Genomic DNA, 144,179 nt, shown 5'->3' with positions numbered 1-144,179 from the left:
GAGTAACACTGAAACTTGCATTTTCGTTCTGCATAAATAAATGCTTGATGACCAATAAATGGTAAAACACTGATATGTAAAAATAGCTTAAGGACCTATATACTCTGCAGTCTTTCATTTGACAGGCATTTGTTTTCAAAGGATGCATCATGATTGGTGGTGAACTGATAGTTGCTCATTGTTAACACAGTGGTGCCGACATGTTCCAGTGGAGAGCAAAACAAGTGATTCTAGGCTTTGTAGAGGAAAGAAATCTACATTTAGCGCAGATGTAAAGCCTGTCTAAACACTCAGGGGAGGCCTGATAAGTGATATTTCAGAATTTGAAAAGTGTAGTTATATGCGTTGAGCCTCTACTACAGCCCTGATCTCAGCAGCTCATAAAGGATCACTGGGAGATTCTGAAATCCATGAAAACACCTTTACAGATTTTTTTTTATTGCAACAATGAGCAGATGTGCATTCATAGCTAACTCTAGACAGTATAGACATTTAAGTGCTCAGTTTCTGTGAATGATGGATATTCTGGAGTTTTAAAATACCCTGTGCAATATTGTTTTTACACTTATATTCCTCACCTATGCAGCAAATTACATTTGCTGCATAGGTGTTTTTCTACTTACATAAAATCTGTGCATTATAGATAATTATTTGTACAATATTAACACTTTTGTCAACATTTCCATTCATGAAAAACTCTGTGCACTACCACATGTGCAATAATGTCATTTCAATAATTTTTACTTATACATATCTTGGTTTATTTTGGTTATTTTGCACTACATTTCCTAAATGTTTGCACTATCTTTGCTGCTGGAACAATGCAAATTTCCCCACTGTAGGATTAATAAAGGTTTATTGTAACTTATCTGTCTTAGCTTATCTTGTCTTGTCTTAGCTTAGCTTAGCCGGCTAGCTCTTTAATCATCTGAGTACCAATCACTAATTTTGTCTTATTCAGTTAAATTTTTAACATCCTGTGTTTGGTCAGCCATTTGTAAATAACGTTAAAACACCAGATTTGTTTGAAAAGTGCTGCGTAAATAAAATTTGATTGGCAGCCCTGATGACTTAAAAAGATTCACATATTGTTTGTTGTGAAGCAGAGAACATTAGAGGGTATTATATAACACATCGCCGTCCATGTGCTTTGAAATTCTATACATGTCGCTCAGGTGTATACTGAAATGAACTAAACATTGAGGATTTACAGATTTAAGAACTGGTCCCTTTTCAGAGCCAATCATATGTCAGATGTGACAGGAAACAAAAAAAGGAGAAGCTTGAAACTTGTTGTGAGAAGGTGATATTTTAACCCAAATTACATGAAGTTGGTTTCAGTAATGTGATCTTTACAGCTCTTTGTAAGTGGAGATAGAACCTATATACTAATGTTTTTTTCAAAACTGAGATTTAGTTGCAGAGGAATGTAGGAATTGGGAGACACGGTTGCGTTTTTCAGCTTCAAGAATGAAAAGCAAACAAACAGAATGTGGTGGTGGTAAGCGTTTTAATTTATTCACTTTGATAATGTTTGTTGCATTGTGATGTAAGCAGAAGAAATAAAGAACTAAGTGAAATAGATAAAAGTGTCATCAGGGCTTGAGTTAGGTTGAGTCAGCTGGCAGTCCTGTCACCCAAAAATTACATTCCTGTTCAACTAAACTGCATGATAGAAACATATTTTACATTAGTGTGTGATGCATCACAAATATGTTTTAAATGGAAATATATTTAATTCATTTGTTTTCCTGTTGTTCCTAGGGACTCTGGTAACAAAAAAAGTCTAATTCTAATGATCACACATGGAATACAGTCCAGTCTCCACTTGTTCACCTTTCTGAATCTTTCAAAATAAAAGCCTCTCCTTTTACATCACAGTCTAAAATGTAATTAGGAATGCGATTTAGCTGTATAGGAACATTTTGTAGAGATCTGGTTGTACCTCTACTAGCCAAGTGGATATGTGTTGACATGATTATAAAGCTTCTAGTTTTGACACTGTAAATGAGCGTGGTGATACGTAAACTCCACAGAGTGAGCGCTTCTGTCAGACACGGTGTAAGAGGTTGTAGCTTTTCCCCCCTAAAGCAGCAGAAACCTCTGCAGACCTGGCAGTTGCTGAACGCCAGCTAACACAGGTCAGCCTACTGTAAAGCTGATGTGTGAACGGCCTCGGGATATGTCACTGTGCTATTTCTGTGCTGCCTTAGAAAAACAGCCATTTTCCCATTCAATGTGTACAGTGTGTATTTACAATAACTCTGCTCCTGAAAGGAAATGTTAATAAAAGCAGTGTTTGGGTTGAACTCTCCCTGTTGACCCTAAACCTATAAAAGTATTACAGTGTGTTTGCACAGTATAGGCAGCTTAAGTGTAAACTGTCCTCTGCACTATATGGAGCTACGGTGAGTTTTATTTGCAGAGGAAAACAAGTCTGGCTGCTTTTCTTCACAGCACTGTAGTGCAGCATGAATTAATCACTAAAATTAATCGTACATATCAACATTTTCCTCCTCAGTCCTACTCCAGCAATTTCTGGGCCTCTCAAACCTTCTAACGAGATGATAAGTGAGCAAAATAGCTACTTGTTCTCCAACTGGTCTGACGACACACTCTTAGAGGTAGAGGAGATTCCAGGAACCTTTTGAGTTTCCTCACCACTGCCCTAGTGGAGCACCCATTTGAGGTCAAAATGGATCCTCAAGGAATCAGTATAGCTGAGGTTATTCGACAAATGAAAAAAAACATCTTGTGGGGTTTAGGGTTCCATTTTGAACCCAATATTGTCATTACTCTTAGCAGATTTTAAGCCCCCAAGCATAGGAAAAAACTGAAACTATACTGTAGATGTCCCTAAGGTTCTTTGCATTTATATTATATTATTATATAGTAAGTATATAGTAGGCATTCTGCTTTCTAAAGAGAGCTGTTTTCAGATTTACTGTCTATACATGTTGAAAATATTCTTTCATAAAGTGCTCACAAAACTCTAATCTCTAAGTTTTTTGCTTGAGATCTGAGGACATGTTCACAAGGATTCAGACGTTGCAAGCTTTACCCCAATGCTTCGGTGTATCAATGAGTAGCAACAGCCATCTACAAATGTTTTTGGACAGCTGTCCCATTGTTGCTAGGCTGGGAAGAGGTGTAGATATAGAACAGAAGAGTTGCACATAACTGAACTAAGAGTAATGTGAGGAAAAAAGCTAATCTTGCAAAACCCAGTTAAGGGCTTTTACAGAGTAATAATTTCACATACCCAGAAATACATAATTGTCACAGACCCCTATTGACCAATAGACTTCCTTTGAAACAGTGTAAATATGTCAGTCAGGTAATGGTGTTCTTTTTGTGATGCGTGCATTTCTGTCTCTTTCGCTGGCATTGTCATATATGTTTGTCAATCATTCTGAATATTCTGTATTTATGCATAAATATGAGTCCTAAAAGTAGATAAAGAGAACACCATCAGACAAATGAAACAACAATGTTATACTTGATGAATTATTTATTGAGGAAAATTGTGGTTAGCACAGTGTCTGGTGATTTTCTATATGATTCTTATTATAAACAAACCAAACGAAAAGACTGAAGCCAAGTGTCAATCCAAAGCCGGACATTTCTCAGCTCTATAGAGGTCCATTGTAGTCCAAAAGTGCGTCAGTAAATTTTACCATGAGCACAGAGTGTACCTTAACAACTACGGTGTAATTAAAACTCAGTGCATGATGAAACCTACATAATGAAACACAGAGATGAAGATTTTGTTTTGAAAAATAGCCGAATAACAAGAGAATAAGCACACAGGTAACGTTTGCTCAGCAGCTGAGAATATGAGACAGTCATATCTGCAATAGTTGCTGGTAATCCAACAGTGCGTTGCTGCTCCGTCCCTCAGGTTGGTTTCCTGGCTTACTGGGCTTACCGAGTAGCTCCACTGGAAACATGTGACTAATGCGCAGCTTAATCAAGGCAGTTGTTGGAAAGGTCATCTAATGAATAGGAGTGAAGATCATATGTTAGCCTTTATCTCTCACCGCGGGATCCCATGGTGCACTGGGGCCACCCACTGCCTCCTGACAAAACATTAGCTGGAGTTAATTACCTACAGTGATCTCTTTGTTTTACCAGTTCTGCTGCTGACCACTGAAACTAGTTGCAAAGACCTTATGCAAAATGCAGGATGCACACTTAGTGTAGATTAATATTTAGAAATGAGAAGGTCCTGAGTGAAGTTATTTTAGTTAGTGGTGGAATTCTTCTTATAAAATTTTTTACAGAGGTGTTGCAAAAACCCAAAAGTGGGATGACTGTTCATTTTTGTTATTGAGTATAATGATAACCAGTATCATAATCTGAAAGAAATGATGAAACGTGTGTAAGTAGATAACCTATTGAAGATTATGCTTAATTTTCTGATAGAGATATTCACCTAATGCCTGTTACTGAGCTGCTTTGGCTAGATTCCACTGATGCATGTCACTGTGATAACACTTACACTGCTGAGACTCTCAGTAAAATCACTAAGATTATGATAGTATGAGCTCAGGAGAATAATGTATTACTCCAGTGACCACTTCTCTAAGAAGGACTGTAAAAAAAGAAAAAGTAAGAAAACTGTGAAAATAACTGCAAATATCAGTAAAATATGTTTAAAAATGTTTTTATCAGGTTTGAAATAGAGTAAAACTGTATAAGTTCAAGGTTCATACGTTGTGAAAGAACAAATTCATATTTTTTTAAATACTGATTATTGATGGACACAATAACGTGTTATCTATTTCACATGTAAATTTTGAAAAGAAAATGTGATTTTACTGGATATTATCTGTAATTGACAAAAACTGGAAATTCTGTAAAATGTCAGTTAAATAATTATTTACCATTTTCCAATCCATGCTGTTATTTTTTTAATTCAAATAACAGAAAATACCTAATAATCATAATAATTATTACCTTTAAAAGTAATTTTACTAGATGTTATCTGTCATTTAACAATACAAGCAAATCTGTAAAATAACAGCAAATTGTTTAAAATAAATACAGAGAAACTTTTAGTATTGACAGTGTATGATTCAACTAATCTTGTCTGGTGTTTAACCAGCTGTAGGTCAGATTTCTATCTTTAAAATTAGTCTCTGTCCTCTCTTAATATTCTGAAACATTTTGCCCGTCACATTTCATTCCCTCCTTCCAAACCTTTCCTGCATTGTTTTCCTTTTCTCTCATCTTCTTTTCCTCTTTCGTCCTCTGTGTTCTCCTCCTCTCATCTCTTTTCTACTTTTTTCATTTCATCTCTTCCTCTTTTATGACATATTTTATTCATATGTATATTTTCGTCCTCTTCTCCAGACTCACAGAGCTCCCATGGATACCGAAAGGTCGGCGACTGTGGGATCATTAAATGCACACACACGCAACCGTCTCACACACATCTAAACAAAAACACATCTTCAAGCACACACAGAGACTCTTCAGCGCTTGACTCTAACAAGAAAGCAGCGTCTAAAAGCTGACATGTTTTTTAAAGAAAGACGATCACAACAGGAGTCCTGTGACACTGATTAAACAGGTATGAAACATGAGTGTGCTCTCACATACGCTGCTGCATCACAGAACAACACCTTCTCACACAACAATGCCATCCACAGTCTGTGATGAGTGTATAATTTACAGAGAAGAGGAAGTATTTGGTGCATCTTCTGAGTGAATTGCGTGACATTTAGTTGAGATGAAAAGCTCACGGTATGTTGTCATAGCATCCACATACAGGTGATTGCAGGTATTCACTGGGGCTCCTGTATAAAGTACAGAAAGGCGTCGTAGTTTGGTAGTAGTTCATTCAGTGTCATGTATTTTTCGAAGCATTGTTTTATCACTAGCATTAAGCAAATACTGAGTTTTTTCACAACAAGTCTGCGGCTTTTTTAGAAGCTATAAACGAGACTGACCATTAACTGCAAGCTTCTGTGAGGATTGATGGTGTAAATTATATTTCAAAAAGATATTTAATAGACTCCAATTTGCCACATATTGTTAGCTTTAAAATAATGTTCCAAATCTATTAAAAAAATAGCTTGTCTCATCCTTTGTTACTTTATTATTTACTTTTTCTTTTTTTTTTTTTTTTACTGTACAGCAATTTGTAACTGTGTCTTTTGAAAAGTGCTATACAAATACATTTGTTTTGTTTTTTTTATTTTTTTATTTTGTTTTTAGTTTGTAGATTTCCATTCTGGATAATAAATATTAAAGACACCGATATTTTTGGTACATGTCTGCAATTTACAGTAATGTTTGTACATTATAAAAGTCTGAAATGGTATAATTTACAGGTCACTACAGTTACAGTTAATATGGATCAGAGTGACAACACTATAAAAACAGTATATTATTGTACAGTCTATTACTGGAAGTATTTTACTGTAAATTTGACCTTTTGCAGAAGAATGCAGCAATCAAAGTTTCAGCAATTAACTGTTATAAATGTGATATTAGCATTTTAAAAGTGCAGTAAAATCTTTGCTGTGTGCAGTGGTTATTTGAGTTACTGTTGCCTTTCTGTCATCTCCAACCAGTCTGCCCATTCTCCTCTTCTCACATCAACAAGACATTTTCATCCACACAACTGCCTCTCACTGGATATATTCTGTTTTTCAGACCATTCTCTGTAAACCCTAGAGATGGTTGTGTGTGAAAATCCCAGTAGATCAGCAGTTTCTGAAATACTCAGACCAGCCCACCTGGCACCAACAACCATGCCACGTTCAAAGTCACTTGAATCCCTTTTCTTCCCCATTCTGATGCTCGGTTTTAACTTTAACAAGTTGTCTTGACCACATCTACATGAATAAATGCATTGAGTTGCAGCCATGTGATTGGCTGATTAGCTCTTTGTGTAAACAAGCAACTGACCAGGTCTACCTACTAAAGTGGCCAGTGAGTGTATGTTTTAGTGTTAGGCTGCTATTTTCAGCATAAGAACTGATACTGTACAACCAGAAACTGGTTCATTATTTAATGTAATGTAAATGCAAATTTAATCAACTGACAGCTTAAAAAAAAAGTGTGACAGAAACTTTTTGCTGTACATCAACCAATCTGTGTGTATCCATGAGGATCTACAGATTCATGCAGCCTTCTTTCTGGGTTTCTGAAACATGGGAGACTTGGCTAAAAATTCTATTTTTGAAGGCAGCTGCACTGTCACAGCAGCCCAGCAGCCTTGAGGCATCGTACCCCAGCGGACGCTGTGGTTTCAAACAAACTGCAGTCACATAGCGAGTTCTTCTTCTTCGCAAGTGGTCCAGTCAGAGAAACTGCCTTTGAAGGAAGCCTTGTTGTCAAGGCACAACAGCCTGCAGGCCTCCATGCCTCAGTGGACGCCACATTTTGCTGTAGTCTGCTTCTCCCTGTGTGTGGCTGACACTCCGCTGCTGTCAGTAGCAAATAGTGATGATAGGAAGACCCGAACTTTTGGCAGCTGCCGACAGGGATCGACGCTCACGGCAAACACCCAGTCATGTTTAATTCAAAGCCCTTCTGAAGAAAGTTGGTTCAAAGTCTGAGGACTCTAACAAGCTACAAAAGTTATCCAAGGAGCTTTCATGCCAGCACTCATCATCTCAGACACGTATGCTGGTCGCTCGCTAATGAGACTTTAACCTCCACGCCGCCTTCCTGGCTTTTCCTGGGTGATGTGTTGGACAGTGAGACCTAGAAGATGCAATATGGACAAATGAGGCTTTTAAAAGCCTCATTTGTTGTTGTGACTGATACAATCCCTCCTCAGTCATAAAAAAGAAGCCGAGAACAAGCGAGAAAGACAACATCTGTACCCATTTTTATTTCTGTCAATGAGAGGAGCCTTTTGAGAGCTTAAAAGAAAGAACAATTTATTGGATCCTTATTTTTTATAAATTTGCAATTTCAGTGAAGGTAACTGTGTGTTCAGACAAGCCACAAAGTGAACTTTACCAACAACTCAGCAGCAAACAATGTCAAAAAACCCAACTGATCTGTCAAACCCTTAAGATAGAAATGTTTCACCTTAAGCAAAACTAATCTCTCTTATGAATCTGCATCATAACAAGTGGATAATGGACCACGCTATAAGGACCGAGGAAGGCATTTTTCATTAAAGTACGCATCCATGTATGAATGTGTTCATTCCTGTACTGCTCTGTGTGTATTTGTATGAACATATATCACTATAAATTACACTGCTACATAACTAATTTGCAGTACTTTGTGATCTAAGTGTAATTTTGCTGTTTTTCTTTTATTTGTTATGGGAATATGTGCTGCTGTCGACTAAACTACAGTGGTTGTTGTTCATATGTATACTCAAACAGAAATCATGAGAAAATAAACAGGGAATTGAAGAATGAGACAAGACAAACTCTTAAGTGTAAATCTAGATGGAAATAATGTGTTTTGCCTTTTTTTTCTGATTTTCAGTACAACAACAACATGACACTTTTATGCAGCGGAATGTATTGTCGCCAGTGAATGCATTCCATTTCCTCCCAGAATGTATTAGCCTATGTAAATGAGTTTTATATGAAAGCAATTTACTACAGAGCGAGTTTTGCATATTTATGCGTATGCATGCATACATGTGTGTCTGCAGCAGGCCAGTGTATTTGCATGAGGGGCAAGAAAAAAGTTCATAAAAATGCAAAAACGGCACCTGATTGACATTTTGGGCGCCGTCACCTACGAAGTCATCTTCTTGGACTGCCAGGTTCTGAACTCCCACAATCTCCTCCACAGTTTCAAAACATTAACCCTTCTACTTGAGCGTCATCTTGGGAAAGAGGAAGAAATCGTAGAGAGTCAAATCTAGTAAATATGACGGGTGGGGATTGACAATTTTATGGCTGCAGCCGAAAAACTTACATTTTAAAAATATGCTATAAGCAGCGGTGTTGTCATGATGCAGCATCAACCCTCATCAGTAAACGTGGCAAAACCTATTAATCCGTACACTTGGGCTCCAGCTGGACCCCAGTAGGATTTCATCTGTTTCACATTTCTGTACCTGTCTATATCCTCTCACTATACATTTTCCTAAAACGAGTGTCGTCTATAGATACAAATATGAAAGAAACTGTGAAATTACTATTGATGACTCCTGATGTGTAATGCTTACAATATTAGTGTAAGAACTCCTGAATTGAAATGAAGCACAATGCAACTAAAGCAGTCATCACAAGAGCAACATAACACAAGCATTCATAAATAAAAGAAGCACAGTCCAGCTGGGGTCTGGCTGGGTCTGCATGTACCCCAAATGATTCTTTTATGTATACACCACAAACCTGGTTGGAATCAAATAAGCTTTGGTGTACGTGATGGCAACTATGTGAGTGACAACTACCTAAAAGAACTGAAAAATCCAACTTGCAAATAAAAAAATATGACAAGTTAAATTATTAAAATATTATTAAAATATTTTTCTGTCATTTTACTAGATATTATCTGTAATTTAACAACTGGAAAATTTGCATCGATCATGTAAGTATTTACCATTTTTTCAATCCATAATATACATATTTTTTCATCAAAATGCCAGCAAATACTTGTGAAATAATTATGAAAGACAAAAATAAATTTTTTTTTAAATACTCACTTTAGATTGCCATAATTTACAGTTTTAGCTTGTTATTTATTTTACATGTAAATTACAACATTTTCTGTTTAACAAAAACTGGAAAATTATTAAAATAACAGTTAAGTAATTATTTGCCATTTTTCAGTCTATAATATATTTTTTTCTTTCCAAATAAGAGCAAATACCTGTAAAATAAGGATTTTTTTCTTTCCTTAATTAAATGCATTAAAACTATTGTACTTTCATAGTCAAGCATTATAAAAGAAATTGATATTTGCAAAAATGTGGATTTTGTGGATTTTTGTGGATTTTTGATGGTAGTGTGATGTCTTTTTTATTTTTTTTTACAGTCAAATACCCAGTGTCTATTCCTATCAATGACGAACACAACGACAAGCATCCTCTTGGTGTAAATGTGACCTGATTTGTATTCTTTCTGATTGGAGATTGCTGGCTCTCACACTGCTGTTTGGTCTCTGTAATGTCTGACATGAAGGTAAAAAAATAGGCTTTGGGGCTGAAAGATAAAACCAAGACAGAAGTGCCAAATACTGCAGTTCTGTAACTGGGCTCTTGAGACTGTTTCCAAAAGTGAGTCAGTCCCTATAGACCCCCATGTTAAAATGTTCAACTTTACTGCAGCAAGAACATATTTACAGCCTGTTACAAAAAAAGATTTGGTCTCTTTTATATAACTCACCTATTTAAATTGCATTAAGGCTAAGAGTTGTGAATAATTAGGGTCTGTTTGAGTGACACTCAACTGTAACCATTTATGAAGCAGCCTGGAGTTTGGAGTAGTCAGGCACTGTAGGCACACTGATCTGTTCTTTAGAAAACCCATCAGTGAAGCCAAAGATTGTACATCCATCTTCACATACTATCCCATAAGGGTCGGCTCATCCCAGGCCTGTTGACCTTTTCTGATTCTGCAAGTCTACGGTGATACTGCAAATGCCAACCTGTAAGTGTCTATGAAATCCTGACTCACAGAGTTCCTCCTCGCACCTGTTGCATGTGCGTGTCTGAGCCTTGATCAGTTTGTGAGCAACAGGAACAGAATCTGAACTTTTTAATCACATCTCATGTCGATTACAGTGGGGTGACAGCAATTGTTCACAATGTGCTTACAAAACTCTAGACCCACATCCTTCATTTTATGGCTCGGAGCTTCTGGTTAATTGAAAACTAAGCATCAGGTTAGGTTATTGTAAGGGTCTTCTGATAAAGTTGATGTGTATATGTGTCAATTTCCCAGCTTAGTGTGAACCAATTTTTGTTCTTTCATTGTGAAAGCCGCATAAATCAGCTTCCATTAGCCCGTACTGTTGGATAAATGGTGGTAATACATCTGCGATGAGCTGACTGGGCTGTTGATCGATACCTCCGACACAACAATTACTGGCTGGCTGCTGATATTTCCAGCCTTTAAGACTAATTCACTGCCATATGCATTAATGGAGGACAGACAAGCACTTTAATTATTCCACTAGTCGCCATGGTGACATTTGAGCTTTTTGCCAAACATTTCTGATTGTCCTCTGCTCTCATTAAAAAAGCTTACTGCCTACAATTTGTTGGTAGCAGGAACTTATCTGCCACAGAAGAAATTGAATGTCCTAAAGCTTTACCTTTCTGCTGCCAGAAGCAGGACAGCACAGGAAATCTGCACTAATAGCGCCGACTTGGAGCTGCTCTGTGTTAACAGGTTTACGGGGTCTAAAAGGCAAATCTAAATTAATTACTGACCGAGCCAAGGAGGATATTGGCTTCCACCTCTGAGGTTTTTTTTCTTCATATCGACCAGTGTTACTTTATTGCTCTGGCAGAGTATTGTGCTGAGAGGGCGGATGAGTTTGTTTTTTTCTCTCAGTCTGATGAAACATGATGTCACCGAGGAGAAATCGCATCAGCTGCATCACAAAAAAAGCATTTATTGACAGGATCTACTTTACCATCCTCATGCAGGGCGTTTCTTTTTTAATTTTTTTGATTTTTGTTGTTGTTGAATACTGAATTTGTTTCTATAGGATGTCCCTAAAGTCTAGACACATGAAATCTCATTAAGTGTATTTTTTTGCCTCCACAAATTAAACATGGCTTTGTCAAAAGAGGAAAGAGTTGAACTGGTACTTCTCATATTTTCATTTTTGTGTATTTTGGGTCACTTTAGGAAAAGTCATCAGGCAGATATCAGGCTAAAAGAATGATGTCTAGGGTGTTTTTACTGCTGTCAAATGTCAAAGTGGGTCAAATTTGACCCAAACAGTATGCAAGGGTTAAATTAATTCTGATCAGTGGAGCTGAATGTGCATCAAAGGGGGAAAAAATCCTGAAACAAACTCACTTAGCTGCAAAAAACAACCAAGAACATGAATCCTGATGAAATATTTGACTCGGGACCAAACACCAGGGGCGGCCTCGTGGCCAGAATGCCATCTTGGATCAGCTGAAGGCTTTGATGAACCACGGTCGCAGCAGTAACAGCGGGCCGCATCACTCTCATCTCTCCAAGACATCTAATTAGAGATGAGATGTGCGACCCCTCGCTGAGATGAATGGCATGTTTCTGCTTAAGCCTGGAAGCCAGTGTAGGTTCAGAGCTGCCTATAGCATGAGCAGAGAACATAAAGGAGGTCTGTTGTGGGCCGTACTGTGCACATTCTGTCTGGGAATATGTGTGAACAGGGACGAGGCATGGCTGGGAGCATACTGTGTCTATAGTAGTACTAGTAAATTATTCAAGGACTTTACCTCAGTGTTGACATTTCCACTAATGGTGGCAGAGAGTCATCCCGCCCGGCTGCACCGAGTCAGGCTACCGACTGACTGACTCTCATTACAAACACATACAAACACAGACACGCACTCGCTATAAATAGGCCAATCGCAGGTCCTGCCTGTTCTCTCGACCCCAGCTCGCTACGCGGGAGAAATTACAGGCTGTTAGAGAAATCACAGGCTGTTGAGCCAATAATAAGAATGAGCCATTTATGACATGCTGTGTCATTTATTTCATGTCATTCCTCATCATTAGCAGCATCTTTATATGACAGACAGTTGGTGAGTCATTATGGGAACAGGACAATATCCATGAGAGCAAAGGGAAGCACCGATGATGTCTGAGTTAAATAGTGAAAAAAGGCTGGTAATGAGAAGGGGATTAGGTGATGTGTTGAATCTGGAATGCACTGCAGAACATTTTTACACTATTAGAGGATTTTTAGGTGACATTCCATTTTCATACGGTTTCTTTGTGTCCCAGCCTGCTTGCAGTGAGCTTCGTGAAACGATGCAGGAGATGTTTGACAGACATGAGGAAACGTGGAGCAGCGTGACACTTTGGTTTGTCTGTAGCATGTGGAGGCTGGTGGAGGGAGGTGATGGAAGGCTTGAGAGTAGGTTCATACAGACAACTTTAAATGCCTAAATTCCTCTATTATCACGTTTCTTTTCTTTAAAACCCGAGCTGGGCATGAAATTAAAACCACTATTTGTTTGACTGGACTTGATTAAAGCGTCTGTCAAATTATTCTCATTCTACAAAAGTGAGAAAATGTTTGCACAAAACTGCAACAATGTAGTTAACAAGCGGTTGCTTTTAGTCTTTTGTGACTAACCAGATGTAGGCAGCAGGTATAAGCTTGCTATTGGTTGCTGATTTCTGCCTCGCTTTTGCTTTCTGTGTGTTACTATTTTCACAATTCCTACTGCTACAGGAAATAACAACCTAACACACTGAAAATGTTGAGTTTAAATCATGCAATGAGGCAGGGCTTCTTAATTCTTTCGTTGAATAGTTGTGTCTTTACAATGTTTGCTGGAAGGCCGCAGCATATGTGGAGAAAATAGTAATATTTATTTATTTATGACTTTATGATTTATTTATAGCCTGGAGGTCCCTGTATTGGGACCACACTATATTTGCTGAAAAAAAAAAAATTGAGTTTTTTAAAATGATGTCATATGTGGCACATTTACTGAAGAGGCCAACGAGCAATCTGATGGTTGAAATGGGTTGCTGTGTTTTATAATAAATATGTTTAAATATGGTTGAGAATTGGTAGAACAGTGTCTATTGAAATCAGTTTCAGTGATTCTATAAGGCTTACCATACATTCTCTAATTTAATTTTAAAAAATGAAAATCTGCCAGCAGGGCTGCCAGAACAATACCGCACATTGAAAAACTGCAAAAACAGTGAAAATAACAGCAAATATTTGTTTTTTTAAAAAAAAGTTGTTATTTAAACACAGCAAAAACATTAATAATAATAAAAAAAATTGGGTAAAATTTTTTTAAATAACAAATTACCATGTGTAAAAATTCAGATTTGGAATGTGGAAATGATTTGGCCTGTAGTTTTACAATTAAAATGCAAATTAGTATATCTGTAATTCAACAAAATTGGGAAAATCTGCACAACACATGCCTTTAAATTGCAAAAATTACAATGTTGTGCGGCTTTGTCTCCCAGCCTGACCTTTAACCTTTTATTTGTTGAGGGAAAATTTAGTTTAATGATACGGTGAGGTTCAAGATAAAAGCAAAATACGGCCGATACTAGAAATGTTAGAAAACCTGAACAGTGAGGAAAAGTCTGAGTGTATAAAGTTAATCAGAAACACTCTCCAGCTACTTGTGGATTGCTCCTCAACACCTCCAGAGGTTGTGTTTAAACTTGGCTGCTCCCCGGTGTGAATTTAAAGCAACAGCAGCTGAGTCACCTTCTCCGGACTAAATAAAGGCTATAATAACCTGACATTTTACGCCCACTTGACGCCTCAGCAGTTGGCATGTGGTGACACCGAGAAATGCCACGGCGAGCAGCGACAGCTTGTGAACTCTTTGACATGAGATGCAAGCTCACACTGCAGTTGTGCGTGACGGTATTTTTCAAAGCAGCTCAAGTAGTGACAGTGCAGGAACATGGCAGCCCATACGGTGGCTGCTCGCGGCTCTCTACGGGCAAAAAAAGTTGCCAGAAAATCTGAAAAAAAAATGGTTGTTTGTTGTGTTTTTTTCCCAGTGAAAGGACATAAATTCTCAAACAGCAGGAGAGATGATGTCAGCGTCTGGTTGACATGCAGTCTCTGAACGCTGAGCAGATTCAGGCCGGCAGAGAGAAATGGGTTTGTGCTTTGGCCGTCCATCACAACAGGCAGACGAGACAGAGCTGTGGTGACAAACTGTCAGGGTGAGTGTGTTTGTGTGTGTCTGGGGTCAACCGAGACTTATCCGACAGCCACACTGAATTTGATCCAGATCTGCCTGCAGGATTTTTCTTATTATTTGATTAGGAGCTGTCTGAAAACATTTCGTGCAATTTAGACTTCATTTGAGCATTAAAGGAATAAATGGACAAAAGTAAATAGAAAAAGTAGGTATTTTTCAAAATATTTATCTTGTAATTATTATATTGTATTATATTTATTATTGTATTTATTTTTATGTATTTATCATTTAATAGAATTTAAAATTGATGCATTAATACTAGGATGACTAACATTAAATGAAGTTTTTGTGTGTTTTTAAGAGGAAAATTTCACAAAACAGGTCAAAAGTGCCTTAGAAAAAATGTAAAACTGTCTCCACCTCATGGATTTTTTCTGTTTTATAGAAATTAGACTCAATGCCAGCTAAATAAAATTAAATTTGACAGAGAAACTGAAAAAAATATCACACTAGAACACAATGCATCAAAAAAATTGTGAGTATTTTGAACTGCAAGGCAATGAACAAACCCCAGTTCTTTCTAGGGATCTTGGGGCTACATAACAGTTCAGCAGTCCCACAGTCAGGACTGGAAATTACACACTAATGGCAGCTGACTGCCTCTGCAGATCATTGATGGAGGGAGATTGGACTGACAACAATGATAACGTTGATCGCTCCATCTTCCTCGTGCTCCCATTCAACATTCTGCTCCACCTCGATATAAAGCTTACACTATCCGTCCATCTATCTGTCTCGGTGGAGCTGCAGCTGTCGGTCTGGACGATGAACTGAGGTCTTTGTCACCGGGGTGAAAAACTAACCTTTACTTTGAGTAACTACATTCATTTACTGTTTGTACTTTCTGTGCAGCTGGAGCGGGTTTCAGTTTCATAGTGAGGAATCTGCATGATGGCTGTTTTTAGTGAAATCTATATTTATCCAATGCAACGTCAGAGTTTGTATTTGACACCACAGTGAAGCACACAGTTTCACAGTCTGTGTTGATAACTGAGTCAAGCCAGGATTATTTCCTTCTTTAACATTAGCTTATAATTAATGCGGAGCTGCTGCAGAGCAACATCCTTAAGCCAAAATATGCAAAAACAGGCTTATTGAAAGTTTGCAAGGCCAAGAACAGGAACTCATCTTTGGATGCATCTTAGAGGCAGAGTGTAAAATAGTGATAAAATTATTTTATACATTGTGTTTAGATATTTAAAAAATTACTGTGTGGTTGTAATTATAACACACACACGCACACACACACACACACACACACACACACACACACACACACACACACACACACACACACACACACACACATATATATATAAAAAAAAACTAAGCAGCGGAAATTGATGGGACTCGGAAACACCTCTACAATTTAATCAAGTGTTCCTTGTATCATTTCCGAAGGAAATGATACAAGGAAGTCCAGCAACGTTGGATTTGTAGTAGGATTGCAGTCATGTTATCATTAGCAGGCTGCTGATGTAGTGTTCACTTGTTGTCATAGTTACATCTCGCAATGATACAGAAATATTTAACTCATCCGTGGATCCAGACTATAAGCCACATCACTGTCAAAATCTAATCACTTGGTCCTTGTGTCATTTCTGACCTTCCCTGAAAATTTCATCAAAATCCGTTATTCCGTTTTTTGAGTAATGTTGCTAACAGACAGACAGACGGACAGAAAGCCGATCGTCACATAACTGCACCATTCTTTGGTGGAGAAATAATTTCATTTACCAACTTACAAACCAAGGTTTTGATGACTTATCATGACTACATACTCATTCATATACACATTTTTTTAGCTTTATTGTACACATTCTGTACAGAATTATGCCTTTTTATTTTTATATCTCTATATCTCTTGTGTGCTCTTATATCTTATTTCTGTCTATTCTGTATATTTAATATGCTGCTGGTTTCTTGAATTTCCCTTGGAGTCAATAAAGTACCTACCTACATATTTACAAGGGAAACAAAAAACTACTTGTAGCCTACAAACATCCTGTAGCTGAACTGATACAATAAATTACTAACTGTAATAAGCTGGTAAACTGTAATTATAAAAGTTAAATTAGCTCGATAAGTAAATACAGTTTACATGTAAATACATATGGTATTAGATGTTCTTTTTAATGCACACAACATTTCTAATGGTCTTTCATTTGCAAAGTTTGGAACAGTGAGGAAACAGAAACATTGTGAAATATGAAACACAGGTAGCAAAGTGGAAATAATAAAATAAGAGGGTTTGTATAGCAACATAATCCTAAAACAGACACTGATGAACCCACGAAGCCTTGTTTGTTGTCCTTCTAAGATTCGCAATAAGCTTTCTTACTGGTTTGAATTCATTTTTGATAGTTTCTCTTTAGAACAGGAGTGTCAAACTCATTTTATTTTAGTCCAATGTTTCCGTTTGTATCTTCTATGAGGCAGGGATTTTCATGTACGCTCCTGATTGCTACCCGATTTTCAAGCGAATACACATTACTTCCAGGCTTTAGTCACTGTATTTTCAATATGAGCTGCTGTTTGTCACTTCCAGCTAAGTCACCAGGAAGGCAGACCTACAGGGAAATGGCTCAAATCGTGAGAGCAAGAGAGCCCTCGGGGCACTCGCTGCATTTTATAGAGTAGGACAGCCGTGAATCTTTGCACACTTCTCGGGAACACATGTCAAAGTGTGAGAGGGTGGACAGTAGGATAATGCTCTGACGTCTGGCGGCTCCAGGAAAATCCTGCAGCTCACAGGAAGTCATGCGTGTAATGTTACCAGCTTATCGGGCCTAAACAGAAGAACTGCACAGTTAATGATGCTCTTGCTTGCTTTTCAGGTGACACATTATCCAGCTTCCACCCACATGATTGACATGAAAGCCACGTCGTTATTTTTCTCTGTATATACTATGTATGTATTTCTATTTTTTTTAACTGTATATTGCACGTACAGTAACAAACAGAAACACACACAAATTAACAAAAACTAATTACTCTTCTGACATTATCAAAGCATCACAATCACAGCAGCCTCTTTACAGTAGCAGTAATTTGACTGTGATAACTGTGTCTCACTGACAGAAGTAAGTGTTCCTCTCTGTGGACGGCTAACCAAAGAGAGATATTCATGCTTAATTCATCTGTAGCTTAGTTAATTTGGGACAAGTGACTTAATTCTAACACTGCACATGGTCGGCTCTCCTCAGCGGGGGACCTGACAGTTGCTTGGAGACCTTCCCAGCAACACTTCAGCAGCTCTGTAGTTTGAACATAAAAGTACACTCATAAGCCACGGAAAAGTGGACCGTGGCTCCACATCTCTCGCCGGACATGCGAGAAGTCACCGACATTCACTGAGAGCCCTGACAGTGAGTCGGTCCGGTGTTTTTATCAGAGCAGCAACTCCCACAATCTGACCTCCTGCTGTTTCTAAAAGGAGCACATGAATATTTCAATAGATGTAAGCGACACATGCAAAACTTGAACCAGGAAATATCTTTAAAAATGCATGTGATAAACAATTCTAAAAGTCCAAAGTACCTTGACAACAAGTTACCGGTTATGGATCAAAATCTGTTGCGTCCCCAATAGTAATATCACGGTGCGTTTCTAATTATTACATTACTACAGCAAAGAGACTTTTGCTTTGAAGCCGCACTGAACAGAAATCTGGAAAAGCCAAAAAATTACTGTAATTAAATACCAAAATTTAAGGATATACAGTAGAGGACTGCATTGTTAATGGAATTCTTTGCTACACACAGGAGCAGGAGGTTAAAAAAATACTACTAATAATGTGGAATTTACTGCAACAAGTTCAAGAAATGAAGCTGAAAAGAAGATAGTAATTCATATTAGTCCACGTTCTGGTATTGGCCTTTGCCTCTGCATCCTAGTTTTTGTAGTTAGTGGAGGAATCTTCATGTTTGACCTAAATAAACACAGGGGATTCATGTTATATAATTTTATGTTAATCTCACATTACTGGCAGAAGCTTCCTATAGCACTGTTTGCCCTCCTGCAGTTGTTTCAGAGCAAAGTAATCAAACACAAAAGTGGCACAAACTGCAATTTCCAGAATGTCCATTTGAGGTTGATTCCAAAAGCGAGTCAGTGCCTATAGAACGCCATGTTGAAATCATCAATTTAATAGCAGATATAAACAGTTTTACAGCCAGGTAGAAATAACAGTTTTGTTCTCTATATTTAATTTTGTTGTTCATGAGAACTGTACATAGGTAATATTTTATATAAATTATTAAATTATAAAAAAGGATTAAAGGTACATAAATAGGTGCCGCTTGAAATCAAAGGTGGAGGAATGAAATATGAAGGAATAATCACAGTTGGGTATATATGAAGACCTACAGGCAACAGACTTACATATAATGTTTTAGTCACCATAACATGTCACTGCATCATCCATATCCAAATAGCACTAGTAGAGCTGAAAAAAATTACACAGAAGCGATCATGATATTGGCCAAGACTCCACAGAGTTAAAAATGTGCATTATTTACTGTAGTCCATTTGTGCAACTGTAAGCAGATAGCAAAACCTTTTGTAGTGGTCTTGCACGGGACAATATTTCTGTGATTTTGAGGCTGAAGGGAAGCAATTCTGCTTAATAATGACTGACGGTGTAACTGTCAGTGTTACAGTGTTGTTTAAAAGTGTTGTCATTGACCTCTAGGATGTAAAAAATGTGTTTTATTTCTTGAACAGCACAACATGCACCACTTGTTAGGTACAGGTTTGCAGTTTTTCTCTCCAGATGCAACTTCATGCAGTTTATTTTCATTATTTTATAGGTTCCACTAAAGTTTCCTCCAACTACAGTATGTTATTTTCTACTAATTATATGGAAAATGGAGGCAGTTGCTTGGGTTTAATGATTCCCAGGGAAGAAAAGCTCCATTTAAACCCAAACAACTTATTTGCTGCACCTCAACAGTAACATGTTAAAAGGTTTCCTTTGGTATTCCTTGTCAAAGTAAGTGTACAGTTACTTTGTTGGTAAGAGTGAACATTTAAAAATTATATTCATAAGAAGCCACAAACAAAAGAAATGAAACAAGAGAAAACCTGAAGAAGGAGCACCAACTGGACGACTAAAGTGGATCAAACAATCAGCATTCGTTTAGGCCTTGAGGCTGATGCACAGATCTCACATTTCGCTGTGAAATTCTTTACGCCTTGTATCTCTTAAAGTAGGTATTGAGATGACACTTTTAATCCTCCGCAGGCGAAACAATAAATAAAAGCTTCCCTGCAGAACAGCTGTGAACTCATGACCCCGTTCAAAGTCATCCCAAGTCATTTTTCACGGCGAAATGGCACAATCACAGTAAAACATCAGCATTTTCAATTTCCGTGAAAACAAAATTCTTCAAATCTCGGTAAAAAAGACAAGTGAATTTCACGGCGCGGCTCTTCGCACCGCTTCAAGACAAAGTGGCACTTCAGCAGCGAGCACAATCAGCATCCTGGCAACTATTTCGAGAGGAACACATTCACTTATCTGCCACTCTAAGGTAGCCACCAGAGACCAGCCGTGCGCCTATTGTCCCGAGGCAGCATGTGATTACGCTATCAACTAGCTATTCAACTGCCATTATTTTATTGTCATTTGGAATGAGAGGACAGGAGATGTGGGGAAACCTCATGAAGCCGAGGCTGTCTGCTGATCTTCGGGGAAGGATTTGCTGCAGGGAGGAACCTGATGGCTGAGGAGGCATCACAACACTGGAACAAGGGCTTTTTACCTGCACAAGGAGGAGACAGAAGATTTTATGCACACACATAACCCACACACTGATACAGCAGCCTCTCATGGCCTATTGGATCCGCCAGAGCACTGGAAAAACACTCCCATTAGGAGGGTCTGAAGATGGATTGATGCTCTCTGAAATCTCTTCCCCTGCCACTGTGGCACACACAAGTCTCCTCAAGAGCACATAACATGTTTAAGACTATAAAATTTAAGCAGATCTATGTTTTCATCTGCCTGAACAACCAGTAAAGACATTTAATGCAAGCAAGACAGACTGTTGAATGTTGGTGTCAGATTAAAACATATTAATTATTCACCGTTACAGAGCAAACATCGGGAAAAAATGAATGTAACATGGCGGTAGCCCACTTTATCGAAAAGCAGGGTGACAACATAATTGTATTAGCAACAGCAAGCTTACCATCAGTGTTTACTAAACCAGAAAAATCTGTGACATCTCATTCATAATTCATGATGTTAGATGCATTTTACCGACTTAATGTTGAAAACAATATACGACAGTAAATCAGGATGCGACAGAATGCTAACGCCACTAATATATGAAAACGCATAAAATTAGGCTTTCATCTGTGCAACCCAGTCTCCTAAAAACATTCGTACGTTGCAGTGTGTGCCTCCAATCCATCAATACATCCCACTTAATTTGTATACCATTTTCTGTACAAATGGAATGGAATGCAAAGTACTTGTCGGAACAAAATAAAATAAAAACGCTACCCTTTCACCTCTTTCTTCCCCGATCCCCCCCCAAAAAAAACACTATGATATAAAAAAAGGACTGAAACACTGTCACATACAGAAATACAGTGAGGACACAGCAGAATAATAATGGATTAATATTTTGAGTTTGCTTTTAACAATGTCAGTGTTGGGTGCCCCTGTAGCTCAGCAGGTTGAGTGGGTGACCAGTAAACAAGGGCTGTAGTCCTGATGCAGCGGTCATGGGTTGAAGTCTAAGCCATGGCCATTTACTGCATGTTTTTCCCCCACTCTTCTCAACATGTTTCCTGTCTCTCTCTCCATTGTGTGCTAAAATAAAGGCAAAAAGGCCAAACAAACAAACATCAGTGTTCTTCAGGAAGGCCGTTCTAGAAATGACAATAATAAAAACGATGCCCTGCCGTTGGGTTTTGTTATGACTTTGGTTGTATTTAATATCAGAAGATCTGAGAGTTGTGGAAGGTTCATGGGATAAAAGTAAGTCTGATGAACAGACAGGATCCTTTTGCATTTTATAAACCACTAAAAGGATCTTAAAATCCATCCTAAAGCAGACAAGTACCCAGAAACTTTACAAATCCTGTAATGTACATGTGCTGCTGTGTTTGAAAGCAGTTGTAGTTCTGACTGCAGAGCATTAGTCAGTCCTGCTGGTAATTAAAGTGGGTTAATGTCTGGCGAGTGGCTTCACAGAGAAATGGATGCACTTTAGTTATCGTCTTTGAATGATGAAATACACTCTCAGTTATGTTTCTAATGTGAGGTCTAATGAAGATGCCTCCGAGGTGCTTCACTTTTTCACAAAGGTTTAATACCAGTGCTGCATTGAATTTCTGTCTCTGGGTTTCAGTACCAATGACCCAGACTTATTTAACTTACAGGTTTACATTTAATTAAAGCTTAAAGATAAATAATTAAGGGCCACTTGGAAGGAATGGAATATAAAGGAATAATCACAGTTGGGTGTTTGATGAAGCTCTACAGGCAGCAGACTTACATATAATCTTTGAGTCACCATAACAGCATGTCACTGCAGCATCCATATTCAAGTAGCACTGAATGTGTGAAAAATATTTACATAGAAAAGATCATAATATTGGCCAAGACTGCACAGAGTTAAATTGTGTATTATTTAGTTCATTTCTGTAACTCTGAGAAGATAGTTTTCAGTCTAGTCCGAGTTGAACTGTAAAAATGTGTCTGCCATCCATGACTTGATACCTTAAATTCAGTTAAAAGTGACATCGAACGCCTTCAAGAATACATGTATCCAATGTTTCCTAAATATACAATACCACCCTGTTTTCACTGAAGAGATTAACTATGTGGGGAATTTGATTTAACTAAATTTTAGATTCATAAACACATTGGAATTCTTTGGTTTTCTCAGGATATGTTCCTATATTCATCGATATGTCACTACATTTTTTGTCGGATAGGGGTCGGATGCATTTCATTGAATAATTAGCACAGAATAATTGACAGTTGCAAGAGAAGAAATCAGTCCCATCAAAATTTAAAATGGTAGGACACAATTTTAATGCAGTGAAGGACTGAAGAGGCTTTTGTGTAAATGTAAAACTTGGCCAGACTCAGACTTTAAGCTATAAAAAGGTTAAGCAGGTTGTATATATATATATATATATATATATATATCTTATGCAGCTAAACAGATGAACACCATCAAATGTTCAATAATTTACCACAAACTAAAGCACAGGCTTCATAATGCTATCGATTTTAGTCTGCCTCCTCGGCATAAACTGCACAGTCAAATGCATGCGTTTATCAAGAGGTACCTTTCAACAAGATGGATATTAGGAGTCCATCATTAGGCGTAATGGAGTGGAGGTAGTAAACTTACAGCCACGACTGATTGCACTGGAGCTTTGAGAGGGATTTCCTCTACACAAATGCTCTGTTTGGACTTAAACCAATTTAGTTTCACTATGGGGAATGAGAGGGGAGATTTTCTATTAACATTTTCCAGAGGGGGGAGCTGTAATTCGGACACATCCTACCATTACACTCACAAAACGCAAGATTGATTAAGACTGTAGGTGTGCGTGTGAGTGAGTTTGCAGGAAAACAGGACGAAAAGATTTATTGCCTCGCCAGAGTATAAAAGACAAGGGAGTGAGTTAATCAGAGCAAAATGAGATGACCTTTAATATTGTGCCCAATCTGCTCTGAAATTCCCCAGAGTTGCTCTGATAGTGTTTGTCATGTTTTTGCAGCCGAGAGGCCGCCTTCAGGAGAATGAGTTTGATAGTCGATAAAAGAAGCGAGAAGATGAGATCTCGTCCTTTCAGATAAGATCTGCTAAAGCTAAAGGAGGCAATTTGTCACCCATGCAGCGCTGCAGCGTCTGCGAGCGCCCTTTCTTGTCTCAAAGTGTCATCTAATAGACAGGTTTATTTTTCTCGTGAATATTGTGTTTCACTCTCAGCAGGCACCGAGTGGCATGACACAGGCTGGTAAAGCTGTGTTTACCAGGAACAAATGTGAAACCTTTTAGCTTACCATACAGGGATGTTGTTTAATTAGTAACAAAGAAGACTCAAGATTTCAGATTTGCTTTGACTAAATGGAATTCAGTTCTTCTAAATGTTGGGCAATTACAGAACATATGTGCTAATGAGGCTGACATTAACAGTCCACTTCAGCTGCATGACAGATTTACTGATGAGAATATCTCTGTTTGGAGAGGAGCAACGTGCACAGAATTTAGAGTTGCAGCAATGCGACTGTGAACTGTTTTAAAGAGACAGTTCAACATTTTGGAAATTGCACTATTTGTTTTCGTTGTAAAAGATTAATAAGATCAACGCAGTTCTTGTTTCTGTGGGTTTGAAGTTAGTACTAGAGGGGGATCTGCAGGATGGAGCTTTTGTTGAGCAATTACACAAACATTATTGACACATCCTAAAGTCGCATGTGTTGCTCTCTTTTTCAGACTGCAGTCTTTCCGCTAAATGTTGAGTTTATTTTCCATATGGCCAACTTTTGTTGGGTGTTTCCTCATCTTCCCTGCTCCATCATACTGTGCTGTATGTAAGTTACTGTAACTTTCTTCATCTTTGCAGTTACTCAACTCTTCAGCTCTGGAAAACCAATCATTGCCAGTTGACATGAAATGCATCACAACTATAGGAATGTTGCTGCAGATTTAAACTCCACTATGCTGTGATATAAAAGGAGATTCACCTGGTGCTGATGGGATTATTCAGCAGTTCGTGAATTTGTTTTCAAGGGCTCAGATTAACGGGTGGCCGGAGGTAAAGGTAAAAACATGACTCAATTAAATTCATTAAATGTTCCAAAGTCTGCCTTTTCCAACATTTTTAACTTCTACCCATATATTCACTATCCTTCCTCTGTACACGTCCAAACCAAATCAGTCTGGTCTCCCTGGCTTTATCTCCAAAACATCTAACCTGCACTGTCCCTCTAATGTACTCATTTCTGGTCCTATCCAAAAATCATTTCACTAGCAAGGACCACACCACTGATTGTTATGTTGATGATGACGAAGTTGAGCTGATGCGGTGTGGAGAAAAAGCTTAGTCGAATATCAGCCAGCGGACCCCCTAGGAAAAGGAAAAGACAGGAAAAGGAGGCACAAATATAGGCAGGGTGGGTTGATGGGGCACGAGAAGCGAGAACAAACAAGTGGGAAGGGTAAAGAGGTGTGTATAGACATACAGCAGGAAGGGGGGTGATCGAGGTGTGCTTCTGAAACTCAGCTACAAATGTTATCTCTATCTCCATCTCCACTAAAAATCATTAGAAATACACTGTTTAAAATTATTTGAAACAGTGGTTTATGTCATTGCTGTGGTTGTTTGTTTTGACATAAGATTACACAATTAGTGATCTGTAAATGTGACTCCATCTCCTAGTCTGGGATGCTTTACACCTACTGACAGCGAATAACTTGGTTTTTCCTCATTCCAGTTGAGGGAACTTCAGCAAATCACTGATCAATGACTGATTATCTCACATTTTTTCTGTGATATTGTCAGTTTTAACACCAACTATGTGTGGAGTGATAGGAAGGTGTTTTGTTAGACTTGGAGTATATAAGAGGCAGGTTTTGTCTATAAGCAGAGCACAGTCACACCGATCCAACACTGTGTCAGCTTGTACACATTTGCTAGTCATTCCTGTGTTGTTGCAAAGAGGTTTTATTTGTATGTTTATGCAACATGTCTGTAGATGGGTTTATTTATAAACTACTGCAAGTTTTCCTGCCTGTAACTTCAAGGAAATAGTCCTTGTTGAAGAAACTTCTTCAAATCACTTTTTCTTTGTCATCTTAGCACTGGACACAGGGTTTCCATACATATGTGCTTAGAATTTCAACTGCCAATCTTTTCAGCTAAAACAAGATCCAATAAAATATACGACACAAAACACATACAGTTAAATATAACCTGTAACTCCTTTTTCCACTGCTTTAAATTCAGTTATTCGCTAAACAATTCAAGCAGAAACTTAACATACCAGCAGCAACAAAGTTAGCTGCTGATTTGACCTGACTTGGGAATAAACAGCCTCCACAATCTACCTTTGTGCTTCATGCAGTATTCAGTAGTAACACCGAACGCCTCCCAGCTACAGCTTCACACTTAATGAAAGAACAGGAAACTGGTGAAAATATTTTCATATGACTTTAAGAAAGAAATCAAATAAGCACATTTCCCAATATGCTGTACGGTTTGTTTGTACTGTTCCATAGGTGAAATAGAATTCCAAAAATGCATCAAATTTTGATTGTTGGACGAATCAAAAGATGAGGGAAAACATTTCACAAAACCTAAAGTAAATTCTATATGAATCACAATATGCTGGTTTGATTCAAGACCTTTATTTATCACAAACACTATTATACTTAGTATAATGCGCAGTGAAATGCATTGTGCACCTGTTCCAAACCGAAACAATAAGAATACAGAATAGGTTCCATTTTTTGAGTTGCTAAATGAGTTCATGCGCCTGAGTCTGGCCTTAGATGCTTATCTGATCTCCACCGATTAATTACAAATACAGTCGGTGCTGTGAAAGAGCAGCTAACTCCAAAAAGTCTAAATATCAGCGGGTTAATGAGAAATACACTGGAGAAATGTCACACTGCAGAGGTCAGACTGAAGCCAAATGGAGAGCGTTGGGGCTCGATCTCATTTGTACTGAAGTTTAGGTTTTGAAAGTGTGTGCGTGCGTGTGTGTGTGTCTGTGTGTGCGCCATAGGGTTTTTGTGGTTTGATTTCAATTTTGGTGTTTGGATGAGTCAAAACAAAAGTAATCTGTGTACATTAATACAATACAGTCTGTGTACATCTATACAATATCACAATAAAATTAAATCAAACCGTCTGAAATCTGTAGAGGATCCTATAAAAATGGGATGAAACATGTCAATAAATACATTTTAAAACATTTAAAGGCAAATAATCAGATGACTAGATATCAAGATTATAAGATGAGTGGTTTGTTGTGTCTAGAATGGGTCTTTTATAATCACTTAGAATGCTATGTGTCTACAATCTCTATACGTCTGAAAGTGCAGGAACACTTCACCACCAGGCGCAGCAGGCTGTCATTTCTCTCACAGAGTATCTATCAGATTTTTAAGACTCAGACAGCGATTAACACAGCAAGACTGAATTGTGCTGGAAGGACCCCGACCAAGTTTAAAATCCACATCTGTAACAAATTATTACCACTGAGCAGGCTGCAAGAGTTGTGCTCTGAAACACTGTTTTGGGAGGGAAAGGAAAATGTCACTAAGTAAGGCACATCATTAAGTTTGTTAACAAATATAAAGAAAAATTCACCCAAAATAGTTTGAAGAGGAGACTCCTTTTTTTCCGGCTTTTGGTGGTTTGCTTCCTCATCTTGCTGCAGCCATGTGCAAATATATTTCAGGGTGTGATCAGTGCACCGTGACACCACTGATGGGTGCAGTTAAAGACACTTGCAACCAAAACAGAAATGCTCCTTTTCACCCAGGTTTTGTGCTTCAATATTCAGGTAAAAATAGCTCATTATTTTTGCATTTCGTTCACTGGGCCAGATTGTTCTCCTTCGCATGAATGTGTCTCTAAAAAACTAAATGTTATGGTTTTAAAATGCTGCTGTGTAGGTATCTTACTACACTTGTACACTGTTACAACGTGCATTTATTACAGGTAGAGCCCTTTTTACTATAGAATAAAGCTCTAAAACAGAACGAGTGGTTGGAGGATCACCTTTGTGTTACCTCGTATTACGTTTTGCATTACCTTGCAATGACTTTTCCATTTCCTCTGACACCACAGAGAAAAGCTGAGCCATATTATCGTACAGTACCATGTATTATGTAGCAGACTGCTGCTCGTGACTACAGTATGAGTCAGAGCAACACAAAGCTGTGAATGCACCAGCTCCAATCTGTGCCACTGCATTTAGTACAAAAACTGAAGGAGCTGCTCCACCTGCTCTGTAGCAGAGATTCTGACTGTAGTCTTGTGCACTGTAGCTGTGACACATTTGTATTGTATTGTGCATGTAACAGTAACTGTATGTAGAGGTTGTATGTGTGCAGTGATGGTTTTGCTGCCTTAGTGTTGTATTACACAGCTAGGATTGACAGTATGATGAGACATTTGACCCTGCAAAACCTTAAAAGTCACACAACAAATGGTAAAATCAGCTCTAAAACTCATTCTCAATGCAGTAATACAAGATAGGAAGTAATAGGATCTGACTGTTGATGATTGGGCTAAGGTTCTTTTCAGTTATGAATGCAATTTTCAGTTGATGCCCACTTCAGCCAACTTACTGGATTTTGGACGAAGCCTGGAGAAGCCTACAAACCAGACTGTCTTGCCCCTACAGTAAAACACTGGGGTGGATCAGTGACGATCTGGGGTTGTTTCAGTCTGGGTGGAACAAGGTCATAGACCAGGTCATGTACAGGGCTGAAAACAGTCTTCTTCCATCTGCTGGAAAACTCTTTCTTGCCTCCAGTGACTTGATTTTCCAACAAGACAATGCCCCTTGACACACGGCAAGGTCAGTTAAAGCCTGGATGGAGAACCAGAACATTGGAACCATGCCTTGGCTGCTCAATCACCAGATCTAAATCCAATTGAAAACCTGTGGAAAATCATCAAACACAAAATGGAGAACCACAAGCCCAAAAACAAAGCAAATTTGTTTGAATTTGTGCAACAGGAATGGGCTGCTGTGACAGCAGAACAATGTCAGAAGCTGGTGGAGAGCAGCCAAGATGCATGGCTGCAGTCATCAGAAACAATGGTTATGCAATCAAGTCTAACTCCTGTGTGGATCATGTGACTAAAACAGACAGAAAAGAAAACATGGAATGCCTAAAAGCTGTTTTTGGCAGTTCAATGCCATAGCTATTGATGTAAGAACTTAAGTGATGTTGATTATTATCAAGAAAAGCATGGAAAATGTCTGATATCAGCACTTAAATTAAACTCTTATGAGCTATTTTTGTTGCTATCATTATATTTGTCCAAACAAATGTACCTTTAGTTGTACCAGGCATTAAAATGAACAAGAAATTGAAGAAAACAACGGTGGTCTCACAATTTTTTTTCTGAGGTCTGAGGTTGGTGTTGAGACAATTTCCGACACTAGAAAGTAAAGGCATGAATGACTCTCCCTGGACCTGACTCAGCAGATGTAGGCTGCAGGTATGTGCTTTTCATTTACGCCGTGTATTTCACACACCTCACTCCGCTCCTTCCTCTATCTGCGTGTTACCTTTTTCAAAATCTCCACTTTCTTGAAACAACAATAACCTTCGAGCAGCAACCTACACGCTGAATGTTCAATTTTGATACAGCGAGTTGTATTGTGCAATAGATCAGGTGGATTCTTTCAGGGAATTATCTACTTTAATGACAGCTCAGGCCTTCCTGTATGCAAATATTCATCCATAAAAATTCTACTGTCACTTGTGACTATCCACTTCACCATGTCAGCAGTGAAAAATAGTCTGGCTCTTTAAGACTACAGGATCCTTAACTGCATTTAACCAGCTCATGTGCACCTAATCTAAAGCACTGTAAAGAGGAGAAGAGGGCAAGAACTGCTTGTATTTTCAGTTTCTGCACCATATAGCACAGATGTAAAGTAAATACAATGAATGCAGTTTAGTCCACATCTTATAGAAGCAACTCCAATGTTATAAGTCTGCAAACTTGAGTGAAAATGTAAAAATAACCAAATTAAAACTCGGATGAGAAACACCTCCCGCCACATCAACAGCTATCGTGTCAGAATGCCCTTGAGCAAAGTAGAAAAACCTCAAACTGCTCCAGTGGAGCTGTTCAGTCAGTGTTCAACAGACCGCGGGTTTATTACGTGGCATCCTGGCGTGAATTTGTTTAACGGTGACTGAGCCTGATCACATGAGTGTTAAAAAGAAATCCATGCTCAGTCAACTTTCCCTGGAGAAACAAGATAAGACAAATAAACTTTATTGATCCCTGAGGGGGATGAGACTCGCTGCAACGGTGCAGAATAGAGATGTCAGTTCGTGGGGAAAAGATCAAAAGATAGTAAGAAATAAGAACGAAAAGTCAAGGGAGGGTATAAATAAAGAATGCGATAAAACAGAAAAATATTAAAGATCTTCCCACTATTTAATAACTGCTGGGAAATAGCTGGGTGTAATTGGATGATGTCACGTTTCACTGACTGCGACTACAAAGAGTGGGTTCACATGAGGAGACAGACTGTAACTCTGCAGTAGCAGGATTTCACTTTTCCCTGCAGGATACTGAATCGGGCTTGGCTGACACTGGTCAACAGAACATATCATTTAGCCCTGAGGCACTGACTTCTGCCAGCAGAGCCACGGGAAAAGCACTTTATATTGGGCAAAAGAAATGTCCGTGTTTCCCAAGTGGATTTTTTTTCTTATTTTCTTTCAAGCTGGATCACTAGAAGGAGGCACAACACTTAAAGTTCCTCACTGGTCACTGAATAAACCTCTAAAATCTCATCTTTTTGTGTTAAAGTTACATATTTAGAAGTTGTTTATGCTCTTTCTGTTGTGTCTTTGCTAAAGTGCTGTAAAACGACTCATGTTCAAACAAAAACAAAATATAGTAAAGAAGAATAGTGATACACAGCATGTCCCACCCTGCAAGCTGACATTACTTGTGCATTTTTTGTTGAGATGTGTTTCTGACACTGTCATTAGTACACTGCAGTCCTAATGTGGAAATGCTCAGCTGTGGCATCGGCTGCTTATTTCCCATATGATTTTCAGGAGGACGATATACTTAAAAGGCGGAACTGCTAAAGTCTTTTAAAATGATTGCAATCCAATTCACAGAGAGAAAAAAAAAGAAACACTAATAATGACAATATCCTCCATAAGTCAGAAGTGTTTTGTAGTTTTAAATAAAATATGTTCATTAGGAGCAAGGATCAGTGCAATATTCGAAGGATCAAACATGGAGAGCAGTGTAAAGTAATAACGCATTATGAAACTAAGATGGCGCTTTCATTCAAATGGAAAACTAAATAACAAAGAGGGAAAGTCATTTTTCAAAATATATGGATCCTTGACTGATGACAGATTCCTCAATGTGAATAGCAGAATTTTCTCATCCTTTCATAATGAATAAAACTTACCTGCTTTCATCTGTAACTGGTATCTAAACTAACTCAGCTAGAGTGGAGAAATTCAGTTCAGTCAGAATCAGAAATACTTTATTGATCCCCGAGTGAAAATTACTAATGTTAAAGTTTCTCCCATGTGTCCTAAAAATATAAACAGTATAAGCATACATGTAAAAATTGCATTTTCTAAGAAGAAAATGTACACTACTGTTCAAAAGTTGGAGGTCACTTAAAAATGTCCTTATTTTTGAAAGAAAAACATTTTTTTCAATGAAATTAACATTAAATTAATCAGAAATACAGTCTAGACATAGTTAATGTGGTAAATGACTATTGTAGCTGGAAACAGCTGATTTTTAATGGAATATCTCCATAGAGGTACAGAGGAACATTTCCAGCAACCATCACTCCTGTGTTCTAATGCTACATTGTGTTAGCTAATGGTGTTGAAAGGCTCATTGATGATTAGAAAACCCTTGTGCAGTTATGTTAGCACATGAATAAAAGTGTGAATTTTCATGGAAAATATCAGTTTGATAAAAGAGGTTGCACATACTGGTTGATTAACCATTACAGAAACATGGTGTATATGTGATGTAGATGAAAATTTAGAAGCAAAACAGAATCCAGCTTCAAGTTTTAATGCTAAAACATGTTCACTGAGATGTAGAGATTTAAACCCACAGTCTTGCTGTCAAACTCCAGTCTTATTAAATGTGGAAAAACACACTTTTTCCTCCCTGCAGGAAGAAAACAACACTGGCACCATATTGCGCCGGATAAGACTAGAGTCTTATCAGCTATTCAGTGTTGTGCTGCGTGGGTTTTCATGTTGTATAAGCTTTTTACTCCACTAAATGGAGGTTTAGAAACACCTCTGCTCTCTGACACTGTTCATTCTTTCCAGTCTCCTTAGCCACAAAAGATATTTAGTGTTACGTAATCTCTTGCATTTTTGCAGAAGAAGCGTGAGGATGGTTGGAAAAATGAGATGAATATTAATTTTCTGAATACATATTGAACAAAAAGCAGAGCGAGAGATGAGAAGAGAGTCACTTCAGCTTCATACTGTGCAGAGCTCTTTATTTCTGTGTAGCTCAGTGAGAACGCCAATACACATGGGGTTATTGGTTTGATTCCCTGCGTGTCGAACATTTTCATATCAGCGTCTGTTACATGTATTAGTGATTAGCTGTCAACATTTTATAGTTTCAGTGTCTCTTACTGTGTCATACAAAGAAAAGAAATGATTGAATTACCATATAGGAAACGCTTCATGATTTTTAAAAAATCTCTGCACGGCCAAGAAAAAAAGAAAATAATGCATGAGAGTGAAAAAAAGTATGCATTCCATAACTCTACGGATGTGTTAACGTGATGCAAGTGCAAGAAAAACCAGATGTGGTTTGCTTCAGACACAGTGATAGAATGTATGGAACAAGTAACAACTTCTGTTTCTGAAAAAAAGTGATGCCAAACAACACTGACGTGCCAAAAACTGCAGTTCCACCTACTGTCCACTTGAGACTGGCTCCAGTCCCTGTTGGCTTCAATGTTAAAACATGCAATTTTACAAAAGGAGTAAAATGTTTGCAGCCTGGTGCAAAAATGGTTTTGGTCTGCGTGGCTAATTTCCACGTTCATGACAACTGGGCAGGAGGTGATCCTTTAAAAATTCACCCATTTAAGTTGTGTGTTGTAGTTGGATACCAGAGACCAGATACACCTCTTTGCTAATTTTTTTTAGTTAGCCTGCAGTTAGCAGGAGACTTTCCAATGTGTTCTGGAGCTTCAGGCCATAATTACTTTGTTCAGTACTTTGTTTAACATTCATGCTGCAAAAGCTCAAAACACAGCTGATGCCCCCACGCTCAGATGGCCTGCAGCCGAAGAGTTCAGCGTCTGAAACTTTTTGTAATGGCACTTATGTTTGTCATGACTGACTCAGCCTCTGATTTATCCCTCACAGATCACACACACAGTACAAAGTGGGTTCATAATGTGCCTGAGTTTTGTTATTTTGACAACATATGTTCTGTCATTCACTGTTTTCTGCAAGAGAATTTAAAAAGCTACACTGTAAAAGTTGATTTTTTAAATTGTAATTTATTGTTATTTTACAGATTTCCCCTGTTTTGTTAAATAAAAGTAGTAAAATCATACAAAAAGTATAGTTTACAAAACAATTTTGCGTAATGTCTCCATGAAAGCTGTATTTTTACAAATTTGAATTGATTTTTTCACAGTGTTTGATTGTAAAACTTTGTCCTTTTTTCTGTATTTAAATCAGGGAAAAAACATAAATAATTAAAACAATATTATATTAACGATTTTCCCCATGTTGTTAAATTATAAATAATATCTGGTAAAATAGCACAAAAAGTATTAATTTACATGATAAATGTAAATGTCTAATATCTATATATATTTTAGAAATATTAATTTGTGCCTTTACAATGTGTGACACATAAAATTACAGTATTTTCTGTATGTAAATAGTTTGAAGATTATTATTTTTACAGCTGTTTACCATTATTTCACAGTTTTTACAGTTTTTAAATGTATTCATACAATAGTTTTGCAGATTTTTTACAGTGCATTTTCACAAATATATATATATATATACACACACACACACATATATACACACACACACATATATGTATATGTATATATATATATATATATATATATATATATATATATATATATATATATATATATATATATATATTCAGACTTTCATTCCATATATTCAGAATTCTAGATTTTATATATATATAAAGCATGACACAGAAGCTATCATTTTTATTGCATATACAAAGCAGCCCAGTATCTACTACAAAATCTTCCATAATGCAGAATTTCAAATGATTGTTTCCAGGCAAATATCAAGAAAGCTATTAGATTTACTGGAATGTGATGGTGGAGTGTGAGAACAAATCAAATCACTCTATGTCTGCGAACTCCCCAACTGCCTCAGACAGCTGTGGAAGATAATATCACATGATGCTGCAGCCAGAGTGTTGTCTTTCCCCTCACGTCCTGCTGGTCGGGCTTCCCTCTGCAGCTCAGAGAAGGGGAGGGGAGAGATTGACGGATGTTCACTCGCCGTTTCTTCTGCCTCACACTCCCGTCCACCTGAGTAGGATTGAGTGCAGCTGAGTGTTGTGTGCTGAAGGAAACTGTGTGCGTCTGAGTCCATGTTTTTGTTTGCAGGTGTTTTCCCTGCATCACGGAGCGTTCATCCCCGTAAACACAGTGAAGAAAAATGTCTCCTTCAGTCAGCGGCACATCTTTGCATTTTGGTTTTAGCTCAAAATATTCATGTCCGAATAGTGAAGCAAAATAGTACCATTATTTAAAAGGAATTTTAACCCTCTGAGCTCCAAACCAAATCAGTAGGTTCAAAAAGGTGTGGTATCTTTCAAAAATATCAGAGCCAGAAACAATAAAAACAAAAGAATCTTCACATGATAGTATACTACAAGTAATTATATCTCCAACTTTAAAAATGAATTTGTGGAGATGCACTTGCATACTGAATACATCCATCATTATATCTTAAATGCTACAAATAGTTGACATAAGCGTTTTTAATCGAGACAGGATTTTTCTGCACCTTTTCTTTGCAGACTGTAATGTGAATGAGACAATGTAGAGTACAAGAACTTCACAACAGAAATGGAATTTGTTAGTCTCTGTGTCCATGTTTTTGTTGTTGGTCCGCATGCACCTGTGTTTGGTTGTCCACTGATACTGTTCTGTGAATTCCTTGAAAAGTCCCCTGCGCAAAGCAAATAGAAAATGCTTCAGTGGAGTTCTTCAGTGAGTAAATAAGACTTATGGGTATTTCACAAAATGATATCTTTGTTCTGCTATATGTCATAAATGATACATTAAAAATGCAGATTGAATGAAAATGCCACCAGGCTGTCATGATCCGGCTGTGACCTTTGCAAATGGGTTTCTCTTACATCCAGGCCATTTCCTGCAGAGACAAAATGCCATTGAAAAAGTAATATAGAATGCTGCTGGACAGATGAGGAGAGGCAGTGACATTTCAGATTTCTTGTTCCATTTCTCCAGTTGCCACCCCCGAAGAGCTCGTGATTTTCAGCCCGATCCAATATTTGAAAAGGAACCATGCATGCCATTCCTGTCTCTACAGATGACAGGTGACGTGGGGCACGGTGACAGTCCACGGCCCATTATTTCAGCTTGAAACCAGCTCCGTGCTGGGACATGCTACTGTGGAACAGCGAAAATAGCCACAATCAGTAAAGAATGAAATGTGAGGGACTCTCTCAAAATCCATTGGGTGTCAAAAGTCAAATGGACTGGTGACATGTATGCTAACATGCTACAATAAAAACACAGTTTGTACTTTAAGAAGGAGCTTAGGATTTGATTAATGAGGAAAGATTTCAACTGGAATGCATTAGTTTAATACTTCAATGTGTCTGTGCTTCGCTCTTTTTTATGGTTTATGTGTGTCTAAGATGGCAAGAATGCAAAATGATCATCTTTTTTTTTTACATTAGCTCGGGTGTATCTATCTCAAGTGAAGTGCACTTCTATCTTTGAGTGTTTATATCCCATCAACTAGCTTTGTTCCACTCCAGCACTACAAGATAATTAAACCACCATGGATGAATATATTCTATTATTGGGTTCCATCAGCCAGTGAGTATCCCAAATGCATCTTAGTCCCCCTGCACTTCATGCATTGGTGCTGTGGTGGGACTGGAAAGAGATGATGTGACGGTAATCCTGAACAAAAGACAGGAAAATTAGACCTGAATGTGTTACCTCTTCCCCTTAGGTCTGCAACACCCTCAGCAGGGACTGAGAGAAGATGGATTTACTTATTATCATGCCTGTGCATGCCAATACGCAAGACGTGTGGAATCAATAGCTCTACGGGAAAAGTGTGAGAATCATACAAATGAACGGTCAAGCCCAGTTACTAACGAGGCAATTGCTCCAGTAAAACTCAGCAGAAAAGCCTAAGTATCCACATCCTTTCTGCTGTATAAATTATTAGACAGTTACTAAGAAAATTACCACGTTAATTAACTGCAAATAGCCTCCCTTTGTCTTCTATGTTTTGCATAATAACCTCATTTCAACCTGCCGGATTTGCCTCCTGTGAGCTCTGTTGAATTGGTTTCTGAACACAATTAGGTTTTAATTGTGAGCTTCAGTAGAATGATTGTAGAATTTGTGGCTCTGCACCTTGGAGGATTTTACTGTATCACTGTGGACTGTGCTTCTGTAAGGGCTAGAGAGGGTTGTCAGTTTGAATCTTGAGACTGGTGTGGAAGGTAAAGACAAGAAAGGTAAATTCCTCGATTTCCACCATCAACGGTCGAACACTTCTCTGTGGGTGTATTAAGAAGGTCCAAACTCTTCAACTTTCACTGCTATAACTTAATCATAATTGTCGAGGACATAATAGACATTACATACTGTATGTTTCCATGATTTGTAGAGAATCTTTACCTGTCTTGACACCAAATGTGCCATAGTGTGCTGTGCATGAGGTGAAGTATGACAAATGATTCATTATGTATAAATGCTATAGAGCAGTCAGACGGTGGACTAGTGAAATACAGTATTTATCTTGCAACCTGGAAATCATCAAAGAGGATGAGGCCTTTTCTAAAGACTTCTACCATCCATCCATCCATCCATCCATCCATCCATCCATTCATCCATCAACTGTCAAGTTGAGGTGGCAGCAGGCTAAGCAGGACTATACAGTCATCCTTGTCCCCGGCACCTTTTTCCAGCTCCTTCTGGGGATTTCCAAAGCATTCCCTGACCACATAAGAAATGTAATCCTGGGGTGCCCAGATAGCCCAACAGATTAAGCGGGCGACCAATAAACAGACACAGTGACCTGAGTTTGATTTCAGCTCATGGCCCTTTGTTGCAGGTACTCCCTGCATTCTTGTCTGCCTCTTAACTCACCTATCTGATAAAGCCAAAAAAATTACTTTAAAAAATGTAGCCCTTCTGTAAATCTCTACACCAGTATGTCCTCCCAGTTGCCAGGACAGTCTCCAAAGGAGTGCACCCAGAATACATCCTAGTCAGATGCCCAAGCCACCTCAGCTTGCTCTTTTCGACATGATGGAGCACTGATTTGACTCCAAGCTCCTCCGAATGTCCAAGATCCTCACCCTGTCTCTAAGGTTGAGCTCATTCACCCTATAGAGGAAACTCATTTTGGCCGCTTGTACCTGCAATTTCATTCTTTTGTTCTCTACCCAGAGATAATGGCCATTAGGGGAGACTGGAACGTCTAGTAAACTGAGAGCTCCTTTTTCATCGTTAAGGCCCGGAACATGCTGATGCTGCACCAGTCCCCCATGAGAGCTGATGGCTTCAATCTCAGGTTGGTTTTGGGGGATTTTTCTACCATGACTGAGGTGTTTCCAGGTATAAACAGAGAACCTGCACTTTTGATGTGAAACTGAAAACTTTGAAACATGATGAAACGAAGACGTTCTGCATCTAAAGGCCACAAGCTCTTGAAGCCACTTTCTAGCATTAGAATGACGAGCAGACAACGTTTCCTTCTTGTGCAAGGCTGTTGGCATGGTTTATTTTCTATTTTTCAAAAAAAATTACTTCACTTATGTGTACAATTTAGCACACCACAATAAAGGAGTGAAAGGAGAGACCATCATGAATTGTGTGAGGTTATTCCCATTTGTAATATTTGTTTTGTTGAGACTACGAGGACACAGGGTTCCTGTCATTTGTCCCAGAGGAGGCTATAATAGCAGGTTTGTCACCCCAGCTTTCAGTGTGGCTATTCAGAAGAGATATAATGACTTTTGCCTTCACACATACTTAGTCAAATATGGCCCAGTTCATTTGAAGCAAAGTGAGGCCTTCAGAATTTCATTAAAGCAGTGAAGGGATTTTTTTGTAGCTTACCATAAGAACTCCTCAGAAGAAGTCACAAACCTTTGAAGATATCGCTGTTTTTCTCTCTTAAAGTCCCAATACTGTTTTACTGCTTGCAAGTACATGATTTTGTTCAGCCTCCACGACAGAACGTCGGCTGCTATTTCACACCTCAAAGCTCATCACTGGCATTGTGACCTTCTATCAAGGCTCCAAAAGTCTACAACAAAAAAGCATGCTTTTGAAAAACGTCCGGCATGTTTGTTAAATGTCTTTAAACCTCACCAGGGAATTCTCAAGCACCCAGACAAACACAGACGCCTCAAGTTGTCGACTACATGAGCGCAGACGCCTCAGCGAGCAGAGATAGAGTAAAAAGAGCGAGCTTACCCCTCTCAAAACCATCCACTTGTGTCAGCACTTTATGGGTGTTTTCGTCTTTTTTTTTTCTCAAATACAGTGCAACCCTGGAGCTTTTCAGCTGAGGAGAGGCAGCGGCATTCACCCGGTAAGTGGATAGCCTCTATTTACATTGTCACGGGCAGAGACATGCCCTGCTGCGTATCTCTCTTATCCAGACTGCAGGGACTAACATATATCAGTTCACATGTGTTCTGCTTGGTGCACCGCCTCACAGGCATAATCCCGTTTCTAGCTCAGTGCTTCATCACCTTGATGACCTGTAATTTATCACTCTCCAATGCAAGCAGCTACAGCATGAACAAACCCGATTCTGAGTCTTTGTATGGATTTGTGCGCCTCTTTTCCATCAAACTGAATACAGTTCTACAGATGCACTGCTACTCTTTATTGCCGTTTTTGTATCGTGAAGACTGAAAATATCAATAAAGGTTTCTCAATGAGCCCCTCTTGGCTTTCCATTGCATCCATTGAGAATAATGAACATGCCGATAAGGCTGACGCTCAGACCTGAGCAGCAAACAGCCCACAGGGAGAAGAGCCATCAAGATTTACCGCCTGGACGATAACCCTCCACCACTACCCCTATCACCAATACGTTTTATATGCATACGCTCACAAACACACTGCCTCTACCCACTGCCACTCGTGACTCAAGGGCTGACTGACTGGCGCAGAAATCAGCCATTAGCAAGGAGCTGCGAGTAACTTCTCAGCATCAAATTAATGGACCCTTGTTCATTGTGTTTGGCCGCTGGGTACACTCAAGGGCAAACCTCTCAAAGAGACAAACAAAACCAAACAAAGCAATGAGGCTTCATCCACTGATCTGAGTTTTGTTCGTGATGTTCTGCACATCAGCTGGCTAGTCAACTGGAAATGTTGTGAAATGAACAGTGTGTGAAAGCACAAATAACACTTACTTCATGCTCAATGCAAATTCACATTAAAGAAACATGAAAGAAGCAGAACTATGTAAATACTGTGATGTGTTTGCCTTTAAGTCCAGTGTTAATTTCATGCCAAGATTGAACTGGTTTGCAACTTGTACAGAACCTTGTTGTGTTTTAGAGACTGTTTTTAACCTTCTGTTTATTCATGACCAGCGTCTGCTTTCACAGGTAAACATTCCATATTCTTTACCTGGTGTATGACCTCTTACCACCAGCTAGATGATACAGAGTTTGGTGGCGTAAATTTAGCAACTCATTTGCGCCTTTATCAGTTGGAATTCAGAACTGTAGCCTAAAAGCTGCAGTACAAAGTCACAACCAAATTGATTCCCTCACTTCAAAATAGCTGGACCAAGTAATGTCGTCTATGTAGCAGTTTTGTGTGTCCATATGTGTTGGCAAGTCCAGCTTCATAGAGTCGAAGTGGAACCTATCTGTTACAAAAGCGACAACACTGGTCACATGTTGTAGTACAATCTGTGAAAGTACTGTCACTCCTCAGTAAGGCAGAGTCATCAATCATTAGTCATGCAAACTGTAACTCCATGGGCCACAGTTGGTGTCACTTATCGAAAGCCAATGAAAGAAATCTTAACTTGACTGAAGCTTATCCTTAAGGGTATAAAAGAAAAACCCATGGATATAGAGTTTCATTCCATGGGAGCAGTTTAAAAATGTGTACTAAAAGTTTTCTATTGCAGATTTTAGGTTTATGCCACTAAATCGTGTCTCAAAATGTTCTAAAAATGTTACATAGTCATCATATGTTGAACACAGAAACTGATTATGGTCCTTTAAGGGAATCATGAGAGCAAAAATTCTTACATGCACTTGCTTAATAAACTTCCTCCCTTCATTGATGTGTATAAACAGTAAAAACACTGATTAATTCATGTTTTTCATTTCTGATTCAGATCATGAATCTGCAGTGCATCATCTGATTCCGTGACAAAGCCCTGACTTTCAATTTTTGTTTTTCTGTAGCTGCTTCTTGCGAATAAGTAGAGCTCAACCGAAAAGCAGAATGCATGCAAAGATTCTTTTCTGTTCCAGTCTCAGTAAAGCACACCTGTAATCCCCTCCTTAGCTGACAAGACATTGCAAAGATGTGCTATTTTCTGTAACTTTTTCTTATCTGGTTTTATCCCCATTAAAAAGCAATGCCACCGAATCTCAGCTGGTACATGCAGCGAGGATTTTTTATTTCCCATGTGCATTTGTTTGCAGCTTTTTTTTTTTTTTTTTTTTTTAATAATTGGCAAATTCAAGGAGAGAATTATGTCTAATAGATTTTTATAACCTGCAGTGTCTTTACTTTCATATAAGCTCCCTAAACGCAACACAAGCATGCATCAGCTGTGTACATCAATGCCATTAGTTACATATGGTTGCCCAAAATACAAATGTAGGACGGAGTAAAAGTTTAGAAAATAGGGCACCTGTCTAAGTGATGTGACTTGCTGTCATATCTACAACGCAGACAGTCGGTTTCCCTCGCTGGGAAAATGACAGGTCCAACCCTGCGTGGATCCCTGGATGCTTGTTCTCTCCTGCTGCTCCATTCTGCTGTCTGCTGATTGATTCATCTGCTCATCTCTTAAACAAGTCGCCACGCTTTTATTTGTTATTATTGTGAGGGCTGTGAGTATTCAGCGTGACCAAGTGGCCCTTTCAGTTTAGCATTTTAAGTGGTTTCCATGAGAACACTAGACGTTGCATCTGTGAAGATTGTTCCAGAAATGCAACACTGTGTGCAGCGTTTTGCAAAAATGCGATCTGGAGGCAGTAAACTGGAGACAAATGCTACTGTTTTGCTGAACAGCTGACCTGTTTGGCTCGTGAATGCCACAATTTAATCCCTGTGTCTTAGTGTATCGTGAAAACTGTCAAAATACTTTTGCTTTTTGCATGTTTGGCATGAAAACAAGACATTTGGAGAGTTGCTGGTGAGAGTCGTTACACCAGATTCCTTCACAGCGCTGTCCTCCATCACTGATCAGGTGCAACACTATTTTTCTCTTTTTTTTCCCACAAGATGTTTTTTGTCTTCCTGTCAGAACAAAGAAAAACTAAGTTTCTTTGTGGTGGTAATGTGTTCTAATTATGTTGGAAAGGAGTAACTTTATTGCACGCTAAAAGTGGCACCTCACATAAATTTAGATTTTTCTTTTGTTTTTCCCAGAAAGGATGGAGTGATTACATTACAGCCTTTTGTGTTGCTGTCACTCTTCCGGCGTGGTGGCGTCTCCCTCATTGGTAAGCGTTTTCTGAACAGCCTCTGCTTTGTCATGCCAGAAGACGGCAAAATTATATTGACGTCTTTCTTCTGCTTTCATGTTAATATATTCTGAATGGCTGCGGTGTTACGGTATTGTGTGGAAACCCTGCTCCTCCCCTCCCCGTCCCTCTGTGCTTTCCCCTCATTGCTTCCCAATATATTTCTCCATCTGCAAAGGCAAATGAGACCAACCAGGATCTGCTGTGTTGTTGGTGCCAAATTCATTTCCAATGTGGAAGGGGCTCACAGGGGGATTATGTCATATTTGCCCACAACAATCAAACCCAGGCCTGCAGACTGAAGTGGTGCTGCACTGTGCATCATCATCATCATAACCTTGAAAGACCTTCACTGGCAGAAAGAAGGGAGTCAAGAGGGCCTCGGTGTCATAACCATGCAGAGAGTGCCCCCTGTTGAAAATGAGGACAAACATCACAGCAAACGGGGATGGCTGCATGAACACTCATTATAGATCTTTCATTGATTGAGTCCCTGGGAACACAAATCTGCTTCTGCTTCGGCTTAACATAAGGAGGCAGGAGGGAACCCTGTTTAATGAAACCTCTATCAGTGAGATAATCATCCTGATATATGCTCTAATTAAACTAATTTCTAGCAGCAAAATAACTCTGGTGCCCTTTCAAAGGAGTTCTTGCACAATCTGGACTGTGGATTTAAGAAATAACAGATTTCAGGATCTACAACGTGATGACCGTATGAGAGCCTTTTACTGTTGATGGGTTAATGCACGGGCGTCACACTCATTCTAGTTCAGGGGCCACATGCAGTCCAGTTTGATCTCAACTGGGCCGCATCAGTAAAATCAGAGCATAATCACCTATAAATAATGACACCTCCAAATGTTTCCCTTTGTTTTAGTGCAAAAAAGTACATTCTGAAAATGTTCACTTCTAATGACTGTCTTTTTTAAAAAAAAAAAAACATTATGAACAACCTGAATGTTTTAATGAAAAATACTTCAATTTCAACAATATTATGCCTCAGTTTATTATTTAAACATTACAACTTACAGATCACAGTGTGTCTACAAAGGCACAAAACATTTAGTCTCATGTATCTGGAAGTGAACAATGTAGTATCTAACTTTATTTTAAAATGTTGATCTTCTTCTGACTTTAACTGCAACATAAATTATTGCTGACTTTAAAAACTGTTTGATTATTTCATACTTACTCATGGGCCTAGGAGAAAAATGATAGCTTTACCCTAACTTTATAATCATGGACATTTAAATTATTGCCAAATCGCCAAGCAGCAGAGATCTTTAATCTGCACTAGCTAGTTTTTGAAAAAAAATTACAGCTATTATCTAGCAAAACTGCAGAAAAAAACCAAAAACAAAATGACCATAAAATTACACTTTTACTGTAAAAAGTGCTGTAAAAAAAAAAACTTTATTTTAGAGACATTTGCCAATGTTATCAATGTTTTCAATTTTTGAATGTTACAGTATTCCACTGCGTTTTAACATGTTTTTGTGACGCTCTTGCGGTCAGATTGATACGCTTTTTTTTCTTTTTTTTCCCCCCAGTTTTTAAAAATTAATTAATTTATTTATTTATTTATTAAATAATTATTTACCATGTGCAATGTAAAAAAAACTTGACAGGTACTAGCTGTAGTTTTTACTATTATTTTACAGATTTTACCGATTTCATTAAATTCCAGATAATACCGAGTAAAATCAAAGAAACGGGCATTAATTTACAAAATAAACCAAAAAACTACCGAAAATTGAAGATACATTCACATGAAAATTTATTTATTTTTTGTACAAATAGTAGGATTTTTTTTACAATCTATCTTGCGGTCAGGCATTGTTGAATATCAGATGAAATTACATGTTTCTTCACAAATGTCTGGTGTATTGTCAGGTAGAATAATAGCTTCTTCTTCCGCCTCTTGTGAGTGACGTCGTTGGCTCCTCCCCCTTCTCCTGTGTCTGTCCATCCTGCGTGTTTCTCGCTGCTGTTGCTGCTGCGGACTCTGGAGTGACTCGTAGCTGCTGTTTTAAGATAAATAATCATGTCTCTGGAGGTGGAATCCGCAGAGTAAGTAGTTCAATTAATTATTCTTGCAGTATGGCTGTTCCTGCGGCTATTCGCCCGTGAATAACCCCACATTTGGCCATATTTTCGGGCGGTGAGGCCTGCTGCATCCTAGGCTGCACTCCACTAGCATTAGCGCGCTAAGCTAACAGGCTAACTCTCAGTCAGAACCGTATAAACGCCGTTCGCGCTTTTTCAAACGTGGCGAAGGGATGATAATTTCAGTTTCAAGCCTCTCTGTGTTATTTGAAGCTTTAAACCGTCTGCGCGCTCTATATTTTTGTTTTCATGAGCACGAAACAGACCTGACAGACACTGGAGTTAGAGTTAGTTAGCTCTTGCTAGCCTTGTGCTCCTAGCTGCCATAGACTCTGTTTTGACCGTAGATGTAAACCATTCAAAGCTGAGCAGCGTAATATTAAAATTTGTTGTCGTATTAAATTTGGTCATGTTTGTTCGGTATCACTATCTACACTAACAGAAATGTATTCAGTATTCTCAGTGGCAAAGGTACTTTGTTCCTACACGATCCCAACAGATGCTGGAGGGTTGAAGATGATGCCAGTATTAGAATTTAAAATAATACAATGGTACTTACAGATATTGTTTTTTATGTACGTGATTGTACAATAAAAACATTTTGATAAGTGTCTATTACATTAGAAGATGTGTACTGAGTCTTGCATTTTAGGGTGGGAAATAAACTTAGTAAACAAAATGTGTGGTTTACTGTTGGTTTAAAATGAAAATGCGTTTGTCTTTGCAACTAAATAAATAGATGCTCATCAAATAGTACACACTGAGTGCTTTGTTATAAACAGGTGATGCCTTTAGTTCACAGCACAAGCAGTGGATACAAAGGCTGGGAAATGACGTGAAAGTAGTGACTGAAATAAGATGTTTCAATTAGTTTTATCCAGCTGTTTTTATACAGGTGGATAGAAACATGATTATAAAACAGGATCACTGTCAGCTCAAATAATCTAATAATTGTAACAAGCCAAGTAACACATAAATTATGCGATAATATTTGCTGTTATTGACATGCCAGCACCAGAGCAGAGTTGTGCCACCGGGGGTGTTTCTAATCACTTACATTTCAGCAACAACAAATTCCTAAGTGTTTATTAGATTTGTTTTTGTTAAATGATCTACCTCCATCAAGCTGTGACTCCTTCTAAATCATTTCTTATTAGAATTATTTCAGCTGATCTGTCATGCTTCCTAATTACCTACCTAATCATCTGTGTTTTTCACAGCGTGATCCGTCTGATTATGCAGTACTTAAAAGAGAACAATCTGCACCGGACTCTCGTCACGCTGCAGGAGGAGACCACTGTGTCTCTGAACACCGTGGACAGTATCGAGAGCTTCGTGGCAGACATCAACAGTGGCCACTGGGATACTGTCCTGCAAGCCATCCAGTCCCTCAAGCTGCCAGATAAGACTTTAATAGACCTTTATGAGCAGGTAAGGGTAGGATAAACTGTGGTCTGCAGCATATCATCTTGTCCAACCTGCGTTGTCCTCACACAGGAATTTGAAATCATCCTGCATTCTTAGCGCAACAAGAAGAAGTTGGAGAAGACATTATTATTGTTATTATTAATACTACTACTACTAATAATAATGAAAATAATAATAATGATTTTATTAATATTGTGATTAGTCAGACTTCTTAACAGTAATTCAGCAGGGGTTTGATTATGTTGAAACTAAGTATTTGTCGTCCTTATCACCAGCTCGTTTTCTGATGTCTCTGCATTCGTTTGTTTATTCTAAACACTAATTTAATGTCTGTCAGAACTACTTTGCAAGATTTGCTCACTCACCAAATATGAAGTTAAAAATCTTTGTCTTAGAATTGCCATAAATTATTGTTTTACAAATTAAAAGTGAGCTAGAGAGAGAAGTACAGCCCTTTGCTTATCTCTCACCTAGTATTTTGGACAAAATCTGCTTCGTGCTTTCAACTTTATTTGTATCATATTCACAGAAGCAGTTTTGCAAAATCTTTGTTTTTTTTCCAGATAAATTGATCATTTTTGACCCAGGATCTGTTCTGCTGTTGTCAAAACTCATGCTGGTAGATCTTCCGGTGATAGGGAATCTAGTATTTCATGCCTCTGTGTTGTTTTCTGACTAGGTTGTGTTGGAGCTGATTGAGTTGAGAGAGCTTGGAGCAGCTCGTTCCCTCCTCAGACAGACCGACCCCATGATTATGCTGAAACAGACGCAGCCAGAGAGATACATCCACTTGGAGAACCTGCTGGCTCGCTCTTACTTCGATCCCAGAGAGGTGAGTGCCCATTTGCCCGTTTTATTTTGCCTTTCAAGTCCCAAGACCTTTCAGTTTATTCATCATTAGATGTATCGAAGTTCTGTATTAAGTTTTAGGGAGAATTTGTTAACAGAAACTTTGTTACATTATCAGAACTATATTTTTCTCCATTTTTGATTTCCTAAAACACAAGATTGTGTATCAGTGGTAACAAAAAACATTCCAAAGGAAGCATTAACCGTTGAGTAAATAAATGCAATCCGATAGGAATCTTCATCTTTTTTAAAGAACAATAGACGGAAATGTGATATAGTATTTATTAAGCAAATATACAATTATATTTAAAACTCATATCGGTTAAACTCTTTCCAGGCATACCCAGACGGCAGTAGTAAGGAGAAGCGTCGGGCAGCTATTGCTCAGGCTCTGGCTGGAGAGGTCAGCGTGGTGCCGCCCTCTCGTCTCATGGCTCTGCTGGGACAGGTTAGTGCTCTGAAAGCCTGTATGTTGTCAATAAAGCATCTTAATCCTGACTTATTTGCAATACAGCTGTGGTTCTTGATAAACATTCAACACACATATAACTAAGACTGATGATTTTGCTCACTGTCTGCGTTTTTCCCTTCTTCAGTCTCTGAAGTGGCAGCAGCATCAGGGTCTCCTTCCTCCTGGTATGACCATCGATTTGTTCAGAGGTAAAGCTGCCGTCAAAGATGTGGAGGAGGAGCGCTTCCCCACGCAGCTCAGTAGACACATCAAGGTACACAAACTGTCCAAAAATGGACAATGTAGGAGGCATATGCATTAATTCCCTTCTTTACAATGCCAGACTCTTCAAACAAGCCCACATGTACACAACAGGTCGAAAGTTTGGAAACAACTTCAAGTTTATGTTCACAATGTCTTTCTTAAATACCTGTATGAATTCTGTGGATTTTGGGACGTATTTACTGCATGATCACACTTTGCTTTCATTGATATGCACCATTTTCTTCAATTTACCTTTAGGTATGCATTGATGTTACCAGGCAATTGCTAAATAAATGTTAACAAAAGAAAAGATGGGCTTAGTTTTAGAGTTGAGAAAATTTAAAAGCGTCACAACTTCAGTGTAAAAGTAAAAATAAACAAATCACATTTTGCATTGTTTTCAATAAATTCCCAATAAATCTCAGCTGTATAGCTCTGTATCTCTATAACTACCACAGAAGTGGATGCAAAGAAACAGCCGAGTAAAGAAACAAGAGTACAGATACAAATGCCTGATAATTGTAGTAAAAATGTATTCTGTCTTGTTTATTATGCTGCAAAGTACACCAATGAAACTATGATCTTTTTTGTATGAATTTGATCTTGCTTTCAAACTTTTGGCTTGTAGTGTATGTCATTTTCACACTTTCCCAGACTTTTGGTAAATTTTATGACCTTAATGTTTTGGGTGTTTTCCTTCCTCGCACAGTTTGGACAGAAATCTCATGTGGAGTGTTCCCGATTCTCCCCTGATGGTCAGTATCTGGTCACCGGCTCCGTAGACGGCTTCATTGAAGTCTGGAACTTCACCACTGGCAAAATCAGAAAGGTAGCTGTTTACTGAAATGAAGCTACATTTGCACTTACTTTTTCAAATGGGTTGTTCTGATTTGAAATGATTCTGTGTGTGTCGTGTCCTACAGGATCTGAAGTACCAGGCTCAGGATAACTTCATGATGATGGATGATGCCGTGTTGTGTATGTGCTTCAGTCGGGACACAGAGATGTTGGCCACCGGAGCCCAGGATGGAAAGATCAAGGTAGAGGACAAATGTTACTTCTTATTTTCTCATTGCTCTTGAATGCTTTTTTACAATTTCACAACTCTGTGTTCAAGAAACTCTTAGTATTAGCTCATTAGAGCTGGATTATTGTTTGTTGAAACTTTGAAAGTTTGTAAAATGGAATGACAGAAATCAGATGCAAAATAAGCTGTTTGCCACTAAATGTCCAGTGGAAAACTAATGTGAGTCACACCTACCTCAGTTGCTTATGCGATTCCTTTTTGTACTAAAACATATCTTTTTTTAAAATATTGAACTATATACAAAAGAGTAAAACATTTGGAGTGATGAGAGAAATCTTACTTAAGTTCTGCCACTGTCAACTAGTAAAAACCATCATTAAAGATGCTATGAATGTGTCTTTGTAGGTCTGGAAGATCCAGAGCGGTCAGTGTCTGAGGAGGTTTGAACGAGCCCACAGCAAAGGAGTTACATGTCTCAGTTTCTGTAAAGACAGCAGCCAGCTCCTCAGTGCCTCCTTCGATCAGACCATCAGGTAAACTTTTATTGGACCAAACACTTTCAAAATTTTTTGTGCTTTTCTAAAGGCAGCTGTAAATGTAAGTGTAAAAAAAACCTATAATGTGCTTTTTGTGGTTATGGAGCAACTGGAAGCTTTTGTCTCTTACAGAAAACACTTCTCCTTACTTACCTGAAAAGACTCATTTGAAATCCAGACCTCTTTTTAGTTACTTATCCACGTCTTTGTATAACTCATTTGCATAACAAAACACAGAACCACTTCTGCTAAAGCTACAACTCTCTACAACTCTGCCGATACTCTTAGATCTACGCACCTAACTATGGGTCGTTTTATCTAATCTGCTGCCATTGTCTGGAGCATTTCAGATTCTGTTTTTTGAACATTAAAGTATGTAAACTATTCCAGTAGACCCCCAAAATATAATTCTAAACATGTACATGTGCATAATATGGGCTTTTTAAGACCCCTCCTTAACAGGAACATTTTACTCTTTACTGACCAACCTTCTTGGAAAATGTATGTTAACATCATCCTTGTGTGTTTGCATAAGAATCCACGGACTGAAGTCAGGTAAAACTCTAAAGGAGTTCCGCGGTCACTCTTCGTTTGTCAACGAGGCCACTTTCACCCCAGACGGGCATCACATTGTCAGCGCCTCCTCCGACGGTACAGTAAAGGTAAAAGAAGCAGCTGCAGACTGACAAACTGGGCTTTAATAAATTTTCTCTTAGCTCTAACAGCGTCACATGTCTCCTTCATATATCTTCTGTCTTGTCACCTTCTATTCCACCTGCTTCAGGTGTGGAACGTGAAGACCACAGAGTGCAGCAGCACCTTTAAACCTCTGGGAACATCAGCCGGCACCGACATCACAGTCAACAACGTCATCCTGCTGCCCAAGAACCCCGAGCACTTTGTAGTGTGTAATCGCTCCAACACTGTGGTCATCATGAACATGCAGGGACAGGTCAGTTCAAGTCTTTGCTCCCGGAAACAGTCTGGCAAGATTTCAGAGCTCAGTGTTACTACACAAGTGTTAGGAACAGGTTTCTGAAATAGTTTTCTGTGCCATTACATAAAATTGTGGGTTTATCTTGTTTGAAGAAATTCATCGCTTGACTAATAGTTGTTACGTTTTTTTTCTCCTAAGCAGTAAACATGAAATATTGTAGGTATTTTCAGTTGTTTGCTCATAAAACTGAACCTACCTACTTGCCCTTTTACACATATGCTTCGTGTGTGTGTTTGAATGTTCTCGCTGTGAAGATCGTGAGGAGTTTCAGCTCTGGTAAGAGGGAAGGCGGTGACTTTGTGTGCTGCACTCTGTCGCCCCGCGGTGAGTGGATCTATTGCGTGGGAGAAGACTTTGTGCTCTACTGCTTCAGCACAGTCACCGGCAAGCTGGAGAGAACGCTGACGGTACGTTGCTGCACTCGAGCACAGATCAAAGTGTCCAAAAATATCACCGCTTATCCCTCCTCTGTTTCTCCTGCAAGTTCTATCAGTAAAGTTTTGATCAGGGTCTTGAAGGTGGGATGTGTAGCTTTCTTGTCTTGCTATCGACTCTGTGAGATTTACTTTGGCACAACAAAGCCTAAAGCCCCAATCAGAAATAATGACGGTGATTATCAAGTTCCTTTGTTTAGTCAGGTTTTCTTCATCACGCTCCCATAAAAGGGGACGTTTGATTCATCTGTCGACTCTTCTTTCTCACAAAGTTAAGTCAAGAGGAACAGGTAGTTATAATGGAAAATTTAGAAGTTTATTACAAGTAAAAGCGCTGTTAGTGCAAATGATGCAAAAGAGAGAAATTGTTAATGGCGCAAGTTATTAGATTTATTTCAGCAATCAGTGCACTTTTAAATGCAGCCGGTTATTTCTAACAAGACAGCTGCACAGTGGAGCTCCTAAACTTTTAAACTTCATACATTTAAACATGATGGATGCATACAAAACTACAGTGAAAACAGCTCCCTTTGCACTTGACAGAATGCAAAAAATAAATCCTGTTACCTCCCACGCTAGCTGTAGACACTGAGGTCCTATTATCACACTTGAATTGGTTTTATGGCACTTATTTAGGTTGTCTTCTCCTGACTAGATCCTTGCTAGTGTTGTATCTACTGTCAGATGTATGTCGCTGCTGAATGAAATTATAGAATTGTAAATTGTGATACTGAACAAGCGCATTTATGTCAGACATAAGGATGTGTGGAAGTCACTGCAGTTTTTGGCCAAATGTAAGGGAAGTTATTATTATTTGAATATTCTTTGTAATAGATAGTAACAGATTAATCAGTTTTCTATTTAACTGCAGCACCAAATATTAAAACATGGAATTTTGTGCATCAGCAACTGAATAAATGTTGGTTTTATTGACTTGTAGAAGCTCCGCCTTGTTTGAGTCTCATTGTTACCTCTGCCTCCTGCTCACGTCTCACGCCTCCTCCTCCTGTCCAGGTACACGAGAAGGACGTGATCGGCATCGCCCACCACCCCCACCAGAACCTCATCTCCACCTACAGCGAGGATGGCCTGCTGAAGCTCTGGAAGCCTTAAAAGCGTCGTCCTGAGAGGACACTTGATGTACTCACCGAGCAGCTGCTCTCCTCACTCCCGACTCTGCTCAGCCCTTTCTGTTCTGTTTTACATCCGTCAAAGCTCCACGTGGACTTTAAGGTTTAGATTTACAGGAGCGCCATCAGTTTGACACATTCAGGTGCGTGTTTAGGATGGTACACAGCAGAGCCGTCATTTACTAAGCCTTCACTTCTTGCAAACAGGCTGCAAAAATCTTTCATATTAAATTGTCACTCAGTGTCTACAATACTTCATTTTCAGGTTGTCCAACGTACAATTAGTGTGTCTTACAAAGCCGCATTTGCTTTACTGTGATTCTGTTTATTCCTGTTAATCAAGCAGCAGGTATGAAACTATGAAGTGTGAAGCACTAGACGGCTACAAATGCTTCTTCTGTATTTTGCCAGATGGTGAGAGAAAGCCCCTTCACAGTCATTCTGTGCTCATTTTCAGTGGCTGTTCAAATAAATAAGGTTCTTCTGCTCAACACCTGAGCTTCACAGACACTTGATAAGCGTTTTCTCACAGAGGAGGGGAGCTGTCAAGTGTTCGGGGTGAGGAGTGTAGATACTAGAATCAATTCTTGTTTTGAAAATTCCTCTTCTTTGTAAATATATTTTTTAATAGCATTTTTTTGGGATTGTTTTTCCAGAAAGGCCTGGTTAAATAGTGTGTGTTGTTGTGTTGTTTTTTTCTTAACAAAAACATGTTACGTGTTAACGTCATCACTCAGATCTTCCAATGTGGCTGATGTGTAGTCAAAAAAAGCAGTTTTGTCAAGAGGAGACTTGCAGTGAGGGATTATACTGTCACGTAAAATATTGAAATTTTAGAATAAAGCATCTTATTATTAGGTTTTTTTCTCCACATTCCACAAGCACGTCTTGAGGAATCAGACTTAAATGTTGAGGACTGTTTTTTTTTCTTCATCTGCTTTAGTTTTCTTTTTCATTCATGTCAGCTTGATGGTCAGATTTATACAACTTCTCCCAGATCTTGCGTGCATGAATTTAAAAGGAAGCTTCTGGATGTACAAATGTCCCTCGTAACATTTCTTTGTGCCATTAAAGCTATTTAACCAGAACAGTCAAATGTGACCTGTGATGCCAGAATACTCACAGAATTGGGAGTTAATGTGAATTATTGCAGCCTTTTTAAAGAATTCTTCACATTATTTTTAAGGTTTAAAGTAACAGGAACAGCAGATGTCACTGTGCAGCCATGACTGAACGTATTTCCGTGAGTTTTCAAACAGATTCTGAATCTTTCTGTATTGTCTGTTTCCTGCTTCATCAGGGTGCGAGGAAGAGGTTTAGCAAATGCAGTTCCTCTGATGAAGAGGAGGTTTGACTGAGTGTAATCTCTGAATAAACTGATGGGATGGTTGTTGGTTCAGCAGCTATTCAGACAGGAGTGTCAAGTCAGGGAGAAGTCGGGATTTTTTGCAAGACTTTCAAAATAATAGCACAAATGTGTTTAAAGTATTTTTAGTTTAAATGTACATTTGTTGCTTAAAACAGCAAAATACTGTGTCTAATTGATAAAGTTCACTGTGAGTTTTAAAAGTTGCCTAGTTTTAGAGTTTTTTTCTGGTATTATAGTGATTTTTTTTTTCCTGATTATTATAATGACACAGTGAGGAGAACCAACGTCATTTCTTATACCAAATTGATAAAATGAGATTTTTTTTGTGAAAAAAAGTACAATTTGACTTTTTGTATTTTACTTTACTAATGAAATCAATAATTGTTCTTGGACTGCACATAACAATAGTCTTCACTATTTACATAAATTAGAGCAATTTTTCTGACTAATTGCTTTGTCTAGAAAATAACAAAATCAGGGAAATTAACGTTTCTAACGAAGTATCTTTTTTAAATACATGTTTTATGCAACCATTTTCAACAAGCACACACTGTACTGTTCAAAAGTTTGGGGTCACCCAGACAATTTCATGTTTTCCATGCAAACTCACACTTTTATCCATGTGCTAACATAACTGCACAAGGGTTTTCTAATCATCAATTAACATTTCAACACCATTAGCTAACACAATGTAGCATTAGAACACAGGAGTGATGGTTGCTGGAAATGTTCCTTTGTACCTCTATGGAGATATTCCATTACAAATCAGCTGTTTCCAGCTAGAATAGTCATTTACCACATTAGTAATGTCTAGACTGTATTTCTGATTAATGTTATCTTCATTGAAAAAAATGCTTTTCTTTCAAAAATAAGGACATGTCTGAGTGACCTCAAACTTTTGAATGGTGGTGTATGTTCAAGATGTTTTTCAAAATGGGGTCATCTGTGAATCAGAATCAGGTGACAGCAGTGTTTGAGGACAAAAGGCATTGGAACAATCAGTTGTGCAAACAGACTAATGATTCAATACGGCTGTGTTCTAGTCTACTTCATCAAAGTGGATAACAACTTGAGGAAAGCAGATGTAAACGAGGTGTACAACTAGAAAATTGGTTAATTTAAATCGGATTTAGGATATAGTCACGATTAGAGTTCAAGGCTGTATCTGAAGCTAACAGAGTAGTCGTATGTATTATAGCGTCATACCACCTGTTTCTGCTTCCTAAACTGTATTACCCAAAAATGTATCCTCCTAAGCTTTATTTTTTAAAATCTGTAACAGGAATTTGCGTTTGCATTGTCGCTGCCTTGACCATGTAGCAGCGCTGCAGGTCAGGGAGGTTGAATGAGAGTTGGAGGAGTTTCTGCAGGGAAGAGTTACCATGGCCGGATTTCTGCATTTTACTCTGCTTTTATTCCTGAATTGTGTCTCATTTGTTCTTGTTTCAAGCGTTCTTGCTATTAACACAACTACAGTGAGAACCACTGTGGTTTCAGATGCAGCTGAGAGCCTTTTTTCTGCAGGGAGAAGCGATGCCACTGAGGTTCCCACCACAGGATTCACGACCAGTTACAGTAAACCAACAGCTAAAACCACCACAACTACTGAAGACACAACTAAAGCAGCAGAGAGAGCTGGATCCAGACGGGAAGCTGAAGAAGAGGAAGGTCCTCCTGAGTTAGGTGAGTGGAAATCTGTCTTTTAATGCTCTTTAATTCATGTTTAGTAGGACTCAAAGTGATCAAGTTCATCACTAATGCATTTATTCTGTAGTTTAAAGTGAAATTTGCTGTGTTTTTGTGAATTAGTCTGTCATGGAAAAAGTTGTCACTAATCTGAGGTGTACTTTTCACAGCTTCATTAGTGTCTCATTACTTTCCCTATAAAAAAAAACACCCATAGTGGTAAAAGTTAACATTTTGAGTCTAATGTGTCACTCCGACACATTAACAGAATTAACAGAATCCCTGAGAGCATAATGACCAAAACTTTAAATGCAGTGCTCTGTTTAGTTTGCAAATAGAGGCGATACTCTATCTGCAGGACTGATGAGATTCTGGGAATACATCCATCACATTCACTAATGAGTCACTGATGAAGCTCCAGGGTTTCATCCACAGCTTGAAAAGTATCTCTTAGTGTTCCTCAAAGTCCTGTAGGTTCCCAGAGGCTAAATATCTCCGTGTCGGTCTTTGCATATCTGCGGTCAGAGAGTCAGTGTCCGAGGGTTGGGGGAGGATGTTCCACAGTCTGCCATGTGTTTTCTGCTGATGGAAACCAGATGGACTGTGTGACGGCTCAGACCAGGAAAAAGAACGGGGGGGGGGGGGGGGGGGGCGGGGGGGGGGGCGGGGCGGGGGGGGGGGGGGCGGCCTGCCTACACTTTTTAAAACCAGTCATGTGTGTTGTTGGTTCTCATCACTGTACATTCCACTGCACACTGAGCTGAATGTAAATATGAGCATCTACGGCCAAAAACATCCACAGAGCTGCTTTATGCTGCTAGCTATGGCTTTTCTCTGTCGGAGATGATTGGAAATATTTCTATGATTATCTCACTTAAATGTCTTTTTTTTTTTTTTTTTTTTTTTTTTTTTAAATTTAAAAATGTATTTACTGGTTTATTTCTACTCGGGAAAATAATGGTTCAGCAGTTGAATTGGGTTTTTCTGTAAAGTCATTTGGTGTCCAGTAGTAGAATACAATTGAGCTGCAGCTAAAGATTACTTTCATTATTGATTAATTCTCTGAACTCCAAGCAATTCTGGGCATTTTTTACTTTAAAAAAAAAAGTTTTACTACATTTTTTGTCACTGTGGGCTCATTTTTCACTACAATATAAAGTCCTATAAATATTTTACGACTTTTTAATTGTTATTATTTTACATACTTGTCTACTATTTATTCTGTGTAAACAAGGCCTGCAGTTCAGTCGAAAAGCCTCTGAATTTTTGTTCCATGCATGTTGATTGCAGATGAGTCATTCGTTGTTTTAATATTGCACAAAGACATGCAGAATTTTTTTTTATACAGAATCTGGTTTGAGCAAAAGGTTTTTTTGGCAACTTTTTATTGAGATGTGTTAAAAGCTATGATTTTGATGAAATACCACATTTTTAACCTTAGATCTAGTTATGTCTACTGACAGAGCAACACGTCATAGAGTCAGAAATTTGAATATCCAACAATTCAAGTATTGTATTCTTACAGTTTCTGGCTCTGATAGATGGCGTAATTTTGGCGATTTATTTTTAAAAAGACAACACCTCTCAAACCCACTGCCTGGTTTTTGGAGTTCAAGAGGGGTTAATCTTAAGGAGGGTTAATTTGCAGATCATCAGAAACAGCAAAAAACTGTGAGAAATGCCCACCATAAGTTCTCAAATTCAAAGTTTCATCTTATAATATGTTGTTCTGTCAGACCAACCAAAGAAACCATCGAACAGGAAAAGGCAGAGTCATCATGAAGACCAGTCCTCCCCTGCAGTGTACATTCCACAAGCTTCTGCCCTGTTTTTCCCAGACAGACACAGAAATGCTGCAAATTCTTATATTTGACTGTTTGCGTCAACAAAATTGCATAAACAGTTGTTGATTCTTTTTTTTTTTTTGCTTTATGTGAAATATGAAACCATTTCTCTCGGTTGTTTGAGGTGATTGGCTGATTGATTGTGGAAACACCTTGTTTTTTTTTTTTCTAAAAATGTCAACAGTAAATTTTTAGCATGACTATCTGACTACATAATGTGCTCTTTATCCAAGGTCTACTTGTTTTATTGTCCAGTTACACTGATGATTATTGCAGCAAATATATGGTCTTTTCCCCCTCACTAATTCACAAACCAAAAGAAAGAAATCATAGGTTTTGTATCACAACATGTTGCGGTAATATAAAAATCTGATCTTGGAGGTCAAGAACATCATATCATGCTACTTTATTTGTTTTATAATACAGAGTTAGATGTACCTGCTTTTTTAATATGAAGCTACAGATTGTTAGCATATTATGATTGGATACGGGGTGAAAAGGTAACCTAGCCCTTTGCAAAGTTATAAAATCCACCAATGAACACATCATATCTTCCCAGTTTCATCTATTTTACCTCTCCAAAATGTGTAAAAGCATCACGATATGGACTGCAAGGGTCTTAGTGCTAAGTAAAGCTAACCAGCATCATATTTAATAAAAATGTAGCACATGAAAGTAGTATCAGGCATCTCATCGAACTCGAAAACTTAACAAAATGGTTCATCGTGGGTTTTGTATTTATCACGTTTAAAGTCTGAAGTGATGATCTGTGAAGCTTACATGTTTTGCTTTGAACAAAATGGTTTGCCTTTTTGTAGCAAGGAGGTCCACCAGGAGCATTAAGGTGGCAAAGAAGCCCAAAACAGTCCTGAAGAAACCCAAAGTCATCGCCAAGAAGCCGAAGGTTGCTAAGAAACAAAAACCACAGGTCAAAAAAAAGTTGGCCACAGAAACAGTCCCACGTATGTATTAGGATCAGCCCTGAAGTATACAATATGTCAATCAGACATGGCGCAGATATTAGTTGCAAATAGTTTTGGTTGCTTCTGCCTGCCTGGAACAGTTTTTGTCCCATAAATGTGTTGATAATCCAACTAACTGGGACACTGAATTGTCAGGTGAAGCACGCAGGACCAAAATAAACCAAACTATTTGCTAAATTAACACTAATAACACCCAGTTCTGCATTTTACTTCTGGGACGTTCATACTCACTACAGTGCTGATGTGCGACATGCTGTATATCTTTATACTAGTCAGCATTTAACCTAACCTGCTGCTTAAATTAGCCTTAATGTTGTGCATTTAACAGCTTTAGTGCCGTCTTACACAGAGCACAGGATAACTACAAACTAATAATGAAAAGACCAGCAGCAGCTTTGCCTCATTCTGCTCTCAACTTTGTGAATCTTTTTATCAAACAGGGTCATGGTGGACAAACAGTCATTTTTAGATGTAATTATTTTGATTCATTTGCTGAAAATGGCCACGATATTGGACTTTAAACACCAACAACCAGAAATTTTGTACTGGTACATGCCCACCAGATCTGTCACTTGAATACTTCCCATTTATTGTTGATGTGAGATGCCCTGCAATGCATTCTTGTTGTGTTGTGTTGTGTTGTGTTTTAGAGAGTATCACGTTGCCTGTTCCTCATTTGCTACTTTATGCAAATGAGGAGCGTTAAGCATGGTCCAACACCTCACGAAAGTCTCGAAAAGCTTTTAAACTAGCAGAGATTATTTAAATGAGGTCAGATTCAGCAACTGCATAGCTAACATCTTGCCTCAAATGTTTTCAGAAACACTTTAAGATCAACTGTTACTGAAATAAAAAAGAATGTTCCCAAATGGGTTGTTGGCCTGGTTCAAGGGTTTCCAGGAATCGTCCAATCAGATGCCACCAGTGTTTGTGTGGTTGAAGAGGTGAATCCTGGTTTAATTCCTATTGAAAGGGCAGCTGTTAATCGTCAGCTGTGCATTGCTGGGTTGTATGTCCATCAAACATCCAACGTTGGGCAGTGTCCTGATACCTCGCATCTTAAAACGCCCCTGTGGACTTGTACCGTTAAGTATTCTGTCAGCTTGCATGGTGGGACTTTCAACATCATTCTTCAGATTTGGTTTCTAGTTCAAACATGTATGTTTGAATGTTCAAGTGGAGTTGTAGGTGAGCTGATGTGCTGGAGCTGCAGGGAATAGCAAAGGGCTGGGTGGAGATAAAGGCAGGGACTTCATAGATCTGCACATTTCTAAAGGAAGCACCACTTTAAAGTCACATTTCTAAACCTTTTTATGGTATGAGGTGATTATGTTCATGGAATGTCTTCCAAATATGTAACTTGTCTGTGGTTTATGCTCCTAATATCAGTTTATCATAGAGGAAAGTACAAGACTGTCAGTGTTAGACAGCAATTAAGAGGCAGAATAATCGCTTTCTCCCTCTAAAACCACATCTTTCTTTGTTTCCACTTCAGCGCAAAGTTTTTGCCGCACACCAACAATCTCAATTTATTTTCTCTCTTCGTGGAATTTATTTTCACAGTTAATCAGCTGAGCCAACTGCTTTAATGTCCTTGTCAGTTTGCCAAATCTGTTTGGCCCAGCTTCAGTTGTTTCAAGAGACATTTGCGGTTTGGCAGGAATCCAGTGGTCAGCAGCAACAAAGAGATGTTCTTGAGTCACAAGTTGCTCAAAAGAGATCCTGCAGGACTACAAGGCCAAAGGGGGATAGGGTCTTTGCGGGAAATGCCACATACATTCAGCATTCATTTATGCTGCTACTATAGCTCGGCCCTTTTAACAGCCAGTAAAGCTTCCCCGACAGGAAGAGGCAATTTGAACCGAGCTGAACCCTGCAGACAATGAGAGTCTGTCTGAAGCTTCAGCAGGAAACGCTGGACAGGTTTAAAGTTTAAACCTCAGCAGCTACAAGAGCTTGCTCTGTTGCTTTCCTTCCTTTTTTTGGTTAAATTTATAAATCCACGAGTGTTGAAAGAAGTCGCAATACCTCAAGATGTACATCAATCATCAGAGGCTGAAATTCTAAAGCAAAAACACCCCTTATTTGATGCTGTTTGAGATTTAGTCACTCTGAAGTCTGTAGCAAATTGCTCATATCCTTGAAAACACTTGCATTTGTTTAGTTTCAGCATCTTTAATCTGTGATTTGTCACATTGAAAAAAGTTTTAAAAATCTTGTGTAATGTTATATAATTGATGTGCATGATATAACATTAAAATACCTCCAGACACATAACAAACAGAGCTTTTTTTACTTACATACTTTTGAGAGTTGATCTCCGAACTCTCAGCGATTCACAGTATCTAGTGTGTGTACATATGTTCAGTAATATATGTACATGTTAGTGTGTCTTTGTAGAATTGCAGTTCTGAACAATTTGTAACTGTGATGAGGAACAAACACTTCAGTTCAAAGATTATTTAATTCAACAAAAAGCCTCTGGAGTTTTGGAGTTTTTTAACTTGTAGTGCACTCACACTATCTGGCCAAACATATGTGGACAGCTGAAGGTTTCTGTTTATTGTAAATATAAAATTGAAACCACAGTGTCCACATACTTTCGTCACTTCTTCTCTAAACCCTTTAGGTGAAATAAGTACATTGTACGTCCAAAAGCATGTGAAAAATTAACTGTATACGCATTGTGGCAATGGATGTCCACATCCTTTTGGTGTACAGAAATGTGCTGATTCCCCTGCAACAAACACGCCTCTTGGCTGAAAGTACAGTACGGTTGAAAGGTTTGGAGTCACGTAGAAATGCCCTTATTTTTGAAAGACAGAAAAGCATTTTTTTTCAATAAGGGTAACATTAAATGAATCAGAAACACAGTGTAGACATTGTTAATGTGGTAAATGACTATTCTAGCTGGAAACAGCTGATTTTTAATGGAATATCTCCATAGGGGTACAGAGGAACATTTCCAGCAACCATCACTCCTGTGTTCTAATGCTACATTGTGTTAGCTAATGATGTTGAAAGGCTAATTGATGATTAGAAAACCCTTGTGCAATTATGTTAACACATGAATAAAAGTGTGAGTTTTCATGGAAGACATGAAACTGCCTGGGTGTCCCCAAACTTTTGAACAGTAATGTCTGTGGACCGATAATTGTTGCAGCTATATGTGATTGAAATGGCATTAACCTCAAAGGATGATCACATACTTTTGGCCGTATATCGTACAAGCACTAAAACAAAAAACAGACAAAAAATATATGTGCTGATTCTTCTAGAACAAAAAATTATCTGGTCAAAGGTATGTAGACAGTTGAATGTTGCAGCATAAATGATTCATGTTTCGATGTTCAAACACATACAGAAATGTGCTGATTTTCCTGCAACAAATGCACCACAGCCAAAAATATGTGGACAACTTAATGTAGCAGCATTTGTAATTATGTGGTGCTCGCCCTAAAGGATGTCCACATACTTTTGGCTATATACTGTAGCTACTAGAGTAGTTGTGTAAGCATGACACAGTCCTGGAACTTTTACCTTTTTTTTAATGTCTCATTGATTTATAACCAACAACTGGTTGTGTGGGATCATTTAAATTCTGCAAATTTAGATTACGTCTGGAACCTTGACTCTCATTTACTGTGCTGCTCTATGCTCTCCCGTCTCAATTTGCTCATAAAAGTTGTCTTCAAATGTGTCAGAATGTCCTCCGCTGGGTCTGGAGTCACTGAAGGTCAAAGACAATCAGCTGAGAGCTTCGTCCTTCAAACGCAGAGGCCTGGGTCCCCACCGAGGCCGACTCAACATCCAGGTGACTAGAAGACTAACAAACATGCAGAGCAACTCTGTCACTGTGCACGTCACCCATCTATCCTGTGTGTGCTGCAGTCTGGGACGCAGGATGGAGATATCTATGACGGAGCCTGGTGCGCTCAGTACAAGGACAAGAATCAGTGGCTGGAGGTCGACGCTCGGCGGCTGACTCGTTTCACTGGAGTCATCCTGCAGGGTCGCAACTCCATCTGGAGGTCAGTGGAAAAATAAGCAGTGTCAGAATGATTACTGCACTCTGAAACATAACGCTGGATGTAAATAATAATAAAGATAACAATTTGCATTAGTTGTTTTGACAGTATCTATTGAAATTATGCTAAACCAACAAACTACACTCAGTTATATTTAATGATGTCTAGCGTAGACACAAATTTCTAATTTAAGGGTTTTTTTTTTTTTTTTTAAAGTTTTTTAAGTGTACTTATTATTTTAATTCCAAAAACAAGTTTTAAAGTTAACTAACATTTTAAAAGATAAAGTTGCTTCAGTTAGATTGTCTTCAGTATTTTCATGCTTTTTCACATTTTTGTTAATCTGGTGGCTTTTAGGGAAAAAAATCTGTTCAGTAATTTTATTGTGAACTGCAGTTGTGTGTTAAAACACTTTGTATTTAAATCTTGCAAGCAATGTATATATTAGCAGTCTCTTGAGTTACTTTTTAGAGCATAGAATTATTAAAAAAATTAATAATAAACTAAATAATAGTAATTATTGTTATTATTATTTTAAAAGAATAGTAATATTGTTTTTAAATAATAATATAATCATTCTTTAAGAATAATTTCATTCATTGTAATTTTAAAATTATAATAATCTGAATAATAATATTGTTAATTTTATCATTATTGGTAATGTTATTGTCATTGTTATTATTACAGTTATTTATTATTGTTATTATTAGTTTAGTTCTTTTGGGTGAAGTTACTTAAATTTATCTTAATTTCTAATATGATCTGATGTGACTGTAAACACCTTGATCTTTCACTTTGTTTTCTCTCACTAAACAGGAAATATCTTCAAATGAAATGTTTTTTGTTGTTGTTTCTAAATAATTTGTTTATTTATCCATCGATCAATCTAATAGGTGATCTATTATATCTATTATTTTAGCTTCTCTGGAAAGTTCGTCTACGTATCATGTGTGACATGATATTATTTACACATCTATACTGGTCTTGTTCACACACAGCTGGGACGTGGTTCATAGCTACAAGGTGCAGTTCAGCAACGACACGCTGGTCTGGAAGCCGTGCATGAACGGGACCCAAGAGGCTGTAAGTGAAAATCCAAACTATGTCTCATTTCTACTTATATCACATTTCAAACCAGTGATGCCCAAATCACTTGGTCCCTCGTCTGTCTTTTTACGCTTTTATTGTTATAATGGTGGTAACATCTTGATGTGACTTTCTTATGATAAATATGATAACTTAAAGCAATGACTTGAAAAACTAAGACAGAAAGTTGTATTTACTAAAAGCTGCTATGAACAGCTGTGCAACACTCCCTTTTCTATGACAAAAAAGTAATATAATAAAGTAAGTAGTATAACAAAGTAAATACATTTAAGTTTAGTTAGGTTAGAAGTTAGAACATCCTTTGCAGTTTATTCATTTATGATATGTGCACAGCTTTGGTAACATTTGATTTTATATGTTTAACCAATTTCCTGGTAATTTTCCCAGTAACTCTATGGTCAAGAACTGAGCATTTTAGGATAAGGTGAGATTTAGCGCTGAAATATAAGGAAAATTGGCAAGTTTTCAGTTAGTTTCTGCTAAATTATTGTAAAAAAAAAAACAAAAAAAACAAAAAAAAAAAAACTTGGAAATAATATAGCTGAGTGTTTAGATGGTGAATGGACTACAGAATTCTGAATAACTTTACTACTCTTAGATCCACTCTGTAGTAACGGATCATATGCTTGCCTGTGCTTTTCTGCTATACTGAAATCCTTCTAGACATATAGAAATATTATTCTATATGTCTAGAATTTGGGTATAAGGAGCTGTAAAAATTCTGAAATGAGAATGTGTTCTATCATTTAGTACCCCTGAGTTCCAATGTCAATCATTTTCAAGCCTTAAATTTAAAAAAATCATTTTAATGAGACATTTGTACTGAACAGGTTCCTACCTGTCGCTGTTTATTGTGGGGCGGTTGTGAGTGTAACAGGAATGATGTGCAGCAGAAGTTAAGGTGAAGTGTTTACCGTCCTGCTGCATTGGTGTTGGTTAAAGAAGATTATTCAGAGAGAAACTGGAGCGAAGTTTATCACCTACAAGACAGAGAGTCTAGAGAATGATACCCACTGAGAAATCATGATCACACAGCCAGCTACTGTTTCTCTAACAGTAGATGGACAGCAATTAACCCGGAAGCTCATTTATCATGACTTAGATGACTTTATTAATCCCCACAAGAAAAGTAAGTTGTTACAGCAGCATGGATATTCAATAAAGGGGTAAACTATAAGACAATACAGAATATTAGGGTATGAAGTGAAGGTAAAATAAAATAAAATGAAGTGAAATGAGATTAAAAAAAAATATATATAGGAACTATAATATTAAAAAATAGACAGAATATACAAGAGTGACAGAATGTGCAGATGAGAATGTCTGTTGGAAATGAAATCTGTTTTATAATGTGACACTACCATGGTTGAAGGCACAAACATGACTTGGGTAGTTTTAGGTAAAATCTGGATAAATTGTTTTGAAAAATAACAACAGTTAACAGTTAATTTTATTGTTGGAAAAAAATCAAACTGACTCCAAACCAGATTTTGTACATTGTATTTTTATTTGAACTGTATTTCCAACAAATTTCTTACTGGCTGTTGATATTTTAGTCTCAGGTATGTGTTACTTTACCTTTTTATTTAATTATTGACAAGTTGTTTGTACGTATTGTTAATGTTCTTCAAAAAAAAATTTAAAAATTCAGAAGGTTAAAGTGCTTCGTTGTCATGGTTACAACAATCCAGCACATGTTGTCACGATAATGGAGCATCATGTGCATTCAGAAGGAAAACAAAACAGTCCTGCAGCAGTAGAAACAGCAGCTTGTTGTTGACCCAACCGTTAACGTGATGGAAAGTAGCGAGGAGGTAAAGACGAACGACACTCGGGGCAGCGACCCACCGAGTAGCCTTCAGAAGGACCGAGCGGCGGGGCTCCAATTTCTGGTTGAGGCGATGAAGAATGGCAGGGTGCTGGAAGAGGAGAACATCACCAGGAACGTCATCTCCTCTATCAGAGACAATCAGTGGGAGGCCTTGCACGCAAAAACAGACGGAATAGTAAGTAACTGTAATCTCACATAGTTCCCTCTCAGGATCTTATGTTTGTTTTATTTTACCTAAAAATCTTTAGTCATACAAAGCAAAAGGGGCTTTAGTTTAACAGATTTAATCCAAACTGTACACATTTGTTAGCTTTCAATAAAGTGGTTGACCACACAGAATTAAAGCTGAATATGTACTGATAAAACATGGAGGAATTAGTCATAGAACGACTATGTACTAGTACTACTACTTGCCTGTACAATGCTGCATTATAACTTTACTAGTCTGCTTTATTTACTGCTGCACGTTTTTTGTTTTTACATTAGTACAGATTGTTGTTGATTTTAAGGCAAATTTCACATTTTCAACCTTGTTCTGCGGTTAAATGTGTCCTGTCAAGCTCATATCGATGTATCTTTCTGTTTAATCCCCTTTCAGTTAACACTGGATCAGTTCAAAGAGATACATGCTAGGATCATCAGGACGCTGACCCGGCTGGTTGCCAGGGAGCTGCTCCCGGCTATATTGATCCGTTGGCGGCCTGAATACTTTTCAGATGCTGCAGCCGGCAGTCCCAGCGGGGAGGAGCCCCAAAACAACGACTGCAGGTAAGAAGATCCGCCTCCTTTAGGTTTTTGGGGTTCCAAGTCCAAGCCCTTTGAGCCTTTTCAAATCTTATTGATGCTTAATAGTTTCTTACAAGGCAAACTACTGAATTCATGTTGCTTTAGTTTACAGGGTAACAAGGCTGGGGTGAGCGTAGAGCAGATGCAGGACCAGTTAGCGGAGGACGCTGTGGAGCCGCTGAGGAATGAGGTAGAATCACTGCAGCTCACCGAGGAGACGGAGAGCACCAGGCAGTCCTAGAGGAAATGTTGAAAGTACAAACCCTCCAACTCCAGCTGTCATATATGAACCTGCACCTTGATTTGTAAATGCAATAAAAACAAATAATTTCATTGTCATGTTGGGTTTTCTCTGAAATGTGTGACAGAGGCGATGGTTCAGAAATGAGTAAAAACAGAAAAGTAGTGAATGTCATAATGAAAACACAAGGAGGAGGTCAGACGACTATAACTACCAATCACGATTACTGACTTTTACACTAGATAAGTGCCTAAACTTTGATTTGTAGCATTAAAAATTAAAGAGTGGATTGCTATTTAAATATCAGAAGGTTTCAGACTTTCACCTCCTTTCTTTAGCTTATTCCAATGTTCCAATTTAATGCCGATGTGTTTTGGATGACATCCTCTTTGCTCCTACAAAAACACTTTTCTGGAAGAATCCTGCTTGAAAGAAATATACACTACAGTTCAAAAGTCTGGGGTCACCCAGACAATTTCATATCTTCCATGAAAACTCACACTTTTATCCATGTGCTAACATAACTGCACAAGGGTTTTCTAATCATCAATTAGCCTTTCAACACCATTATCTAACACAATGTAGCATTAGAACACAGGAGTGATGGTTGCTGGAAATGTTCCTCTGTACCTCTATGGAGATATTCCATTAAAAATCAGCTGTTTCCAGCTACAATAGTCATTTACCACATGAACAATGTCTAGACTGGATTTCTGATTCATTTAATGTTATCTTTGAAAAAAAAAATGCTTTTCTTTCAAAAAAAGTACATTTCTACGAGACCCCAAACTTTTGAACATTAATGTCAGAAAGTAACTGGGTAACAGCTTCTCCATATACTATAGTGGATAGTCTGTTAAAGGAAGAAACTTTTACTTCTCCCAAAGATGATTTTTTTTGTTTTCTTTCTTAATTCTAATTTGTAGTTTTTTTTAAAGGATCCTGAAATGGAATAATAAAGTGCAAGGGGGAGACCAAAACTTACCACTCATTTTTCATTTTCGTCTTTATAAAACCCAACATAAATGAGATTTCTTCTACCAATTTGCATTTTATTTTGTTCATTTCATTTAACTTACACTTGATATATGATTCTCTCTCAGTGTTAGAAATGGGATATTCATCATGTCTTATGTTTCACTGGCTTTTGGTGAATTTAACTTCAATCCTCTAATTGCAAAAATCACCATCTTTGTGTTCAAACTCATGCAGCAGATGCTAAATGTCCTTTCATGGAAGAAAATAAGAAGGAAAACCATTCTAGTGTAATTTACCCACAAGCTGTAACCATCATTCCAACAAAAGCCTGTAAAGGAACGTTTGGTCAGGAGGAGATATTATTATGCTGATTATTTTTACAGCATGTGGACCAACATTTAGCAGTTTGTTCTTTTTGTTAGGAAGAAATAAATGGGAATAATCTGACATGTTATCTTCAGAGTGACGTTTGATTGTTCAGAATGCAAGAAATGGTTTGGAAACTGCAGCTTTTGTTTGTTTATTTCATTGGTCTTTCTGACGTGTGCCACAGCTGACCATGATGTGCCAGATATGTGTTTTCCAACAGTTTTTTTTTTCATTCCAAAGGGCTTCTTGTAACCATTTATTAGATGGTGTTGGTATAATTTTAAGGTTTCACAGTTTTATAGAAACAAAACTGGTTTAATTAACATTTCTTGTATATAATTTAGTGTGTTGGTTTTGGAGTATTTTGAGTGGCTTAATCAAGTGTTTAGAAGAAAGTGGAAGAGAAGTAATAATCTCAAAAGCAAAGAAAGGAAACAGTGCTAACCACCAAGCACAGTGGCTTGGTGGTTAGCACTGTTGCCTTGCAGCTAGAACATTCCCGGTTCGCTTCCCAGCATTCCTGGGATCTTTCTGCATGGAATTTGCATGTTCTTCCTGTGGATGTGTGGGTTTTCTCTGGGTTCTCCAGCTTCCTCCCACAGTCTAAAAACAGGCTGAGGTTAATTGGTGATTCTAAATTGTCCGTAGGTGTGAATGTGATTGTTTTTCTCTTAGTGTAGCCCTGTGATAGACTGGTGACCTGTCCAGGGTGTCCCCTGTCTTCACCCTCAGTCAGCTGGGATAGACTCCAGCCCCCCGTGATGCTAATGAGGATTAAGCGGTGTATAGATAATGGATGGATGGATGGATGTCCTGTGTGTGAGAGATGCATTTCTTTGTTTTTGGATAGAGATGCTGCTTTGATTGTTCTGCTTGGTTGGAGTCTGGTCCTGGTCACTGGATGCCAACAGGAGTGACTGTTCCGTGGTATGTCTTGGCTTTTATTGAGTTTCCTGCAGGTACAGCAACGGGCTTGTTGTCGTTGATGCTTTGTATAGTTTGTTTTGTTTGTGTGATTTGCGATCAGAGCAGTTGTCTCTGGAACACATCTATCAGGTGAGAAACCAGCTTCCCAGAAGCCTAACTGGGCTACTGGGTTTGGTGTTTAAATACACAACCACCAACCCACACAAAGACTAGGGGTCAATGAGGTAGGTTAGTTTGGGTTTTAGATGGGGGGACTTCCACATTTATTGGGGGGGCTATGAGTTGTGTCTCCTTTGTGCAATAGTTGACCTCAGGCAATGCTGGTTGTGTTGTGGTTTGTTTTCTCTCTCTCTGTAGGCTTTAAAGCCTCGGCTATCATGAAGGATTTTGCTGCTGCTCCATCTGAAGGTTTTCTGGATCGTTGCACTAAAGATCAACTTTTGAAAGTTGCTGAAGAGTATGATATTGATTGAAGTGTTATTGGTGATTAATGGCTTAAGAAAGTGTAAAGGCTGTGGTTAAGCTGCTGTCCTGATCAGTCATTAGCGGCTCAACCAGTTGTAGCTTCATCAGGAAAGCTCACTTCTGAACAGTACAAAGAATTTGTTTTATTTCAGTGGTTTAATGAGCAAGGCAGGCAAAAGTTCAAAATGGAAAAGTGAAGGGTTTGGAAGCAGAGTGGTCTAACCCACTTTCTGTAGTTTTTGAGGAAAATGGGTTCAAAGTTTTGTGTTTTCCAGAATGGTCTAACATTCAAAGTGCCACTGTATTTGGGCAATGGCTTAGACCACTTTGCCACTAAAATCTAGACCATAAAATATTACAGAAATTATCTTAAACTCAGTTTGGATTTTTTGTGGGTTAGACCACTCTGCTTTGAACCCCTTCAAGTATAAATTAGAAGTGGATAAACAAGTGGCAGGCAGAGATTGAGTTGTAGGCTACTAGGTTGAATTTGGTCAGATGGTTAGCGTTATGGAGATGTTTTGCAAGCAGAAGGAAGATTGTTATTGTCATCAGATACACAGTCAGAATTATGATGTATTGTACTGCTTTTTACATCTGTAAATATACAGTACCTGTATCTGTAAATACCAATCTACTTGCGCACCGGCCAGGCATTTCATTTTTCCACAGGTCAGGTCTGAAGATTTGGCGTTACTCATCGTGTCTCCTTGTGCTGCAGGTATTTGAAGGCAACCAGGACGCAGAAACACCCGTCCTCGCCCTGTTCAACACTTCCACAGTGGCACGCTACATTCGGATCAACCCACAGACCTGGTATCAGAACGGGACACAAGGGGACATCTGCCTGAGAGCTGAAGTGTTGGGCTGCGCACTCCCAGGTTAGAATTGAACAGCTTCTATCCACATGTTTTTACACCGTGTTTAGCAGCTGTGACACACACCTTTCCCTGTTCACAGATCCTAATAATATCTATGCATGGCAGATGGAGCCGACAGAGTCCAGAGACAAACTGGACTTCAGACACCACAACTACAAGGAGATGAGAAAGGTAGGACAGAGTCTGATATAATGATAATGATTTTGTTGTTTTTTTCTTTTCTAACTGCGATTTAATGCAACAAGTTGATTTTTTTTTTACCTTAAATAGAGCTGTATTGTCAAAAAGCATCTTTAGTAAACTCAACCAGAGATGAACAAATCCAGTAGTTTGTGGTGCTGTAGTGAGTAGATAGACACCCACAGTGTATGTGTGTGCTCTGGTTCTACTCTGACCGAAAAACAAATAGTACATGAGGCTTCATTCCTTCGAGGCAGCGTCGTCACTGTGCTGCCACTACCAGCGGTCAGTTTGAAGACACCGTCCAGCCCACAGAGACAAACACTGATCCTCATTGTGCAAACTCACATTTTTATTCCCTTTTTTCAGAGAGGAAATTTTAGACTCCACTGGTCTGATGGTTGTAGATGTAGTGGTCATATTCAAATTCAATGACAAGTCAAAAAGTGAATCGGGGAGAAATTTTCACTTCATTCAGTCGTCTAACTTGCTTTGTTTGGGCGCTTAATGGTTCCTTTGACACGGTCCGATATTCATGTTTTGTTGTCTAACTTTCCAAACAAGACTCAGCACAAACAAGCAAAAGCTGATCAGAGAAGATAATATTTATAATAATCTATATTTATAGAGCGCTTTTCATAATCCAAGTTACTATGTGCTTCACAAGGCAGAAAATAACACATACAAGCCATAAAATCAGATTGTAAAAGACAGATAAAAACACCAATTAGTAGAAACTAATGTAGTTTTAAACATTTTAAAAGAAGTGAGAGAAAGTTCAATGGAAAGTACAACTTAAGTCAAATCAGGAAAGACTCATATAAAAATGTGTTTATGAAGGGACTTAAAGAAGATCACTGACTCAACCAACCTGATTTCCTTGTGCAGAAAACACTTCCAAGAATCTGGCTGAAAACTAAAGAGGACGAAACACCTCAGCCTGGAGATCTTAAAGTGTGTAGCGGTACATGTGATACAAAGAGTTTATATACAGTCACTGACCACTTCATTAGGTATCCTGAGGAAAACAAATAGTAAAGAAAGCAGCAATATTTTGATCCAAAAAATGTTGTAAAATAATTGAAAATAACATTTCTTTCCATAATTAAACACATACATTTTGTTGCATTCATTAGTAATTGTATCCTGTTTTCTAAAGATATATTTACAGTTTTACACTTGGATTTCATAGGTGTACCTAATAAAGTGGCCAGTGAGTGTATAGCTGGTAGAGAATCCATGTAGGGGCCTTAGAAGTAAAATCTTAAACTCTCTCCTGAAACCACTGGAAGCCAGTATAAAGACGCTGAAACTGAAGTGACATGGTTGTGTGTGGCGGCTCTGTCTAATAGAGTTGAGTTCTGTACAGTCAATCAACAGAGTTATGGTTCAGCCAGATAAAAAGGCTGTAGTAGTAATCCACGCCTGGCAAGATTAAAGTGTGTTAAATGGTGTCTGCACCTTCAAAAATTATTGTGTTTTTTAAAAATATTTCTAAGATGACAAATTGTAGAAATCAAGTGATGTGGTGCTCACAACCAGGCGCCAGGTGACTCTTTGCAACTGCTGTGATTTGATGCCAGAGGGAACCAGCGGATGGCAATGTGCCATGTGCTTGCAAAAACCCCCAAGTATCTCTTTTTTACATGAGCACATTTTGTTTGACATCACAAAGGCAGTCATTAAATGAACTCAGGATACCAGGATTGGAAGTTAGTTATCTATGCAACAAGGTAAAGACACTTAAACACCAACAAGGAATCAAGAGCAGAGCTGACCTTTGAAATATCTACTGGAAAAACATGTGAAATTAATATTAGCTCCAAATGACACTGTTGTGCATGACGGTGTTAATCGCTTTTGTTGTTTCCCAGCTGATGAAGTCGGTGAACGATGCGTGTCCTGACATCACTCGCATCTACAGCATCGGGAAGAGCTACACCGGTCTGAAGCTCTACGTCATGGAGATCTCTGACAATCCAGGAAAACACGAGCTGGGTGAGACACAGAGTGTGATGTGAAAGCTGCGAGAGAGTAAACTTTCCCTCTAAAACGTCTTTTACTGTTGTTCATCTCTAAAACGAAGGAGATCCAAGAGTCAGGTCAGTTCTAGATTGAAACATATTGGTCAACCTTTCTGTTTGGAGTTTGCATGTTGTCCTTGTGGCTGCATCACTTTTCTCCAGGTGTTGTGGCGTCCTTCTACAGTCCAAATACATTCATGGCAGATTAATTGGGGATTCTAAACTTGCCACTAGTGCGAGTATAAATCTGTTTTTACCCAGTGTCTGCTGGGAAATGGTCCAGTGTTCCGCTACAGGTTAAAGCAGGTATATAATGGATGACTGGATGAAATATTAGCAAGGGGCTTTACAATCTGTACATTATACATGAGTCTTTGTCCGTAGATCCTTGATTTAAATCAGGAAAAACTCCCCCAAAAAAAACTCTCTAAGGGAAGAGAACAGGGAAGAAGCCTCAGAGAGATAAACTGTGGACAGACATGATGAACAATAAGTGCTGCACAGAAGCGTAATATAGCAGATTAACAATATAGATACATACATACACTATCATTCAAAAATATGGGGTCACCCAGGCAATTTCATGTTTTCCATGAAAACTCACGGTTTTATTCATGCGCTAGCATAATTGCACAAGGGTTTCCTAATCATCAATTAGCCTTTCAACACCATTAGCTAACACAATGTAGCATTAGAACACAGGAGTGATGGTTTCTGGAAATGTTCCTCTGTACCCCTATGGAGATATTCCATTAAAAATCAGCCGTTTCCAGCTAGAATAGGTATTGAATTGTATTTAGCACTTAGTTCAGTGAATCCTCACGTACATTACGTTTCTATTAGAGGTGCAGAGTCTCCATGCAATGCGTCAGGAGCTTTGTCTACTGCCATCCTCATCATAATGTGTGGAACTCCAACACAAACATAACAAGCTCAAAATCTACTCTAATGCATGTGTTCCCTAGTAACTAAATGTTCTACATACTCTGATAGTCACCCAAACATATGTAAGATATTGTATTTATTCATTTGCATATGGACATATCCAGTCTAATAAAACAAAGAAATGAGATGAGTATATGCATGTACTGTCCAGTAGAAAGGTGAGGCCAAAATATAAGACCCGTTGACTATGTAAATGTGGCCTTAAAAAAGAAATGTATATCATTTTGCAGCTGTTGGCCTCACAGGGTTAACTAAACCTGTCAGTATCGCTTATCTACTAATGAGAGGAACCATTTCAGGAAGGGTCAGATTCTTTGCATTCACACGCTAATAAAGGGTGGGAGGGTCAGCAGGGACTCGTACACTGGTTCCCACTGTATCTCAACCCTCCTACAGTGCAGCACTGTGTGAAAAATAACCCTGTACGGATTGGAGTTCCTCTTTGTTTGCTCTGAGGTGTACAAATGTTTTCTTTGGCCTCCTCAGCTCAGCCCACATGGCAGCAGTCTGGAGACGTTTTCCCGCCAAAACACATGGCAGCGAAGGCAGCACAGACGAGCAGAGGGAGGCTTACCAAATCGAAGACTGCTAGGTTATTTAGTTGTCAAATGTAATGCTCAGGGCTGCACAGTGGAGTAGTGGTTAGCACTTTCGCCTTGCAGCAAGAAGGTCCCTGGTTCGCGTCCCGGCTTTCCCGGGATCTTTCTGCGTGGAGTTTGCATGTTCTCCCTGTGCATACGTGGGTTCTCTCTGGGTACTCCAGCTTCCTCCCACAGTCCAAAAAATATGCTGAGGTTAATTGATCATTCTAAATTGCCCGTAGGTGTGAATGTGAGAGTGATTGTTTGTCTATATATGTAGCCCTGCGACAGACTGGCGACCTGTCTAGGGTGTCCCCTGCCTTCGCCCGAGTCAGCTGGGATAAACTCCAGCCCCCCCGCGACCCTAGTGAGGATTAAGCGGTGTATAGATAATGGATGGATGGATGGATGTAATGCTCAGACAAGTGCATAAAGTCTGACAGAGGATGTTTCACCTTGATGTAGTTCCAAAAATGTCCTTTTTCACTTCAAGCCTCATTGTCTGTTGTTTAACCCGATGACTGCAGCTTTAATGAAGGAAAACATCATTTTTTCCCCCTCCACTCTGTTCAGTCTTTTTTTCCACAGACCAGCGTTGGTTTGGTTTGATTTTATGCTCCAACTTTTCACTATTTATCATTTCAGCGGTTACAGTTGGATCGGTGGGTTCAAAGACGTCAAATCTTCAGCCTCTTCCCTTTTTTTCAGTTATGTAACCTCATTGATGCTGTTTTCTCAGTTTTTTTTCAAAGCTTTTCTGCTGTTGCTGATGCTCATCTCTTGGCTGGGACACTAATACTTATTTATGGCTGTGGAAGTTAGATAAATAAATGAACAAAAGCAAAGGAATTTCGGTGAATGCAACTACCTCATACGGGTGCAAAAATAACCACCTCACTTCTGTGCACTACCACTCACAATGCATATATTACTGCTGCTAGTACAATTGTGTTTTTATGTAGAGTTTTAGAGTTTGAGAATGTTTTAAAGCGTATATTGTTTGTGCACTTAAGGAGTGGCTCTTTAAATTCCGTTGTACTTTGTATAATGACAATAAAGGCTTTCTATTCTAGGAATCACGCAAAAAAATACTGCTGTTTGCCCGCTTGGGATAGTAACCACAACCTTGCAAGTAGACCATATATTCATAAGCATATCTCCCTTTTGTTTCTGCTTTTCCTTCTGAATATTAACACCAACTGAACCCTGTGCAGCCAAGTCAAACACCAGATAACCAGTAGCAGGGATGAAAATGAATACCTTAACAATCAATGGATCTTGCAGTCAGAAGTCAAGTTGTACATTTGGCTTTTCTACCCAACGGCTTCAAACAAAACAAGAAAAGCAGCTCAACACTCTTCCAAATGTATTTCCATCAGCCAGGCACCAAAAGCTAGTAGACATCCTTAATATATGTACGTAATGACCACCTTCTGACCAAGCATATCATCAATCTGAGCATATTTCTCTCATATTTAGATAACTGCTGTAATTTACTTCTATAAGCCCTGTTATCTTTTGAATTATTGGTTTACAGTTCTGGCTCTTGAAGAACTTGAACTGGCTTTAGACTATGAACAGAGCATCTGTGAACTATTATATCAAAACATTCTTCCCACAAAGTTTGCTACTCAGAGAAAAAAAAAAACAAAGTTTGGAGTTCAGATTTTTACCAAGTATGACCAAATCTGGACACACATTCTGCTAAGAGTAATTTATATTTTTATAAGATTTTACTTTATTCACAGTTTCTTTCTGACTCCACCAACAACACACTGAGTACAATTCATCTTCATCAGAAACTGTACAATCAGGACACTAATCATTCCTTCACTTTCACTCTCTAGAGCAGCTTGATGGTCCCACTAAATTACCATTTTGTTTTCATTAGATTATTTTTTTTTAATTGCTAAACACTAGCAGTGATTCAGAACTCTGGAATCAGACTTAGAAGATCTTGAATATTTACAACCAAACCTAAAACTGTTACATTAATCCGAATACACCGACTGCACAGATCTCCTCAATAAACATGTATGCTTTACAACAAAAAGTCTGCACAAACCCAAATCAGACGATTCTTTGAACTACGATGTGAGAAACTCCTCTGCAGTGTTGCATTAGCAGTGAAGTGAGCTGAAACTCCTCCTCAAAAACAGTTTTGAGGAGGATGTGTGAGATTTCAGAGATTCCTGCCAGTTCAGTGTATGTGCACCAAACAGAAAATACATCCAGGTCCTTCAATGGGGTCAGTGACAGATGTTGATCTGTGCATCTGTGCCTTGACAACACAGAAACTGCAGGTTCACCAGAGGTTTTAAGGGTAGATTTCTCATTATTAGATGCATTACAAGAATGAATTTCAATTAGAGGCTTCTTTAACTCCTCTCCAGTGAGGACAGTTACAGGAAGTCATTCCTGCCCGCTGCAATAATGCTGTACACTGCCGTAGAGAGAAGACTTGTCTTTGCACATTCAACTTTAATTTTCACTTTGGGAATTTCAACTTATCTCATCTTTAGTCTTTGTTGTTTTGTTTTCTTTTTATCTAGTATGATTTTTTAAAATTGTGTTTTTTATGAGGGTTTCGTGACATGCAAATTACTGCTGCAACATTACAGTTTCTCTCAGGGGATCAGTAAAGTACTCTAGCTTAAGTATATTAGAATAACAAAACATGTTGATATATAAAAAAGATTATCCTGTAAATGTAAAACAGACTGGATCTGTACACTGCTGAATCTGGTATTCTCCGGGGGCACCAACACTTGGCTGGTCTTGAACCAAGAACTACAGAAACTGGGGCTGGGATTACTAATCCAGAGAAGAAGAAGAAAAAAAAACAGATTCAGTATTGATGTTAAAATTTGAAGTAGTAGTGTATCAAAAACCCGATATAGTCATTATCTGCCAGATTTTTGACTGCTAAAGAAGTTTTAATACGGCTAGCTGGTGTTTGTAAGTGGCTTTTGTAATCCCTGTCTTTGATATTCACCCTTTGAAATGGCATTTTTTTCTTTTATATTTTTTAACTAATAGTTGAACGCTGGACAGCATACATAAATGTTTTTAAAAGCACTGCTCCCTCTAAGCTGCGTACGTGCGCAATTGCGCACTGCTGACACGGTCTCCGCGCACAGAAATTCTGCGCTGCGCACAAAAAAAAATCCAACCAAAATTGTAAATAAAATAAACACGTAACAATTCATTCTGTGCTATTTTTCAATGTGAGTCAGTTAGTGACCGGTGACTGGCTGCTGCAGCCAATGATGCGATTCACATACGTATTTACCATAGACTGTATATAATGGTATTTACGCAGCTAATCAACGTCAGGTGTCCTTATGTGCAGCCATCGTTGTTGTCATAGATATGAATGAGTAGATAGGACACGCCCCTTTGAGCTGCGGCTACGGCGAGGCTAAGCTAGTGGGGGCAAGGTTTCAGTGCATTCCGTTGATTTACACGGCGTGAAAACGGAAACAACAAGTATGCCGGCTCACTGTGCTGCATACAGTTACACACTGCGTCGTACGATTGAGACAAGCAAACTTGGAATGACTTTTCATAGGTAAGAATAGTTTTTGGCTCTTTTTTCATTATGAAATCTTGTTGAGAGCTTCCAGTCTATGAGAGCTAACTAGTTAGCCACTAGCAAAATGCTAAGGCGAGCTAGCAGCTAGACAAGCAAATACCAGACAATTAATAGTAGCTGTAGTATAGTTGTACAAGCAGTAGTAGTAATACTAAAAGTACAAGCAGCAGTAGTAGTATAAACAGCTGTCAGAGTCATAGAAGTAGTATCAGCATTTGTAATAGTATTACAAGTTGTAGTAGCAGTGCCAGTATCAGCAGTAGTAGTGTACTATCACTACTACTAGTAGTAGTCACATTGCTATTACTACCACCAATACTACCAATAGTAGTTATAAAGCCTAACTCATGTATATCCAGATTACCATCTATGTTCTTCCTCCAAACCCATTTTATGATTGAGATTACAGGCAGTTCTTTAGGACTGCTCTCAAATAATTGAAATGTTACTAAACAAGGTTATACTTATCAAATTAAATAGCTCTGGTCTCCAGTATATTGGCGAATTCAGTTCTTTGTACTTAATTTATTAGCATGATTTCTTTTTAATATGTTGTGTACAGACTTAATTACTTCTCTGTCTACTTTTCTTACTCCATGTAGGTTTCCCAGAGACTGTGGGTTGAGGAGGAATTGGAAGTTTGTCGGCTTAGACCTGGTGTCATTCCATCAGTGTTAAACTTCCCGGCTCATCTTGGAAGAGTACGTGCCAGAAAGACCACGACCAAGCAGCCTTGAGATCTTAGGCAGCGTCTCCCTCAGGTGGGTGTTGACGGTGTTCACAGTCAGGTCTGTGGTAATCCTGTCAAAAAACAAAACAGAAAAAAATCTAGATTATAAATCAACATGTAACCAAAGCACTCTGTGTATAACGCCATATTATAGGATGTAGTTCAGAAAATGTCAAAGTATAGTATACTTTTCAAGAATAACATAGTATGGCCTGTAGTTCATAGTACAGCATGTTGGCAAGAAAAAAAAAACATAGATTATTATGTGGTTCAAAAAGCGCAAAATGATAGGATGCTGCCTAAAATTGTCATGTATGATATGTGGTTCAAAAAATGTCATAGTGCAGTAAATTGTCAAAATAGTATGTAATTCAAGAAAACATCAGAGTATAATATGTCATCTAAAAAATGCCATAGAATAATAATTTCATTGCACAAGTAAAAGTATAGTAACTTTTAAAACTCTTTGAATTCTTATATGTTGCTAAAAAAAAACTAAAAAACACTAAAACAAAAAACCGTCACAGTAATATGTCACTTAAAAAAGCCTATAGTATAGCGTGTCGCCCAACAAACATCATAGTATAGCATGTCGCTCTAAAAACATCATAGTATAGCCTTTAGTCCACAGCTGTCAGTAGGTGAGGAGCAACACAAAAACAGTCCAAATGCTGGTTTCCAGAGGGTTAGACGAGAATTTATTTGAAAGAGTAACTTTACAACAACACAACATGTGAGGGGGTTAAAAACAAATGGGTGTTAGTAAAATAAAAATAAATCAACAGAACTAAAAGTGAACTTCATGTTGACATTGATGGGCATTCCAACCAGGAACAAAGTAAAAGATAATCAATACGAAAAAAAACTCTTCCTGTTCACCTCTTAAAACCCAAAAACACACCACAGTAGCACCCTAAACTAAAACTACCAATGGGTTCCCTGTTTTCCTTTCTGAACATTTCAAAGGTCCCTCTCTATCTCCCCACACATCCACCAACCACTGGAACACATCTGCAAAGTTCTGCCAGGCCAGCTCAGCTTCCCCTCAGAAGAAGTGGTGCCACCTGCCAGATGAAGGAGCCTTTTGAGAGGCAGCTGGCATCGTGATTGGACTGTACTTTGGTCTGTTCCAATCCAGCTTCAGCTCCAGAGACGGCAGGCGGGACGAGTCAACGGAGGCCGGATGGACGAAGGCATGCAGCTGAGTACAATCCAGAAAACAACAGAGGAGGAGTGCAGCATCCCAGGGCCAGAACAGAGTAGCATCATATGTCTCTTAGAAAACATCATAGTATAGCCTTTGGTATGAAAAAAACACCATCATATACATCGTAGATTGTACAAATAATAAGTCAAAGGAAAGAGACATACATTGTAGAATTGTAGTAACTGTGGGCTGACTGATTTACTGAATATCAGTATTTTATTTTTTACTGATTTACGGTAATAAATACATTTAAAAATGGCGCTACTTTGGCTCTGAACCTTTATCTACCTGTGGTTGCTCTGTCTTCTGGAGTGATTTGATTGGTTATACGTAACGAATAAAACTCCTTTAACTTTACATCTGTAAACAAAACGAAAACGTATCAACAAAGTTTTCTGTCAGAGTTTGTGTTCTTCTAAGTTTAACTCAAGATTTTAAATACTTTCATTTACTGCAAATGAATATCTACTCCAAATGTCTCACAAATAATCATTATCAGCCTTAAAAACCCACAAAACACCCCTCTATACTCGACCACACTTAGTACAGTTCGGTTCCCCCTTCTATAAATCTGCTTGGAATCGTCCACTTCCTGTTTGTCAAAGTGGCCTTCTACCTGGACAGGTTTTGTTGGAGCTCATGCAACAAACATTTTGGGTAACTGCACTTTAATATGGATGGATGACACTGAATTAGAGTCTGTTTTAATGAGACTGAGTTAAGATGTGTAGCTCTGTCATTAAATAGGAAATTATTTCTCAGAATTCACAGAGAAAAGTCTGAAATGTTTGCTAGGTTAGCATCCCACATGTTCTTTGGCTCAGCTAAAGCTAACTCTCTCCAACTTCTGGATCTCTTGAGTTGCTTGTTGTTAAATTATCTTGCTAGAGGTGCTGAAGCTCAGAAAGTCTGAGATGTTTGTTCAAAATAAGCTCATTCTCAAGTCCTATCTGAACTGTCTTCTTTTGTTTTAACTTTCCCTAAACTTAAGAGTTAATGACAGAGCAGCACATCCAGAGTCAGTCTCATTTATGTAGAGATTAATCTTCAGTGTCATTCATTGATGTTAAAGTGCAGTTTTTCAAATGTTTGTTGCACATGCTCCCGACCAAAGCAGTCCAGGTGGAAGATGATGTGAAGAGAAAGCTCCAGAGGATGAATATCACACATTTACATTGGAAATAAATGTCCTTTAATTAGACATTGTCATGCAAAAGTTGGATTTCCCTTTAATGATGTTCAAATCTTTGTTGAGTGTTTTGTTGATGTTGGTTTCTAAATGTTTTCTGACACTCGGCCCCAAAGATTAAAACTTTTCACGGCTCACAAGCTGCAACAATTCACACATTATCAACTATCTTTCTGACTAAACTAAGATAAAAAGTGAAAAACTGCCTGATTCCTGCATCATGAATGTAAATCTTTTTGGTTTTTATGACGGTAAACTGAATATATTTGGGCTTGACATCTTATAAACCAAAACAAGAAATGAATTACTGGAGAAAACAATCAACAGATTAATGGACAAAGAAAATGTGTTTTCCAACATATATGGCTGAATTACTCCAACGTTACAAAATACATACACTTTTAATTCAATTTTATTTATATAACCCCAATTACAGGTCAAATTGTCTCAAGATGCTTTATTTTTTATACTTTTTTGTCATATTTAAAATATGACAAAGTAAGAAATTTAGACCTCTTGACTAATCCAATTTATTATTTAGTTTTTAAGAGACTAATTGACAATTCAGACTTTCTCCACTAAAACTAATAAACATGAGGTCAAATAGAAGGAACAGTTTTAAATACTGCAGTCCCACGATGACAAGAATAAAGTTCCTCAACAAAAACTTAATCTGCTGGTGGATTCCATTAAAGTCCTAAGAAATGATAATAAAGTGTGATACTAAAGGTTTGTGGTGCTAAAAATCTCAAAGATATCAAGTTGAACATCTGGATGGAGGTTGATAAAAGTTGACCTTCTTTCATTTCTCTGGAGCTGACTCCATGGATTTTATGGATGGTGGTTAAAGACCTGCTCTTCTAGTGGTCTTCCTTCTAGTCGCTGTAAAAAGTCAGTCCATCCTGGCTGACTTCAACACCTCTTCATGACAACTTGTTCTGCCTCCGACCTCGTGGAAACTCAAGAAACTCGGGGAAACCTGTCGAGACTCAAGGAACTCATCGAGACTCGAAGAACTCGTCGGGCGGGGGAAGGTGTGGTGGGTGGTGGGGGAGTAGAGGGGGGAGGCCGCCACCCACCTCCCCGCCTACTCTCCGCCCTGACTCCACCCAGACTCCGCCTTGGCTCAGCCCATGTGGTGACTTCAGGAACTACGATGCCAAAGGGACGACGAAATTATTTCTTTGTATCTGATCTGTAGCTCAGTGAGTTAAGGATTTGCCTATGGAGCTGCAGGTCGCTGGTTCAAGACCAGACCATTCTTAAATTTTTATCAAAAGATTGACAAAGACAAAGAAAGAAAACTGCCAGTGGCGGGTCTTGAACCTGCGACCTTCCACTTGGTAGTCCTCTTCTTATCCTCCTGAGCTACTCGCTCAGATGCTAATTCTTCTTTTTTTTGCGCATTTATCATCTATTTTTTGTCGTTTTCGAGTTTTTTTTTTAACTGGAGTCTCGACTCGACCGTTTTTCTCAGGAGGTTGGGCTTCAGCCTTTGTTCTGGAGGGTGGAACCCTCAGTTCCAAGACTTTCCAAAGCCTCCACACCTCCCGAGTCCTCAGGACCTGAGCTTTCACACAGTCTGAGGGCTGAAATTTTCTAAGTCCCACAGTAGTTCTCTGTTAGATTGAACCTTCAGACAGTCCAAGGACTGAAATCTTCTAAGTTTCTGAGTAGTTCTCTGTTAGTTTGAACCTTTCGACAGTCTGAGGACTGAAAACCTCAAAGTTCTTGAGCAGTTCTCTGTTAGTTTGAACCTTCAGACAGTCTGAGGGCTGAAGTTTTAAAAGTTTCTCAGTACTTCTCTGCTAGTTTGAACCTTCAGACACTCTGAGGACTGAAAACCTAAAAGTTATTGAGTAGTTCTCTGTTAGTTTGAACCTTCAGACAGTCTGAGGACTGAAATCTTAAAAGTTTCTCAGTACTTCTCTGTTAGTTTGAACTTTCTAGTTAACAGAAGCCTTAAAACTTGTGACCATGAGTCTTGATTTCACATTTAGACCATCTGAGTTCTTCTCAGACTTTCACCTGTGGGTTTTTTAGAAATCCTGACCAAACTTTGATTCTCTTCACTGAACAATAAAGTTTGTGGAGCTCAGAAGGTAACATTAGTTTGATCAATGCCTTCAACTACTAGTAGACTTTATCTGGAAAGCAGTTTTCTGAAATGAGCACTTAGTAAATCTGTCCACAATCAAACCAAGAACATAGAAAGAGGAAATGTTTGAAGAAACAACTTGATCTTTTAATTTCAGACTAGAAAACACTTTAAGGCCTTTTTCTGTTTTTGCTTTTTTGATCATTTTATTGTTTCTTCTGTTTAATTTGATCTTCTAAAGTTTAACTGGTGCCCTTTCAGAGGTTTTATCTTTAGTTTGATTCTCCTTAAATGTTTAGTTTTGCTCTTTTCTCACCTTTTATTCTGTTCTAATGTCTGATCTGATTTCGAAATGTTTTGTCTTTTTAATGATTAATTATTGTTTTTTTAAATGTTTTATCGGCTTGTTTGAAAAATTTTGTTTTCTTTCCCAATGTTTAATTTTTCGATTAAATCTTTAAGGTTTTTCTTTTTAAATGTTTTACCACCTTTTAATGGTTAATTTTCTTTTTTTAATGCTTCATTGTATTTTCTGTTTAATTCCTATTTAAAGTTTTATTGTCTTTAAGATTTAATTTTCTAATTAAACATTTATTTTTTTAATTAAATGTTTAGACTTTTAAAGGTTTAATAATCTAATTAAATGTTTTATATTTTTCTATATGTGTAATATTCTTGTTTAATTGTATTTTTTAAATGTTTATCTAAAATATTTCATCTTTAATGTTTAATATTTTTGTTTAAAAATTTTTGTTTAATTTCATAATTACATGCTTTGTATCTTCCGTTTAATTATCTAATTAAATATTTCGTCTAATATAATTTAATTGTATTTAATGTTTAATTTTCTTTTTAAAAGTTTTATTATATTAAATGTTTTTTTCCTTTGATTTAATTGCTTTTTTACTGTAGTTTATTTCTTTAATCTTTTTTTTCTGTCAAGATTTTAACCCCAACCTTAAAAATTAAACAAACCCTTAAATCACAATGAAAATACTTCTGTTGTCACAATCATGAGTCAATTATTCATTTTATCAATTCAACTTTATTTGTTTAGCACCTTTCACACAGATTACAAAACTAAACAAGCAAAGAGGAAAAACTATGCTAAAACTATGATTAAAACTCAAAAACAAACAAAAAAAAAAAAGATTTAACATGGTAATAAAATGTGTTGTGTTCAGGGGATGGAGGGAGTTTATTGAAGTCTTCTTGGGCTCACATGGGAAATCATTTAAAATATAAACTTGATATTCAGTCTAAAGAAACTGCAGAGCGACAGAAGAAGCAACAATATCTCCTGTTTTCTCCTTTAATGAGTCGACTCTTCTTGTGCTTTCAGACTAAAGAACTACAGACTCTTCACAACCTGCTCAAACTCTTGGTACAGGATCTCACCACACGGGTCAAGAAGGTTTCCGTCTCATTTCTACTCTGAAGCTCACCTTCTCCTGCTCAAACTGCTGACAAATGTTTCTGCTGCTCTAAAGTCTGGTCTCCAGAACTTACTAAAAACTCTCAAAGTCTCTTCTGCTGCAGGTTGCTTTGTAGAACTGTTCCAGAAAACCTCACTAAACCACATGGAGGGGCTTCAAGATAGTCGTCCAAAAGAAACCGTACAAAAACCAAACTAGCACAACCCAAACGCTAAAGTCTCCTGCAGCCTACCAGAGAACCTCTGAGAACAGAGAATCAGGACAGGAACTCTTACCTTCTGGACAACCAACGTTGGTTCTCAAACAAGAATACAGAACGTGTCTGATCAAAAACCTCTGAAGACTCACTACAGCCAAGATAAAGACACAACTCAGCTGCACCAAATCCACTAATCACTGCACACATCAGCACCATGTGCTAACTGTGGCTAAAGAACCACATTTACCAAGACAACTATCCAGTACAAAGCCCTGAAACACACCAAGAAACACATTAAAGACGATTTTACTGCTGGAAGCTGCAAGCCAACGCCTAAAGAACAAACTAAAGCAATGGAGCCAAACCCAGTTCAGTGGTGGAGAGAAACAGAGGAAATGTTTGTCTGCAGCTAAATAAAGCAGGAAGACAGTGAGCTGCTCAGGTGTTCCTGATAACACCAAGCAGCCACCTGGACAGCCAATAGGAACACAGCCACCTGGACAGCCAATAGGAACACAGCCACCTGGACAGCCAATAGGAACACAGCTTACTGGAAGTCCAGAGGGCTGGCTTAGTGAAGGAAATTTAATTTAAAGTTGAAGCAGAAAGTTAACAAAGAAAGTTGAAAACCACCTTCTGATCCCTGAAATCTCTGAGTTTTCACACAAAGAACACCTGAACATGTCAAACTGGTTCCATAGTAGAACCATCATTGTAAAAACGTCATAGTATGGTGTGTTGCTCAAAAAACGTTATGACCCGGCTGTCAGGGGACAAACATGTAAGAAACATGAGAACAGAGAGAACCCAACCAGTAGGTCACAGTTTATCATCCCCCAGTCATCTCCTGAAGTCCATATGGTGAGAGACATCAGTATCTGGTTGTTCATTTACCAGAGGATGCTTATAATCATGCTGATGTGGTCTGTACTCTACAGTATTTTAGTGACTCAATAAATGCCTAAGTTGTTTTTTTTAAATGCTTTTTAGTTTTTCATAAACATTTAACAGCCTATATGTAATAAATAAATGGCCTTTGCCTATCTTAAGAAAAATTCACTCAGAACTCTGATATGTTAACAGTACTAAATAAATCAATAAATGCATGCATACACACAAAAATAAGTTAATACATTAACTGTGTTAAGATAAGATTTAGATTTTTTTAAAAAGTTGTTTATGTTTTTGCAGAATCCAGTATTGCTCACTGGTTGGTCATTACATTTTTTTAGTTTGATTTCACTGTTTAAAATGATGCCACCTCTTTTCAGACAGAACCTGTGATAATAAAACAATACAAAATTTTTAGTTCCGTGTTATTAAAGCACTTAAAGCTTTAAGTATGGCTAAATGCTTTTTTCAAAATTAAATATATCACTCCTTAGGTGGTAGTGGCCCCAAGTTCAGTAAAGTTGGAAAGATATTCACAGATTCAGACTTCCAGCATCAATAACTCATTAGATATAGGTTGTCAAAACATAAACGGTGCCTCTTTCCCATTGTTGCAAGGCAGACAATGTGCTACAAGCCCAGTTTTATCAAAAGTAGCTGTCTTTCAAGCTACAGGAATAACATTGGTGTCTATGGAGTGAACAGGGTCCGTCTGCAATTTGCAAAACCGCTGCAACAGTAAAGAGAGACAAATATTCAATAACTTCACTCTTATACATTGTAGTGTCACTAAAATCACTGCAGCCTTCAACTGGCTCCTGTTGTCAAAGTGTTTTAACAGAAATGTAAATGCTGTAATTTGATTCTTTTAATGAACCATGTAACTTGAATGGATGCGATGCTGGTGTGACCACAGTGCACACGTCTGATGTTGCTCACAGTGGTCCAAGGGACGCTCAGGGAGTTTGTGTGTTTGCTCAGACTCATGAAAAATTAGAGGGAACATTGTTTAAAAGTATGTACAGTTGTGCTCATATGGTTACACAGCCTGGCAGAATTTGTAAAATATGTACCATTCTTTTATGAAAACATGAATGATCAGAGCAAATACCATCGCATGATAATAAATAACTGCTGTTTCTAGAAGGAAAAGGCAGCATTTCACAAATTAGGTTATGTAAACTTACTAGCACAACTGTAAAGGGATCAGGCATAACATTATGACCACCTGCCTAATATTGTGTTGGTCTCTTTTGTGCTGCTAAAACACCTCTGAGCCAGTAGGGCATGGACACAGGACCTCTGAGGATGTCCTGTGGCACTGGGATGGTGGCAGTGAATTCTGTGGGTCTTGTGGGTTGCAGGGTGGACCTACCTAGATCAGGATTATTCTGACACATCCCACAAATGCTCAGTAAGATTTGGATGTGGGGAGTGTGGAACCTGGGTGAACCCCTTAGCTCTGCCGTGTTCATAGGGCCACCCATTCCTGTGCAGTTTTTGCAGTGTGTCGGGGTGAATTGCCCTGCTGAAGTTGGTGTTTGATACATGTCAGACATCCACATGAATGTCACGACTTAAGGTTTCTCAGCAAAACACTGCATCATGACAAGATGATAGTCAATGGCCATAATGTTGTGGCTGATTGGTGCATGTCAGAAGCGGCATTCCTAACCGCATCCTTGTGTTTATGTGTTGGCGCCCCCATACAGGCGAACCAGAGTTCCGATACGTTGCTGGGATGCACGGGAACGAGGTGCTGGGCCGGGAGCTTCTGCTCAATCTGATGCAGTACATGTGCCAAGAGTACAAACGAGGAGACCAGCGCATCGTCCGCCTGGTCAAAGACACTCGCATCCACCTTCTGCCCTCCATGAACCCTGATGGGTATGAGACGGCCTTTAAAAAGGTGCCAGAAACCATATTTAGCCCCAAGATGATGTTGTGAGCGTAGCCACAGCTGAAGACATGAGTGCTAAATGACCATAACAAAGCTGAAAATCCCAATGGTCTGTAATCCTCAGGGTTCAGAGTTGGCAGGCTGGGCACTGGGACGTTACAGCTACGAAGGCATCGACATGAACCACAATTTTGCTGACCTGAACTCTGTGATGTGGACCGCCATCGAGCTGGAGACAGACCGGTCCAAACTCATCAACCACTACTTCCCCATCCCTGAGCAGTACACCTCAGAGGAAGCCTTTGTAAGTCTTAGACACACACACACACACACACGACACACACTTTGGAAAGTGTTTAAACATCTCCATATCTCATCCTCTGCTACTGAAACAATAGATATATATTTGCAAAAATATGAACTTGGTTTTCCTGCTTCCTTATTTGTTGGTCTTACTTCTGTTGCTGGATCGGACAGGAAGGTTTACCTTCAAGAAATCTCTACAGAAAAGTCTAAAAACACGTATATGACATGAATTAGACTGGTTGATGTTTTCACCTCTAAACTGTGCAATTCTCCTCAGAGGATCTCAGCCTGGAGACATCAATTTCTTCTTTAAAACATTACAAACACCCTTTTCCACATTAAAGCCTTCCTTTAACTTGTTTTATTGTGGTTATTTTACTCTGCTCTTTTCTATATTTGGTGTTTTGTGTGCTTTGTGTTATCTGTTATTTTAATGTGAGTTTCATGTGGCACCTTGAAACTTTGTTTGAGAAAGTTGCTATTTAAATAAAGTTATTGTTATATACTATTGTGACTGGTTTACACCTCTGTTTAGGTTGAAATCTGCCAAAGTTATGCTGATATTTAGTAAAGTCACCAAACTCAGTATGACCTTAAAGAAGGAGAATGATCAACAAACAGTTCTTAGAAAATGTTATAAAATTGAATTGCAAGTGAAAATGTCTGTGTGTGTGGACTGTGAGTGTGTAGAGCCTTTTAGAACTCACAAGAACATGTTTATCTGGTACCATAAAAATGTCAAACAAATCGCTTCATTAGTTTCCATTTGCAGCCCGGATAAAATTCAAAACTCTAACATTTGCATACAAAACTAGAATGAAAACAGCTCCCTCCTACCTGAACTCTCTCATTCAGGTCTACACTCCCTCTCACTCACTATGCTAACCCAGCAAAAGGTGTCTGACAGAACCACCACAACAGGGCCAGTCGATAGCTAGACTCTTCTCCTCTGTGGTTCCCTTGTGGTGGAACAAGTTACCAAACTCTGTTCGATCTGCAGAATCCCTCTCAGTCTTTAAGACAAAAGACCCATTCCTATTACCTCTTGCACTGCTTGTAGGCAGCAAGGTCCTGTTATCACACTTTAACATATGTCATGGCACTTATCCAGATTGTTTTCTCCTGACGAGATCCTTGCTTGTGTTGTATCTACTCTCGTATGTACGTCGCTAAATGAAATTGTAGAATTGTCAACCGAATGTCTAAAACCGAGTCTGACAAAATCTCCAACATTAGGTGGCGTCCGAGACACGAGCCGTCATCAGCTGGATGCAGAACATCCCGTTTGTCCTCAGCGCCAACCTCCACGGTGGGGAGCTGGTGGTCACCTACCCGTACGACATGACCCGGGACTGGGCCCCTCGCGAGCACACGCCCACTGCTGATGAGAGCTTCTTCCGCTGGTTGGCCACAGCCTACGCCAGCACCAATCAGGTCACTGTCTGCTCTTGTTCTTAAAATCAGACTCACAGGAAAGTGACTTAACATATTTGTTGACTCTGGACTACTAACTGGAAATTTGGAGGTTCAAGCTCCAATGCTGCCATTGTTTGGACCTTGAACCCTACCTGATCCAGGGACGCTGTACCATGGCTGACCCTGTGATCTGACCCCAACTGGGATATGCGAAAAGAGAATTTCACAATGCTGTAATGTATTTGTGACAATAAAGGCTTCTTCTTCTTATGTATTCTCACGTATCCAGGTGATGTCCAACCCAGACCGGCGGCCGTGCCACAACAAGGACTTCCTCAGATATAACAACATCATCAATGGAGCCGACTGGCACAACGTACCAGGAAGTAAGAATGTGTGTTTTTAAAGTTGGAGTGATCCAAAACTGAAGCCCATAAGGGTTTTGAATTGACACATCACTGTAGTATCTATGCAGACGGTAACAGATTAGATTGCCATTCATGTTCACTGCTCAGGTAAATCATCTAATGCCATGTTTAGTATCCATACCAACCACTGTGTCAAGGAGGATTACATATGGATGGATCAGGAGGTGTTGCTATTAATCAACAGTTCTGTTCCTAATGGGCAAAATGGGCTATCAGGATTGTTTAGTACAACTTTCTTCTGTGCTGTTTTGGTAATGAAAGGATCACACTAAGTTGTGCCACACTTTGCTTTAGCATTGTGGATTTGCTTGCTTTTTTGTTTATTAGTTTATTGGCCTTTCAGGAATTGTGCAGCTTCATAAATATTGATAACCCCACAGTGTTTGGAACAGTATCCCCATCTTCCACTGGAATTCTGAATGGATGGCTGTTTTGATTCCTTTGAGCATCAAGAGAAATTAAAGCTGCAAGCAGCGTTGGACGGGTCCTCGCATCCTTGCTGGTCGGCGAATCTGCGCACGTCCACCAGGCGGCGCTGCGACCGAGAGTGCATGTCAGCCTACGGATGTGATGAGGGCCGGACTATGATCACACATGTAAAATTTCAGGCAGATTGGAGCATGTTCAGGTTTCTTATAGAGCTTTTCCTGTCCATCCACCAGGTGGCGCTGCAACCGAGAGTGTATATTGGCCTATGGATGTGATCAGGGTCGGACTCTGATCACATACAAAATTTCAGGCAGATCGGACCATGTACAGGCTAGTTATAGAACATTTCCTTGAATCCAACAGGTGGCGCTATGACTGTGGCTGTATTTCAGCATGTGAATGTCATCAGGGCAGGACTCTGATCACACCTGTAAAGTTTGAGGCAGATTGGAGCATGTTTAGGGCAGTTACACAGCAGTTGATGTTTCATGGCGAAGCATCAAAATTCAGGAGGCCGCCATGGCCACGCCCTCAGACTTTTGCAGAGCATTTTGATAACTTTTGATCAACCATGCCTGGAGTACATCCTGGCCAAATTTCAGCTCTGTCGGTGTTACCCTGTTTGAGTTTGTAGCTTTTGAAAATGTACAAAATTGACCCCAAATCGTCAAAACATATGACATATAATTCAAAATGGCCGACTTCCTGTTGGGTTTTGGGCATGGGTGTCAATTACATTTTTGTGCGTCTTGACGAGTTACATATGCCTACCAAGTTTCATAATTCTAGGTGACACGTACCTGCCGTAGTAACTGTTTGAAATTTTCCCGGTGGCGCTATGGAGCCATTTTGCAACAGTCATGTGCAATTCGTCTAAAATATGAAATATTTCAGCAGTCTTGATGTGTGTTGCAATTTTGGCGAGCATATGACCATTTTTAACCTGTCAAAAAGTACTTTGTTTATTCTGGCAACGATACGTTGCCACGGCAACAGCGTTTTATGAATCGTCAAAATCTTCACACTGTGGCATTGTCTCGGCATAACCACTCACCTGACCAATTATGTGAATGATATGACAAAGTTTCCGGCAATGGTAGGTGCAAATGTAATGACAATTTCTTACTGTTGCCCATAGGTGGCAATAGGCTATGAGTATTTCTAAATTTATGAATGTGGATGTGTTCAGAACCTGACTGGTGTCCATCACATCAAGTTTGGTCCCGATTGGACCATTTCTAGCTGGGATATTAATAATTCAATTTTCATGGCGAGAAATAGAAATTCGCCGCGTCGCCACAGACACGCCCCTTGACAACGAGTCACCATTTTCTCTGGGGATCATCATCAATGTGTTCAGGCTTATGTCAGCACATTTGAAGTGATTCTGGTCAACGTGCTAAGAATAGTACATCAAAATGTAAAAAATGTCTATTTCTTGCTACCACAAGGTGGCGTCAGGGCTGGACTGGGATCAAAATATGGCCCTGGCATTTTTGGTCATGGTGGCCCACCATGATTATTTATACAATATGCCAAGCCATACGACATACCAGAGGATATATGTGCACATTGTATTGTTTAAAAAAAAGAAAGAAATGCAGCAGCCTACGTGGAAGAGAGTAACCATGTAAAAAAAAAAAAAAGATACAGTCTGTCACTTCTGACAGGGACTTTATTTAAAATTTTATTACAAACTGTCAAAATTAGCAACTTGAATTTAAAGTGGAGCTCTTCACCAAAATGGAAACTTAAAGTATGAAGAGAGAGATTGAGAGAGAGAAAGATAGAGAGAGAGATGCATAGATGATGAAGAAAAGAAAAAGAGCTGGAATCAGTTAAGGTATAGTTTTAAAGCTAATGTGACCTCGTCGATCTGTCCCTGCTGTGTCGCGTCTCTCCCTCCGTCCTCGTCCTCCTTCTCCTCCTACTCCTTTTCCTCCGACTCCCACTGAACTTCGGCTTCTTTTTCTATCATGGCAGCAGCAGTCGCTGCTGCAGGTGAAGTAGTGGAAGCAACGGCAAACATGTCAATTATTCAGCAGCATTTAGCTGCATCGACTTGCAGGCTTTTAAGCGTTTATTCGCGCAATTTTTCAGCGCCCCCCTTTCGTTTGGGCCGTTTCTTCATCTTTGCTATTTTACACTTCCGGCCAACTCAAACGGCAAATTTTGATGACTTTGGTCAAGAGGCCGGTGAGTGGCGGGCCGAGGGGGGCAGAGAGATTTCATTGGATTAGTCCAAGGTCCTTCCCAAAAATTATCCAATGGGCCGTCGCGATCGACAAAAAGGATTTATATTTATATATAATGGTTAAATTATGACATCTCCTGTGCCGGCCCAAAAATGTGCTTCGGCCCACCGGGCATCGCCCGGTACGCCAGATGGCCAGTCCAGCCCTGGTTGGGGTTAAAATGTTGTACTAAGGAGAAGAATTAAGAAAGAAACGACATAAGAAAATGCCATGAAATGAAAGGGAAAAACTTGAGACAAGAAAACATTTATAAAGTAGGAAAATATAAAAGTCGAACTAATGTAAGAACTTTATTTACTAAGTAAAGATATAACTTTGTAAATAAGTGTTGTAGTCTATTTCACTTATTTGATCGATAGGTGTAGTGAGAGGCAGACAGACAACGGGGTAGAAATAAGAATGAGAGCACGGGGTTGCGAGAGGGAATCGAACCCGGGTCTCAGCGTTGGGGACCTAGTACATGCGTGAGTGGCGTAACCCGTAGAGCTATATGTGCACACATGTCATGTGCTTTGAAACGTGTACGCATGCAAAAGAAAGTCAAGGGATAGTGTTGGGGCTGGTGAGAAAGGTCCTGACAGTAGTCATGTATAAAAATGATGGTTTGAAAAAATTAAAATTTGACCATAATTTAATAGTAGGCCACTACATCCAAAAAATTTCTAAAATGATGTTGTTGTTTTTCCGTCCGCATCGTGGTTGAAAAAGTACACCTTTAGGTAAGCTATATCGACGATGCGGACGGAAAAACCGCGAATTAATTTCTCAGAATATTCGGCTGCTTACTTTAAGAAATAAAAATATTTTTTGGTAATTTTTAATTTCCTAATATTTCTTTACAGCTGTAAGGACCTTGGTAATTAAGCCTCATCTCACTCCTTGAATTTCTATTGCTTTTCTACACGTTTTTAAGGCCGCAACATGCGTGCTCAGGTAGCTCTACGGGTTACGCCGCTGACGTATGTACTAGGTCCCCAACGCTTAGGCCCGGGTTCGACTACCGCTTGTACACCCCATGCTGTATGAGCTGGCTTAACTCTTATTTCTAACCCCGTTGTCGGGCTGTTCCTCATTACGCCTATCCAAACAAAAAGTGAAAGACACTAGTACACTTATTTTAATAGTTGAATGTCTCTTTACAAAATTACATCTTAAATACAATAACACGTTCACGAGGAATTAAACACATTTTACTATGAAAACTTTACATATACAATTACACATTACAATCTACTACAAGTTCTTCACATTACAAAATACAAAAGTTGAAACATTTAATATTAAAAATAATATTTTTACTCATTACATCCAAGAATACTTTTCACTCAACAATTACACATTAAAAAACAAAACAGTTGTACATCTAATCTAATATTATCAAATCATGAAGAATGACAAAAGACCAAGACTCAAGTTTTAAAATGAATCTAAATACAGACAAACAATTTGATAAACACCAGTGACACTTTTGAATATCAAATTACACAGAAGACACAATAACAAAATCCAAAAAAACAAATCAATTTACATATCTTAAAACGTTTTCTATTCTGAAACAAAAACATCTGGTTGTTTCTTCAAACACTTCCTCTTTCAATGTTCTGGCTTGCACTATGAATTGATTTACTAATAACTCTTTTCTCAAAACTGCTTCCCTCATAAAGTCTACTAATAGTTGAAATCATTGATCAAACTAATGTTACCTTCTGATCAGCACTAACTATACTTTTCAGTGAATACAATCAAAGTTTCTTCACCATTTCTAAATATCACACAGGTGAACGTCTCACCAATACTCAAATGGATACTCTAAATATGAAATCAAAACTCATGTTCACAACTTTTAAGTCTTCAATTAAACATAAATTTCTAACTAACACAGAAATACTAAGACACTTTGCACATTGCAGTCCTCAGACTATCTGACATTTCTAACTAACAGACAACTACACATGGACATAGAAGACACAAGTCCTTGGACTATCTGAAGGTTCTAGTTTACAGACAACTACTATGAAACTTCGAACATTTCAGCCCTCACACTGTGTGAAAGCTCATCTCCTCAGGACTCAAGAGGTCTGTACACTTTAAACATCCTGGAAATCACGGTTCAACCCTCCAGCACAAAGCCTAAAGTCCAACCTCCTGACAAAAACTGTCGACTCCAAACTCAAGTTAAAAATTAAAGCTGCAAGCAGCATTGGACAGGTCATCACATACTTGCTGGTCGGCAAATCCACGCACGTCCAGCAGGTGACGCTGCGACCAAGACTTTATGTCGGCCTATGGATGTGATCAGTACTGGACTCTGATCACACATGGAAAGTTTGACACAGATTGGAGCATGTACAGCTGAGTTAGACACCACTTCCTGTTTCATGGCGAAGGATCCATTTTTTTGGGAGTTGCCATGGCCACGCCCTTTGAAATGAGATGAACATTTTGATAACTTTTCATCAGGTCGCGTGTTTGCATGTATTGGCCAAATTTGACGTCTCTCGGACTTATCCCCGATGAGTTATTAACTTTGGAAAATTTACAGCTAATTCAAGATGGCTGACTTCCTGTTGGGGTTAGGGCGTGGTCATGATTGACTTTTTTGGGTTTCCTGATGTGCTGTATATGCATACAAAATTTTGTAGCTGTACATGAAACATCGTGGAAGTTGGCCTAATGACCAAATTTTCAATTTTCTAAGAGGCGCTATGGAGCAATTTTGCCACACACATGCACAACTCCCATAAAATATCAAATTTTTCGCCAGTCCTGATGAGCATGCCAAGTTTGACGCATTTTAGGGTATGATAAGGCCGCCAAAAATGGCGATTTCCCGGCAGACAAAGAAAGTATAATAAGAATAATAATAATAATAATTCCTTGCATTCCAATAGGGTCTTCGCACCAGTCGGTGCTCGGACCCTAATAAAGATCTGACTGGCTCTACAGGCAGCCAAAAAAGACACTGCAACCTGTCAATTAATAATAATAATTAACAAATATAACTGTCTTTAAATTATTTTTATTATTTTTTAGCTGTAACAATGAATTGATAATTAAGACTCTTATGTAACTAATTGACAGTCGACCTCTATTAAGGTGACATAGTGACCCAGTAGAGTAAAAATTGTGAAAATATTATTTTAAACAAAAGTTTCTTCTTGCCCAGTTTATTCATTTTTGGGATTTTAAACAATGCATTTTGTAAGTAAATATTTCCAGAAAAACATTAACTCTGCCTGTATAATCTGTTCTAATTGTAGCATGCAACTTTCAGACAATAAAATGTCTCTCACTTTTCAAAAATCCTTTTAGTGTTAAAATGAAAAAGTGCAAGAAATTCCATTTTCAAACTATAGAAGAGACTATCAGACGTAAATGAATAGACATATTAAAACAGTCTTTTTGTAATTTTATTAACATTACAGTAGCTGACTAATGTCAATGTCATGAATAATTGATCATAATAATGGAATAAAAAATGACCCTGCCTGGTTTGACTGTCATTTAAAGCATATAAATTGTCAATTAATTCTGCGTTACGCCTTTAGTCTTACTTCAGTTAAACCCATTACCACAAATTTTTCCCTTCATTTTGGAATTCAGGGCCTTGTTACATAAAACATAAAAGTATACGATGGCAAAAGATTTTACTTGAGGTCAGAATGACCCCAAGGACAACATGAGGGTTAAATGTGAAAAATAAAAACTGTAACCCTAACCACAGAAAAAAAATATTGTTAAATGCGGATTTTTTTTTTCTTGCAGGTATGAATGATTTCAGCTACTTACATACCAACTGTTTCGAGGTGACGGTGGAGTTGTCCTGTGATAAATTTCCTCACGCCAGCGAGCTTCCCATTGAGTGGGAGAACAACAGAGAGTCTCTGCTGGTTTACATGGAGCAGGTCTGCCCTCACAGATACTGTTTATCTGGATATACATGCATATTTTATCCTCAAATCCTCTCCTTTAATATAGCTTGTTTTTCCTCTGCTGTGCTTTATTACCTATCAGCCTCATACTATTCATTTAATTGTAATGTACTCTGTCAGACTCCCCGGCCAAAGGAGATGGCACCAATTCAGCGCCAATCAAACAGTAGAATCTCTCTGTCTCTTTAGGTCCACCGTGGAGTTAAGGGTGTGGTTCGGGACAAAGACACAGAGGCTGGTATAGCATATGCCATCATCAAAGTGGATGACATTGATCATCACATCAGATCAGGTACAATTTTATGTCACAGAACATATGAGGGGGTTAGAAGCACAATGGTCTTACCCACAAAAAAAACTCTGAACTGAGTTTGATATAATTTCTGTAATATTTTATGGTCTAGATTTTAGTGGCAAAGTGGTCTAACCCACAACCCAAATGTGTCGTTACAGTGGTGCTTCCAATGTTAGACCATTCTTGAAAATACAAAACTTTGAACCCATTTTTCTCAAAAACTACAGAAAGTGTGTTAGACCACTCTGCTTCCAAACCCCTCATATTAAATCAAGGTATCTGTTTAGAAAAATAGAACACAAGGAAAATAATCCTCATCCAAAATAAGCACTTAGTTTTATGTGGACATCTCAAATGATGTTAATTTTTTTGGGACACCTTGTATTACTTCTGCTCACTACTCAAGCTTATCCACTACTATCTCTACTTCTGTAGCGGCTGATGGTGACTACTGGCGGCTGCTGAACCCCGGTGAGTACCGAGTGACGGCTACTGCAGAGGGATACCTACCCTCCTCCCGCATCTGCCAGGTCATGTATGACTACTACCCAACGATCTGTGACTTCAACCTTACCAAGATGCCCAAACAGAGGCTAAAGGACATTCTGGCTAAGGGGGGGAAACTTCCAAAGGATCTGCAGCTCAGGCTGCGGCAGCTCCGCATGCGGAAGCTCCGCGTCACCACCAAAGCCATCAACCAGAGACGTGCTGCTGCTGCCAAACGGGCAAAGACGGTGTGATGGTGAATAAATGAGAACAAAGCAGGACTTGGCTCAGAGACACCCACCTTCACTGGATTCCTGTCAGGTTTTCTTTTTTAAATGTTGTAATTTATCAAAGACAACAGATGGACACCTTGCTCCTTTTTTTTTTTAAAGCAGTGTTTCTTAGTTATTTTATACCAGCACACATGCTCACCTGAGAATTGAACACTTTCATCTTCTGCTGTGGAGCAGCAGACAGTTCGGAGCTTTATAACTGCGTTCACAAATTTCTGAATTCCAGAGAAAGAAGACATTTGGTAAGAGAAGACTTTACTTGAGTCTGTGTTTATTACATAATTACTATTTGACTTTACAGTTAAAAAAAATTAAAACAAAACAAATTTATTTAAGAACAGTAAGCTTCCACTTGATGCCGTTTCTCATCTTTGGTGGTGTCGGAACCTCTGCATCTACAAAGAAAAATAACAAATATTAGGCAGAACAAAAAAAAAAAAATGGAATAGAGAAATTATGCTACCTCACATGCAGCACCAGAAAAAGGTTTAGCCTGCAATAACACCGTTCACAACCAAATCATTTTTTCGTGTTAGCTTACACGTGGCACAAATCAGCAAAAAAATGAAAAAATATTTCAAAATGATTATAAAAATTATGAATGAAGATGTGTAAATGGTGATCAATGAAATGACAAATTAGTCAATACTACACATTGTACTGACCTTGTTGTGAAGCTGCAGGTCTCTGCTGCTGTTGGTAAGAAGCCATGATGCTGTTCGCGGTAGAGTTTGGCCCAGTGAGCTACAGAGCAGGAGTACGATGAGTTATAAAAAAAAAGCAGACATTCAAAATGTAAAATTACAATTAAATAATGTTGTTTTTTTCATTTCTATCTCACACACAATGGATGCGAGTGAATTTATCAATTCATTTTTGAGGATATACTTTTTAAAAAAACATTTTGTTCAAATACAGGGCCACCATGACAAAGTTTTCTGTGATGGTTAATGGCTACCTATTTAAGACCAGCTCAAATCTGCTTGGAGAGTGTTTTTCTATAATAATGACCAAGGTAACGAGGTCATTGTAGCAAATTATATCATGTGATTAGTGTCGATTAACGATTGATGCTGTAGTTAAGATTTTTCTAATTTGCTTCTTTATTGTTAAACCAGTCACAGCAACAAAATAAAAGCAAAGTGAAAATGAGATAAAACCAAATGTGAGGAAAGCATTTCACCGAGATACTACTACAACTACTACTAAGGTTGAATATTTACCAGGGCTTGGCTGTTCTGCAGGCTTTCAGGCCACACCTCAGGAACCGCTGCCTCCATCATCTGCAGAGCTTCTTCATAGGAAAGCTGCAACTTTGCTGCCTGTTTGTCAAACTGGAACAGCACCAAGGCCTTCAGCAGGTTGTGGACTTCCTCTGTAAGTAGAGGAGGAACAAAAAACATGCTCATAATATTCGGTGAAGTTTAGATTTTCAGTTCAGGTCTTTTAAAATGCAGAATGTTTCCTTTATTGTTCATTTGCTGCTTTGTCTACACTACAGACTTAACCGTTAGGTCTACATCGACAGGTCAACATTTTTGTCTGTTTCTGTGTTTAAACATCAGTAAGGTGTCCACGTGAGAACTGAATGTTTTTTCATCCTCTAAGTATTCATCCTGTTCACATTAGATATCTGTAGATGACTTGTTAATCTACTTTGAAACAATGAGGGACAAAATCCTCTCATCCAACACACATTCGAAATCTCATCTGAAGCTACAATGACAGCTGTGCACGTTAAACAAATCAATAAAAATAATCCATAAGAGTGATCTTTTTGCAGTCTTTTAGTACAAAAGTTCCCCTTTATTGGCCACAACTGCAGCTGCCCAGGAAACCACGGTCACAAATATTTCCACTCTTGATTAATATGTTATTTTAATGGATAATCAGTTAATGTCACTCAGTGTTTCTGAAAGCTCAAGATGACGTTCTCAGATGTCTTGTTTTGTCCATAACCCAAAGACCTTCAGTTTACTGTCACTTTATTCATTTAAAAGTTAACCAATTAATTGTCACTGTTCTAAAAATCTGTGCCAAAAAGTCACACTTTCATAAGACTCAGATTGCTGGAGCCTTTCATTAGTTTTAGAAAATGTTTAAAGCATATTTTTACATAAAATCAGAACTCAAAGTTTCCACATCACTGACGACATCGGGAGGGGATATTTTAATGTCCAGTATGAGCAGCAGGGATGATTGCAGCAGGCAAAGATAGTTGTGTGCATGTACAAGCACTCCTTACCACTTACTTTAATCATTTAGTTTTACCATGTGAACGGAAGCAGTGAATGTATTGCGACAACATGGACAAACTAAACTGTCCAGTGAAGGTCTTAATATGCAAACAGTTTTTGCATGTTTGTATCTGTACCTCTCATCTTGTCCACAGAGGTGATCATCTCTCCCAGGGCATACATAAGTGCTCGGTCCTCCATCGGGCTTCCTTCCTTCAGACTCAGCTTCTTTCGCTCGGCTTTCCGCCGGTTCTTTGATGATCTCCTGCAAGCAGAGCATGAATATTAAACCAGAAACAAAGCAAACACTAGGGTTTTTTGTGCGTGTGTTGTAAGTGGGAGCGTTTGTCTTACGAGGAGATACGGGAGTTACTCTGGGAGTATTTGGAACCGGTCATCACACTGCTGGCTTCAGAGTAAAGTTCAGCATCAGGACAGTCTGGACCATCTTCATCTGAAGAAGAAAACTGAATTTAACTGGTTTATTGGGAATGTATAGTTCATTTGGAATTTTCACAAATGAAGACAACAACCATAGGGGAAAAATGCATCTTAAAAGAGCATTTCCTATTTAATTTTTTGACAGAAGTATTGCACAAATATTGACCAAACTGTCAAAAATGAATACTGTTTAAGGAGGTTATCACCTCACATAGTGACTTCACTGGCAACCCAGATTCTTCCTCATCTGACCTGCAGAAAACCTACCCAGGAATTAGACTGATTCTTAAATCATGTGAGCATTTACAACCTCATCTTCACTCCAGATCTGGACCACGTACAGCACCTAACCTTTGTTCTAAGCCAGCAGTGATTAAAGCCTATGGATTATTTGATATGAACGTAGAAGTACTTAAAATACTGCAGTTTTGCTTACTGGAAGATGCATATTTTGTGAAACAGTAGTGGTTTATAATCCCACGCATTGGGGATTGTGTTTTTAACCACTTTCTGGTGACATGACTGGACAATATTAAGCATATAGATGGAGGCTATGTTGTGAGACTGATGTAAGACCTTTTGGGTTATTTCAAATTAATACACAACATAACTGACACAAAATTACAACACTTTGGATCACATCACTATTGTCTTGTTCTCACCCAGCATGTCCAGTTTGGCCTTTTCTTTCTGCTCACGGACCACGGCCAGCCGGGTCCTGTGCCGTGTGAACGTCGCTACCTGAGCCTCCAGGAAGACAGTCTGGGTATTGACAGCTGAAGAAAGACAATAGGTTTTGTGTGGTATTACCCTTCAACTTCTTCTGCATGTAGTTTTTCAGCAATTATTTAACAGAAATCCCCACGATTTTTCTTCGGGTTCCTGGGGTCAGCATGCTCACTTGACTGAACATGTTGTCTATAGCATTCTTACCTTCTATTAGTGCAGGTTTCAGGTTGGTTTCGGTGATGTCTTGCCTGTTGTGCATGTAAATCTGAAGCAGATATAAACATATTTATAATAACACATGCACACATGGCATGTCAGTGATTGTGTGTCTACCCAAGAATTTTCACTGAATATAGCCGTGCATTTTAAAAAAATTAAGTAAAAAGTAGGAAGGATGGATGGTTGATTAGAGGTCTTCTTTTATATGATGTCATCTTTTTATTGCTTTGGTGAGGTTTTTCATACTTTACTATTTTACTTGTTACTTGTTTTTGAATTTTGCATCTTTTGTCATCTTGTTTTAACTTTATCGTAACCACAGTTTAATTCAGCTTTACATAGTTTGGCCTGTTTTCTTGGTATTCTGCTTTTGCTTTGAGTGTTAGCATAGCGGTCTCTAACATTTTTTGCACCACGGACCACTTTCAAGCAAGACAATTCTCTGCGGACCGGTCATCGCGCACATAACAAATAATAACTGTTGTGTTTTGATTTTTTCTTATTAAAAAAAGTATCCTAAACAAATAAAAATTACCTTTTATTGCTAAATTTGTATTTACTTCTTTTCAAATAAGTTTTCCAGAGACTTTTTAAAAATTTTTATTTTGACAGGGGTTAGACTGACGGTTTCATTTAACAGCCAGGCATGAAAACTGACAGAGTCAAGTGCGAGAAACAAGTACAGACTTAAGTGACAGGAAGATAATCTAGTCTTCTTTCGAAATAAAACACAGTGTAGACAGTGTAGAAAAAAAACCCCAATTTTTTCTTCTTTCTGTGTGGCTTGATACCAAATGACCCACATCCTGGTGGTTGGAGACTTCTGTGTTAACGCACTGTTTAAATGCTTGTTTTTAAAAACGCTACATAAATTAAGCTATTATTTCTTTACTTACCAGTCGCAGCGCCTCCTCCCAGACTGCACCAGTGATCAGAGCCAAGATGGCTTCCTCACAGTCCTGTGGGAAACAGAGAAATACGGACGTTCAGACCATAGCTAGCAGCTGTGGACAGACAGTAACCCGATGCTGGTTGATTCATAATAGATCATAACCGCGGAAATCTAATATTAAATAGTTCTTCCACATTTATCCATTTGCTCATGCAGCACGCCAATTCATCAGAAGTCATTCATCCAGATGTTAACTGCTGCAGAGGATCTTACTTTAGCGTACTGGTCCAACAGCAGAGCAGCATCTGCATAGCGCCTCTGTTCAGTCAGCTTCTCTGTGAGGAAAAGAAGCACAAACCGTCACTGGAATTACATGCAATGTCACTTCTTCTAGAATCACACCAGCTGACTGACTACCTGTCAGTCTGGCCACCTGTTGTCATGGTTACCTGCCAGGTCTCTGGCCAGCAGAGCCAACTGGTCCGGTGGCAGCGGTATCTGCTGCGCCACACAGATGGCGTTTCTCCAGCTGGAGCTGCCGGCGAAAGCCTGCAGGGCGCGGACCGGCTCTCCACATCGCCATAGCAACAAGCCGGCCTGCTCCGCCTGTTGGTGCTCCACCAGGTGCTCAGCATATGCACAGTTCAGAGCCTGGAGGTTGAAAAGGCAACATACAGCACTGACTTTCTCTCACTTTGACACCATTAAAACTACGGTGCATTTGCCACATGTGATAAATGCATAATTGATGCTGCAGTCTAGTGACATGACTTTGATTCATGCAGACTCAAGTAACTTCAGGCCAACAGGCCACAGAAGATGAAAACAGCCCTGAGGTGTGTCTGTACCTTGTAGTGAACGCTATCTGTTGCGTACAGTTTTAGAGCTTCACTGTAGAGTTTCTGCTCCTTCACCAGCTGCAGAGCTTCACCGAAATGTTCTTCTCCTGAACACAAAATACACAAATCAGTTTGCATCAAACTTGTGTTTGCAAAACAGCAGCACCTTTTAGCTGAACAGATGTAACTCCTGTGTTTGCAGCTAAGTAAAAGACTCCCTCCGGTGAAAATCAATTTTCTTTACATTGTAAGTGTTCATATTGTTTTTTATAGATTAGAAGACATATCATGAGCAGAAAAAGCATTATATTTCCACCATGAATATGCTGTCTTAATTTACTTGATACATAACAAACCTAGAAAGTCAATCCTGTCAACTTGTAGGGTGGGGCTTTCTGTAACATTATGCTTCTTCAGAATCGGTTTCCAGGTTGAACATGTGTGGCTGAATTAGTCCAATATTGCTACTTGTCATTGTGTTGTGTAAAGTAGATTTACAGTGTTGGAGCAAAGTCGTCGGTGAGTTGTATCAAAGCTATTTTAAAGTAGAAATGTTTTACAGTCATTGAAAAATAAAGTATAAATATTTAACTTTGATACACAGAGATGAGATTTTAGGGGTTATATTAGTGACTGGAGAGGGTCAAAGTAACTTTATTGGCAAATAATCTCAGAAAAATAGATTCTGTCAAAGTGAAAAGCAGTAAAACGTTAAAAAGTTGCCAGACTGACCACACTTGCTGAGGTGAAGCAAGGCCTTCTTGTAGCGCTTCAGGTGTTTGTCGATGGTGTAGCGTTGGTAGTTTGGCTCCAGGCTCTTGAGCATGTTTAAGAAGGGAAGGTATTCTTTGGGGTCCTGCAGGAATAAGATGCCTTTAAATTTGTATAAAATGATTGAAGGACCATCTTGGTGTTTTTATATTTAGCTTAAAGTGAAACTGACTTTTTAAATTCCTGCTGTAATCAACTAGTAAGCTGTTGTAGTGCAAAGCATATCCTGAAAATGCACCGATTTAACTGTATTTTGACCATTTTTGTGAGGCAATTTGTTTCCTGTAGACACAGACTTCACTTGTAGCACTACTTTCACTGTGTCGCAAACAATCTAAATGATTTTTTTCAATTAAAACAATAAAGCTACAAATACAAACTTCTGCAACTGATAATGTTTTAGGAATCTTTTTCTTCTCACATCAGAGCTGAATATCTAATTAGCTTTGGGAGGACCTTACAGAGCAAGTTAATGAGGAATTTTGTGTAATATTTGGCACTTATTTCACTTTTTTACAAGTAAGATGAAAAAATATAGTATTGGGAAACTGAATTTTCATTTTTGTTTGCACTTTTTAGTGTTTCTTTTGCTAAAGTCAGATTTTTCCTGTTCCTCGGCCGTCTCATACCTTCTGGGATTTCTCGGCCACCATGAGTACGAGGTCGAAGTCGTACGTTCCCAGTGAGTGTTCGTACAGGTCGTTAACGTTGACGAGAAACAGGAGGTACTTTAATGCCTCTTCAGCGCTCACAGCACCTGGAGCTTCAGGAGGGTTCTCTGAGGAGAAAGACAGAGGAATTAAACACTGTCTCCTCATGTTATCTACTCTGTGTGTGTGTGTGTACAGCTTCTCAGTGTGCCAAAGGTTTACTCACCTCGAAGCTCGTGGACTTTCTGCAGAGCAATCTCCAGCTCTGGAACTGTCTTCTTCACATGAGCCGTCAGAATAGACAGACAGAACCTGGATGGAGAACACCATCATCATTGTATGTCCCACTAGTGGCATTATTTGATGAACTTTTATTTGCCATTCTGGTTGTATTTTTCACAAAAAACAAACAAACACATTTTCAGCTATTACTGTAAATGCTACTAAGAAAATTTTATAAAATTCTCTGAAATCAGAACCTGTATTTACTACATTTTACCCCTAACGATAAGCTATACTACTATGTGTAGAAAGGACAAAAATAGAATTATAACTCGCTTGTTTGGATCCATTGATTCCATTGCGTTCCGTAAAGCATCACAAACCACGTCCACCTTCTTCTGCCCAGATGAAGGTTGGTGCTGGATGGAGCTGCTCTCAGGACGGGGGTACATACTGCTAGTCGTGTCCTCCTCCCTGCATACCAAAGAAAACATGCTTGTTATATAGAAGTTGTTCTTGCTTTTATATATGAGATACGACTTATCCGGCTCTAACCAAGTCTTACTTCAGCTCAGTGAGGAAGAGGTTGATTTGGTTGATGGAGTTGAGTTGCGTGATGAAAGTCTGTATTTTCTCCAAGAAAACCTGCAAATGTAAAATAGCACTTTGTGTTAATTCATGCTCTCATTGTTGTTATTTAGGAACAAATCAGTTTGTAAAATGCTTGTTTCTACTATTCACTAACATTGAAAAGCATGTAAATTATTTACTGCTATCAGTTATTTATTTACAAATGTTTAAAAAGTCTCATCTATAAATCACAGATACATATTGCATTACACAGGTAAAACTTTTAATTCCTCTTCTTTTAGAAAATAAACACATTTCTGGTATATCCATGTATATTTTTGTAGTGTCAAAAATTTTGTCAGTTTCATCTACATAATATTGTAGAGTCATCGCCTTAACATGTATATAAATTAGGTAAGTTTCATTTTATATATATATATATATATATATATATATATATATATATATATATATATATATATATATATATATATATATATATATATACACACACTACCGTTCAAAAGTTTGGGGTCACCCAGACAATTTCATCTTTTCCATGAAAACTCACACTTTTATTCATGTGCTAACGGCACAACTGTTTTCTAATCATCAACTAGCCTTTCAACACCATTAGCTAACACAATGTAGCATTAGAACAATTCCATTCAATTTTATTTATATAGCGCCAATTACAGTCAAATTGTCTCAAGACGCTTTACAGAACCCGTATGTCTGACCCCCAGAGCAAGCCAAAAGCTGAGAGTGGCAAGGAAAACACCCTTTTAACAGGGAAACACAGGAGTGATGGTTGCTGGAAATGTTCCTCTGTACCCCTATGTAGATATTCCAATAAAAATCAGCCATTTCCAGCTAGAATAGTCATTTACCAGATTAACAATGCCTAGACTGTATTTCTGAGTAATTTAATGTTATCTTCATTGAAAAAAAAAAAACAGCTTTTCTTTCAAAAATAAGGATATTTTAAGTGACCTAAAACTTTTGAACGGTAATCGGTATCTGTTGTTATCATTATTATTATTTGCCATAATAAATAACACTGTAAGGTCTTAGACGTCACATGTATCACATTCGAGTAAAGTAGTATTGCATAACATTTTTGTCGGGTTTTAATCGCAAAATTAATATAAATTATTCCAGTAAAATCACACCATAAACAACAATATAGACTCACATCCCAATACTAAAACTTGTTAGGAAAATTTCACAGTTTCACTTTGGTACAACAGCTGTTGTTTTAAATGCTCTGTATAAAAACCGGTGACTTGACCTCACTTTTCTCACTGAAAGAAGCTGTGAACAAAAACCTATAAAGGCTTCCTGGAGTATAAAGTCCAATTCATGCTTTTTGAGTCCGCATACATGTCTGCAATGGTAAACACAGTCCATTATTCTCTAGATATCCTGTGCTCTGTCCACACACTGTGCTTGGTACACCACAGGAATAATCACTGATACAGTGCTGCAGGTTAATGTGTAACCAGCTATTGTCTCCTTGTGTATTTTTCTGTGTTAAATATAGTGGAAAATGCAACTGACCACGTAGCAAACCACCACAGCCTATTGTAGAATAAACAGAGTCACATATGCAGGCCAGGAAGTCGATGCAGAAAGCATGAATTGGCTGTAAGTGACTCCCCATAGAAGATAAGTATGATAACATTTTTTTTGTTAATCTGTTTTGCATATGTTTCATGGCAACAACTTATTTTGATCTAAGATAAATAAAAAGATTTTTGGTGAGCAATAGTGGACAGAAATTTAAGTGGTGTTTGTGTACAATAAAACTCCAAAGGGAACCTTTGAACGCTGCAAGTCTGCAGTCAAAGTAAAACATGTAGTTGGACAACTCCTTGTTAAATCCCAGTACATACCTTTGGGCTGTGATCATAGATGAGGTTTAGGTTGATTCTCAGCCTCCTCATACACTCGAAAGCGTCTCTGAATCTCAAACTGATGACACAAAACACCAACAAAAAAAGAAAAACATGTAGGATTGAGTTTAACACAGACAGGTATAGACTCACTGCTCTCCATTTCCAGTCTTTACAGCTATAAATCATCACACTTACATAATGCAAAGATGACCATGTTTAATTATAAAGCACTTTGAAAGTTTAGATTAAGAAAATGAAGTATAATTTAACAGTTAAGATCTTTGTAAATTTCACCTACATTCAGTGTGATACACCACAAGTCTTCTATTAACTGGAGTTGAAGGAGATCAGACTCACCTATCCAACCATGTCCTGAGCTGAGCCAACACCAGCGCTCTGTGATGTACAGTCTCCAGATTCCCACGAGGCATCTGGACACAAAAAACAAATCAGAGAGGGAGTGCATATTACCACATTTCTCATTTCCAAAACAGAAAATGTTAAACGTTTTTAATGTACAGTCACAGAAACTACATTTTACTGCTACGGTGGTTTCTATAGGCGAAACAGTGAAGCTGACAATGTGTGTTGTGTGTTAATCTGACCTGCAGAATCACTCTGGTGTCTTGAGGCACTACGGTGACGATCCTGGATCCTCTCTCCACTCTCCGAAGCGTCTCATCATTCTGACTTCCATCTGAGGCTAAGGCCGCCTGCAGCCCTGTGGGGTCAGAGGTCATTTAACTCAGATCCACCAGAAATCTGTTATTTATGTGTTACCAGGCATTACTACAAAGCTGTGTTTTTGTGTGTTTCTGTTTAAATTAGTTGATATGTGTAAGGAGAGAAAACTCAGTTTTTCACTGCTTGTCTTTGTCCCACCTTTGACAGTGAGCGTGCCCAGATGGAGGCAGCGGCAGGTGTGGGAGTGTGTGGTGATGAGGAGGAAGTCGTTGCAAACAGCGAAGGAGCAGACATTGGAGGCCAGCTGCAGGAAGAACAGCAGACAGAAATGTGCATGTTTTCCAAAAGTCCTGTTGGTATCCTCCTCCCAGAGAACAAATTGCTGGTATCAGGATGTTGAGACAATACCTCTGTGTCTCCAGCGTACAGGTGGGATCTGTCCGTCAGCCCAAGTAGACATTCCTCTCCGCTGATACTGCAGAGCGCCGTCTGGATGCAGGGAACAGGAAAGTTGATGCGACAACCGCTGGAGTCTCGCCAATCCTCCACGGATGGCTCAGGACAATCTACAGAGAAATGTAAAGAATATAAGATTCATTACTGAAAACTAGTGAATTTGACATGCATTTACAGCAAGTTCCAAAAGCGATGTAAGTAATCAGTGTTCATGTTCTGACCCCAGACCAGTTTCCGGATCTGTCCATCCTCCAGCTGCAGGGCCACAGTTCCAGTCTGTGAGCAGTGAACCACACTGACCACAACACCATCCACTTCCACAGCAGCCCTGAAGCACAAAACGGCAAGAAACGGTAAATAACTTTAAGTGATTTCAGTGTCACTGTGATAATTTACAGGTTTGACGGGATAAACCCATGTCTGAAACGGATTGATTTGCTTGCTGACCTCACTCCGAGTGTGTCAGTAGCATCCTGAACAGGACGAAGCATCTGCAGGGTGGAGGAGGTTGGCAGCAGACCAGAACTGACCCCCACGAACAGCTCATCCTCTAGCCACAGCAGCTGCCTCAGGGCCAGAGGATCATCAAGAAGGGCTGCCAGTCTGCAAGAAAATGGGGTAAACAGGAAGGACAATCGTTTGGGATAAAGTTTAAACAACCGATGAAAGTAGTAGTAGTAATAGTAGTAGTAGAAGAAGAAGTAAACCAATATGAAACAGAAACACTAGCATATTTTAAAATTAGGATACAGTTTTTTCCACGTTATTTAAGTAACCTTGAATGAGACAGAGCAGGTGGCAGAGTGTGAGGTGGAGCTGGATGTCAGAGGACAACAGCATAATGTACAGCACTGCAGGTTTATATGATACCTGAAGGTTTTCTGAAGGACCAGAGGATGAGACATAGTCCTGAACCCATCTGCCGTTTTGTCAGCCCGTTCTCCTGAATCTCGATTGACAGAGAAATACGCAAGGTTAATAAAATGAGACACAATTAACAAAGGGGATGTATTCTCCAGGTCAATATGCTCTCATCTGACCAAATTCTAACCAAATATCCATTTAAAGACTGTGTGGCTCAAGACAGATTTTAGAGACGTTGGATCAAAAATGGGCTTGAACCCAAAAATCTGGTTCAGGTTCCGAATCTTGGCTCAAATTTCAATGTTGACTACTATTTCCTGAATTCAGGGCCCTTAAAAAACAGAACTGAACTAAAAAAAAAAAAAAAAAAAAACAAGAAAATTTGAGTTCACAATGCCAAATTTACATAAAGTCCCACTCAAATATTCCTAAAACTACATGATGAGATAAATTCCACTCATTTTGGAAGGTAATCCAAAACATTCAGCTAATTTTGTAAGCCTACCTTGGCTGTAGATTGAGATCTGCCCATTAGCGGTGAATGCTGCCACCTGATTGGTCCCTTGAGGTCGACACAGGAAAGTCACCTGGTTCACTGGTGAAGTTAACTGGAGCTCGAATGAACTCATTGGAGGAGGAACCACACACTGCCTGAAAGAAGTCACCAGGATTTTCTCTGCAGGGGGTTTAGACAGACATTAACATCATGTCCAAATAATAGAACAATTCATTGCTGTCTTGTCGCATCAGCTTTCACCTCCATCAATCACAGCCACATTGGCGTTGTCGGTGGCGTCCAGTCCGGGGCTGCGCTCTGTCATCCAGCCCCAGTCGTAGGTGATGCTGGTCCAGCTGCGGGACACCACATGGAGCTGTAGGGGGCGCTCTGGGTCCCAGCAGACACAAACTGGAGCCTTCTGAGGGTCTCTGCCAAAGTCCAGGCTCTGCTTCAGATACCAGTGATAGTTCCCCACCGTCCACAGCTGGACTGCAGAGGAAGCACAACATGCGCATGGTGAATTCATCATACTCTTTTTTACGTAACAATACAATTAATCAATTTATATTTTTATTGCAGAAAATAAAAACCCCATGACAACTGTAAACATTGTGTAGCACTTGCAAATGGAAATAGACTACCATTAGTTGGGCTAAGGGCTAGGCTGTGATTAGGTTCGGCTCTGAGGGCTGTGTGAAAACTAATGAAGACAAAACACAGAAATTAGTTTACCGGTAATGTATTAAAAATAATCAACAGAAAATACTTGAATATATTAAGGCAAAAACAATGATGAAAATAATAATACAAAATACAAAACAATAACAGAAAATCAGAATCAGAAAATCCCCCCCCCAAAAAAATCAACCTTCACCTGTCCTTCAATCAATCCAAATCAGAATAAGCAGCTTCACTTTCAACAATTTAAAGTGACTATGTGCTTAGTTCAATATCAATAGTCCACTGACAATTCATGGTTGAAGTGAAAGATAAGCTGATTCATAAAACAATTCCAACAATTCCCAACAAATCCTACCACACCATTCTGGAAGGGATGAAGCTGTGGGGCTTTAGACCTGCCAATGAGTGGGGTGGGTGAAGGGGTGAAACGTGTCAGATGGTTTTCCAGTTTGGTCCAGGGTAGCTCGCCATCAGTTCAAGCCAATATTCAATGTTCAGGTGGGTGGCATCCAGAAATCCAAAAGCAGTTGAAGGTTTCCTCTTTGATGCCGTGATATCCAGGTTTCCAGGCTTGTGAAAAGTGAATGGTTTCCAGAGATGAGTGATGTGGGGTGATCCTGTTGTTCAAGTGACTGTGTGTGACTGAATGAAGTTGATGGGCTTCAAACAAAGGAACAGGGGTGGATTCCAGGTGGGAGAGGTGATTGGCTGAGGTGCTGAGGGTGACTGTGAGAAGGTCCAATAATATGGAAGTGACAGACTGCAACTGATTGTGACTGATTGTGACTGATTGTGACGGGCAGGTGTCTGTTCATAACTATTCCAGAGTGAATGCTACAATTGCTACACACTAATTTTGCTGAACTTACTGTGACTGTTGACCTGTCCATCCTCCCCAGCAGCCATGTCCTCCAACCAAACAGCTAAAACAGTGGAGTCACTGTTCCACAGCAGCTCCTTCACCTAAAACACGCACATCAGTGTTTTAATCTGGACCACAAACTGAAATACTGATCCCATGCTGATACTTCTAGTGTTAATCATCTTAAATAATTTTGTCATTTTGAACTTTGAATCTGGACATTGAACATGCCTTGGCTTGGTCTTTACTGAAAGGCAAAGTGAAGTCTCCGTGCAGCAGTCCGTTCTTCTCCATAAACACCACACTGTGTTTGTTGGGATGACGCTGGGTGCTCGCTATCAGGCTACCCGACGGTCTGAAACATCAAGACAAGATTTAACACTGATTCACAATTCTACATTCATTAAACAGAGTCAGTCCAAAGCAGTCTGACTCCCAGAGGAAACCCACGCACACACAGTGAGAACATGCAAACTCCATGCAGAAAGATCCCTGGAAGGCTGGGACATGAACCAGGGATCTTTCAGCTGCGAGGCAACAGTGCTGGTTTGTTTCACTTAAAGAATTCAAAGAAAATCGCTTCGGTAGAGCTCTTACTTCCAGCAGAGCGCCTGCTCCAGACCGTTGATGGGCTCACTGGTGGCCTGCAGGACACCCTCTCTGTTCCAGACCCGGACCTTCCTGGCTCCAGTCTGAGGACAGATCGCACTGACGGCAAAAAGCTGACCATCACCTCGCCACGTCACCCGAGGCCTGCGGTCATCCCAGGCCACAGTGGGCTGCACCTCCTGTGGTAAAAGCATATTTTCATGTTTAACATACTCTAAATTAAATTTCAATACAGTTTGACACTTTGTTTTTGTACAAGCGCTGATATTAGAGTGAGTAGTCAGTGACCTGGATCTTCTTCTGTGCTGCTTGTTTCCCCTCTGAGCCATGGAACTGAGTCTCCTTCTTTCCCCAGCCGACTGTGATGAACTTTCCTGCAAAACAAACAATCTAGGTGAGCACATTAAATCTAGAGAACAATCCAGTGAACCTCAACGGTTACTAATCTAAACTGAGTCCTAATGAGTCACTGTACCTTCACCGAAATCATCCTGGTGGATTCCGACCTCAGTGATCGGCTCAAAGTCTTTGGTCATCATGATGATTGTTTCCTGACCTGTGAACACAGATTATTAGTGATTTATTTACCTGTAATACTGCTAATTGAATTGAACTAATAATTAACCATTTTGTCTTGTTTATTAGTTAGATATGTATACTTAGAACAATAGCAAATCTTGACCACACTCATCTCATCCTGCTATCTAGAAATTCTGGGCTCTTGTTTATCTTTCTTGGTTTTCACACTAAGAAATGATGCTACTGCAAACATCAACTTCACTATTAAATAAATAAATAAATAAATAAATAACACTTTTCAACAATTGTTCAAGATACTGACCAGTAGTGAGGATGACAAGCTCCTCATCAGGACTCCAGCTCATCGAGGTAAGGCCACTATCGACACTGCCAACACACTCCAACTGTGGAAGAGAAGATTTTTTGTGATGACCCTCATTCACCTAACACTACTGCTCTCTCTCCATCATAAGCAACTTTTCTGCACCGCCAACCTGGCAGGTGTTGAGGTTGAAGAGAACGACATCCCCGCTTGCCGTGGCCAAACACGCAGACTCAAGTTCAGCCAGGTCCTGCAGTCCGACCACCACTCCGCTGCCATCCTCTGGGAGGAAACTGTCTGCTGTCAGCGAGGCTTCACTGACAACCTGGAGAAGAAAACAGAGGACATGCTGCACGTTTCCTTTTTTACTTTATTCTGTAAACACATTTCTGTCCTCTCTGAAACAGAACTTAAATGGACTAAAACCCTGAGAAGTCTCGACTTCTGACAACTCACAAAATATTTCCTCCGAAAACAAACATATAAGTGCTGTATTTCAGCAACAGCTCACCTGACCAGTTCGAGGGTCATACTCTGTGATGGAGTACTGAGAGGCAATCAGCAGCGAACCAGTGTCGGCCCGCACATAGAAACACTGTGGAGAGCCTGGACCCTGAAGCTCGGACCTCCGCAGGCTCTTCAGCAGCTTCAGATTCCTCATTTCACCTCAGGAATCTGGTCCCAAAGGCAGAAGAAGACCTGAAACAGCAAAAAATGTACACATTCAGGAAAAGGAAACCTGTAGGTATAGCTGGTCGATATATTTGTTTAATATTCACCCTCTGTTACAACTCAGTATAACTGGTTATATTATGATAAAATACATTCTAATTGTTAGTAATGTATTTGATTGAAATGGCAGCAAAGGTCTCTGCCTACCTATATATTCAAACTACAGACACTGTTTTACATTTTTTCCCCTTCACCTGATATGTTTTCTAAAAGCACCAATAAATATTCCTAAAATGTCATATCATGCAATATTGAAGAATACAGTTGCTAACGCATAACCTGTCTTTGATTTCTGCTGTCTGAAACAATAAATTAACTTAAAAGTTGAAAAAAAATGTCTCATTCATAACAGGACCTGGGATCTAGTGATTATTTTAATTTCTGATTAATATTATCGACTTTTTTTTCTGCTCTTTTTTTTTATTAGTTGATCAGTTGTTTGGTCTATAAAATGTCAGAAAATGGTGAAAAGTGTCGATCGGTGTTTCTAAATGTTTAAAATGACAACCCAAAGACGTTCGGTTTTGCGTCATAGAGGAAGAATGAAACCAGAAAATGTTCACGTTTCCATTTATTTCTTAAAAAAATACTCAATCTGAATAACATATCATCAGAACAGTTGTCAGTAAATTTATATGGGTGGCATCTAATTGATTTACAGATAATATATTCTAAGAGTGTCAATAAAAACTCCTGCAATATAATTTCACGAGCAGTATTGGAGAACAGTTGCTAAAGAACACCCTGTATTTGTCTGCTGTTGTCTGAAGAAATTAAATCAACATAAAAGTTTAAATAAGTTCCTTATAAGTTCGCACATGTTAAACACTGCTTCATTTAGTTTCACATGATTATTCAACATTGTATTTCAGAATTATGGCTGTCAAACTGACATCAGTGGTTTGGACTTGGAAAATACTGTAGATTTTCTCTAATTCGGATGATTTTATCAAGTACGAAAACAAATTAGCATTTCAATAATCAGATACATTAAGCTGTTAACCTGTGTTACAAACCGCACCTCGAATGTTATTCCCACAGCACATTAACAACAAAATAACACCATCAGAACCAGACAATAACGGCAAGGCTTTTAAAAATACATTAACATGTTTAAAAAAAAGTTGCTTGTTCGTAGTTTTATGCCACAAACTGATTACTGTAAAGACTCAATTTCATGTTGTCCGAAAATGGAACTAGCTAACTGCTAGCTTGCCTTTAAACTAAAGGAAGCGACGTGATGCGTAGCTGCAATTATTCAAAACAGCGAATAGAAAGTGGCAGCTTTGAAACCTAACATCGAAAGAAAACGATAAAAACTCACGAAGACAGAAGTTGAAGCAATAAAACCCTCTACGTATCCGGCATCAACACCATAACAACATACATGTGGCGCTGTCAGACGAACAAACTCTGACCTCTGTCGCACGTAGATGGATGCAACGGTGTCGCCACCTGATGACGCGGAGTGAAACTGCATCCTGGGGAAAAGTTTATGTTGGGAAACGTTAATAAAATGTTCAAATCATAGATTGTTCAAATATGCAAAAACGTTTTACAATGGAAATAAATCTTATCTGTTTAATTAATTGTTATTGTGATTTATGACGAAATCCATATCCAAAAAAACAATACAACAAACCAAAAAAATCCAAAACAAACAAACAAAAAAAATACAGAATTGTCTTTCTTCTCTGGTTCTAAATTCCTTAGTCTTTCTGCTTTTGTAAATTCTGTGCTATATAGGCATTTTGTGCAAATATAGTACTCTATCGGTATTTCTACAATGTAAAACATGAGAGCTCCATTAAGTTATATGAACTTCTTTGTCTTCTTTAACTCAAATTGTCATGACAAGTTTCGAATATTGAACTCAAGTTTATAAGTTTTAGAAAATAAAACTTAAAGTAATCAATTGTCTTGACTATTTGTAAGTTTTATCAGGACCGTCAGTGTCTGTAAGTTATACCTTGAAAAAAGAAATGGTGTGCTGGGGGGAGGTGGAGGAGGGTCATGCTGAAGAAATACCACAATTTTGGAATTAGTCAAAAATAGAACTGTAAAGCTATGATATCTAAGAACTATCGACCTCACCAGTTCTCTAAATTGGACAAACCACAGTATTTCAACCACAACTTAATTACTGACGAAACAATAGAGTAAACAGCAGTGGACTACTTCCAGCTGCGGAAGGACACCCTTTTCCAGCGAGCTGCAATCTGACGCAGTGACGCAGGCAGAGTGCAACTGACCAGGGCGGAGGGATACGTCATTCTGCTCGGAGAACAGACACAGCGGAGGTAAGTTATCTTTTAAACGTGCTTTTGAGTTTTTTGTCGATAAAATTTAAGAACAATGTCAGTTTCTTCTGTGATAAAATGGAATAAAATCAGCACATTGACAGAGCTGTGCGAATATGACTACATTAGTGTGTTTTTCTTTTTGTTAAGCTATCTCGTTAATCGAAGTTTGAAATGGCGAATTAGTAAATTACACAACTGTTGTCCATGGGGGACATTTTACGCCTTCATATAGGTTACAAAGGCTTCCCGACGTAACAGGAGCAATAAAAAAAAAACTTTTGAACTCAACATTTGCCTGCAAGCAACTGCAGGCTAATGTTACCCATTTGTTAACTAGCTAGTTTGCGATGCAGTCAAGTCAATGTAATGGCGGATGTGTTCTGGTATGCCCGCGAAACTGCGTCACGTACCCCCCAGAGTCAGGGCCCGCTTTGTACCCGTGGGCACGTAAATTTTAAATTCTGAAATAACACGTTAATGAAGTCTAAAGACTTGGACGCTTATATTTACTGCATATAGTCAACGTATTTGTCGATGGTCCGAGTGTTTGAGGGGAGGCATTTGTGTTTGTACGGCGTATCGTAATGAAACGAGCTGAAATACCGTGAATTTATTGCATTCACGCGCCGCTTTTTATCTACCGCCGCGCGCGCTCTCTCTGTTCATCCTCTTGCTCGCGCTGTCACAACTGAGCTCCCTCTCCCAAAGCTGCCCGGTGGATGAAGATCCCTGCCAGTCTGCAGCAGCACTGTCTGAATTGTGTGGCTTGTCTAGTTTAGTTTTTCCTACTTTTACCAATGACCCTACAATCTACAGTTAATTTTATTTTTCATTTAATCTTTTTGGTTATTAAATTGATTATTCCATAAAAGGTCAGAAAATAATATTAATAAAATTCTTAAGCTTCATTAAGCTCATGGTGACACCCTCAAATTTGTCCCAAATAGATCATTTCCAATCTCACATTTAACAAAACAATGGAGCAAATTCTTTTTAATTTGGAAGTTTGTAAAAGGGAAATTTTTTGAAATTAATTTTATTTTTATTGATTGAAATACTGGAATGTATTTTCTATATGACTTACCTAATAGTATCAAATATTTGTTACATCAATCCCTGTGTCTTTTTTTAATGTACTAGATTTTTTGGTTCTTTGTAGAAATACTTAACATAAATGCAGTTTCATGTAGAAGGATCAAAAATATCTCTTTCTCTTACTCACTCATGCGATATAAAATGATACAGATAGGTTAAAAATTGATTCACATTATCCTTTTCAAAACATGCAGCTCAGTTTAGTTTTTTTTTTCTCTTGCAGTTGTATAAAGCAGCCATTTCATCAAGCAGGAGGTTGACCCTTCAAAGTGTTATGCAGTACCTTGATAAAGAGGTATGTATAGTGTGAATTTGTCAATGTGAACCTACGTAAGAACTCTCATATTGCGTGACCTCACTTTTGTCTAACTTTATGTAGGACACAAATCAGAATAGGACGACAGCTCAAATGCCCATTCCATTGTGGATGGAAGGGTCCAGGCCCCAGGGTTTCATATTTCCCCTTACGGAGTGGGCGAAGTTTATCTAAAAATAGTAATTGTAACCTTGATGCCCTAGAAATTAATGTCTCGATAAGTTTGTGAAGTTTGCATTCAATCCTGAAGTAATGAAGCCGCTTAAGTGGTGACAAAACCTTTCTAAAAATTAAAAGAGCTCTGAATTGAAAACATTGGCTTAATCTATGATGGTGCTGAAAAAATACAACCTACAAGCATTGGGTGTTTGCTTCTTACATGACTGTAGCAGCATAAAGAACCCTAGCCCAGGTTCAAAAATCCCAAAGTTTTCTTTTAAGAATAGACAGAAGTTCCATGGGTTCGACAATTGTCAGAATCAAGATCATGTGAAAAGAAGGTGATGGGAACTCAGAAATTTTTCAAGACAGAAGGGTCACTGGTCTATCTAAAGGGGACAGACATTTTTTTTTTTTTTAAACAATACACTTGTTAAATTGCAATAATCTATAATAATGTGCACTTTTATTAGTTGAAGAGGTACATGTTTTATTTCTTCTTGCATTATCAGTCAATCAGTTTTGCCAATTTAGTGTCAACTTATTAGTAACGTTGTTTTTTTGAGTTGCATCCAACAAAATAATGATTTCATTTGTCCAATTGTTTCAGGTTCATGGTGAAATCCTGGACATCTTAATGAAGGGAATGCGCGTCGGACTTCTCATTGGACATGAAGGCATTCTGCACGATGCATTCCCAATGTGGCTGTGGTGGTAGAGGAGACCATCGTTCTTGCTGACATGAGAGATGTGGCCACTGGTTTCGCTATGCTGATGGGGACAACCTATTACCTGAATCTGGAGTATCCTTCTCAGATGAAATACTCATTTAAATTCGTGCAAAGGGTCATCATGAAAATAAAACCTGACCACTGTTCAGCCAGGATACATGGAGTCAGAAACAAGCTACTAAGGCTTTGTTTGTAAACGGAAAATGGTACCTGTGAGGCCTCCCTGAAGGAAAGCCTTTTCTGCTTTGCTCAGTGTTAGTTCTCGAGAAAGCAGCATCACTGTGTTTTTTTTTTTTTGTTGTTGCAAAAATTACATTGCCAGTCTGAAGTTATTGTTATTCTGCACTGTTCTTTGTCATTCACAGAACAACTTGCATGAGTGTTGTTGTGTTGGAGCTCGATCCCAATCTACCAGCAAAATAGACTGTGTGAGATAGGTCCTGCACGTTCATTGAATGAAGCAATAGGAGAAGATAGGTCTTACTACAGATGTTTATTTAACAGATTAAATATAACAGAACAGAATTCTGGGTCCAGACTCATTTCCCTAACAGCAACAGAAACACTGTCAGTTCATGAAGTCTGACTACGCCTAGTTCCACCCTGACCCAGACTTGTATACCACGACAAAATCATGCAAGCTTTTTGGTGTCTTCTCCCTCTGATTGGCTTCTTCTCTCCTCTTGTGTCTGCTCATGCACAGCTCGTGACCGCGCTCCTTGTTCTCCTTCTCACCTCAGGGTGGGAGCAACCCTTTCCCTGAACCGTTGAGCAGGTCCCGGTTGTGTAGTCTTCAACATGAGATACTGTCCTTGTTGATCTCTGAAAGACAAATGTTCACACGGCCCCAGACACCCAGTGCTTTTCCACTACAGCATACTACTCTAAGTTACAGCTACTGGTATATGTATGTGAACTATTCTAAACTCCTACAATAAAGGCACACCGGTTAATAAACAAGAGTTATATAAGGCACAATAATCCAACAGTTGTTAAAGTTTGTTTTTGAACAAATGAGCACCAAATTGATTCATTGTAAAGTCTAAATTAGTCAAGATGAGGAATAAAGTTGAAAGATTAAAACAATTTTAAAAGATTAGTCCTTTTAACTTAACAATTAATATGAAATATGAAGTCATCTCAACTTAAAAGTCAAAGTTGAAACTGAATTGTAAGTTTACATAACAAGATAATGAGTTTTCATGAATGGACAATTCAACATAGGAAGTCAACTTAACTCTGAGACTGGAGTTGAAAATGCAAACTATCATTAATTAAACAACTTGTATAACTTTACAGTTTGAGTTGAAATAATGGTTACTTTCAAGTAGAGTCTACTCCCATTTTTAAGGCAGCAGGTGAACTTGTAACTGGCTTAAAATGTCTTACAGTGCAGCATTAAATTACCTGCTGCTGCAGAGAGAAAAGGAATAAAAGGAGACAGAAACGATGCCAAATGTTGAAAAAATTATGATGTAAAGGAAAACAAAGACAGGGTAGATAGTCAGAGGTGTCGTCAGAGGTGTTTTATTGCATCCCAAATATTTACTTGGAAGTAAAGGGTTAGGGAAAAGGCTAACTTTTTCTCACAGGTTAAACTTTGTCATTTCAGGTGAAGCGTTATCTGATCTGAGGTAAGGGTTTCTTCTTTTCTAATTTTTTTGGTGTGCTCAGAGGGTGGTGCTGATGTGGCAGCGGTGCTGCTGCTGCACTTTATCTGATCACAGGTCACTTTTAAACACTATCTCAGACGTGGTAGATGACCCTAACCCTCGTCTTCATCTGAATACCAGGACGCTCGTCTTCATCTTCACCTAAACACCAGGACCCTCATGTTCGTCTTTGTCTTCATCTGAACCCCAGGACTCTCGTCTTCATCTGAAGAACACCAGGACCATCGTCTTCATTTTCATGTGAACACCAGGACCCTTGTCTTCATCTTCATCTGAACACCAGGACCCTCGTCTTCACCTTCATCTCAACACCAGGACCCTCGTCTTCATCTTCATCTGAATACCAGGACCTTCATCTTCACCTAAACACCAGGACTCTTGTCTTCATCTTCATCTGAACACCAGGACCTTCATCTTCATCTGTACACCAGGACTCTCGTCTTCATCTGAAGACCAGGACCCTCGTCTTCATTTTCATCTGACCGCCAGGACCCTCGTCTTCATTTTGATCTGAATACCAGGACCCTCGTCTTCATTTTCATGTGAACACCAGGACCCTCATCTTCATCTTCATCTTCATCTGAGCACCAGGACCCTCGTCTTCATCTGAGCACCAGGACCCTCGTCTTCATCTTCATCTGCAGACCAGGACTCTCGTCTTCATCTTCATCTGAATACCAGGACCTTCATCTTCACCTGAACACCAGGACTCTCTGCTTCATGTTCATCTTCAGCTGAACACCAGGATCCTCATCTTCATCTTCATTTGAAGACCAGGACTCTCGTCTTCATCTGAAGACCAGGACTCTCATCTTCATCTGAAGACCAGGACCCTCGTCTTCATTTTCATGTGAACACCAGGACCCTCGTCTTCATGTGAACACCAGGACCCTCGTCTTCATGTGAACACCAGGACCCTCGTCTTCATCTTCATCTGACCACCAGGACCCTCGTCTTCATTTCCATCTGAACACCAGGACCCTCACCTTCATCTTCATCTGAACACCAGGACTCTCATCTTCATCTTCATCTGAAGACCAGGACCCTCGTCTTCATCTTCATCTGAACACCAGGACCCTCGTCTTCATTTTGATCTGAATACCAGGACCCTCGTCTTCATCGACATCTGAACAGCAGGACCCTCATCTTCGTCTTCATCTCAATACTAGGACCCTCATCTTCATCTGACCACCTGGACCCTCGTCTTCATTTTCATCTGACCAACAGGACCCTTGTCTTCATTTTCATGTGAACACCAGGAACCTCGTCTTCATCTGAACACCAGGACCCTCGTCTTCATCTTCATGTGAACACCAGGACCCTCATCTTCATCCTCATCTGAAGACCAGGACCCTCGTCTTCATCTTCATGTGAACACCAGGACCCTCATCTTCATCCTCATCTGAAGACCAGGACCCTCGTCTTCATCTTCATCGACATCTGAACACCAGGACCCTCGTCTTCATCTCAATACTAGGACCCTCATCTTCATCTGACCACCTGGACCCTCGTCTTCATCTGAAGAACAGGACCCTTGTCTTCATTTTCATGTGAACACCAGGACCCTCATCTTCATCTTCATGTGAACACCAGGACCCTCATCTTCATCCTCATCTGAACACCAGGACCCTTGTCTTCATCTGAACACCAGGACCCTCGTCTTCATTTTCATGTGAACACCAGGACCCTCATCTTCATCTTCATGTGAACACCAGGACCCTCATCTTCATCCTTATCTGAACACCAGGACCCTCGTCTTCATCTGAACAGCAGGACCCTCGTCTTTGTCTTCATCTGAACCCCAGGACTCTCGTCTTCATCTGACGACCAGGACCCTCGTCTTCATTTTCATCTGAACACCAGGACCCTCGTCTTCATTTTCATGTCAACACCAGGACCCTCGTCTTCATGTTCATCTTCATCTGAACACCAGGACCCTCGTCTTCATCTGAATACCAGGACCTTCATCTTCACCTGAACACCAGGACTCTCGTCTTCATCTGAACAATCTCTACCTGATAAATGTTATAATTCTGATATTTTCCTCTAAATTTAGCATCTTTCTTCAGGTTTCAGGGCTCTCAGGGTGAATCTCTTCCCACAGGTTTTTTGGTGTAATTTCTCAGTTTTTCCTCTAAATCTAGCATCTTCCTGCAGGTTTCAGGGTGAGTCTCTACCTCATAAAAGTTTTTATTTTAATGTTTTTCCTCTAAATTTAGCATCTTTCTGCAGGTTTCAGGGCTCTCAGGGTGAATCTCTACCTGATAAATGTTATAATTCTGATGTTTTTCCTCTAAATTTAGCATCTTTCTGCATGTTTCAGGGCTCTCGGGATGAATCTACCTGATAAATATAATTCTGATGTTTTCTTCTAAATTTAGCATCTTTCTGCAGGTTTTAGGGCTCTCGGGATGAATCTCTACCTGATAAATATTACAATTCTGATGTTTTCCTCTAAATTTAGTATCTTTCTGCATATTTCAGGATGAATCTCTACCTGATAAAAGTTGTTATTTTTATGTTTTTCCTCTAAATATATCATCTTTCTGCAGGTTTCAGGGCTCTCGGGATGAATCTCTATCTGATAAAAGTTGTTATTTTGATGTTTTTCCTCTAAATTTAGCATCTTTCTGCAGGTTTCAGGGCTTTCAGGGTGAATCTCTGCCTGATAAATGTTATAATTTTGACGTTTGCCTCTAAATTTAGCGTCTTTCTGCACTTTTCAGGGCTCTCAGGGTGAATCTCTACCTGATAAATGTTATAATTCTGATGTTTTTCCTCTAAATTTAGCATCTTCCTGCAGGTTTCAGGATTCTCAGGTTGAATCTCTACCTGATAAATGTTACAATTCGGATTTTTTCCTCTAAATTTAGCATCATTCTGCACTTTTCAGGGCTCTCAGGGTGAATCTCTACCTGATAAAAGTTGTTATTTTGATGTTTTTCCTCTAAATTTAGCATCTTTCTGCAGGTTTCAGGGCTCTCAGGATGAATCTCTACCTGATAAATATTATAATTATGATATTTTTCTTATTATTTTAATGTCTTTCTGCACATTTCAGGGCTCTCGGGATGAATCTCTACCTGATAAATGTTATAATTCTGATGTTTTTCCTCTAAACTTGAAGTCTTCCTGCAGGTTTTGGTGTAATTTCTCAGTTTTTCCTCTAAATTTAGCATCTTTCTACAGGTTTCAGGGCTCTCAGGGTGAATCTCTATCTGATCAATGTTATAATTCTGATGTTTTCCTCTAAATTTAGCATCTTTCTGCAGGTTTCAGGGCTCTCGGGATAAATCTCTGCCCGAAAAATGTTATTATTCTGATATTTTTCTTATAAATGTAACGTCTTCCTGCAGGTGTTGGTGTAATTTCTCAGCTTTTCCTTTAAATTTAGCATCTTTCTGCACTTTTCAGGGCTCTCAGGATGAATCTCTACCTGATAAAAGTTATTTTGATGTTTTTCCTCTAAATTTAGCATCTTCCTGCAGGTTTCAGGGCTCTCAGGGTGAATCTCTACCTGATGAATGTTATAATTCTGATGTTTTTCCTCTAAATTTAATGTTTTCCTGCAGCTTTCGGGCCTCTTGGGATTAATCTCTACCTGATAAATGTTATAATTAAGATTTTTTTCCTCTAAATTTAACGTTTTCCTGCAGCTTTCAGGCCTCTTGGGATGAATCCCTGCCCGATAAATGTTATAATTCTGATGTTTTTCCTCTTAATTTTACGTTTTCCTGCAGCTTTCAGGCCTCTTGGGATGAATCTCTGCCTGATAAGTGTTATAATTCTGATGGTTTTCCTCTAAGCTCGATGTCTTCCTGCAGGTTTTGTTGTAATTTCTCAGTTTTTCCTCTAAATCTAGCATCTTCCTGCAGGTTTCAGGGTGAGTCTCTACCTCATAAAAGTTGTTATTTTGATGTTTTTCCTCTAAATTTAGCATCTTTCTGCAGGTTTCAGGGCTCTCAGGATGAATCTTCCTGATAAATGTTATAATTTTGATGTTTTGGAACCTTCTGAAAGGTGACAATCTTCCTGTTTTTATAGTTTCTTACTAGAGGAGGGCAGGTTTTGGGCTGTTTTTTTTTACTTGGGGAGGGCAACTTTGGGAGTAGTTTTAATGAGAGCAGGTTTGGGGCTGGTTTTACTTTGAGGGCAGATTTGGGGGTAGTTTTACTCAGGGACGGCAGGTTTAAGGGCAGTTTTACTTGTTGAGGGCAGGTGTTGGGCTGTTTTTTACTTGCTGAGGATAGATTTGGGGCAGTTTTACTTGGTGAGGACAAGCTTTGGGCTATTTTTTACTTGATGGGGGTAGATTTGGGGCCAGTTTTATTCATTGAGGGCAGGTTTAGGGGCAGTTTCACTTGTTGAGGGCATTTTTTGGGCTTTTTTTACTTGGTGAGGGCAGGTTTGGGGGTAGTTTTACAAGAGGATATGAGGTTTTGGGCTACTTTTCACCCAGGGTGGTAGATTTGGGGGCAGTTTTCCTTGGTGAGGACAGGTTTTGGGCTGTTTTTTTTACCAGCTCCATTAAGTTATGTGAACTTATTTGTGTTCTTTAACTCAAATTGTCATGGTAAGTTTTGAAGTTTGAACTCAAGTTTATAAGTTTTAGAAAATTAAAGTTAAAGTAATTACTTGTCTTGACTATTTGTAAGTTTTATCTGGACCTTCAGTGTTGATTTAACTTATTTCTGTAAGTTATACCTTGAAAAAAGAAACGGGGTGCTGGGTGGAGGGAGAGGAGGGTCCTGCAGAAGAAATACCATAATTTTGGGATTAGTCAAAAATAAAACTGTAAAGCTATGATATCTAATAATTATCGTGCTCATCAGTTCTCTAAATTGGACAAACCATCGTATTTCAACCACAACTTAATTATTGACGAAACATTTTTGAAAACAGCGTGGACTACTTCCAGCGGCGGAGGGACACCTTTTCCCCGCTAGCTGCAATCTGACGCAGTGACGCAGCAGAGTACAACTGACCAGGGCGGAGGGATACGTCATTCTGCTCGGAGAAGAGAGACGGCGAGGAGGTAAGTTATCTTCTGAAAGTGCATTTGAGTTTTTGTCGATAAAATTTAAAAACAATGTCATTTTCTTCTGTGATAAAATGGAGTAAAGTCAGCACATTGACAGAGCTTTGCGAATATGACTACATTTCCGTGTTTTTCTCTGTGCTAATCCATCGTGTTAATCGAAGTTTCAAATGGCGCATTAGTAAATTAGACCACTGTTGTCCATGGGGGATGTATTTTAGTTGACAGCGTTCATTTAGGTTACAAATGCTTCCAACGTGACAGGAGCAATAAAAAAAAACTTTTGAACTCAACATTTGCCTGCAAGGAACTGCTGGCTAACGTTACCCATTTGTTAGTTAGCTAGTTTGGACACAGTCACGGTATAATAGTGCTGGATATGTTCTGGTATGCCCGCGAAAGCTGAGTCACGTCACGCACCCCATCCCCCCACCTAGAGTCAGGGCTCGCTTTTTAGCCGTCGGCGCCATAAGTTTTAACTTATGAAATAACACGTTAATGAAGTCTAAAGACTTGGACGCTTATATTTACTGCATATAGTAAACGTATTTGTCGATGGTCCGAGTGTTTGAGGGGAGGCATTTGTGTTTGTACGGCGTATCGTAATGAAACGAGCTGAAATACCGTTAATTTCTTGCATTCACGCGCCGCTTTTGATCCACCGCCGCGCGCGCTCTCTATTCATCCTCTTGCTCGCGCTGTCACAACTGAGCTCCCTCTCGAGACCGCAGCTGCTCTGTGAATGAACATCGTTGTCAGGTTGCAGCACTGTCTGAATTGTGTGTGACTTGTCGAGTTTATTCTGCTTTTGCTAATGACCTTACAATCTACAGTTAATTTTATTTTTCATTTAATCTGGTGGTTATTAAATTGATTATTCCATAGAAGGTCAGAAAATAGTTGGTGAGTTTGTGCTGCTCCCGTCAGGCCGCAGGTACATCCTGCCAAGATGCAGGACAAATAGACTCAAGCATTCTTTTGTCCCTGCTGCAATTGTCCTGCTAAACAAGTGACTGACTAACCTGTTCGTCCTATTTATTGTTGTTGTCTGTGCTTTATGTAACTGGTACTCCGCGATTGTTGTGACTCAGGGCTCTTGGGATGAATCTCCACCTGATAAATGTTATAATTCTGATGTTTTTCCTTTAAATTTAGCATCTTCCTGCAGGTTTTGGTGTAATTTCTCAGTTTTTCCTCTAAATTTAGAATCTTTCTGCACGTTTCAGGGCTCTCGGGATGAATCTCTGCCCGATAAATGTCATAATTCTGATATTTTTCTGATAAATTTAACGTCTTCCTGTCGGTTTTGGTCTAATTTTTATGTTTTTTCTCTAAATTTATCATCTTTCTGCAGGTTTCAGGGCTCTCGGGATGAATCTCTACCTGATAAATATTATAATTCTGATGTTTTTCCTCTAAATTTAGCATCTTTCTGCAGGTTTCTGGGCTCTGAGAATGAATCTCTACCTGATAAATGTTATAATTCTGATATTTTTCTGATAAATTTCACGTCTTTCTGCAGGTTTCAGGGCTCTTGGGATGAATCTCTACCTGATAAATATTATAATTCTAATGTTTTTCCTCTAAATTTCTCATCTTTCTGCAGGCTTCATGGCTCTCGGGATGAATCTCTACCTGATAAAAGTTGTTATTTTGATATTTTTCCTCTAAATTTAGCATCTTTCTGCAGGTTTCAGGGCTCTCAGGGTGAATCTCTATCTGATAAAAGGTGTTATTTTGATGTTTTTCCTCTAAATTTAACGTCTTTCTGCAGGTTTCAGGGCTCTCAGGCTGAATCTCTGCCTGATAAATGTTATAATTCTGATGTTTTCCTTTAAATTTAGCATCTTTCTGCAGGTTTCAGGGCTTTCAGGGTGAATCTCTACCTGATAAATGTTATAATTCTGATGTTTGCCTCTAAATTTAGCATCTTTCTTCACTTTTCAGGGCTCTCAGGATGAATCTACCTGATAAATGTTATAATTCTCATGTTTTTCCTCTAAATTTAGCATCTTTCCTCAGGTTTCAGGGCTCTCGGGATGAATCTCTACCTGATAAAAGTTGTTATTTTGATATTTTTCCTCTAAATTATGCGTCTTTCTGCAGGTTTCAGGGCTCTCAGGGTGAATCTCTACCTGATAAATGTTATAATTCTGATGTTTTCCTCTAAATTTCTCATCTTTCTGCAGGTTTCAGGGCTCTCAGGATGAATCTCTACCTGATAAAAGTTATTTTGATATTTTTCCTCTAAATTATGCATCTTTCTGCAGGTTTTGGTGTAATTTCTCAGTTTTTCGTCTAAATTTAGCATCTTCCTGCAGGTTTTGGTGTAATTTCTCAGTTTTTCCTCTAAATTTAGCATCTTTCTGCAGGTTTCAGGGCTCTTAGGGTGAATCTCTACCTGATAAATGTTACAATTCTGATGTTTTCCTCTAAATTTAGCATCTTTCTGCACTTTTCAGGGCTTTCAGGGTGAATCTCTACCTGATAAAAGTTGTTATTTTGATGTTTTTCCTCTAAATTTAGCATCTTCCTGCAGGTTTTGGTGTAATTTCTCAGTTTTTCCTCTAAATTTAGCATCTTTCTTCACTTTTCAGGGCTCTCAGGATGAATCGCTACCTGATAAATGTTATAGTTCTGATGTTTTTCCTCTTAATTTAGCATCTTTCTGCAGGTTTCAGGGCTTTCACGATGAATCTCTACCTGATAAATCTTATAATTCTGATGTTTTCCTCTAAATTTAGCATCTTTCCTCAGGTTTCAGGGCTCTCAGGGTGAATCACTACCTGATAAATGTTATAATTCTGATGTTTTTCCTCTTAATTTAGCATTTTTCTGCAGGTTTTAGGGCTTTCACGATGAATCTCTACCTGATAAATATTATAATTCTGACATTTTCCTCTAAATTTAGCATCTTTCTGCAGGTTTCAGGGCTCTCGGGATGAATCTCTATCTGATAAAAGGTGTTATTTTGATGTTATTCCTCTAAATTTAACGTCTTTCTGCAGGTTTCAGGCCTCTCGGGGTGAATCTCTGCCCGATAAATGTTATAATTCTGATGTTTTCCTCTAAATTTAGCATCTTTCTGCAGGTTTTGGTGTAATTTCTTAGTTTTTCCTTTAAATGTCTCATCTTTCTGCAGGTTTCAGGGCTCTCGGGATGAATCTCTACCTGATAAAAGTTGTTATTTTCATATTTTTCCTCTAAATTATGCATCTTTCTGCAGGTTTTAGTGTAATTTCTCTGTTTTTCCTCTAAATTTAGAATCTTTCTGCATGTTTCAGTTCTCTCAGGCTGAATCTCTACCTGATAAATGTTATAATTCTGATGTTTTTCCTCTAAACTTGATGTGTTCCTGCAGGTTTTGGTGTAATTTCTTAGTTTTTCCTCTAAATTTAGCATCTTCCTGCAGGTTTCAGGGCTCTCGGGATGAATCTCTACCTGATAAAAGTTGTTATTTTCATATTTTTCCTCTAAATTTAGCATCTCCCACCAGGTTTTGGTGTAATTTCTCAATTTTTCCTCTAAATTTAGCATCTTTCTGCAGGTTTCAGGGCTCTCAGGATGAATGTCTACCTGATAAAAGTTGTTATTTTGATGTTTTCCTCTGAATTTAGCATCTTCCTGCAGGTTTTGGTGTAATTTCTTAGTTTTTCCTCTCAATTTCTCATCTTTCTGCAGGTTTCAGGGCTCTCAGGGTGAATCTTTACCTGATAAAGGTTATAATTCTGATGTTTTTCCTCTAAACTTGATGTCTTCCTGCAGGTTTTTACAGGGATGAGAATTTTCCGCGGATCCGCGGAATTCCGAGTTTTTTTTCCGCCGAAGGTATAGCTTTTGTGAATCGTGTAAATCCGTTGAGAAAATTGTAGGGGGGTAGGAGCAGGCAAGCGGCCAGCCGGCCGACGCGTCGCGAGCCGAGGCTTGTGATGGCCGCCCGCCGTGATGGCCATCCCACCGCCGACATCGAGGGGGGCGGGGCCGGGGGGCGGGCGGGCTTCGGCAGACATTTTCCCAGTTTTTTCCATTTGTCATTCTCATCCCTGTACTTTAGCCCGCTAGCTAAATTAGCTAACTTTTTAGCTAATTTTCTGACATTTTCGACCTGCAAATGAGGACTATTTTAAAATGTCTTCATTTGCATAAAAATCAGAAGGTTTTATTTGAGAGAGAGAGAGGTTTTTAGAGATGTCTATTTATCACATTATAAATCCAAAATAGTGTGAATAGCTCTTTTGTTGCAGGATAGGTTTTGGCAGCCGACAACAGTTTTAGAGAATAAGCTCTTAAAAAACAGTGTATATGTAATGTACTGCAGCTATTATACCACAGCTAATATATCACAGCTAGTGTATTGCAGTTAATGTCTTGCAGCAGATGTGTTACAGCTAATGAACTACAGCTAATATACGAGAGCGAATGTCTGAAAGCTAATGTACTGCATCTTCTGTGTTACAGCCAGTGGAGTGCAGCCAGCGGGTGTGATCTGTCGGATGTGCTGCCAGTGGGATTGGATCTGTTGGATGTGCGGCCAGTGGGTGGGATCTGTTGGATGTGCTGCCAGTGGGTTTGGATCTGTTGGATGTGCTGCCAGTGGGTTTGGATCTGTCGGATGTGGGGCTAATGTTTAAGAGCTCATTTTTTGCATTGTGTATTGTACCGCAGATACGAGCTCATTTTTTGTATCTGTTGTCAGCTAAAGCTATTTGATTATAGGTGTCCGTTCGCAAAGTGTTCCAGCCAAGTTGAAAGCTGTGCAGGGAGAGGATCCAGCTAAAGCTATTTGATCACAGGTGTCCATTCGCTTGCTCCGCCGCCCTTCGCTCGCTCGTTCGCTTGCTCCGCCGCCCTTCGCTCGCTCCGCCGCCGCCCTTCGCTTGCTTGCTCCGCCGACACCTGTGATCAGATAGCTTTAGCTGGATCCTCTCCTGCACACCTGGCTGCAGTTTACATGAACAGCTTTCACCGTGGTTTTTATTCAGAACTTCAACCGTTTTTTGTATACCGCAGCTAATATTTAAGAGCTCAGTTTTTGCTTCTGTTGTATCATAGCTAATGTATACGAGCTCATTTTTTGTATACCGCAGCAAATATTTTAGAGTTCAGTTTTTGCACCTCTTGTATGACAGCTAATATTTAAGAGCTCTTTTTTTGCATTGTGTATTGTACCCCAGCTAATTTATCAGAGCTCATTTTTTCCATTGTGTATTGCACCGCAGCTAATGTATACGAGCTCATTTTTTGTATCTGTTGTACCGCAGCTAATATTTGAGTTCAGTTTTTGCACCTGTTGTATCACAGCTAATGTTTGAGCTCGTTTTTTGCATTGTGTATTGTACCCCAGCTAACTAATCAGAGCTAATGTTTTGCATCTATTGTACCGCATCTAATGAATACGAGTTCATTTTTTGTATCTATTGTACCACAGCTAATGTATTAGATCTAATGTGTTAAAGCTAATGTACTACTAATGTCAAGTGTGTTCCAGCCCAGGTGTTCCAGCCAAAGTGTTCCAGCCAAAGTGTTCCAGCCAAAGTGTTCCAGCCAAGTTGAAAGCTGTCCAGGGAGAGGATCCAGCTAAAGGTATTTGATCACAGGTGTCCGTTCGCTCGCTCGCTCCGCCGCCCTTCCTGTTGTACCGCAGCTAATATTTAAGAGTTCAGTTTTTGCACCTCATGTATGACAGCTAATGTTTGAGCTCGTTTTTTGCATTGTGTATTGTACCCCAGCTAACTAATCAGAGCTAATGTTTTGCATCTATTGTACCGCATCTAATGAATACGAGTTCATTTTTTGTATGTATTGTACCACAGCTAATGTATAGAAGCTCATTTTTTGTATCTGTTGTACCGCAGCTAATATTGAAGAGTTCCGTTTTTCCATCTGTTGTATCACAGCTAATGTATACGAGCTCATTTTTTGTATACTGCAGCTAATATTTGAGTTCAGTTCTTGCATCTGTTGTATCACAGCTAATGTTTAAGAGCTCATTTTTTTGCATTGTGTATTGTACCCCAGCTAATTTACAGAGCTAATTTTTTGCATCTATTGTACCGCAGGTAATGAATACGAGTTCATTTTTTGTATCTATTGTACCACAGCTAATGTATTAGATCTAATGTGTTACAGCTACTGTGTTAAAGCTAATGTGTTAAAGCTAATGTACTACTCATGTCAAGTGTGTTCCAGCCCAGGTTTTCCAGCCCAGGTGTTCCAGCCAAAGTGTTCCAGCCAAGTTGAAAGCTGTCCAGGGAGAGGATCCAGCTAAAGCTATTTGATCACAGGTGTCCGTTCGCTCGCTCGCTCCGCCGCCCTTCCTGTTGTACCGCAGCTAATATTTAAGAGTTCAGTTTTTGCACCTCTTGTATGACAGCTAATGTTTAAGAGCTCGTTTTTTGCATTGTGTATTGTACCCCAGCTAATTTATCAGAGCTCATTTTTTCCATTGTGTATTGCACCGCAGCTAATGTACACAAGCTCATTTTTTGTATCTGTTGTACCGCAGCTAATATTTGAGTTCAGTTTTTGCATTGTGTATTGTACCGCAGCTAATGTATACGAGTTCATTTTTTGTATCTATTGTACCACAGCTAATGTATTAGATCTAATGTGTTCCAGCTAATGTGTTAAAGCTAATGTACTACTAATGTCAAGTGTGTTCCAGCCCAGGTGTTCCAGCCCAGGTGTTCCAGCCAAAGTGTTCCAGCCAAGTTGAAAGCTGTCCAGGGAGAGGATCCAGCTAAAGCTATTTGATCACAGGTGTCCGTTCGCTCGCTCGCTCCGCCGCCCTTCCTGTTGTACCGCAGCTAATATTTTAAGGGTTCAGTTTTTGCACCTCTTGTATGACAGCTAATGTTTAAGAGCTCATTTTTTTGCATTGTGTATTGTACCCCAGCTAATTTATCAGAGCTCATTTTTTCCATTGTGTATTGTACCGCAGCTAATGTATACGAGCTCATTTCATGTATCTGTTCTACTGCAGCTAATATTGAAGAGCTCAGTTTTTCCATCTGTTGTATCACAGCTGATGTTTAAGAGCTCATTTTTTGCGTTGTGTATTGTAACCCAGCTAATGTCTAAGAGCTCATGTTTTCCATCTATTGTAGCGCAGGTAATGAATACGAGTTCATTTTTTGTATCTATTGTACCACAGCTAATGTATTAGATCTAATGTGTTACAGCTAATGTGTTCAAGCTAATGTACTACTAATGTCAAGTGTGTTCCAGCCCAGGTGTTCCAGCCCAGGTGTTCCAGCCCAGGTGTTCCAGCCAAAGTGTTCCAGCCAAGTTGAAAGCTGTCCAGGGAGAGGATCCAGCTAAAGCTATTTGATCACAGGTGTCCGTTCGCTCGCTCGCTCCGCCGCCCTTCCTGTTGTACCGCAGCTAATATTTAAGAGTTCAGTTTTTGCACCTCTTGTATCACAGCTAATGTTTAAGAGCTCATTTCTTCCATCTGTTGTATCATAGCTAATGTTTAAGAGCTCATTTTTTGCATTGTGTATTGTACCCCAGCTAATTTATCAGAGCTCATTTTTTCCATTGTGTATTGCACCGCAGCTAATGTACACAAGCTCATTTTTTGTATCTGTTTTACCGCAGCTAATATTTGAGTTCAGTTTTTGCATTGTGTATTGTACCGCAGCTAATGTATACGAGTTCATTTTTTGTATCTATTGTACCACAGCTAATGTATTAGATCTAATGTGTTCCAGCTAATGTGTTAAAGCTAATGTACTACTAATGTCAAGTGTGTTCCAGCCCAGGTGTTCCATCCCAGGTGTTCCAGCCAAAGTGTTCCAGCCAAGTTGAAAGCTGTCCAGGGAGAGGATCCAGCTAAAGCTATTTGATCACAGGTGTCCGTTCGCTCGCTCGCTCCGCCGCCCTTCCTGTTGTACCGCAGCTAATATTTTAAGGGTTCAGTTTTTGCACCTCTTGTATGACAGCTAATGTTTAAGAGCTCGTTTTTTGCATTGTGTATTGTACCCCAGCTAATTTATCAGAGCTCATTTTTTCCATTGTGTATTGCACCGCAGCTAATGTATACGAGCTCATTTTTTGTATCTGTTGTACCGCAGCTAATATTTAAGAGTTCAGTTTTTGCACCTCTTGTATCACAGCTAATGTTTAAGAGCTCATTTTTTGCATTGTGTATTGTACCGCAGCTAATGTATAGAAGCTCATTTTTTGTATGTGTTGTACCGCAGCTAATATTGAAGAGCTCAGTTTTTCCATCTGTTGTATCATAGCTAATGTTTAAAAGCTCCTTTTTTGCATTGTGTATTGTACCCCAGCTAATGTATAAGAGCTCATTTTTTGCATTGTGTATTGTATCCCAGCTAATTTATCAAAGGTCATTTTTTCCATTGTGTATTGCACCGCAGCTAATGTATACGAGCTCATTTTTTGTATCTGTTGTACCGCAGCTAATATTTGAGTTCAGTTTTTCCACCTCTTATATGACAGCTAATGTTTGAGCTCGTTTTTTGCATTGTGTATTGTACCCCAGCTAATTAATCAGAGCGAATGTTTTGCATCTATTGTACCACAGCTAATGTATTAGATCTAATGTGTTACAGCTGATGTGTTCAAGCTAATGTACTACTAATGTCAAGTGTGTTCCAGCCAAGGTGTTCCAGCCAAAGTGTTCCAGCCAAAGTGTTCCAGCCAAAGTGTTCCAGCCAAGTTGAAAGCTGTCCAGGGAGAGGATCCAGCTAAAGCTATTTGATCACAGGTGTCCGTTCGCTCGCTCGCTCCGCCGCCCTTCCTGTTGTACCACAGCTAATATTTGAGCTCATTTTTTGCATTATGTATTGTACCCCAGCTAATTTATCATAGCTCATTTTTTCCATTGTGTATTGCACCGCAGCTAATGTATACAAGCTCATTTTTTGCGTTGTGTATTGTACCCCAGCTACTGTCTAAGAGCTAATGTTTTGCATCTATTGTACCGCAGCTAATGTATTAGATCTAATGTGTTACAGCTAAAACTGTAATTTCTCAATTTTTCCTCTAAATTTAGCATCTTTCTGCAGGTTTCAGGATGAATCTCTACCTGATAAATGTTATAATTCTGATGTTTTTCCTCTTAATTTTACGTTTTCCTGCAGCTTTCAGGCTTCTTGGGATGAATCTCTGCCTGATAAATGTTATAATTCTGATGTTTTTCCTCTAAGCTCGATGGTGTAATTTGGTGTAATTTCTCGGTTTTTCCTCTAAATCTAGCATCATCCTGCAGGTTTCAGGCCTCTTGGGATGAATCTCTGCCTGATAAATGTTCTGATGGTTTTCCTCTAACTCAATGTCTTCCTGCAGGTTTTGGTGTAATTTCTCAGTTTTTCCTCTAAATCTGGGATCTTCCTGCAGGTTTCAGGGTGAGTCTCTACCTCATAAAAGTTGTTATTTTGATGTTTTTCCTCTAAATTTAGCATCTTTCTGCAGCTTTCAGGCCTCTTGGGATGAATCTCTGCCTGATAAGTGTTATAATTCTGATGGTTTTCCTCTAAGCTCAATGTCTTCCTGCAGGTTTTGGTGTAATTTCTCAGTTTTTCCTCTAAATCTAGCATCTTCCTGCAGGTTTCAGGGTGAGTCTCTACCTCATAAAAGTTGTTATTTTGATGTTTTTCCTCTAAATTTAGCATCTTTCTGCAGGTTTCAGGGCTCTCAGGATGAATCTTCCTGATAAATGTTATAATTTTGATGTTTTGGAACCTTCTGAAAGGTGACAATCTTCCTGTTTTTATAGTTTCTTACTAGAGGAGGGCAGGTTTTGGGCTGTTTTTTTTTTTACTTGGGGAGGGCAACTTTGGGAGTAGTTTTAATGAGAGCAGGTTTGGGGCTGGTTTTACTTTGAGGGCAGATTTGGGGGTAGTTTTACTCAGGGACGGCAGGTTTAAGGGCAGTTTTACTTGTTGAGGGCAGGTGTTGGGCTGTTTTTTACTTGCTGACGATAGATTTGGGGCAGTTTTACTTGGTGAGGACAAGCTTTGGGCTATTTTTCACTTGATGGGGGTAGATTTGGGGCCAGTTTTATTCGTTGAGGGCAGGTTTTGGGGTAGTTTTTCTAGGTAAGTGTCAATTAGGAGTGAAATTTAGCCCCCCCCCCCTTTTTTTTTTTTTTTTTTTTGAAAAGGGGAGGGCAGGTTTGAGGTAGTTTTACTTGGTAAGGCTAGTTTAGGGGGCAGTTTTACCTGGGGAGGACAGGTTTTGGGCTGTGTTTTTTTTTACCAGCTCCATTAAGTTATGTGAACTTATTTGTGTTCTTTAACTCAAATTGTCATGGTAAGTTTTGAATGTTGAACTCAAGTTTATAAGTTTTAGAAAATTAAAGTTAAAGTAATTACTTGTCTTGACTATTTGTAAGTTTTATCTGGACCTTCAGTGTTGATTTAACTTATTTCTGTAAGTTATACCTTGAAAAAAGAAACGGGGTGCTGGGTGGAGGGAGAGGAGGGTCCTGCAGAAGAAATACCATAATTTTGGGATTAGTCAAAAATAAAACTGTAAAGCTATGATATCTAATAATTATCGTGCTCATCAGTTCTCTAAATTGGACAAACCATCGTATTTCAACCACAACTTAATTATTGACGAAACATTTTTGAAAACAGCGTGGACTACTTCCAGCGGCGGAGGGACACCTTTTCCCCGCTAGCTGCAATCAGACGCAGTGACGCAGCAGAGTGCAACTGACCAGGGCGGAGGGATACGTCATTCTGCTGGGAGAAGAGACACGGCGAGGAGGTAAGTTATCTTCTGAAAGTGCTTTTGAGTTTTTGTCGATAAAATTTAAAAACAATGTCATTTTCTTCTGTGATAAAATGGAGTAAAGTCAGCACATTGACACAGCTTTGCGAATATGACTACATTTTCGTGTTTTTCTCTGTGCTAATCCATCGTGTTAATCGAAGTTTGAAATGGCGCATTAGTAAATTAGACCACTGTTGTCCATGGGGGACGTATTTTAGTTGACAGCGTTCATTTAGGTTACAAATGCTTCCAACGTGACAGGAGCAATAAAAAAAAAACCCTGTCCTGCTAAACAAGTGACTGACTAACCTGTTCGTCCTATTTATTATTGTCGTCTGTGCTTTATGTAACTGGTACTCCGCGATTGTTGTGACTCTTGTTCTGCTGACTGTAGAGTGATTTGCCCCACGGGGACAATAAAAGATTCCTTGATCCTTGAATAATATTGATAAAATTCTTTATCACAGCTTGATTAAGTGCATGGTGACACCCTCAAATTTGTCCTAAATAGATTATTTTCACTCACATTAAACAAAACATTGGAGCACTTTTAAAAAAAATAAAAAATTGGAAGCTTGTAAAAGGGAAATTTGGGGAAATTAATTTTCTTTATTTTTATTGATTGAAATACTGGAATTTGTTTTCTATACGACTTATCTAATAATGTCAAATATTTGTTAGATCCAGTCCCTGCATCTTTTTTAAAATGTTGTACTAGATTTTTTGGTTCTTTGTAGAAATACTTAACGTAAATGCAGTTTCATGTCGAAGGACCCAAAATATCTATTTCTCTCACTCTTAGTCACTCATGTGATATAAGATGATGCAGATAGGTTAAAAATTGACTCACATTATTCTTTTCAAAACATGCAGCTCATTTTAATTTTTTTTCTCTTGCAGTTGTATAAAGCAGCCATTTCATCAAGCAGGAGGTTGAACCTTCAAAGTGTTATGCAGTACCTTGATAAAGAGGTATGTATAGTGTGAATTTGTCAATGTGAACTTCCATAAGAACTGTAGTATTGCATGAGCTCACTTTTGTCTAACTTTATGTAGGACACAAATCAGAATAGGAGGACAGCTGCCCTTCTTGGTCTTCCACATTTCTTCTCGGAGGATACTTCAGAGATCATCAGGATGTGTGATGTAAGAAAATATATCAACATGTTTATATAATAGTAATGATTGACAAGATTTACTGGTATTCATTTTAAACAGAAGCACACATTCCTTTTTTCCACAACATTGCAGAACCTTTTTCATTCAATGTTTACTACATCATTCAAAACAAACTGGCAATTCAAATGTTTTAAAATTAACTGATAGGCAGTTTTAAAAAGAGAATGTGTGATATGATGATATAAACTGCTGAACTTCGTAAGTCAATCACAATAAATGCATAGCTGACTATGAGGTGTATTTTAATGCTACCACAATTTTTTACCACTTTCGGACAGTTTTTATTAGGTCACCTGAGAGAAGTCAAGGACCTTAATTCATTACAAATTTCAAAGATCTTCGTAACATCCAGATATGGTAGAATCAAATACACTTTGTGGATGGAAGAGTCCAGGCCCCAGGGTTTCACATTTCCCCGTAGGGAGTGGGCAAAGTTTATCTAAAAATAGTAATCTTAACCTTGATGCCGATTTATGCTGCTACATGACTGTAGCAGCATAAATCCTAAAGTCACAAACTTTGTTGAATCAAAAATTGTTTAGTTACGTGGTATACCATTCAAAATGTGGATACCTTTTTTTTTCCATAAACAGCAAAACTGACTCCATCAAAAATTCAGGTGACCGTCAAGGCCCATGGGCCTCTTGTTTCTGTTTTGTTTAAGCTTTGCTCTCCATGCTTGTAACCGGCTCCTCAGTACCTTTAAGGTAGGTAGTCCAGCGCTGCAACTCAATGATAGGAACTAAAACTAAGTTTGAATGGGGCTGTGTGGGGATCTTTCTTGCATCAAAAGTATGTCAATAAAAGTGTTTATTTTGTTACTAACCAGCTCAGATTGCTGTAATAAGTATCTGACAACATTATGGACACAAATTCTACCTTTTTATTTACCTTACGTCGCTTCTTGCCCTTGTTTACATCCTGTTATGTAGTCTGTCATTTGAAGCAGGGGTGTGTGTGTGTGGAGTGACAGACACAGAAACTTGTAATTTGTTTCTGAAGTGATGGCTGAATATTTAGAAGATTTTGAACATTGGATTAGGTATTTGAATTTGATGACCTACATTATGTATTTGAACTGATGAGAAACTGCAACAGAAGAGAGGGGCAACAGACTGCAGAGTTTCAGCCAGCCATGCTGTTGTGATACTCTAGAGTTTGTTTTGTTATCCATATTATTGCAAACATTTGACAACATTTTGGAGAGAATCCACAAATCAAATTCAAATACAACATACAAGTATTCAGAATCGTCTAAGTATTCAGCCATTTCTTCAGAAATAAACTCTGAATTCCCCGTTCAAACTTGCTTTTGGTTTCAGGCAAAAATGAAACTCGGTGAATACAGCATGGATCAGCCTGATTTTGGTTCCTATCATTCAGTTTCACCACAGAGTTCGCCCTGGAACCCTAAGAAGGGTCACTGGTCTATCTAAAGGGGACAGGCATTTTTTTTAAACAATACACTTGTTAAATTGCAATAATCTATTATTAGTTGAAGAGGTACATATTTTTTTTTCTTCTTGCATAATCAGTCAATCAGTTTTGCCAATTTAGTGTCAACTTATTAGTAACATTGTTTTTTTGAGTTGCATCCAACAAAATAATGATTTCATTTGTCCAATTGTTTCTGGATTGGATCTTCATCTTCATCTGAAGACCAGGACTCTCATCTTCATCTGAAGACCAGGACCCTCGTCTTCATCTGAATACCAGGACCTTCATCTTCACTTGAACACCAAGACTCTTGTCTTCATCTGAACACCTGGACCCTCGTCTTCATCTGAAGACCAGGACTCTTGTCTTCATCTTCACCTGAACACCAGGACTCTCGTCTTCCTGTTCATCTTCAGCTGAACACCAGGATCCTCATCTTCATCTGAAGACCAGGACTCTCATCTTCATCTGATGTCCAGGATTCTCATCTTCATGTTCATCTGAAGACCAGGATCCTCATCTTCATCGTAAGACCAGGACTGTCATCTTCATCTGAAGACCAGGACTCTCGTCTTCATCTGAAGACCAGGACCCTCATCGTCATTTTCATGTGAACACCAGCAGGACCCTCATCTTCATCTGAAGACCAGGACTTTCATCTTCATCTGAAGACCAGGACCCTCGTCTTCATCTGAATACCAGGACCTTCATCTTCACTTGAACACCAAGACTTTTGTCTTCATCTAAACACCAGGACCCTCGTCTTCATCTGAAGACCAGGACCCTCGTCTTCATCTTCATCTGAATACCAGGACCTTCATCTTCACTTGATCACCAAGACGCTCGTCTTCATGTTCATCTTCATCTGAAGACCAGGATCTTCAGCTTCATCTGAAGACCAGGATTCTCATCTTCATCTAAAGACCAGGACTTTCATCTTCATCTGAAGACCAGGACTCTCGTCTTTATCTTCATCTGAGCACCAGGACCCTCGTCTTCATCTTCATCTGAAGACCAGGACTCTCATCTTCATCGGAATACCAGGACCTTCATCTTCACCTCAACACCAGGACTCTCGGCTTCATGTTCATCTTCAGCTGAACACCAGGATCCTCATCTTCATCTTCATTTGAAGACCAGGACTCTCGTCTTCATCTGAACACCAGGACTCTCATCTTCATCTGAAGACCAGGACCCTCGTCTTCATTTTCATGTGAACACCAGGATCCTCGTCTTCATCTTCACCTTAACACCAGGACTCTCGTCTTCATGGTCATCTTCATCTGAACACCAGGATCCTCGTCTTCATCTTCATCTGAAGACCAGGACTCTCATCTCCAGCTGAAGACCAGGACTCTCGTCTTCATCTTCAGCTGAATACCAGGACCCTCATCTTCATCTGAGCACCAGGACCCTTGTCTTCATTTTCATGTGAATACCAGGACCCTCGTCTTCATCTGAAGACCAGGACCCTCGTCTTCATCTGAAGACCAGGACCCTCGTCTTCATCTTCATCTGAACACCAGGACCCTTGTCTTCATTTTGATCTGAATACCAGGACCTTCATCTTCACCGTCATCTGAATGCCAGGACCCTCGTCTCCATCTTCATCTGAAGAACAGGACCCTTGTCTTCATTTTCATCTGACCAACAGAACCCTTGTCTTCATTTTCATGTGAACACCAGAACCCTTGTCTTCATCTTCATCTGAACACCAGGACCCTCGTCTTCATTTTGATCTGAATACCAGGACCTTCATCTTCACCGTCATCTGAATGCCAGGACCCTCGTCTTCATTTTGATTTGAATACCAGGACCCTCGTCTTCATCTTCATCTGAACAGCAGGACCCTCTTCTTCATCTTCATCTCAATACGAGGACCCTCATCTTCATCTGACCACCTGGACCCTCGTCTTCATCTTCATCTGAAGAACAGGACCCTTGTCTTCATTTTCATCTGACCAACAGAACCCTTGTCTTCATTTTCATGTGAACACCAGAACCCTTGTCTTCATCTTCATCTGAACACCAGGACCCTCGTCTTCATTTTCATGTGAACACCAGGACCCTCGTCTTCATCTGAACACCAGGACCCTCGTCTTCATTTTCATGTGAACACCAGGACCCTGATCTTCATCTGAGCACCAGGACTCTCGTCTTCATCTTCATCTGAACACCAGGACCCTCGTCTTCATCTGAAGACCAGGACTCTCATCTTCATCTGAAGACCAGGACTGTCATCTTCATCTTCATCTGAAGACTAGGACTCTCATCTTCATCTGAAGACCAGGACCCTCGTCTTCATCTGAATAACAGGACCTTCATCTTCACTTGAACACCAAGACTCTTGTCGTCATCTTCACCTGAACACCAGGACCCTCGTCTTCATCTGAAGACCAGGACTCTCGTCTTCATCTTTATCTTAACACCAGGACCCTCGTCTTCATCTGAAGACCAGGATTCTCGTCTTCATCTTCATCTGAAGAACAGGACCCTCGTCTTCATCTTCATCTGAATACCAGGACCTTCATCTTCACTTGAACACCAAGACTCTTGTCTTCATCTTAACACCAGGACCCTCGTCTTCATCTGAAGACCAGGAATCTCATCTTCATCTGAAGACCAGGACTGTCATCTTCATCTGAAGACCAGGACTCTCATCTTCATCTGAAGACCAGGACCCTCGTCTTCATCTGGATACCAGGACCTTCATCTTCACTTGAACACCAAGACTCTCGTCTTCATCTTCATCTTAACACCAGGACCCTCGTCTTCATCTGAAGACCAGGACTCTCGTCTTCATCTTCATCTGAACACCAGGACCCTCGTCTTCATCTTCATCTGAATACCAGGACCTTCATCTTCACTTGAACACCAAGACTCTCGTCTTGATGTTCATCTTCATCTGAAGACCAGCATCTTCATCTGAAGAACAGGACTCTCATCTTCATCTGAAGACCAGGACTGTCATCTTCATCATCATCTGAAGACCAGGACTCTCATCTTCATCTGAAGACCAGGACCCTCGTCTTCATCTGAATACCAGGACCTTCATCTTCACTTGAACACCCAGACTCTTAATAATAATAATAATAAATTTTATTTATAAAGCGCTTTTCCAAAAGCTCAAAGACGCTGTACATAAAATACAATAAGATAGAACAAAACAGATAAAATCAGTAGATAGTAAACAAGTTCAAGATAAAATACAGAATCACTTAAGGAAAGCAGATCTAAAAAGGTGAGTCTTTAAAAGGGATTTAAATGTGGTGAGGTTGGTGCAGTCACGGAGGGCATGGGGGAGTGAGTTCCAGAGTGTGGGGGCGGCAATGGCGAAGGCTCTGTCCCCCCAATGTCGCCGGCTGGTCCTGTGCGGGATGGAAAGGAGGTTTGTGTGGGAGGAACGGAGATTCCTGGGGGGGGTGTAGGGGAGGAGCAAATCGGTAAGGTAAGAGGGGGCTAGATTATGGATGGACTTGAAGGTGAGGAGAAGCAGTTTGTACTGGATGCGGTGTGAAATGGGGAGCCAATGGAGGTTCCGCAGGACGGGTGTGATATGGTCGTGAGAACAGGTTCGGGTGAGGAGTCGGGCAGCAGAGTTTTGAATGAGTTGAAGTTTATTGAGAACTTTGGAGGTGGAGCCGAAGAGAACGCTATTGCAGTAGTCAAGGCGGGAAGTGACGAAGGCATGAATGAGGGTTTCAGCGGCTGAGAAGGAGAGGAAGGGGCGGAGACGGGCGACGTTGCGGAGATGGAAATAGGCAGTTTTGGTGATCTGATTAATGTGGGGTTCAAAAGTGAGGTTGCTGTCAAATATCACACCGAGGTTGCGGATGTGAGCAGAAGGAGATAGGGTGGTGTTATCAATGGTAATGGGGGGGTGGGGAAATGGTGTGAGTGATTTAGGTCCGATAAGGATGAGATCAGTCTTGTCACAGTTTAGCAGGAGAAAATTTTTCCTCATCCAGGATTTAATGTCGGCCAGGCAGCTGGAGAGAGAGGGGAGGGTGGTGGTGGCGGTGGTGTTGGTGGAGATGTAGAGTTGGATATCGTCGGCGTAGCAATGGAAGTGTAGGTTGTGGCGGCGGATGATGTTGCCGAGGGGGAGGAGGTACAGGATAAAGAGGAGGGGGCCAAGTACTGATCCTTGAGGGACACCATGGGACAGGGGGGCGGTGGGTGATGTGCAGTTGTTGACCTTGATGAATTGTTGTCGATTAGTGAGATATGATGTGAACCAGGTGAGGGCGGTGCCGGTGATGTTAATGGAGGATTGAAGGCGGGACAGGAGGATGGAGTGATTGATTGTGTCAAATGCTGCAGAGAGGTCGAGAAGAATGAGGATGGTGACTCTTGTCTTCATCTTCATCTGAACACCAGGACCCTCGTCTTCATCTGAAGACCAGGACTCTCGTCTTCATCTTCATCTGAACACCAGGACCCTTGTCTTCATCTGAATACCAGGACCTTCATCTTCACTTGAACACCAAGACTCTTGTCTTCATCATAACACCAGGACCCTCGTCTTCATCTGAATACCAGGACCTTCATCTTCACTTGAACACCAAGACTCTCGTCTTCATGTTCATCTTCATCTGAAGACCAGGATCTTCATCTTCATCTGAAGACCAGGACCTTCGTCTTCATCTGAATACCAGGACCTTCATCTTCACTTGAACACTAAGACTCTTGTCTTCATCTTAACACCAGGACCCTCGTCTTCATCTGAAGACCAGGACTCTCGTCTTCATCTTCATCTGAACACCAGGACTCTCGTCTTCATGTTCATCTTCATCTGAAGACCAGAATCCTCATTTTCATCTGAAGACCAGGACTCTCATCTTCATCTGATGTCCAGGATTCTCATCTTCATCTGAAGACCAGGACTCTCATCTTCATCTGAAGACCAGGACCATCGTCTTCATTTTCATGTGAACACCAGCAGGACCCTCATCTTCATCTGAAGACCAGAAATCTCATCTTCATCTGAAGACCAGGACCCTCGTCTTCATCTGAAGACCAGGACTCTCGTCTTCATGTTCATTTTCATCTGAAGACCAGGATCTTCATCTTCATCTTAAGACCACGACTCTCATCTTCATCTAAAGACCAGGACTGTTATCTTCATCGTCATCTGAAGAGCAGGACTCTCATCTTCATCTGAAGACCAGGACCCTTGTCTTCATTTTCATGTGAACACCAGCAGGACCCTCGCCTTCATCTTCATCTGAAGACCAGAACTCTCATCTTCATCTGAAGACCAGGACCCTCGTCTTCATCTGAATACCAGGACCTTCATCTTCACTTGAACACCAAGACTCTTGTCTTCATCTTCATCTGAAGAGCAGGACCCTCATCTTCATCTGAAGACCAGGACTCTCGTCTTCTTCACCTGAACACCAGGACTCTCGTCTTCATGTTCATCTTCATCTGAAGACCAGGATCTTCATCTTCATCTGAAGACCACGACTCTCATCTTCATCTGAAGACCAGGACTATCATCTTCATCTGAAGACCAGGACCCTCGTCTTCTTCTGAATACCAGGACCTTCATCTTCACTGTAACACCAAGACTCTTGTCTTTATCTTCATCTGAACACCAGGACCCTCGTCTTCATCTGAAGACCAGGACTCTCGTCTTCATCTTCATCTGAACACCAGGACCCTCGTCTTCATCTGAACACCAGGACTCTCACCTTCATCTTCATCTGATCACCAGGACTCTCATCTTCATCTTCATCTGAAGACCAGGACCCTCGTCTTCATCTGAACACCAGGACCCTCGTCTTCATTTTGATCTGAATACCAGGACCTTCATCTTCATCGTCATCTGAATGCCAGGACCCTCGTGTCCATCTTCATCGGAAGACCAGGACCCTCGTCTTCATTTTGATTTGAATACCATTACTCTCGTCTTCATCTCAATACTAGGACCCTCATCTTCATCTGACCACCTGGACCGTCGTCTTCATCTGAAGAACAGGACCCCTGTCTTCATTTTCATCTGACCAACAGGACCCTCGTCTTCATTTTCATGTGAACACCAGGAACCTCGTCTTCATCTGAATACCAGGACCCTCGTCTTCATCTTCATGTGAACACCAGGACCCTCATCTTCATCTGAAGACCAGGACCCTCGTCTTCATCTGAACCCCAGGACCCTCGTCTTTGTCTTCATCTGAACCCCAGGACTCTCGTCTTCATCTGAACACCAGGACCCTTGTCTTCATTTTCATGTGAACACCAGGACCCTCATCTTCATCTTCATCTGAGCACCAGGGCCCTCATCTTCATCTGAAGACCAGGACCTTCATCTTCACCTGAACACCAGGACTCTCGTCTTCATGTTCATCTTCATCTCAACACCAGGACTCTCATCTTCATCTGAAGACCAGGACCCTTGTCTTCATTTTCATGTGAACACCAGGACCTTCATCTTCATCTTCATGTGAACACCAGGACCCTCGTCTTCATCTTCATCTCAACACCAGGACCTTCATCTTCACCTGAACACCAGGATTCTCGTCTTCATGTTCATCTTCAGCTGAACACCAGGATCCTCATCTTCCTCTTCATCTGAAGACCAGGACTCTCATCTTCAGCTGAAGACCAGGACCCTCATCTTCATCTGACCACCAGGACCCTCGTCTTCATCTCAACACCAGGACTCTCATCTTCATCTGAATACCAGGACCCTCGTCTTCATTTCCATCTGAACACCAGGACTCTCACCTTCATCTTCATCTGAACACCAGGACTCTCATCTTCATCTTCATCTGAAGACCAGGACCCTCGTCTTCATCTTCATCTGAACACCAGGACCCTCGTCTTCATTTTGATCTGAATACCAGGACCTTCATCTTCACCGTCATCTGAATGCCAGGACCCTCGTCTCCATCTTCATCAGAAGACCAGGACCCTCGTCTTCATTTTGATTTGAATACCAGGACCCTCGTCTTCATCTTCATCTACATCTGAACAGCAGGACCCTCATCTTCGTCTTCATCTCAATACTAGGACCCTCATCTTTATCTGACCACCTGGACCCTCGTCTTCATCTTCATCTGAAGAACAGGACCCTTGTCTTCATTTTCATGTGAACACCAGAACCCTTGTCTTCATCTGAACACCAGGACCCTCGTCTTCATTTTCATGTGAACACCAGGAACCTCGTCTTCATCTGAACACCAGGACCCTCGTCTTCATCTTCATGTGAACACCAGGACCCTCATCTTCATCCTCATCTGAAGACCAGGACCCTCGTCTTCATCTGAACCCCAGGACTCTCGTCTTCATCGGAAGACCAGGACCCTTGTCTTCATTTTCATCTGACCGCCAGGACCCTCGTCTTCATTTTCATGTGAACACCAGGACCCTCGTCTTCATCTGAACAATCTCTGCCTTATAAATGTTATAATTCTGATGTTTTCCTCTAAATTTAGCATCTTTCTTCAGGTTTCAGGGCTCTCAGGGTGAATCTCTGCCCGATAAATGTTATAATTCTGATATTTTTCTTCTAAATTTAACGTCTTCCTGCAGGTTTTGGTGTAATTTCTCAGTTCTTCCTCTAAATTTAGCATCTTTCTGCAAGTTTCAGGGCTCTCAGCATGAATCTCTACCTGAGAAATGTTATAATTCTGATGTTTTCCTCTAAATTTAGCATCTTTCTTCAGGTTTCAGGGCTCTCAGGGTGAATCTCTACCTGATAAATGTCATAATTCTGATGTTTTTCCTCTAAATTTAGCATCTTTCTTCAGGTTTCAGGGCTCTCAGGGTGAATCTCTGCCCGATAAATGTTATAATTCTGATATTTTTCTTCTAAATTTAACGTCTTCCTGCAGGTTTTGGTGTAATTTCTCAGTTCTTCCTCTAAATTTAGCATCTTTCTGCAAGTTTCAGGGCTCTCAGCATGAATCTCTACCTGAGAAATGTTATAATTCTGATGTTTTCCTCTAAATTTAGCATCTTTCTTCAGGTTTCAGGGCTCTCAGGGTGAATCTCTACCTGATAAATGTCATAATTCTGATGTTTTTCCTCTGAATTTAGCATCTTTCTGCAGGTTTCAGGGCTCTCAGCATGAATCTCTACCTGATAAATGTTATAATTCCTATATTTTTCTTATAAATTTAACGTCTTTCTGCAGGTTTCAGGGCTCTTGGGATGAATCTCCACCTGATAAATGTTATAATTCTGACGTTTTTCCTTTAAATTTAGCATCTTCCTGCAGGTTTTGGTGTAATTTCTCAGTTTTTCCTCTAAATTTAGAATCTTTCTGCACGTTTCAGGGCTCTCGGGATGAATCTCTGCCCGATAAATGTCATAATTCTGATATTTTTCTGATAAATTTGTCTTCCTGTCGGTTTTGGTCTAATTTTTATGTTTTTTCTCTAAATTTATCATCTTTCTGCAGGTTTCAGGGCTCTTGGGATGAATCTCTACCTGATAAATGTTATAATTCTAATTTTTTTCCTCTAAATTTAGCATATTTCTGCAGGTTTCAGGGCTCTCGGGGTGAATCTCTGCCCAAAAAATGTTATAATTCTGATGTGTTTCCTTTAAATTTAGCATCTCCCTGCAGGTTTCAGGGCTATCGTCATGAATCTCTGCCTGATAAATGTTATAATTCTGATGTTTTTCCTCTAAACTTGATGTCTTCCTGCAGGTTTTGCTGTAATTTCTCAATT

The 144,179-nt window shown here is 39.2% G+C and overlaps 3 protein-coding genes and 1 long non-coding RNA gene across 6 annotated transcripts; 3 read left to right on the top strand and 1 right to left on the bottom strand.

Moving 5' to 3' along the window:
• The first annotated feature begins 43,522 nt into the window (after positions 1 to 43,522).
• Positions 43,523 to 51,900, top strand: smu1a (SMU1 DNA replication regulator and spliceosomal factor a). Its single transcript, XM_023262558.3, has 12 exons — positions 43,523 to 43,660; positions 44,917 to 45,127; positions 45,804 to 45,956; positions 46,311 to 46,421; positions 46,570 to 46,698; positions 47,398 to 47,517; positions 47,612 to 47,728; positions 48,121 to 48,248; positions 48,787 to 48,913; positions 49,036 to 49,203; positions 49,503 to 49,655; positions 50,697 to 51,900. The coding sequence occupies exons 1-12, from the start codon at positions 43,635 to 43,637 to the stop codon at positions 50,793 to 50,795; spliced, it is 1,542 nt and encodes a 513-aa protein (XP_023118326.1). The 5' UTR covers positions 43,523 to 43,634; the 3' UTR covers positions 50,796 to 51,900.
• A 148-nt stretch (positions 51,901 to 52,048) lies between these two features.
• Positions 52,049 to 99,279, top strand: LOC111563482 (probable carboxypeptidase X1). 2 transcript variants are annotated; one of them, XM_055016384.1, is made up of 15 exons: positions 52,049 to 53,864; positions 56,530 to 56,673; positions 60,399 to 60,508; positions 60,586 to 60,725; positions 61,721 to 61,805; positions 68,148 to 68,307; positions 68,387 to 68,478; positions 70,362 to 70,485; positions 85,095 to 85,291; positions 85,407 to 85,586; positions 86,825 to 87,022; positions 87,294 to 87,390; positions 93,882 to 94,021; positions 94,238 to 94,340; positions 94,779 to 99,279. In XM_055016384.1, exons 1-15 carry the CDS (start codon positions 53,564 to 53,566, stop codon positions 95,081 to 95,083), a joined length of 2,376 nt encoding a protein of 791 aa, XP_054872359.1. In that variant the 5' UTR covers positions 52,049 to 53,563; the 3' UTR covers positions 95,084 to 99,279. The 2 variants fall into 2 exon arrangements, with proteins under 2 accessions (XP_054872359.1, XP_054872360.1); XM_055016385.1 differs by lacking the exon at positions 56,530 to 56,673.
• On the top strand, positions 70,495 to 81,316 carry LOC129350321 (uncharacterized). Its single transcript, XR_008603692.1, has 3 exons — positions 70,495 to 75,608; positions 76,235 to 76,393; positions 77,329 to 81,316. It is a non-coding gene; the product is annotated as an uncharacterized LOC129350321 (long non-coding RNA).
• On the bottom strand, positions 95,377 to 112,269 carry LOC111571139 (elongator complex protein 1-like). 2 transcript variants are annotated; one of them, XM_055016382.1, is made up of 35 exons: positions 112,143 to 112,269; positions 110,598 to 110,785; positions 110,259 to 110,411; positions 110,087 to 110,168; positions 109,721 to 109,801; positions 109,534 to 109,619; positions 109,234 to 109,424; positions 108,868 to 108,991; positions 108,644 to 108,737; positions 107,352 to 107,582; positions 107,100 to 107,270; positions 106,601 to 106,679; positions 106,178 to 106,333; positions 105,952 to 106,058; positions 105,683 to 105,840; positions 105,473 to 105,578; positions 105,196 to 105,311; positions 104,948 to 105,021; positions 104,588 to 104,666; positions 102,688 to 102,767; positions 102,459 to 102,596; positions 102,127 to 102,212; positions 101,880 to 102,028; positions 101,212 to 101,335; positions 100,489 to 100,586; positions 100,090 to 100,291; positions 99,914 to 99,975; positions 99,645 to 99,707; positions 98,734 to 98,794; positions 98,463 to 98,576; positions 97,714 to 97,813; positions 97,497 to 97,624; positions 96,346 to 96,497; positions 95,788 to 95,866; positions 95,377 to 95,517 (listed from the first exon to the last, which is right to left on the bottom strand). In XM_055016382.1, the coding sequence occupies exons 2-35, from the start codon at positions 110,745 to 110,747 to the stop codon at positions 95,450 to 95,452; spliced, it is 3,942 nt and encodes a 1,313-aa protein (XP_054872357.1). In that variant the 5' UTR covers positions 110,748 to 110,785; positions 112,143 to 112,269; the 3' UTR covers positions 95,377 to 95,449. The 2 variants fall into 2 exon arrangements, with proteins under 2 accessions (XP_054872357.1, XP_054872358.1); XM_055016383.1 differs by lacking the exons at positions 99,645 to 99,707; positions 99,914 to 99,975; positions 100,090 to 100,291; positions 100,489 to 100,586 and having other exon boundaries at positions 98,734 to 98,796; positions 101,242 to 101,335.
• Between the last annotated feature and the right edge of the window lie 31,910 nt (positions 112,270 to 144,179).

This window comes from Amphiprion ocellaris, chromosome 13 (genome assembly GCF_022539595.1).
Source record: "Amphiprion ocellaris isolate individual 3 ecotype Okinawa chromosome 13, ASM2253959v1, whole genome shotgun sequence".
Classification (NCBI taxonomy): Eukaryota; Metazoa; Chordata; class Actinopteri; family Pomacentridae; genus Amphiprion; species Amphiprion ocellaris.
The sequence above is the reverse complement of the archived record's forward strand: the minus strand, read 5'-3'. Positions and strand labels throughout refer to the sequence as shown.

Bases quoted from the DNA above. Each gene is read 5' to 3' on its own strand.
- LOC111571139 (XM_055016382.1), bottom strand. From the start codon at position 110,747: ATGAGGAATCTGAAGCTGCTGAAGAGCCTGCGGAGGTCCGAGCTTCAG. The intron at 102,768-104,587 runs GTATGTACTGGG...TTACATTTGCAG, and splicing joins TCTATGATCACAGCCCAAAG to GTTTTCTTGGAGAAAATACA. The intron at 96,498-97,496 runs GTACAGATACAA...CTCTACTTACAG, and splicing joins CTCTGTGGACAAGATGAGAG to AGGAAGTCCACAACCTGCTG.
- LOC111563482 (XM_055016384.1), top strand. From the start codon at position 53,564: ATGGCCGGATTTCTGCATTTTACTCTGCTTTTATTCCTGAATTGTGTC. The intron at 68,479-70,361 runs GTAGGACAGAGT...GTTGTTTCCCAG, and splicing joins ACTACAAGGAGATGAGAAAG to CTGATGAAGTCGGTGAACGA. The intron at 85,587-86,824 runs GTAAGTCTTAGA...CTCCAACATTAG, and splicing joins ACACCTCAGAGGAAGCCTTT to GTGGCGTCCGAGACACGAGC.
- smu1a (XM_023262558.3), top strand. From the start codon at position 43,635: ATGTCTCTGGAGGTGGAATCCGCAGA. The intron at 46,699-47,397 runs GTACACAAACTG...TTCCTCGCACAG, and splicing joins AGCTCAGTAGACACATCAAG to TTTGGACAGAAATCTCATGT. The intron at 49,204-49,502 runs GTCAGTTCAAGT...CTCGCTGTGAAG, and splicing joins TCATGAACATGCAGGGACAG to ATCGTGAGGAGTTTCAGCTC.